We start from the raw sequence: 107,844 nt of genomic DNA, 5'->3' as shown, positions 1-107,844 counted from the left end.
ACCCACATGTACATATACACACATCTAATCCACATAGTTAAAAATTTATCAAAATAAACATTTTTTTTTATATTGTAAAGAAATGCTGTACATTCTTTGTTTCATGCCATAGAAACTGCAGGGGGAAATTCATTGAGATGTGTGGTAGTGTGGCAGATACAGTAAAAGAGATGGTACAAAGATATTTTTCTGCCAGGCAGTGGCGGCACATGCCTTTGATCCCAGCACTCGGGAGGCAGAGCCAGGTGGATCTCTGTGAGTTGGAGGCCAGAGAGACAAACTCCCCCCTCCAAAAGATATTTCTCTCTTCTCTCTCTCCTCTGTCTCTGTCTCTGTCTCTGTCTGTCTGTCTCTCTCTCTTCTTCTTCAGGTACACGTCAGTGCCAGTGCCTACAAAAGCCAGATGCAGCATATTCTCTGGGGCTGGAGTTATCGACAGTTGTCAGCTTCCCATGAAGCTGGGATGTTGCTGGAAGCCTAGGAAGTTCTCTTAACCAAGTTATATATAAAAAGAAGTAGTTAGTTATTTAGTTAGTTAGTTAGTTAGCTAGCTAGCTAACTAGTTAGTTAGTTAGTTAGTTTTTAGTTTTTTTGAGACAAGGTTTCTCTGTAGCTTTGGCTGTCCTGGAACTTCGCCTATCAGGCTGGTCTTGAACTCACAGAGAACTACCTACCTCAGCCTCCCAAATGCTGGGATAAAAGGCATGCACCACTGCTGCCCAGCTATAGGTATTTTTATTTATTTATTAATTTACTATTTATTTATTTATTTATTTTGGTTTTTCGAAGCAGGGTTTCTCTGTGTAGCTTTGCACCTTTCCCGCAACTCACTCTGGAGACCAGGCTGGCCTCGAACTCACAGAGATCCGCCTGCCTCTGCCTCCCGAGTGCTGGGATTAAAGGCATGCGCCACCACTGCCCGGCGGTATTTATTTTTATTTCATGTGTATGAGTGTTTTGCCTACCTGTATGTATGTGGACCATACCAGTGCCTGGTGCCTAAGGAGGCCAGAAGTGAGTATTTTATCTTGTCTTAGTTTACGTTTCCATTGCTGTATTAAACACAGACCAAAAGCTACTTGGGGAGAAGAGGGTTCATGTAATCTTACACTTTCGTATAAAGGCGGGAACTCAAGGCAGAAACCTGGAGGCAGAAACTGAAGCAGAGACCATGGAGGAGTGTCGAAGCGTTTAACCAATTATTCTTTATCAATAAAAAATCGGGAGTGAGATATTGGGGTAAGAACCTGAGTGACCCGAGAAGCTGCAGAGAAGCCATCAGTCACCTCCTACCTCTGGTTCCTTCCTCCAAAAGGGCTGAGATCCTCCCTCAGCCCTGCCTTACCACTTTCTGTCTCCTATCTGCCCACAGTCCTCCAAACTTCCATGGCTAGCTCCGCCCTCTGACTCAAAGCAAGTTTTATTTTCAGAATGAACTCAAACTATCACACAACGGGGTGCTGCTTCCTGGCTTGTTCTCCAGGGCTTGCCCAGCCTGCCTTCTTCTACAATCCAGGACCACATGCCCAAGGGTAGCACTGCCCACAGTGAGCTGGGCCCTCCCGCATCAATCGCTAATCAAGACAGGAGTCCACAGATGTATGTGCAGGCCAATCCTAGGGAGGTGTTTACTCAGCTAAGATTTGAAGATGACTCTAGCATGCTTCATGTGACATAAAAAAAAAAAAAAAAAAAAAAAAACCTGTACAACGTCCCCTGGAGTTGGAGTGTGGTGGACCCAGCCACCACTTTTATAACCCAGGGTACTCTTGAGTAGGGAAAAGTGAGAAATATTAGAAAGAGATACCTAGATGACCAGAGGAAAGACAGAAACATAGGATTGCCTCGAGAGGGCCTGGATCTGAACCCACCATCCCTGAACTTTATTTATCACAATGCCAAGGGGTGGAGCAAAAGACCTCCCCCTTACTAGGTACAGCCAAGTGTAGACCCTTCCAAACACCTGATACTCAGGCCCGTGGTCCAATCTTTATGCAGACCTGCTGGGCAAAGCCACCAGGAAACCCAGGCATGCTCCAACACTGGAGTGACCATGTGAATGCTGAGGACCAAGCCTGGGTCCTCTAAAAGAATACTTTGTGCTCTTAACCACTTAGCCATCTCTCCAGCACTTTTCAAAGTTTTCAGTTACATGTGTTCATTATTTTGTGTATGTGCATGTGCACAGCACACATGTGAAAGCCAGAGTATAACCTTCAGGGTTCAATGTCTCCTCCCATCACCTGAATCCCGAGGATGGAACTCAGGTCGTCAGGCTTGGTGACAAGCACGTTACTCACACAACAGATTCACTGGTTCCCAGCCTTCCTTACTGTTAATCTATCAGCATTCCTAGGACCTGTATCTCGGACTGTCTTCAGGACATTCCTCAGATGCCTGTTTTGACATCATTCTTCATGTGATTATTAGCACCTTCTGCTTTTTCATCTTACTAATGCAATAGATTAATTACTACTGCCTTGAGTTTGAATGTTGAGATCTGGAGTTTGGAGAACAAATAACTAGAACTGTGTCTCAGAGGATTTTACTTTTTCAAATTTTGAGAAGTAATAAAAATCACTCTAAGGAAAAACATAGGTCTAAGATCCAGCAGTCCCTGATTAATCTGACTATTTGATGTGTTAAAGCATTCTCAACTTCAAGTGCTTTACAATTTAAGACACTTTGAAATAATTTACATGTTTTAATTTCCTACTTTATTATAATGTGTTTCATGCAGAGAGGATGACCTTTGTTTACCGAGCACTCCATTCCCATATTTACATCCTGTCTTTATTTATCACATGATTTATCCCCATGAAACATATCATCAGGCCAAGGATATTACAGTCTTTAGCTGTAAGTGAGCATATGGAAGAAGATGCTCTAAGGAGAGAGTGGAAATGAAACATAAATTGTTCAGTATAAAATTAGAGAGAGGAGGGTGCAGAATTAAATAGAAAAACTGTTCTTTTTGTTTCTACATTAGAAATCAAGCAGCTTCTAGAAAGGACATACCCTTAGTTGAATAATGTTTAGAAAGAGAAACAGCATTATAAAAACCCTGCCATGTGTGGTAGAACATGCTTTTAAACACAGCACTCAGGAAGCAGAGGCAAGCAGATGTCTATGAGTTTAAGACCAACCTGGTCTCCACAGTGAGTTCCAGGCCAACCCGAGTTTCATAGCGAGACCCTGTCTCAACAACCAAACCGAACCAGACCTTGTTGCCTAAGTATATATATTGTTTCCCGTTACTCATTATCACATTAAAAAGTCATATGAGAACCTGTGAAAAGGCTCAAGGTTACATACAGTACTTGCTGCCAAGCCTGGCAACTTGAGTTTGTAGCTACAAATGCTAAGTTTTATCTTTTATATAATTCACCACAAGGAGAGGGAGAGAACAAGCTTGTGCACAATGTTCCACTTAACCAGGTTAGACATCTTGTATAATACTATTTCGTGCATTGTAAATTTTCTCACAAAGCAGTTCCTAAATAGTACTAATAATAGTAGGGTTTCAGGTACTGAAGAGTTGGCACAAAGGTGAAGAACATTCATTGCTCTAGCAAAGGACTCAAGTTCGAGTCCCAGCATCTACATGGCAGCTCACAACCCTCTGTAACTCCTGTCCCAGGGGATCTAACACCCTGTTCTGACCTCCTCGGGACACACACATACATGGTACACAGACATTCCTGCAGACAAAACATGCATACACTAAAAGTAGTATAATAAATCTTAAAAAAAAAAAAAAAAAAAAAGATAGGACTTCAAATTTCATTAATCCTGAGTAATCGTTGACCGAGTCAGCAGGTGGATAACCACAGAGCAGCTCTCCCATTTAGGTCCATGCCTTACTTTTCTTTGTCATTGCCAAACTCGTCACCTTCCTAGACCAAGGTCCTAGGAATGCTAGCATCTTCTTGTCCTCCAGTCCTGTTCCTAATGACCTGTGTGAGCTCAGGGAACAGTCAATCCACTGTAACACAGATGCCAAAAACAGAGTGGATAATAAGACAGAAACCTAACAATCTAAAAGCAGATAAGCTATTGGGCTGAGGGAAACCCCATCCTCGGTGGAATTCAAGAGTTCACTTCCTCCCTTCTCTTTGCTCTTCCAACCATTCCATCACTGTTGGCAAGCATCTCCTAAGAAGGGGGAGATGTAAATGAGAGCAATTTCTTTTTTAGCAAGTGACACAGATGCCGTCCATCATTTCTTCTCCCATTCCGTAGACAAGACTTTAGTCAAGACCAGTCACCATTTGGTGTGCTTGATTTTCTATAATACCAACATCATCAAAGGCTATGAACTCTGAGTCTGCACAATATTCTTCTAAAACTTCCTTTTTAAAATTCATTTTTATTGTATTTGCATTGGTGTTTTGCCTGCATGTATGTCTGGATGAGAGCATAGGATGCCCTGGAACTAGGGTTACAGACAGTTGTGAGCTGCCATGTCGGTGCTGGGAATTGAACCTGGGTCCTCTGGCAGAGCAGTCAGTGCTCTTAACCACTGAGCCATCCCTCCAGCCCCTCTTCTAAAGCTTCTTATAGTCTTATTCTAGCTACTGTGAAATCAGTGACTTCAAAACTTAGTGCAAAAGGACCATTTCCCCTGCTTACAGGTTGTGTGACCAGGAACTCTGGCAAAGCCAAGGATGGATGGCTTGGGCTGGGGTTATAGCTTGGTAGTAGAGTGTTTGCCCAGTATGCATGAAGACCTGGGCTCAGTTCCCAGGAAATGGGGTGGAGGGTAAAAAGGGTGATTTCTCTGTGCTCTACACAGAGGGGTCTGAACTGGAACACTCGGGGATTCGGGATGACTTGGGGGGCTGAGGGCTAGGACCATGTGGAAATACCTTCAACTATATGTATGTTGGTTGATGGGTACAGAAGTAGTTTTTGCCAGGACCATCAGCCCCCAAATAATGACACAGAGACTTATTATTAATTATGAAAGTTTGGCCTTTAGCTTAGGCTTGTCCCCAACTAGCTCTTATAACTTAAATTAACCTGTTTCTACTAATCTATATTCTGCCACAATGCTCGGTTACCTCTGCTCTGTACCATATGCCTGACTTCTTCAGAGTCTCACTGGCGTCCCCCCCACTTCTTCCCAGAGTTCTCTCTCCCCCCAGAAATCCCACCTATTCTCTCCTTCCTACCAATTGGCCATTCAGCTTTTTACTAACCCAATCACAGTGAAACTTCTTCACAGTGTTCAAAAGGAATATCCCTCAACAGATGGGATTTCAGTTAAATTGTCATAATGCGACATTTAACTGTTGCCTTTACATACAACCTTTTTGCCTGGGCTTCTCCTCACAGCATAGTTGCTGGATTTCAAGAGTAGGCTGTGGAAAGAGTGTCTTAGTCAGTGTTCTGTTGCTGTGAAGAGACACATGACCAAGGCAACCCTTATAAAAGAAAGGATTTCACTGGAGGCTTGCTTAAAGTTTCAGAGGTTCAGTCCATTATCGTCACGATGGGGAACATGGCGGCGTGCAGGCAGATGTGGTGCTGGGGCTGAGAGTGTTACATCTTGCAGGCAACAGGAAATCGACTGACTGTCACACTGAGGGAAGCTTGAGTAAAAGAGACCTCAAAGCCCGCCCCCACAGTGATGCACTTCCTCCAACAAGGCCACACCTCCTAATAGTGCCACTCCCTTTGGGGCCATTTTCTTTCAAACTACCACACACACTTTCTTCAACAAGGCCTCATTCTTTTTTTTTTTTCTCTTGTGGATTGATTTTTTTTAAAAATTATTTATACAGTGTTCAGCCTACATGCATGCCTGCAGGCCAGAAGAGGGCACCAGATCTCATTACAGATGGTTGTGAGCCACCATGGTTGCTGGGAATTGAACTCAGGACCTTTGGAAGAACAGCCAGTGCTCTTAACCGCTAAGCCATCTCTCTAGCCCAAGGCCTCGTTCTAAATCCTTCTAATCCTTTCAAATGGTGCTACTCCCTGGTGACTCCAACATTATGGTAAACTGAAGTGGTGATAACTGGTATTTTTGTCCTCTTCTGGATTTTAAAATAAATAATAGGTAAAATTCCCATAGTTATTATATTTAAGAGTTTTAATATAAAAATTATTTGTGCTGGGTATGGAGGAATATGTCTTTAATCCTAGCACCTAAGAAGCAGAGACAGGCAGATCTATGTGAGTTCGAGGCCAGCCTGGTCTGCATAGTGAGTTCCAGGACAGCCAGGGCTATATAGTGAGTCTCTCTCTCTCTCTCTCTCTCTCTCTCTCTCTCTCTCTCTCTCTCTCTCACACACTCACACACACACACACACACACACACACATCTAATTAATAAATAAACAAGTTGCATTTCTACAAGCCAGCAACAGAAAAGCTGAGATGATTAAAAAGACCAAATATGCTCCTCTTTCCACCTCTTCTTTCTTGGCTCTCTAGGCCTGGCCTCTGCCAAGAGTGAGGGACTCAGGCTTACAGCCTTTGGTGGCAGTTGACTGACTTCAGTTATACCAGCTGGGTGCCCAGCTCAGTGAGCTGCTGCAGCCAGGCAGGTCCTGAGGTGGACTAGATACACAAGAGCCTTCAGGAAGTTGCCCAATTTCTCACAGCCCAGGAACTATCCAGCCCCTCCGCCCCACATCACCACTGTGCATCGTCAACCCTCCCCTTCTTGTTCTGGAGTCCAAGCCAGCTCTTCCCTCCCCTCTAAGGATCTACCACACACGACCTACCTGTAAGATGTTCTCATTTCCACAGGTGAATCTGTACCTATGTGTCCGAGACTTCTCAAACACAGCCTCCTTAACCAAGCGTTTCTCTGTCCTAGTCTGTCTGTGGGCTCTCGCCTGCTCTGGCTTAGACCACACCAGGAGTGTGATCCTGTGGGGGTTATAAGTGTGCCGCACCCAATTCTCTATTTTGAGGGCAGACTGGTGTCTTTTGTATATTCCTGGAATTCTGAGCACCAATGTTCCTGCATGACTAAAAGCCAAGTATCACCCACCAGATGCCATGGTCCAGATGTTTCATAACAGGGAAAGGCTGGTGGGGAGAAAAAACGTCTTGAAACGCAGAACTACGTTCTGTAGGGTCCACGAAATGATGTACAGCAGCTGTACTTCGGTTTTGAGTGCATGAGATTCCTAAGTGTATAACCAGCCAAAGTAAAGGAGCAAATGACAAACAGCAGATGGACTCAGTAGGTACACAGCAAAGCATCATCAAGTCAGGAGTTAAAACACCCACCAAAGGGACTGGAGTTTCACAACCGGAAGTAATATCACCAGATCCGGGCTTACAAACATCCGGCCGAAATTCTGAAGTTGAGGTGGTCAGCGGGAGATTCCAATTGAGCTCTCTCCTGCCTTCCCACATTTTTATGCCACAGGCTAAACAGTAGGAACCTTTGTTGGAAATAATTAAATGTTTTTAATACCCTTAGCTGCTTGCTGTTTTCCCCTCTCCCAGGGGAGAGAGCCAGGGGCCGGCTGATCTAGGGCAGGGGTTTTCAGAGGACAACTAACATAAACAAGCTTGAGTCCCAGACAAGGGAGTGTTTACCGAATGGAGGATAATACACACATAAGGCTGCAGGAAACCTATCTCCCATCCTGATGGGAAGGCTAGGGAGCGGTGGTAACTGAGGCAGATGGGGAACACAGGGTTTTTTAAGGGTAATTTTTGATTGAATCTTTGGGCATTTCACATCATGTACTCCAACCCTACTTATTTCTCAGTCCTTCCCTATCTGCCCTCCACCCTTGTCGCCTTCCCCACAAAAGTTAATTAAGCACAACAAACAATCTCGCCGACCCCTCTGGACAACCTGCTCCTCTATCTGCGCATGACCATCCCACTTCTCCGTCTTCCCGAATCTCGGGCTATGGTGATAGGAATTCCAACCACACCCCCATGGTCGTGTATGCCCGGTGGGACACTTAGTCATCCCCGCCTAGTCATTTCTGGGTCATGTCCTACTTAACCCATGCCCCATGGTTACGCGTTTACGTAATTGCTCCGACGTGACCACACGATCTATGCGCATGCATGGAATAGCCACGAGGGCCTGTGTGTGTGTCCTGGCCTTTATACGGCGGGCCCCATGTTCCCTGGCCTCTTTCCCACATGTGTCCTTCCACAGGTCTGATTACATCTATCCCTTCCTCTTTGTCTTGATAAAACTCCTGTTAGTGGATTCTGTCGTGTTTTGTGACTTTTCCTTGGGGGCGAGAGCACCGCTAAAAAACCATCAAGTGGAAGTTGCTGTGTGTCACATAGTATATACCCTTTTGCCCAGTCAGGCCAAACAGCTTTTCTTGGAAATGTTCATTGCAATGTGTCATTAGGCTAGCTCAAGGCCTCTGTCTTTGGCTGCACCGTCAATACTGGACCCTCATGGAGACTCTTCGGCATCCTGCTGTTGGCCTGAGTTCTGGGGAATCCAGCCCCTTCACACTCTCCAGCAGTTCCTAGATGGGGAAGATACTGGGGTAAGCCAATTCCGATCCCTGGATCTGGGACTGGAGGGTATTGAGTTGGTCAGCCTGCCAGCTCTCCCACATGCACACCACCAGAGCAGCTCCCCCTCCGGCTAGGAAGAGGCCAGCTCTCCTGCACCTGAGCCCCAAGGGCCAGCTCTCCAGTGAACAGACCTTCTTAAAAGGTTCTAACTCAACCACTTCCACTATGTGGGAATTCAGGCTCAACACACTTTGATGAGAAGTCTTTCCTTGGAAAGCTGAAGAGTGAGTTTTATTGTTATTGTTTTTAATCACGTAATTCTTAACCACTGCCTGTTGGTGAAAATAATTTTAATGTATTTTTATTTTATGCATGCAACTGTTGTTACAGATGTTGTAGATGGTTGTGAGCTGACATGTGGGTGCCGGGAATTGAACTCAGGACCTCTGAAAGAGCAGCAAGTGCTCTTAAACACTAAGCCATCTCTCCAGCCTCAAGTTTTAAAACTTTTTAATATAGATTACTTTTTTTAGACAAGGGTCATTCTATGAAGTTCTCAGACTTGCTGTGTAGCACAGGTTAGCTTTGGAAATCCTCTTGTGTCAGCCACCCAAATATTGGGATCCACGCTGGTTTGGTTCCCTTTGTTTATGAACATTTCTTTACAAACTCCCACACATGGCTTCCAAGCCAGAATCTCCCTTGAGGAATTCAGACTCTTAAATCCTTTGTATACCTCTCTTAATGACCACCCCCAACAAGTCCCTCAGTCAACATCTGCCCTCCCACCCCACCCCTGTCCTTCCCTGCTTATCTTGAGTAGTCATCTGATACTGTAGCTCCTTAGTTCTTGCCAGATGCTCTTATGTTCTGAGCTTAAGTGTCTGAGTGCTGAGAACAAAGGGGTATGTGAACCCGGCTAAGCAGGTTGTAGGCTTCCAGATCACACAAGGTCAACTCACCGCAATAAGGACAGGGGTTGACCCCAAACCAGTCTGAGCTGGGACACCCTGGCTTGTACAGCATGAACTTGGGTATGGTATGCAGGTAAGCAAGTTTCCCCAGGCAGAGGGCACTCTGAAATGCTCAAAGCCCTTCCTGCAAGACAGAAATTTCTTCAGCACTGCTGTGAAGGAAGGTGGGGTTCCACGGACAATGAAGGTCCTAAGCTGGGTGTGATGGCACAGCTCAGGTGGCAGTGTAGTGAATTAGGACTTGATGATTCCCTACTTATCAAAGTCCTAGACTGTGGTGGAAGTTCCCTCTAGCAGAGTTTGGAGGGGCTCAAGGCTTATCCTGACCTGTTTGACCTCACTTAGATCCTGGTCCTTCAGCTGACTGATGCCCACAGAGGAGCCAACTTTTTTGGGATGCATAGCCTCTAGGTACTTCTAAATACTGGGCAGAGCTGAACTGCACCCTTGTTGGGATGACTTAATATTTTTTGTGGACACTTCAGAAATCCTCAGCTTCTTACAGCACAGGGGAGTAAACCACTTTTCTACTTGACTTAACTAGAGGGAGGTGAGCAATTGATCATAAATGTCTTCCATGAGGCACAGGTCTATGATGTGGTGTAGTTAGAGTTTTCTTGCCTGGCCCAGTTAGGACAAATCTCTCTTACCCGCCAGTTGCTCAGACCCAACCAAGAAAGCACACAGAAACTTACATTGTTTAGAAACTGTATGGCCGTGGCAGGCTTCTTGTTATCTGTTTCTTCTATCTTAAATTAACCCATTTCTGTTAGTCTATACTTTGCCACATGGCTTGTGGCTTACCAGTGTCTTTACATGTTGCTTTTCATGGAGGTGGCTGGCGGTGTCTCTCCCCAGCCTTCTACTTCCCAGAATTCTCTTCTCTCTTGTCCCACCTATACTTCCTGCCTGGCCACTGGCCAATCAGAACTTTATTTACACATAGCGATATCCACAGCACTTCCCCTTTTCTTTTTTTTTTTAAGGAAGGTTTTAACTTTTACATAGTACAATTACATATAACAAAACAATTATCAAGCAAGAATTACAGTTACAATATTAAAGAAGATATCCTATCTATCTTATATTTGTGAGTCTAATGTTTTATATCTAACTTATCTTTTATCATAACTGAGGAAATTATAACTATCTAGTCTTCAACCACATCAAGACCTCAGAAGAATATAATATTACCTGAGAACCAGGAGAAGGATGTAAGTATTATTCAGAAGTCTTGCAAGAGTAGACAGAGACAGCTGGCAGCCTGGACAGTCACCTAATGTTTCTTTGTAAAGTTGGGGTATTTGTCTTCAGCCCACAGGGCTAGAGTCTCTTGGTCACTTTTTTTAGTGTCCTGTAGAATGTCTGGCAGTTTCCTCTGCGAAGCAGGAACCTGAAGGACCATTTTGTCAAGCAAAGATTAGTGGTCACCCTTCTATGGGTCCTGCATGTTCAGTTGATCGAGCAGTCCAGGCAAGAACAGTTTCTTGTCCAAATGGCTATTTTTGCCAAGGTGAAGATAAACTCATATGAAGTGTCTTCAATGCCCATCCTCCTCTCTGAAGTAAAACGGTGCTGCCAGGAGCAGACATGTCTCACTGTCCAGAAAGTCTAAATTTTAAAAATATTTTAAATGCCATATTCTGTAGACCTTTGAAGTGTTTGAAGATTACCTGTCTATCTGAAATATCTCTGTGTATACCTAGAAGACTTAACTAACATGGCTATGAGTATGATTATCATAGATGACCAGTTATTAATCTATTTTAATTATCCATTACAATTTTAAATGAGCTATATAAACATAATACCTTAAACAAGAGTAGAAATATACACACAATATAACAAAATTAACTAAGTTTGTATCAATAGACTAAAATCTAAACCAATGTAAAAAATTTTAAACAAGTTGTTGCTCTTTAGAAGTAAGTTCCCTAATCTACCCTTTCATCCTATTATATCTATATCATATTCCCCTTTCTTCTTTAGAAAGAGATCTCATTTATAATCAACCTGCTTTAAAGAAAAATATTGTTTTTTTTTTTCTGTCCCACACCAACGAGGTCTACCTCATCCAGAGCCCATGGGCTGTTTGCTCTCATCCTGAAACCATGCACTTTTTGTGTCTCCCTGGGCAGCCTCTGATCCCATCACCAAGGACAGAACTGTCCTTGTCCTGCTGGGCCTTTTTGACTAAATCCAGCAGTTGGCACTACCTTGTGGGACAGACTTCCAGGGCAAGCAGTGTGTCAAGCCTGGAATGTACAGTTTGAAAAGTCTTCTGGTGGGTCCTCCATTCCTTCACTGCAGCTGCAGCAGGAGGGAGATGACGACCTGCACTGCAGGATCCTGTAGGATCTAGTTGCATCCTCAGCACGGGGAAACAGATGAATGATGGCCTCATTGTTAGGATTCTGCCACTCCTCCAGCTGCATGACTACACATGCGCAGTTCAGTAGCTAAGTAAGGGGTCTTACATCTTATGTCATCTATGCACTGTGTGATTACATAATGCACAGTGTGAAGGCCTGGTCACTCTCTTCTGTCTCCCCCACTCCTCCTAATAAAGCTCTGATACTGGGTTTTGTCATGCCTCCTGACCTTTCTCGCACATAACAGCACCATTGTTTAATATTTAAAATCAACACATCCTTCAGTGGGCTTTGCCCAGCCAGCTCCGGGAGTCTCCATGGGTCCATCAAGCTCATTCTGGTGAATCTGCTCCAAAAGGAGTCCTGAAGGTGGGCGTCTCTTCTGCACACTACCCTGCTTACTTCAATAGCCTGCTGGTCTGCAAACCACTAGAGGTCCACTGTTGCCCAGGCTAGCACACAAGAGGCATAGGTTAACATTTTTAAAAAATTGCCTCTCTCCTAGTTTATTTATAGATTAAATGCTATTCCAGTTAAAATAACAATATATTTTGGGTGGAAATGTAGCTCAGTTTCCTGGCATCCATCAAGCCCAGGATTTAATCTCTAGCATCACATAAGATAGGCATGATGACATACAACTACAATTCTAGCTCTCAAGAGATAGAAGAAGGAGGCTCAGAAGTTTAAGGGCATCCTTAGCTACACAGTGAGTCTAAGGCCAGCCTGGGCTATGTGACACCTTGTCTCAAACAACCAATAGAAATTTTGGGTGAATGCCTGAAAGAGAAAAAGTGATTCACAGTGTGCACAAAACAAGATAATCTTTATGTATAAAAGGTGCAAATATACAAATAGCCCAAATCCACGAAAAAGATCAGTGTTTGAGGGTTGTTGCCATAGCACATACAAAGATTTATTCTGAAAATATGTCATCAATATAGTGTGGTATTTAGAGAAGCCTGAATTAATAGAGCTATGGCACAGAATACAGATTAGAAAGAGACCCACACATTTGTGGTCACTTAATTCAGGACAGAGGGGACACTACAAAAAGCTGAATAATATATGATCATTATTTAAAATGCTTGGGCCAGACTGTGAGATGGCTCAGTGGGTGAGAGGGCTTGCCAAGCAAGCCCAACAACCCAAGTCTGATCAGAACCTCAGAAACCAGTGGAGAGAGAGAACTAACCCCCATGGGTTACCCTCTGACCTACACACACACATACACACACACACACACACACACACACACACACACACAACACACCAAAGTGTTAACTGACTCTAAGTAAAAAATAAGGAATTTTACCCCATTCAGAGAAATTCAATGTTGTTAGTTATCTTTTTTATTCTTTGGCTCTTTGGGGGGCCCACCACCCAGCTCCCAAATAAATACTTGGGGGCTTATTCTTACTTATGAATGCCCGACCTTAGCTTGACTTGTTTCTAGCCAGCTTTACTTAACTTAAATTTCCCATCTACCTTTTGTCTCTGGGAAAGCAATAAATTCATGAGAGTCTGTGTAAGAAGTATTAGGGAGCCAGACAGTGGTGGTGGCGCACGCCTTTAATCCCAGCACTCAGGAGGCAGAGCCAGGTGGATCTTTGTGAGTTCCAGGCCAGCCTGTTCTACAGAGAGAGATCCTAGAAAGGCACAAAGCTACACAGAGAACCCCTGTCTCCAAAAAAAGAGGATTAGGGAAATTTAGGAAGTATACTCATGATTACAGAACAGAGTAGACAGCTAAAGTCATCCTCTGATCTGACCAGGAGCAAAGCTACCTTGCAGACAGGAGCAGGGAGAAGGGGCATGTGACCCTTCTCCTTCTCCTTTTAAGAGGTCACTTACAGTGGCAGGAAGCAACACCTCCTTTGGGCCCTACAGCCCAAGGTCATGGGCAGAGCAACCACTACATTTCCCCCTCTTGTCTAAATAAGAAGGTTCTAAACTATATACTATAAAAATGATTATCAAGAAAAACAAAGGGTAATAACATAAACAAAAATGGAACTACAACCAACAAGAATAACATCAAACAAGAAAGACATGCCAGCCAGGCGGTGGTGGCGCACACCTTTAATCCCAGCACTCGGGAGGCAGAGGCAGAGGCAGGTGGATCTCTGTAAGTTCGAGGCCAGCCTGGTCTACAGAGTGAGATCCAGAAAAGGTGCAAAGCTACATAGAGAAACCCTGTCTCGAACGCCCCCAACACCAAGAAGAAAGATAGAACGAAAGGAAGGAAGGAAGGAAGGAAGGAAGGAAGGAAGGAAGGAAGGAAGGAAAGAAGGCATGCTAATTGTCTAGAAATGTCCAGAACATAGGTAAATGGCAAATTTAATTGGGATTACTCCAATAGCTGTCCTATCTTGCAGATTCTAACTCTAGTACTTGATATGTTCCAGCTAAGATACAAGAAGATTGTAACTGTAACTATCTATTCTCCAACTCCATAAAAGACCTGAGAAGGAACATAATAATACCTGAGAAAATGGAAAATGCAAGCGAGCAATTTCCAAAATTCTTGTGAGAACAGACAGAGACAGCTGGCAGCCTGGACAGTCACCTGAAGTTTCTCAGCATCGTTGGGGCGTCCAACTTGGCTACAGGCCTAGAGTATCTGACAGACCATCTTCAGAAGCAGGAATTCTGAGAGACCATCCTACCCTGTCTTGGCAAGGTTCTATAGTCACTTTCCCTGTGTCCTGCTCCTCCAGAAGGACAGAATTCATACTCTCAGCAGTTCTTTGCCCAGCAGGCCATTTGTGCCACAAAGAAGACAAACTTCCAAATGGAAATGTCTAGAAGCCCAACATTCTCTTGGGATCAGATGGGTGCCGCCAGGAGCAATCTGTCTCACATCAACAGGATTCTAAGTTATCAAAACATTTAAATGCCATATTCTTTAGGTCTATGAAGTGTTTGAAGATTACCTATCCATCTGACATACGTGTCTGTAAATCTGGAGAACCTAACTAACATAACTATAGAGATGACAAGCATAGGTGACTATAATTCTGTAAGTCTTATCTACCTAAATAACCTAAGGACTAAGGCTTCACATTAGCAAGATAAACAGTCTATAAGCAGATGTACCATATAAGGACAATGAAATCAATGGCCAAAAAATGATTACAGATTCACAGTAAGACATATACAGGCCGGGTGGTGGTAAGTTTGAGGCCAGCCTGGTCTACAGAGGTAGTCCAGGACAGGCCCCAAAGCTACAGAGAAACCCTGTCTTGTAAAAAACAAAAAAACAAAAACAAAACAAAACCCACAAAAACAAACAAACAAACAAACAACAACAACAACAAAACCAAAAAAAAAACCCCAAAGCATTAAAAAAAAAAAGACATATTCAGATGAAATAAACCTCTAAACAATTTACAATATATGTAAAAATGTACATAGGCTTGAAAGAGAGGAAAAAAGGAATATAGACAGTTATATAAAGAAATAGTTTTAAAAATTAAAGTCTTTAAAGAGACAATAACAATAATATAAAAGTTAAGCCACACAGAGATGAAAATTACACAAAGAATCTGGATGCTGAAGATCATTATATTGTCTTTGTCTTTGGGATTTTTTAACCGGAGAGAGACATTTGATTGTAAAGGCTACTAGGTGAAACTAATATGTGTATTTTAAAGGTGTCTTGACTTCAAAATTTATGTCTAAGGATAAGTTAGGGAGTGAAAGGGGAAAAAGAGGCAGATCTCTGTGAGTTCGAGGCCAGCCTGGTCTACAGGGCAAGATCCAGGACAGGCACCAAAGCTACACAGAGAAACCCTGTCTCAACAAATTGGAAAAAAAATGTTTACCCTTTTGTATGTAGGTGTTTTGCCCACATGTCTGTCTGTGCACTACGTGTGCAGTGCCCTTAGGTACCAGAGAGGGTATCAGAACCTTGGGTACTGCAGTTGCAGACAGCTGTGAGCCTTCATGTGGGTTCTGGAGATTGAAGTCCGGCCTTCTGGAAGAGCAGCAGGGATTCTCAAAGTCTGAACCACAATCCCACCCCATCTGGACATTTTAAAAAATGTACCATTCAGTGGCATTGACTATGCTCACAACTACCACTGCTGTGTAATTCGCCAGACAGAAACTTTATGTCTTAGCAATTGTTCTTTTGTTGTGATGAGACATCACGACCAAGGCAGCTTATACAAGAAAGCATTTCATTGGGGGCTTGCTTACAGTCCGTGATCATTATGGCGGGAGGCATGATGGCAGGCAAGCATGTCCCTGGAGCAGTAGCTGAGAGCTTTACATCCTGATTCAAAGGCAGCAGGCAGAGAGATGGATACTGGGCATGATGTAGGCTTTTGAAACCTTAAAGCCCAGCCCCAGTGACACACCTCCTCCAACAAGGCTACACCTCCTAATCCTTCCTAAATAGTCTACCAACTGGGAACCAAATATCCAAACATATGAGCCTATGGGGCCATTCTCATTCAAACTTCACAGCTGATAACTATTTAGTAATAATTCTTCATTCCTCTCTCTCCCCAAACCCTGTAAGCTCTTACCTACTTCCTGTTTTTGTCTTTTTTTTTTTTTTTTTTTTGGTTTTTCAAGACAGGGTTTCTCTGTGTAGTTCTGGCTGTTCTGGAACTTGCTCTGTAGACCAGGCTGGCCTTGAACTCAGAGAGATCTGCCTGCCTCTGCCTTCCAAGTGCTCTGATTAAAGGCATGCACCACCACTGCCTGGCTCTATAAAGTTTATCTTGAAAAGTTCATGTAAGTGGAATCAACTAATATTTGCCCTTTTTAATCTAGCATATTTGGCATGTAGCCCTGGCTGTCCTGGAACTCACTCTGTAGACCAGGCTGGACTCCAACTTGAAGATCTGCCTGCCTCTGTCTCCTAAATGTTGGGATTAAAGGTGTGCGCCACCATGCCTGGAGTTATTTTATGTCTTAATGTCGTTCTTTCTTATGTTTGTGTAAAATATTCCATTTTAAGTATATGCCATATTGTGTTTATCCACCCATCCGTTGATGGACACTTGGGCTATTTCTACTCCTTAGTTATTGTGATAATACTGTGATTAAAAATGCCATGCAAGCATCCAAGTGAGTCCATTTGGCATATGGCAAAGGAATGGGATTACTAGACCATGCTAATTCTATGTTGAACTTCTCTGGAACGGGAGTTATTTCCTAAACTAGCTACAAAAGGAAACGTTACTAGTCAGTTGAGTTTCATTAAGATTCAGAGAGGTTGTTGCATTCCTTAATCCCAGCACTAAGGAGGCAGATACAGGCAGATCTGTGAGCTCCAGGCCAGGCAAGGCTTTATACATATATAATAAGACCCTGCCTGAAAAACAAAGCATAGATTAAGGGGGCAAGGTATATATTTCAGTGGTGAAGGTATGTGCTGAGCCCATACAAGGCTCTGGGTTCGATCACTCACAAACAGTAGCAAAACTGTTCCCGGGATAGTTGCCCTCCAAATTCTGGGTAACTAAAGCTATCATGCTGTGGCCTGTCATTCAGTTGTTCTGCACAACGAAGCCAACTCAAACCCCAGCAATATGAAGTCATGCTTCCTATGGTTTGACAGTGTTTCACTGAGACCCTCAAGATTCCAGAAAGACAAATATTGCCCATCTTCTCTTACTTGTGTCTTCTAGGTCTTATATAATACAACACATAAAATCACACATGGCAGGAAAGTAGAGAGATGGGGGCGGGGTGATATTCCAGTGAGACAGATTGGGAGGGAAGAGGGTATCGACTGCTCTATAATATTTCTTTTCCTGTTAAGTTGAAGATGGCGTGTTCCCCAACGTACAATTCCATTTTAGGTCTGGTTTGCTTCTGCCCTCTGCTGGGTGCTTGTAATGGCTAATCTTGGCTGTCAACTTGATTACATCTGGAATCAACGAAAACCCCAGCAAGTGAGCACACCTGTGAGGGATTTCCTCGACCATCTCATTTAAGGGGGAAAAGCGATCTAAATTCGAATCATTTGGGGTGAGAAGACCCACCCTAGATCTGGGCCACACCTTCTAGTGGCTGCCCTTCATGAAATGACATGAAAGAAGAAAGCTTTTGCTTTTTGCCTGCTGGCCCTCTCTTCAATGCAGGTTCATCTATGCTGGAGCGTACGCACTCCTCTGCTGATATCCGATATTAGTATCCACTTCTTCAGGATTCCAGTGTACACTGAAGACCAGCAGCTCTCTAGGACTTCTCTGGGTCTCCAGTACCAGATTGGGACTGCTGAGACATCCAGTCTCATGGACTAAATAACTACTAAATAAATTCTCGGCTTGAGACCCCCATGGTTAGATTACATGAACCACTGTCTATAGACGGCTTAAATAAATCTGTGTGTGTGTGTGTGTGTGTGTGTGTGTGTGTGTGTATGCACATCCAATCGGTTCTGTTCCTTTAGATAACCCTGATTAATACAGAGCTACATAAACTTAGAGCCTGTAAGATAGGAGCTTGGGAAGTGGAAAGGGAGGGCAAATTTAGCAGCTGTGGTAAGTGACACTGCCGCTCTCTGGAAGTAATAAACTCATTGACTCGGGCAGGTGGACTTGTCCCGGTCCTTCTTTTGTGTGTTGGCACCATCCCAATCAAGCAGCCAGAGTTTCTTTGATGTCTTCTTGGAAAACTCACACAATGAAACCAGTATGTACTTACCACTTTTATAAAAGAAAGTCAGCTAGTACTGTTAAAAAAAAAAAAAAAGATTGGATTTGTTACACACAAGTTAATGAGCACGCGTGTAAACTGGTGTGATAGGTTTGGAGAGTGGTTTGACACTAAGTGGGACACCTAAGTGTCAGGTCCAAGGCCTTCTTTGGCCCAGAAGAGCAGTGCTGGTGACCCTGTCCTAAACAGACGAGCTTTGACTGGGTAAACCAGATGGATTGCTATCCTGTAAACAAAGCCTACTAGAAATGCAGATCTCTTTGTTAAGATTCTGCGACTCCAGCTATATGGCTACACATGCACAGTTCAGTGGCTAAGCAAGAGTCTGTCTTACATCTTACGTCAACAGGGTGCTGTGTGATTATGCAATGCACAGCGTGGTCACACAATCTGTGCATGCGTGGCATAGCTCCATAAACCCACATGTGCATGTGCAGGGAAATCCTTAAAAAGCTGGCCACAGACTCCTCCCCTCTCCTTCTGCTTTCTCCTCCTCCCACCTCTGCATGTGTCTCTTCCCAGGTCTGGTCACTCTCTTCTGTCCATCCCCCCCCTCCTAATAAAGCTCTGATACTGGGTTTTGTCGTTCCTTGTGACCTTTCTCGAACGGTAAAGGCACTGCATTTAAAACCAACACTCTTAAAATGCCTTCTGTTCACCAGGAACTTCCCTTAATGCTCTAGGAACCTCCCTTAACCTTTCCCCAAAGGTCAACTACCTGGGGTAAGAGGACCTAGTTCCCAAATTCAATCTGGACAGCCTGCATCAACTCAGAGCCCCACCCAGCTGATTGTCATACACAATCTGCTTGTTTTTCCACCATTTTGCTGGCCTTAAGCTGTTTCTTTCTTTCTGCCCATAGAGAGGTCTAGTTTGGTAGTTTTGTAAGGGCTAAAGTTATGTTTTAAGTTTTAATTAGTGTGCTTAAGAGATCTATAAAACAAAAGTGCCTCCTGGAGAAATCTTACAAAGGACCACCAACCACATGTGCAATCAGCAAGAGTGTTTATTATCTCAAGAGTAAAAGAGTGCCAGCATTCTGGAGCCACACATCCAACACAAAGGCAAAATGGCGACCCTGAGCAAAGCTTGCAGGCTCTTTTAAGCACAGCTAAAGGAATTCTAAAGGCAGTGAGGTCATTCTATCTATGATTGGGCTTATGTGAGTGGCAATCATATTAGTACATTCTAATTGGCTAGGGCTAGCAGGGGCTGGTGAAGGCTACAGTTTTTCCATGCTGGGGCAAGTCTGGACAAGCCCCCAGGCTCTGTCCTTATTTAGTTATTGCCTTGAGATGCTGTGAGGGATGGCCCAGTGGCCCAGGTTAGGTACACACTATTTCCCTTGTCCCTGCTGTCAGGGGCATTGAAGATTGATTGCCTATTGTTTGTGGCTTCCTCAGAAGCTGTCTGTCCAATTTCAAGAGGCAGGAAATCAGGCCTAGTTCTTAACTGAGTTACTAGGAGCCTGCAATGGTATTTACCGGGCTTCTCACTAACAGGTAAGCCCCACTTGCCCAAGGAGAGATAACTTCCTGGAAGGCTGGAGGCAGTTGTTCCTGTAAGATAACAAGCCATGTTTTCACTTCTGTAAACGAGGTCGGTTGCTCCAACTGCACAGGATCACATGTAGGTGGGAGGTACATGGGCAGGAAGTACATCAGGATGTATGCTTGATGTATGATTGGATGAAGGCAGGAAGTACATAGCCTTGGAGGTTTTGCCTTCATAAAGGACTAATGTAATTCCGGCCGTTCTCTGGGAATCCGGGGTATGGACCTTACCAGTGTTCCTAGCCCTGGTCAGTATTTAATAAAGCTTGCTTCAAATTTGGCACCAAAACTGTGGTAGTAGTCTTATTCTTGCCTGCGGGGATTAACATTTTCTCTGCACCATCCCCTATACTACGGATTTGCAGAGTCTCAACAACTGCTTTGAGTACATCTTGGGGAAGCTGCAAATGGGGCAGATTTCTACTACCCCAACATTTCAAACATCACCCCATGCATTTCACCAATAAAGCAACTAGACAATTACCACACACTGTAATAATCTTAACAGATGCAGTAAAAGTATGTGACAAATTCAACATCTTTTTATATTATAAATTCTATAAATTACAAAGTAATTAAGATCTGAATTCCAAAGTGTGCCACACATCTGTTAACTACATGTAATGCTGGCTTTCTGATCTAAATATCTGTACTAGCTGGTATACGAAATCTTAGTAGCTCAGGGCCATTCTGTCGAGTGTTGTCCTGGGTTTATTACATCCTATTATTAGCTTCTCTAAAGTGCTTTTGTCATAAAGGGTCTCAAAGATCTGTCATTTTAAAATAAAATATAAATGCTGATACTAGTTTGGACTATATTAGTACCGGCCTTTTATTTATTTATTTATTTATTTATTTATTTATTTTTATTTATTTTTGTTGTAGCTGAGGACCAAACCCAGGGCTTTGCGCTTGCTAGGCACTGAGCTAAATCCCCAACCCTCCCTTTTTTTTTTTTTTTTTGAGGGATCTTTTACAACTGAAGATAACTTTAAATTCCTGGTCCTCCTGCATCTGCTCCCCAAGTCCTAGGATTACCAGCATGTATTATCACACCTGCTTTATGATACTGCTGATCTAATACAGCAGTCACTTGGGCGCTAGGCAAGCACTCTAACAACTCTGGTACATCCCTAGGATTTGGTTTTTGGTTGTTGTTTATTCCAGTACCAGATTTTTATAGTTCATATTTTTATATTAGTCCCAGAGTTCCTTGTCTGAATTTTCTAATGGTGGCAGGAAAATATTTTCTTGTTTGGTAAGTTTTGATCACACATATGAGTTGTTAATATATAGTAAAACCTGGGTGTAATTAAGACTTCGTAATAAAAACATCTTGAGTTCAGATCCTCGGTTCCTTTTCTTTGTTCTGTTCTTTTACTTTGCTGTGTGTGCATGTTTTGCTTGTATATGTGCAACACACACCACATGGCTGCCTGTGGAAGTCAGAAGGAGGCACTGAATCTCCAGGAACAGTTATAGATGAGTGGACTGGGAACCTAACCTGGGTTTCTGCTACAAGTGCTTTTAATTGCTGAGCATCTTTCAGCCCCAGGGAGAGTTTTTAAAGAGCCTGGAGCCATTTTAAAACACCAGAACAATGGAAAAGGTGCCTTGAGGGTAAGGGGTATCCATCAAAGACTTCAGGCTGTGAAAATGTAAATTTATTTGAAAATCATGTTTGAAAGGAATGTGCTTAAAAAGAGGGCTTCTGGGGTGCTATGCTCAAACAAGGACACCTAAGGGAGTGTTTCACATGGTTCACCTGCAGAAGTACGCAGAGGTCACTAACAGCATGGTCCATGGTGGCCCAGCTTCATCTCTAGCTGACATCCGTACTTTAGCATAATCCACACAATGCTAATGTTTGCAGCCATGCCAAATGGAAGTGCTATGGGTCACAGAGGCTTGCACCAAGGTCACAAAAAAGAAAAAACAACAACAAAAAACCTGGGAGACCAAGCAATGTGACTGACAGGGCTAGCTTCCCCCAGGGAGTTCCTCAAGTATCAATTTATAAAGCTGTGGAACTGAATCCAAAGCTTCAGGAGAGAGTCCAGGATGCTGGAGATGCCGGGGACATGGTATGTCTGCTAAGGAATGCTGCAGGCACTGAATGGAGCCATCCTAAGAGAGAGACTCTACGTGCTTCAGTTGGCAAAGCTACAGAGGTGGGATTCCTCAAGCCTACTGAAATTTACACCATGCTAACACGTGACCCAGATACAGACACGAAACTATCGGATTTAATGCTGCCCCTGCTGGGTTTTGGCCATGTGTCGGCCCAGTGTGATCGTTCTTTGCTGTCTCCTTCTGCTCCCTCTGGGGGAACGCAGTAGGAGTACAAACACATTACTGTTAAATGTGGTGACTGTCAATAAATCTAGTTTAATTAGTTAATACGTGATGGCTAACATGTTTTAAGTTTAAATTACTGTACTTAAGAGAGCTGTAAAACAAAAATACCTCTAACCCGTAAGGCCCACTTGCCTAAGGAAAGATAACTTTTTGGAATACTGGGGCTGCTGTTATGTACAAGCTTGGTTGCCCCAGCTGCACAGGATGTGTGCTTGATCACACATAAGCAGAATGTACATCAGGATTGGACAAAGGCAGGAAGTATGTAACTTTGTGGGTTTTTCTTTTATAAGTTCCTGACTAATATAATTAAGTACCATACTCTGAGCAAGAGTGGACCTGGCCAGTATCCATGGTTCTGGCCAGTATTTAATAAAACCTCTAATTTATTAAAATTTATTCATGGTCAGACTGGTGAATCTCTGAATGACCCCAGACCCATAACAAGTACATATATTCATTAATCTAAAATATTTTAGTAATTAAATCTGTTATTATTTAATCACTAGTATTTTTATTGCTGCATTTAAACAAATAGTTGTACATACATGCAGGTCACATATTTATTTATTTATTTGTTTGTTTGTTTATTTATTTTTGTTTTTTTGAGACAGGTTTTCTCTGTGTAGCTTTGTGCCTTTCCTGGATCTCACTTGGTAGACCAGGCTGGCCTCGAACTCACAGAGATCCACCTGCCTCTGCCTCTGCCTCTCGAGTGCTGGGATTAAAGGCGTGCGCCGCTGCCACCACCCGGCCTGCAGGTCACATATTTAAAGGCAATATGATTCTCAAATTTCTCTGCAGTTACTCAGTAATCCCTTAGGGGATCTTGAAGAATAAACCACTGATGTTGCTGACTAGCAAACGAACAGGGGAAAGCTAAAGCTCTCTCTACATAAATAGTGACACTGTTTGGTTGTGAAATGTCCTGCACAGGCCCGTGTGTGGAACACTTGGGCCTCTGCTGGTGGCATGATATTTGGAAACTTTAGGAGGTAAGTGCTGTGGATATTTGTATGCTGTGAATGTGCTGCTCTGATTAGTTAATAAATAAAATGCTGATCAGCCAGTAGCCAGGCAGGAAGTATAGGCGGGACAAGCAGAGAGAATTCTGGGAACAGGAGGGCTGAGTTAGGAAACACTGCCAGCTGCTGCCATGAGCTCAAGATGTTAAGGCAGAACTGGGAAAAGGTACCAAGCCACGTGGCAAAACAGATAAGAATTATGGGTTAACTTAAGTGTAAGAGCTAATCAGTAATAAGCTCAAGCTAATGGCCACACAGTTCATAAATAATATAAGCCTCTGTGTGTTTACTTGGGTCCAAGCAGCTGCAGGACCGGCGGGTGAGAGAGATTTGTCCTGACCATGGGCCAGGCAGGACCTCCAGCTACAGGTAAGCCTCAGCTGGAAGAAGTCATTTGCTGGCAGCATGTCTTTGAAGGTTTCACCTGGTCCCCAGTCCCTTTCTCCCTCTTTTATTGCCCACCAGGAGAGAAAGTAGGGCCCCAGTTTCTAAAGCCAGGCAACCACGCCCTGCACCCTGGGAAACCAGGGACCTAAAGCAACCTCCCCCTTTTAATTGGTCCTCTCAGGCATTTGGCCCCAGCTATGCCAAAGTAACTAGCCCGGATCATTTAAAGTTATCTTCAAATGCTGAACAGCATTTGACCTAATTACTACTTCCTCATCGTCTTCCTCCTTTCTCTCTCTCATTTTGAGATGGGGTCTTGCTATGTCACTTAGAGTGGCTCAAACTCCTGGATTCCAGTGATACTCCACTGCCTCAGCCCGAGTGCTGGGACTGAAGTCTCACATGTCTATGGCCAGCTTTAGTTCTTCATTTATAAAATGACAGTTGAAACTGCACTTCACACAATCATCGTAGACGCTGGGTGATACTTAAGTGACAGCACCATGCTTTGAAGTACATATTCAATGTGTAGCATGCTTAGAGAATATATAGAGAATGTATGGTAGCTGATGAATGTCAATTCCTTTCCCTTTGTTCTTGGCATTCTGAAAATTGCCACAATTAAATAGAAGTGGAACCAATACAATCTATTTATACATCAAATACATCAAATTTAATGGTATAGAAGGGTAATAGGGTGTGTCCTAGCTCTAAAGTATGAATCAGACTTACTCTATGAACCATTGTTTTCATTTAGTAGACTCATCATTGGTCTGAACCAGCCTTTCTTGACATGTGCCCATGTCACAAAAAGTAATATTTATTTATTTATTTTTGGTTTTTCGAGACAGGGTTTCTCTGTGTAGCTTTGTGCCTTTCCTGGAACTCACTTGGTAGACCAGGCTGGCCTCGAACTCACAGAGATCCACCTGCCTCTGCCTCCTGAGTGCTGGGACTAAAGGCGTGCGCCACCACCGCCCGGCACAGAAAGTAATATTTAAACTGGGGTGTATGGGGACACTTTCCATAAATTATGGGCATCACAGAGTGAAGACACTGCAGAAAAAGCTTAGCTTCTGAAGCTGGACTGGATCGTGGCCTGTTCACCCTCGCTGCAGATGTAGGCTGGAGAGGCCGGAGCGGATGTGGGCCTTGGGCCACTCAGCCAAGTGAGCACCAGGCCAAGTTGCTCTCTGCTCCTTCTGCTAGCTCGCAGCCACTTGCCCGTCTCAAACCACATGTCCACCAGCGTCACTGATGCATTCTAACAGTTCACTTCTTATGAAAATCAGCTGCAGGGCACAGAAATAAGGTACACTTGGGAAAACTAAAAACAGCACATAGCTAAAAGTTGTGACTAAATGAAACCCGTCATCTTTTCATTATCTCTTCAACCTTCAGGGTTTTTTAAAGAAATTAGCAAAGCTCGAGCTTCCGTGGTTACTACCACACAGTTAACAGGAAAAAAGATATTGGATGTGAGCCCAGCCTTTAACGGCTGAGCCATCTCTCCAGCCCAAAAGATATTGGAAATGTAAATTCTAGAATCATTAAAATTTAAATGACCTCACTGTTTCCATGGAAATAAAGACTTCATGAATAAAGGATTACTACCGTGACCCACGGAGACATCTATTACCCTGAAAGCCACGTGTTGTTTTATGCCACTAGGAAATGGATTTCAATTGTTTTTCCTATTATCGTTTGATTATTTCTAGTTTGCGGTGTTAGGAGTTGAACCCAGGATTTTTGCACATGCTAAGACAAGTGTTCCATCACTTGGCAGTGTCTTGCAACTCCTGTTTAAATCCTTCTTGGAGATTTTAACACACACAACACACAGACGCACTTGGACACACACCTTTTTTTTTTTTTTTTTTTTTTTTTTTTGTCTTTCAAGACAACGTTTTTGCCAAGTGGTGGGCTACAGAGTGAGATCCAGGAAAGGCAAAAAGCTACACAGAGAAATCCTGTCTAAAGCAACAACAACAAAAAGACAGGGTTTCTCTATGTAGCCCTGGCTGTCCTGGAACTCACTCTGTAGACCAGGCTGGCCTCGAACTCAGAGATCCGCCTGGCTCTGCCTCCCGAGGGCTGAGTTTAAAGGCGTGCAACACGACTCCTGGTGTTTTACTTTTCTTTTTCTTTTTCTTTTCTTAAAAAGATTTTTGTTGTTTTTTGTTTTTACTTTTGTTTTTGCAATAGGGTCTCATTGTATAGTCTTGGCTAGCCTGGAACTTGCTATGTAGATCAGGCTGGCATTGAACTCACAGAGATCCACCTGCCTGTACCGAGTGCTGGTATTTAAAGGCATGTGCCATCACTCCTAGCTTGAGAATATTTTAAATTAAAACTATTTCATTTTATGGGTATGAGTGCTCTTCCTGCATAGGCCTATGCATCACTTGAGTGTCTGATGTCTACGGAGACCAGAAGAGGGCATTAGATCCCATGGAACGGAAATTACAGTTGTGAGCCACCACTATCATGCTGGAGATTGAACCTGGGTCCTCTGGAAGAGCAGCCAGTGCTCTTAACCACCAAACCATCTCTCCAGCCTCCTATGCTGAAAAGATTTTATTGTTGAATTTAAAGCCTTAAAAAATGTTTACTTAAAAATATTTTCGATTATTATATATGCTTTGCCTGCATGTATGCCTGTGTTAGATGTGACCTCAGATGTTGGAGGTCCGAAATTGGAGGTCCGAAGGCATCAGATAACCTGGAATTGAAGTTGTGGATAGTTGTGAGCTGCCATGTGGGTGTTGGGACCTGAACTCACATCTACAAGAGCAGAACACACTCTTGACCTCTTAACCACTGAGCCCTCTCTCCAGCCCTTGGTTTTGTTTTTGAAAACTTGTTTACAAAGTAATAAGGATAGGAATTTCCTATATATTCAATTTGGTTGATCACCCTCTCCTCTTCCTACTCACCTCCCCACCAGTACCTTTGGTCCTCAGTATCCCCACTTCAACTGTGTTCTAGTATGTTCCCTACACCTCCTAGAAGTTTCTTTTTTCCAGTCTTAGGGACCTTTCCTAGTTTTTTGGGACTTTATCCATATTTACTTCCACCTCATATGGACATAGACAGACTATATATATATATATATATATATATATATATATATATATATATATGTTTTTTTCAAGACAGGGTTTCTCTTGTAGCCCTGGCTGTCCTGCAACTCACTCTGTAGACCAGGCTGGCCTAGAACTCAGAGATCCTCCTGCCATCTCCCAAGTGCTGGGATTAAAGGTGTGTGCTGCCACTGCTTGGCAAATTTTAAAAAGGTATTTATAAACGGGGGGCCAGGGAGATGGCTCAGTGGTTGAGAGCATAGGCTGCTCTCACAGAGACCAGGTGTTTTGTCCTCAGCCCATACGTGGGGCTCACAGACACCTGTAACTGCAGTTCCAGGGTACCGGACAGTCTCTTCTGACCTCTGCCAAGGGTGCATGTGGCGGGCATATATATACTCAAGCACACGTGCATATACACATAAAATAAATATTTAAAAATCTATTTATGGAGATTTTTAAATGACCTGTGTCCAAAGCATGTCCATTTGAGGAGTAACTTTCTGACCATCCAAGCTCATCCCCACCCCATCTATGCACGAGGTAGAAATAAAAAGAGCAGGAGGGCAGCAGTATCTTCCATAAAGCAGACTCTAGGGAAAGGGTTCAAGGCCCATCAGTCAACAACTGGTTAAGAGTTTTCATTGTCGTACATACACAACATGTTTGAGACTCTTCTCTCCTTCCCACCCTCTTCCCTTCACTTTTTTCTTTTAGTTTTTTTTTTTTTTTTAAGTTTTCTGAGGCAGTTTCTCTCCATTAATTTTTGTTTAAAAAAAAAAAAATTAGCTGGGCGTTGGTGACGCACGCCTTGAATCCCAGCACTCGGGAGGCAGAGGCAGATGGATCTCTGTGAGTTCGAGGCCAGCCTGGTCTACAGAGCGAGTTCCAGGACAGCCTCCAAAGCTACAGAGAAACCCTGTCTCAAAAAACCAAAAAATAAAAATTAAAAAAAAAAAAATTGTGTGTGTATACATGCTGCAGCAAAGCACACATACTGAGGTCAGAGGGCACTCTCTGGGGATCAGCTCTCTCCCCAGCGTGTGGGTTCTCGGGATGGAGCTCGGGTCCTCAGGCTGGGAAGTAAGCGCCTGTACTGGCTGAGCCACTGAGCAGCTCTGCTCTTCTTTCTGGGGTGTGAGTACCCAGGCTGACTCTCTTAGCAAGTCAACAGTACACACTATTACTGCGGGTAAAGCTCACGGTGTTCATCTCACCCCTGAACTTACCGTCCTGTACAACCGCAATTTCATACTCTTTGGCCAACATTTCTCCTTTCCTCCGGCTCCAACCACTCCTATTCACTGGTCTACTCAGTTTCTCTGTAAGGAAGGGGAACACTCCAAAATGAAACTTAACATCTGAGGTTTTCAATTAGAAATAAGAAATCAGAGGTCAGCCCAAATGAGTTTGTCTTATCACCTTACCCACTGAGCCAACTCTGTATCATCAGGATCTGGTTTAAGACCAGTCTCGCCAGGCCTTGGGGCTCATGCCTTTAATCCCAGGAGGCAGAGGCAGGCAGATCTGTGTGAGTTCGAGGCCAGCCTGGTCCACAGACCAAGGACAGCTAGGGCTACACAGAGAAACCAACCCTGTTTTGAAAAACAAACAAACAAACAGTCTCACTGGGAGAGCTTGAGGAAGAACAGGCAATTTTTTGGCATAACAGTTAAGGAATGGACAGAGAAAAATGAACTTGGGAGTTGGTCTTTCTTAGCTGCCTGCTCTTTTAGACTGACCTGCTATTCCCTCCCTAATTGTCTATGTTTCAGACCACTTTTTCAATTTTGTTTGTCCTTTGTTAGATCAACAGTACTACACTGCAGTAGGTGATTGTGTAACTAGCTGCCTACTACACTGTGCCTCTCTATGAGTTACATTACTAATCTTTCTATATCCAACAAGTAAAAGTATCTAGCTCTTAGTAAATCCTCATCACTGTTAACTATGATTGCAGAAAAACATACTGACTAGTACAAAGTTTATGAACATGAGTAAACCCCAGGCCCTTAACCCAGCACAACCAGTGATGGTAATGTATTAAGATCTATTCACGCAACTACCCACATAGACGCAGTTCAAGGACTTTCTTTCCAAAACCATCTGCACTTTTTATGCATGCTCTGGATTAGATTTTCTTCCTTTTGTTGTTTTTACTAATTCATTTATTATTATATGTATGTGTGTGTGTGTGTGTTTATGTGTGTTATGGGGAGCTGAATTCCAATCCTCACACTTATGGCAAGTACTTCATCAATTGAGACATTTCCCAAGCCCATAATTTTCTGTTGTTCTAAAATAAGGCAGAGCAGGAAAACAAAAAAGAGGGGAAGGGTTAATGATCTTTCTTTCTCTTTTAATCACATAATTCTGCTATAACTTAAATATAGGAAGCAGCGCTTAAAAATAGTATTGTACCTAGCTCGGCCGTGGTGGCGCACACCTTTAATCCCAGCACTCAGGAGGCAGAGGCAGGCGGATCATTATGAGTTCGAGGCCAGCCTGGTCTACAAAGCGAGTTCTAGAACAGCCAGGGCTACACAGAGAAACCCTGTATCAAAAAACCAAAAGAAAAAAAAAAGAATATATTATTATGTCAAATGTAGAGCCAAAAAATTACTTGTATTTTTTCATACATGCTATTCTATTACAATTTTGGTAACATTTATGTATTATTTGTGTGTGGGGGTATGTTAAGTGGAGGTACTATTTTTCCTTGTGGGTCCAGGGAACCTAAATCAGTGTGATCAGGTTTAATGGCAAGTGGCTTTACCTGCTGAGCCATATTGATAGCCCTTAAAGATTTGTTTTGTAAATTATTATTGTGTAGGCATACATGTATGGAGGTCACAGGACAACTCTGTGGAGTTGGCTCACTTCTTCCACCTTTACATCTGTTTTGGGGGATTGAACTCAGGGTATCACACTCGAACCTTTACCCACCAAGCCATTTCACTGATATACATACTAGCACACACAACACACACACACACACACACACACACACACACACACACACACACACATATATGCACACACATGTAGCATATATGTATATCTTAGTGGTAGTTAATCCATCAGGCTTCAAACTGCCATAAATCTCTAGTTAAAATTCTCAGGTACTAAAGCATCCACCATCTTAAGATGAACAAAACTTCTATTATCTCTAGGAGAAGCATATTTTCAAAAACTAACACATAAGAAAAAAAAAACAGAATTCTTTAATGAAAAAATTACATTATAACAAGAACACTGTACATTAAGTTCTGATATCTACATACATTTTAACATCTCTTTACAAACCTGGTATAAAGTAAACATGGTCTCACACCACATGGTTAAGTGTGCAGTCTGATAGGACATGAAGAAGTTGAGGCACATGCTGGTGGGCCTCAGAATTAAAACCTTCAATGCAAGCGCAGACCCCAAAGCTTATGTCTCCTCTCCCTCCTGTGTGGTTAGGAAACATTCACTTTGCATAAGATGTTAAAGCTTTGGAAGTACACGAGCTGCTTCTGTAGGTGACTACTGAGGGAAGTCTGTTGTGGCTGTTTAGCTATAATTTACTGCTGTATACAATGTTTACTTGCAGGTTTGGAACATGGAAACTACAAAGAAATGAGCCAACCTACGATTATGAATTTCTAACCACTTATCTTAAATGTCCAGCCTACTACTGCGGATACTCCATCCTGTAGTACATGAACTAAAGAATATTTGTCAAATTTTGCTGTGGAGTTGTTAAGAGAAAGCCAAACACAGATATTGAATTTTTATACACTTGTTTTTAAGATCTAGGACATTTAGAAAGAATTAAACATTTAAATATGTAAACATAGTTTTCAAAAACTGATGCTAAGCACCTTTAGCCAGCACTGACTTGTGTGACAACATATGCATTTAGAAGACAAATGGATTTTTAAATTCATTTTAGACACCATTTTTTAATAATTACTAATTTAAATACACAAAAATATTAATAGTTTCAGTTTCTACCTAAAAACAAGAACATACAATTAGGTAATTTAAGTGTTCAGTTTTCTGTTTTGTTTTTGTTTGTGGGAAGAATATATGTAACTTACTGTCCTCATGATAAAAATATTAACAGAGACCCAGTCACACAGAAGGAAGTGACAGAACTATTGTTTTGTTGCTTTGTTTTGGTTTTTCGAGACAGGGTTTCTCTGTGTAGTTTTGCTGCCTGTCCTGGATCTCGCTCTGTAGCCCAGGCTGGCCTTAAACTCACAGAGATCTGCCTGCCTCTGCCTCCCGAGTGCTGGGATTAAAGGCGTGCCCCACCACCGCCTGGCTGACAGAACTATTTATTTTCTTTCTTCTTTTTTTCCCCCAAGACAGGGTCTTACTTTGTAGCTCCAGCTGTCCTGGAACTTGCTATGTAGACCAGGCTGGCCTCAAACTCAGGAGATCCACTGGGATTAGAGGTGTGCACCATTAATAGAATGAAGTGACAGAAGTGTGTGTATGTGTGTGTGTGTGTGTGTGTGTGTGTGTGTGTGTGTATTTGTTATTGTTGTTTTCAAGACAAGGCTTTTCTGTGTAGCCCTGGCTGTCACTGGAACTCACTCTGTAGACCAGGCTGGCCTTGAACTCACAGAGATTCACTTGCCTCTGTCTCCAAATGCTGGGATTAAAGACTTGAGCACCACTGCCTGGCTCAGAAATATATTTTAACTGTTTGTTCTTGATGAAACATTAAGCACTGAATCCTCGGTTACTACTCATCCTCACAGGAAACTGGCTAGTTTCTTTCTTAATAAGCATTTCTCCTTAGCAATTCAACATCAAAAAGGAATGTCTCCCAAAGAATACAGCTCAATGAATGAAATATTTAATAATAAACCTTAATCATTATTGAAAGATGAAAACTTATTAGTTCCTTGAAAAATAGTTTCTATAACAAGGATCACAAAAGAGCATCACCTATATTACAGTTCTAAATACATACTAACTTGATCTCGTTCCTCTTTAATACACACAGATTAAGGGAACTCAGGTTTTGACGTGACTATGAGTTGTGGTGAACTGAGTGTGACATTCAGACTTAGCAGCCTGCCTCTATAAAAACTGGCACTAGCTATCTTGTTCTTAAGAAAAGAAAAGGCAGTTCTTACTAACCATTTACATATACACATATATATATATATATATATATATAATTAGATATGAAATTTGCATTAAATAAGTTAAAGAATAAACTTTACGTTGACTAGGCTTTAGATGTAAAGATAATGAATTGTAGAGTTTCACCTACTTCTAAAATAACAGTGTCTTATACTTAGATACAGGTCATGTAGCTAAAACAAAGTGAGTAAGAATGGGCGATTGGACTTAGAAAAGTCAAAAGTGATGGATATCTATGTAAAGTATTGAGGTCAAATTTTATATTATAGTGTTCATGCTTTGAATATTAAACTTTAATATCCAATTGAAATTCTTATTTTTTAAAAAAATTAAAATTCAAATGCACTCTTAAATGAGTCTCCAGAAAAACAACTTTTCTAGGTGATTCCCTCTGTCTTTCTTAGTAAGGACCTGCTGTGTAGTCCAGGCTAGACTGGAATTTACAATCCTATTACCTCCACCTCCTGAGTGCTGGGATTACAGGTGTGCACCACTACATTTAGCTCAGTTAATTTCATAACAATTACATTTGAAATTTCTAGCTACTCAATATTTCATTTAAAAAATCTTATAATAAACATATTGTTTACTGGCTATTTAATACTAGGTATAAATATACTTATTTAATGAGCTAAATATCAGATCAGACATTTTCAAGTTTCAAATATGAGCTAACTATATAAATTGTAATACTATCAATTCAGTAAGAACTCTAGTATAGAAAAATGTAAATAGTATTTAAATTATTTTCTAGCCAAAAATTGAATCTTTAAAAAAAAAAAAAAAAAAGCCAAAAATTTTGCAAGCAGTAGGGATTATAACATTTCCCCCCATTCTCTAAACTATACATCTTTCTATTCCTAAGTAGGGATTTACCTCTAATCCCATATAAAATACATTTATTTGTGTTATTTATCTGATTAATTCAATTTAAACTTTTCAGTACTTACCGAGTCAGTGAAATTTCTGACAGACGACCATTAGTACTATTCATTTATAGTTAAAGGTATAAAGCCTGGGGGATAAATTGCAAATGCAGTGTCTAGGGATGTGATTGGTGGCTCTGTGATACTATGCAAATCTATAGGGATGTGATTGGTGGCTCTGTGATACTATGCAAATCTATAGGGATGTGATTGGTGGCTCTGTGATACTATGCAAATCTATAGGGATGTGATTGGTGGCTCTGTGCTGCTATGCAAATCTATAGGGATGTGATTGGTGGCTCTGTGCTGCTATGCAAATCTATAGGGATGTGATTGGTGGCTCTGTGCTGCTATGCAAATCTATAGGGATGTGATCGGCAGCTCAGTGTTACCATTTAAATCTACTGCTCTATCTTTCCAAATAAGACAGATGACAAATGTTCTCTCACCTGTGGGCTAATTCAAACTCTCCTCACAACTCTAAGTTTTCTGACACACCTCCACATGCACTCACACTGCTTTTATTGTTGGACTTGGTTGTCTTGTAAGAAGCAATACTCAGTATTTCTGAGGATGAGATAACCATTTGTGTTTACATTAAATTACCGTGATCTTTTCAAATACATATCTTACTGGATAATAAAAAAATAAAGGAATACAAAATGAAGTAAAATATTTCTTAAGGGGAATACAAATATGGAATTGACAAAAAATATTCAAGTTTTAAGTCAAAGCTGCATCATTCAGTTCTGGTCCCGTGACTGACATGCTATGTCCTGGCAATCTTCCCCTTCTAAGACATCAGAAGGTGCCAGAGCTATCAATTCTGAAAAGCTTTAAACATCTTATGTAGCAGGTAATTTTTTACAGTCCTGAAAAGTTTTTGTTCCCATAGGCAGTGTTGGCTCTTTGGGTTCTTGTTTAACTTGGTTCACAGACAGAGAATCTTCTAGACTTCCTTAAACCAAACAGACAAACCCAAAAGGGTTAGTATATTTTACAACACTGTGGTCTATAAAGTTATATAAACTTAAAGCCAGGCATGATGGTGTGTACCTATAATCCCCACACCAGATCATGGAAAGCAGAGGATCAGGAGTTCAAGGTCATCCTTAGTAATGCAGTCAATTTAAAGCCAGCCTGGTTTACATGAGACTTTATCTTTAAAAAAATAGTAATAATCTGAATTTAGAATAAACTCAAATATACCACGGTTTAGAAAAAGGTCATGGTGAAATTGAGAAAAATATCTGGAATATTTGAAAACACAGTAGCACATTTTAAAACAATGGTTCTGTCTCAGCTGTGTGAACTATGTGTTTGCTGATCTAGAACACTTCAGAACACCTAGGCACACTCCACTGTGCTTATGACCACGTGAGTGGGAAGCCAGCACACCAGCAGTGACACTGTCAACTGGCCAATGCAATGCCTAGCATCTTCATCTTTTTGTTTGCATTGTTTCTGAGACAGGTTCTCATCTGCCGGCCTTGAACCTAGAGATCAAGTGCTGGGATGAGAGGCTTGTCCCATCACACCTGGCCTCAAATCTTCACCACACTTTATCAGCAATCTCTGCTATTCAGCCGTTCTTAGAAAGCAGAGGTTAGAGGGACTGCGGCTTGCTTAGCGGTACGCTGAACATATCAATATTGTTGCAGGTATACTGGACTTTACACTGAAGCTCAGCCAGCGACATGGGGAGCCACAGAAGATGGATTTGAATGACCCAAGTGCTCACATCCTGTGGGAATACATTGCTGGATGGTGAGAGGTTGAAGTCTGCCATGGCTTGGCAGCTTATCTCAATAGCTCAGCCACATGGAGCTCTTTCCCTCCAGCAAAGCTTTCTGCTCTCCACCTGCCCTTATCTGGAGAATGTCCCTGGGCCCGGAGGACTGACCTTATCTGAAAGCTGTCTCTAAGTCAGATGCCTGATTCATCTTTAGCTTGACCCTTGGCACAGATCCCTGATGAGAAGACACGTGATAGGAGCGTGCTACAGGACACTACTGCACACACTAAGCCTTGTGATGGGAGCTCTCTGCTACAGGACACTACTGCACACACTAAGCCTTGTGATGGGAGCTCTCTGCTACAGGACACTACTGCACACACTAAGCCTTGTGATAGGAGTGTGCTACAGGACACTACTGCACACACTAAGCCTTGTGATAGGAGCGTGCTACTTAATGCAAATTAGGGTTTGTCCCCAGGCTTCCCAACGCTGTACATTCCTCAGACTCTGGAATAAAGTTGAGCTGACTCAGGAGTCTGTCTCCCGGAGGCCTCCCTCCATCTGTGCTCATGGGTCATCTACGGAGCTTTCTGTCACCCCTCCTCCTCTTCCCCCTCTCGACCCGGGAACAGGCCAACAGGCCGAGAGTGAAAGTGGACCCTGAAAAATCCTGGTGAAGTAAGCCCTCAGATTATGACCTCACCAGACAAATCATACACATTTGGATTCTCTGAAAGCAATTTGGATTTATGCTCCTGGAAATACTATGTGATAACACAGAGGGAGAAAGGAAGCTTTAGAAGGTAAGACATACAATACCCGGGCTTAGTTCCCTCCTCTATCACTAAATGTGAGCACTAGGCAATTACTTAATCCCTGAGCCTTGGTTTCTCTATCTGTAGAATGGGAATATAGCTAATTTTCTCATGGCATTATGACAATATTATATACATATTCATTTTTCTCCTTATCTATAATGTTACTCTGTAGCTACAAAAGTTCCCTATAAATCTCCTACACGTGTGTTTCCCCATAAATTTAAAAGGCTGTAATTCTGTCTAGAAGAAGCTATTCACAGTTTTATTTACCAAAATAATGATGATTAAGATAGAGGTTAATACATGTTCTAAGAATAATTTCTGTGAAGTTTTTATACTTCAAAGCAAAACGCATACTTACTTCTTCCCACAGAAGTGTGCCACCAGACAAGCTGTGTGGAAGGAATGTGGTGAGGTCAGCTGGGAGCTAACCCACTTCATCACTATGACGACTGGGGTCAGCAGCGAAAGACAGACATCAGGTCTTCAAACAGACTCAGTGCCCAGATCTTACTGCAGCGCTGCGCAGAACTCAATACTTAAGTGTATAACCCAACCTCTGACATTCGATCTACTCTTTTTTTCTTCCCGGTGTCCCCTCAAAAGATATTTAATGTATGTTTGGCCCCAACTCTTGTTTTTTTCAGGTGAGTGTTTTTTTTTTTTTTTTTTTTTTTTTTTTTGAGCTGAGGACCGAACCCAGGGCCTTGTGCTTGCTAGGCAAGCGCTCTACCACTGAGCTAAATCCCTGGCCCTCGATCTACTCTTTATCTACTACTCACTTCCATCCTTTCTGTGTGCATTTATCAACTTTTTAAAAATCTTTGCACTAAAGTAGTTTTCCTTACATGACTTGCTTCTAGCACATTTCATGCATTCTAAAATAACTTTCCTGGTTTTACATCACCATAGATTTTCCATGGAAAAGCAGGTAATTAAGAAATGAGTTATGGGGCTAACTAAGGAGATGGCCCAGAGGTTAAGAGCACTTGTTCTTGCAGAGGACCTGGGTTCAGTTCCCAGCACCCACACAGTGGTTTACAACCATCTGTATCTCCAGTTCCGGGAGATCCAATGCCCTCTTCTGTCTCCCTGGAAACCAGGAAAACACACACACACACACACACACACACACACACACACACACACACAGGCAAAAAAATCAAAAAATTACTAGAAATGAATAATTTCTCCAATGCCCTTCCCTTCTTTTCCTGTCTGCACTGCGGACTAAACCCAGGTCTTGGGCCTGCTAGGCAGCAAAGTACTCTACCATCCCAGCCCTTTTTATTTTGAGACATGACCTTGCTAAATTGCTCAGGCTGGTGTAGGACTTGTTTTGTAGCCCAGACTGTCCTTGAACTTGCAATCTTTCTGCCTAAGCCTTCTAAGTGATGAGATAGACAATGAATAATTTCACTGTGATTAAATAATAATAATTAAACATAATAAGAAAAAATACTAGGTTAGTGAAATCTCTTTTCCTCTCATAATTTTGTTTGAAGTTTACAATATTATAAACCCACTGGGTAGAAATGACAGCTTTTTCTGTTGTTTGATGTAGTAATGATACCAGGCTACAAAGGGTTAAAAATCGTAAATTGACAGTCACTTACTAAGAGCTGGATGGCTGTCTACAATTCCTATTGGAACAGTTTGCACATCCCCCAACAGAATCCTATTTACACTTCCTTCCAGATCGCCTGCATCCTCAACATCTTCAACTTCCACCAGCTGATCCATTCCGAGATTCTGAACTGATTCCGGGAGATTCCCCATGGTAGGGACAGCGCTGTTGTTTTGCATTAGGCATGGATCTGTTCGAAGGCTCTGATTTTGACCAAGCAGCAGAGAATGATTATTCACTACAGCATTTCCTGCTGTATCTACAAGTCCTGAAGGACTGGAGGAGGGATGGCTAGTTCCTGACACCAGAGCTTGTGATCCATCAGGAGAGGAAAGTCTTGGTTGTAACTTCAAACCCTTCCAAAGAGAAGAGAGTTATATCACAATGTTTGGATTTACTATGTATGACATTCTCGCTGGATATTCTTTTGACAAAAAAAAAAATTGGAACACAAAGTAATAGGAATGTAGTCACTAACAAATATTCCATAAAGATGGGAACAAGGACCAAGGAAAGCAGGACCACAGACCTTACTGTGGTCCTGTCTCCTCAAACTCTTCAAAACATCAAACCTGAACTATCACCTTACATCAAGACACGAAGGATTAGAGGATTAAGCATAAAGAAATATGTGGCCATTATTGTAACTTCACAGCAAATCTCTGAAATCCTTACAAGAGGAATCATGGAAGAAGCAGCTCCCAGACTTAGCTGTGGAGTGGGTGCCTACCTGTGAGTGTGAGAAGATCTTGGGCTGCAATGAAGAGAGTGGGGAGAGCAGGTGACATGGCTCTGAAGACAAAGAAGTCTGTGTCCCACGCGCCCCCACGCTGCTGGCAACTGGCTCTCCCAGTGAATGTCCTAATAGAACAGGAGACAGACACAATCATTTCTCTTGAACTTTATAGCAATCAGTACTCTCAGAATCAGAATAGAAGACAAGACAAAGTCCCAGGTTTGCAAAGGACTCAGAGAGTCATCAGGAAGCAAGGCGAGGTGGCAAATGCATACAGCCCTCACCTCTGGTGTGGACACAGGCAGTAGCACAAGGATATTCTTGGCCACAGAAGTGAGTTAGAGGACAGCCTGGGCTACTTGGTGCCCTGTCTGAAAACAAACAAAATCATCACAAGTCAACACATAGCTAGGCATGGCAACACACAGGAGGCAGAGGCCTGTGGATCTCTGTATGAGGCCAGCCTGGTCTACACAGTGAGTTCCAGGACAGCCAGGCCTACACAGTGGGACCCTACCTCAAAATTAATTAATTAATAACCCCAAACCAGCCTGTCATGGTGCCTCATGCTTGTAATTCCTAGCACTTTTGAGGCTATCAAAGGGGGACTACCATGAGTTTGAGGCCAGCCTAAAATATTCTAAACCAGCCTGGGAGCAGAGAGAGAGACCTTGTTTCAAAACAACACCAAAGAAGCAAAAACCAAAATGCACACAGAAACACAGACACACACAGCCACAAACCAAGCCCAGGGTATCTAGTTTGCTGTTTCTAGAACCTGTCAGATCATCAAAACTTCCAATGGGAACTCCAAAAATACGGATTTCTAGAGTCAACCTTCATTTATCTCCTCCTTCCTTCCTCCATTCCTTTCTATCCTGGTTGGTTTGTTGTTGTTGTTTTTTGGTTTTTGGGTTTTTTTGTCAATTTGACATGAACTAGAGTTATTTGGGGAGAGGGAACCTCAATTGAGAAAAATGCCTCCATGAGACTGGCCTGTGGGAACATCTGTGAAACACTCATTAATGATTGATGTGAGAAGGCCCAGCCCACTGTGGGCAGGACCATCACTGGGCAGGCGGTCCTGTACGAAAAACCAAGGTGAATGAACAAGCCCTAGAGAGCAAATCAGTAATCAGAGCTTCTTCATGGTCTGTGCATCTGTTCCTGCCCTGATTTCCCTCAGTGACCGATCATGACCTAAGAGTTGGGAGCAGTAAGATAAAATAAACTCTTCCCTCTGAGCTGCTTTTACTCATGGTGTTTACCACAGCAACAGAAGGCAAAAGAGGATACCCTTTCTCCTCCACCCCCTCCCTCCCTTCCTTCCACTTTCCAGGTCCTGTGCATGTTAGACTAACACTCACACTGTGTTACAATCCAGTCCTAAATCTATATCAACCTTCTTCAGTTTCTGGTTTTTTTTTTTTTTTTAAGTTTCTTTCTTTTTTTCTTTACTGTTTTTATTCTTTAATATGAATTGGTACTTTGCCTGCTTGCATGTCTGTATGAGGGTGTAGGATCCCTGGACTAGAGTTGCAGACAGTTGTGAGCTGCTGTGTGGGTGCTGGGATTTGAACCTGAGTTGTCTGGAAGAGTGGCCAGTGGTCTGAACTGCTAAACCATCTCTCCAGCCAGCCTACCCACCCCCCTCTTTTTAAAGTTTCTTAAACATGACTTTTTTTTTTTTTTTTTGCGCTTTGGTGTTGACACATGCCATTCCATTGATTAGAAAATTCTAATTCAGCAGGGATGGTGGTAGCACATATCTTTAATCCCGGCACTTGGGAGGCAGAGGCAAGCAGATCTCTGTGAGTTCGAGGCCAGCCTGGTCTACAAAGAGAGTTCCAAGACAGCCAAGACTGTTATACTGAGAAATCTTGTCTAAAAAAAAGGAAAGAAAGAAAGAAAGAAAGAAAGAAAGAAAGAAAGAAAATTATAATTCATTCTTTCTTTGTTTTGTTTTTCGAGACAGGGTTTCTCTGTGTAGCTTTGCGCCTTTCCTGGAACTCACTTGGTAGCCCAGGCTGGTCTCAAACTCACAGAGATCCGCCTGCCTCTGCCTCCCGAGTGCTGGGACTAAAGGAGTATGCCACTACACCCAGCTCTAAAAATGACTTTTTCCAGAGTGACACCCCCCCACCCCCTAGTGTATGTCTCTAGCACAGTTCTCACATGGCGCTTTTCACAATGCTACTGAATTAGAAAACATTTGTTTACTGTTTTTTTTCTTTGCTAACCTTTAGTCCATGAAGGAGGAACCTGATCGCACTTACCACAGCAACTTAATAAAGTAAAACATATGTGTGATGCCAACGAGCATCAGTGTACAGTACCAATGTAAGAACTAGCACAGCTGTGAGGTGACCTGTGGAGGTTAACAATGGGCAGAAAATACTCTGCATACAGTTATCCATTAATTGATCCTAGAGTGATTATGGTGTTAGCAGTTTAGCAGACATTATTCCCTAGAAACTTGGTTTGATTAACTATACCCTTGCCTCTGAAGAGCCTGAATGACACCTAAGGCTACAAATGTGTAGAGAGCAGCCTACCACAGTAGGTGCCAAGGTCAATGCAACATAATGAGGAGCTCCCTTAATGTAGGAGACAAGGTTAGAAAAGAAGAGAACTTTCTACACAGAACAGACAGAAGACATTTCCAGGAGACAGAACACACGTAAAAGAGTAAACAAAAACAAACAAACAAAAGAAGCTTCAACTATTTCGGGAACATAGAGTTAAGAACATATGAGACAGGTGGGCAGTGGTGGCGCACGCCTTTAATCCCAGCACTCGGGAGGCAGAGGCAGGCGGATCTCTGTGAGTTCGAGGCCAGCCTCATCCACAGAGCAGATTCCGGACAGCTGGAGCTACACAGAGAAACCCTGCCTGAGAAAAGCAAACAATTCCAAGTAGACAACAGTTTGCAGATCAAGGTGCATTGGCCATTCTTCTGGTTGACTATGCTAATACAGCCTCAAACTTCAGTTGCAGTCAGATATGGTGGCACATGTTTAGAATCCTAGCATTTAAGGGGATGAGGCAGGAGGAGGCAGGAGGATCACAAGTTCTAGGCCATCTAGATACTATAACTCAGCAACAAACCATTTTTTGGGGTCATGAGAAGCATAAAGGTTCAATACTTTGATACATTCCAACATAGCTACTCTTTCCCTCTTTAGAGTCAGGTCTCATCTATAAAATTTGATTACATGGTAAGTCAGGGACAGGGCACAGTGAGTAAAGTACTTGATGTGCAATACGACGTGTGTTCAGATCCCCAGCACCCACGTAAATGCCAGACGTAGTCATGAGTGTCTGTAAACCCAGCTCTAGGGGAGCAGAGAAGGGACAGCCCAGTGGCTTGCTGAGCAGCTTAGTGAGCTCCAGGTTTAGTGATAAAGCCAGGCCCCAAATAAATAAATAAAAGATATGGGGAGTAATGGTGGACTTCTGACATTGACCTCTTCACACACGCATATACACCTGTACACATGAACACACATACAAAAAATTCCTTAAAACTGATTCTATGAGATAGCTAAAGTTCTTTTCAGATATAATACTAATTGATTTTTATGTTATAAAAATATCCAAAAATAACCTACCTTCTGCAAATGTAACTGTTACAGTCTCTCTGAGAATATTCCCACTATCTGTGGTCCACTGAAGCTGAAATCAGAACATTTGTTTCAGTAAAAACAAAGTAGTTACATTGAAAATAATCTTAAAACATTAATACAACTATCATATCTTCTTTCACAAATTTACACTTATATACTTATTTTGTGTCTCATGCACACACATGCCTTGGCACATATATGGAAACCAGAGGACAACACTGAGTCTATTTCCATTGAGATGGCATCTTTCATGGGCCTGGAGCTCACCAATTTGGCTAGAGTGACCAGTCAGCCAGCTCTACTCCTGTCTACACCTCCCTAGCACTGGGACTGTAAGTTCACATCCACCTTACTGAGCCTTTTTATGTGAGTTCTAGGGGATCACACTTAGATGATCATGCTTATGAGGCAAACACTTTACAGAGGGAGCTCCCCCGGCTTCCTATTTTATTTCATTACACTTGTGTTTTGTTCTGTGATCACCCTCTGCTTGTTTACAATCCTAAAGCTCAGGTATGTCTGTGAGTTCAGATGTCAACAATTTGGAGAGGATGTGCAAATCTATTCATTTGTTTCTTGAATTCTGTACCATAATAATTAAGTCCTGATATAACACAAACAAACAGAAACCACCCCAGTAGGTCTAGCATTTGAAATATCCAAGTACTAGGGCTGGAGAGATGGCTCAGCAGTTAAGCACCAGCTCATTTTCCAGAAGACCCAGGTTTGATTCCCAGCACCCATAATGGTGGCTCACAACAACCTATGACACCAGATTCAGGGAATCTGACACCCTCTTCTGGCCTCCATGGACCCCAGGCATGCAAACAAAACATCCATATACATAAAAAATTAAGTACAATTCAAAAAATGTTCAGATACTAAAACTTGGAAAGTGAAAAGTCAGGAAGGCAAAGGTTAGTGCTCCTCAGATTTTAACTCAGAAGTGACTACCTCTATTGTAACCACTAATTTCTGGATAACTATGGTCAAATTATCTCGGAAATGACTCACATGACAGAGAAACTGTAACAGACGATATAAGGCAAACACTGATATTCACGTATGGCATACAGAGCTCACATCAGCATTCGTGCATCTGCACCTCAACTACTTAACCTTGACCATCTATTTTTAAAAATGGAGCAAGGAATATACTCGGTATGTGCTCAATAAATGTCTGTAAACTAAATAACAAATAGTCCTCATAAAAAAAAGTACTGATTCTTCTGTTTTACTCAGATTTGGAAATCTACTGTTTTCTTTCCTAGAGTAATAGATATTCAGTCAAGTCATTATCTGAGAGCTTGTAGTATTCATATTTTACAAACTTACCTAGTGTATTTCCTTAAATCATGGTCATTGAGATGGCGTAACAATAGCCCTTTCTACTAGGCCAAGTATTACCGGGAGCTAGAGACCTGCTAATGTATTAACAGGAGCTGAGAAAGATCATACCATTGCTGGAATCACCTCTGAGTGATACACCACCTCTCCAGTCCTCAAAGATTTCTGTACCTCATGGATATGATTTTTTATATCATTTACAGTTGGAAAAAATGATAAATTATGTCTTTCAGGTATCTCATCAGGTTTGAACAGTTCTCTTTCCACAAATTTCCTGTGGAGGATATAAATACAAATATAACTGTAATGAAACACTCGCAGATCGAAAGAAAGGTTCTCTTTCAATATAAGCTTTTATAAAGTATGACTCATAGTTCTGTAAATAATAAAATATTAGCCACTTTGGATTTCTTTCTATTCACTAAAACAGAATTAATGCAGGATAAAGAAAGGTGCTATTTTAATTGTTGCAAAGCTCATATACTACAGAGCTTAGACATTTTGTTTGTTTTTTGAGACAGAATTTCTCTGTGTAACAGCCCTGGCTGTCCTGGATCTCGCTCTGTAGACCAGGCTGGCCTCGAACTCACAGAGATCCGCCTGCCTCTGCCTCCCAAGTGCTGGGATTAAAAGACACGTGCTACCATCGCCCGGCAAGCTTTGACATTTTTATGAATTAAACTTGAACCACAATCCTCAGTTTGAACATTATAATGTTTTTAAATGCTTATCATGTCAGATACACTTTTGAACACACTACAGGTATTTCCTTTAACTATTACTGTGATCATGTGACCAGATATCATTATCAATCTCACTTTACAGATGAGGGAGCTGAAGACTGCCCAATTTGAAGCTGCCCTGTGTTACATACCTACCTAATAAGTAAGAAAACACAGGCCTGTTTCCAATTCGTATATATAAACATCATGTTACACTGCTTCCCAAAGGCATCAATTAATATTACATGAAATTTGATGGTTCGAATACTGTGAGACAGTAAGATTTCGGAAGGCAAGATACTGTAAGAAAGGCAGCATTACTACACAATGACATGAGAATAAATTCATGCATTATGTTTACAGGATCAAACTGCAGTTGTGCTGCTTTTCTGTCTTCATTGGGCCTCTTTTTAAATAATTTTAAATAAGTAGCTGGCCACATTTTAGTCAACAGTGGATGGCTTTACTAAACGTGGCTTTGTTTTTAAGCCCCTCAATGGAAAAAAATGGTAAAGCTTCTAGACAGAAAGGTGACTAGAAGTAATGCTTGTCTGCTGGCTGCAGCTGTGTGCACTTCTGATCCCAGCACTCGGGACATGGAGGCAAGTGGCTCTCCATGAGTTCAAGGCCAGCCTGGTCTACATGGTGAGCTGCAATCTAGCCAGGGCTAAACAGTGAGATCTAGTCTCAAACAAACAAACAGAAAGTAATTCCTGTAGCACTCACTCATTTTGTGACTCAGATTTCACTACACAATAGTGAAAGGAGCGGGGAGTACAGCATTACACTCGCGCTGCACAACTAGACACAGCTTCCAACTCTGACTCTTCCAAGTCAATTATTTGGCAATTCTTAATTTCCATTTTCTCATGTGCAAAATAAGGATAAATGCATCATCGTTACTAAGCTGTTGAAAAATTACGTATTTAAAGGTTTGGCAGAACACCTGATATACATAGTAATTGCCTTATTACACTAATTATTATTGTAGCTAATCTGGATAGTTCCTCATCTAATGAAACACTTTTTTTTTTTCTTTTTGTCAAGACAGAGTTTCTCTGTGTAGCCTTGGCTGTCCTGGAACTTGCTCTATAGCCCAGATTGGCCTGGAACTCACAGAGATCCACCTGCTTCTGCCTCCCAGGTGCTGGGATTAAAGGTGTGCCACTACCTCCAGCCTAATTAACTTTTAATTATAGCATTTTGAAGTAATTTTAATGGTACTCAAGATAATTTGTTTAATTAATATTGTAGTGATACATAACATATACATAATATAACATTACACATTGTTATAGTAAATAGTTTAGCTTATTATCTTTTTAAAAATAAAATATTTTAATTTTTTGAGAACTTCATACATGTACATATTCTATTTTGATCATATTCATTTCCCATATTACCTTATAATAAAATTTTATTCCATGTCAAATATTTTAAAATAATTATTTTAGCCTAGGTTTTTAATTTTCTGATTCTACAAGTTTTTTTTCTCTCTAAAATATGTATCATGTCGGGCTGGAGAGATGGCTCAGAGGTTAAGAGCACTGACCGTTCTTCCAGAGGTCCTGAGTTCAATTCCCAGCACCCACATGGTGGCTCACAACCATCTGTAATGAGATCTGGCGCCCTCTTCTGGCCTGCATACATAATAAATAAATAAATCTTTAAAAAAATATATGTATCATGTCATTCAATTCATTACAGGGATAGTAGCTCACACCTATAATCCCAGCACTTGGTTACCTGAGACAGGAAAACTGCTGAAATTTGGAAGCCAACCTGGGCTACGTAAGTGAATTAAAGGCCAGTAAGACCTTGGCTAGTAAAATAAAATAAAATAAATTCATTATGTGGAAGTAGTCCAATCTGCCAAAGGCGTAGTGTGTGTCTCAAAGAGTATTTGGAAGGCTAGGAAGCACGCTGTAGGAAGCACGCTGTAGGAAGCACGCTGTAGGAAGCACGCTGTAGGAAGCACGCTGTAGGAAGCACGCTGTAGGAAGCACGCAGTCAAGGGACGGGCTCCACCGTCTAAGAGCGCACGCACGTCCCGGAAAGCTGCCGTCCAGCGCCCACAGCTTAGGTCAGGTGTGAGGGACACTGCTCCTCCTGTACCTGAGCTGCTTCCTCACTGCGTACACGTGTCCCACGCCCTGCGACACTAGCTCCTGAATCTTATGCGCTACTTGCGGGTGGAGGCGCGAGGGCAACGCACTGTTCTCATCTCTGACTACAGTTTCCTCTTCCTCAGGGGCAGACGCAGGAAAAGGAGCCGGTGAGAGAGGGGGGGCCCCGAGTCTCTAGTTCATGGTACTGATGAGCTTGCTGGGTAGGCAACTGCACGTACCATCTGATAAGAGAAAACATTCAAACTGTCAACATTTAAATATTAAAATTGGGTAATTTTAGACAAGGGTGGGAATCCTAATTACTTAGGTTAATACTCATTAAGAAAAGGAACAATCTTTTAAGGGAAAATCATATGATTATGCGATGTGGAAAAAAATTTAAAATGTCTTATGTTCAACTCTTCTAAGACTGACTTCATACTCAATTAAAAAGGTAACTTCATAGACTTTCACTATGACCCTAAAGTTAAGGCAATGCAGGTTTACACTTACATGGGGGTAGAGAGATGGCTCAGAAGTTAAGTGCGCTTGTTGGTCTTGCAGAGATCTGGGTTTTGAGTCCCAGCATCCACACGGTAGCTCACAACCATCTGTAACTCCAGCCCAGGGATCCAAAGCTCTCTTCTAACTTAGGTAGGTACCAGGCATGTACATGATTTACACACACACACACACACACACACACACACACACACACACGCACATGCAGGCAAAACATCAATATACATAAAATAAATAAGTAAATAAACAAAGCATTCTCAATTCTTGTTGCTCCAATGAGTAAGAGAATTAACTAAATTGTGAACATGTCTCATATCCAATAGTGCAAGAGACTGACACTAGAAAAAAAAATCAATCAATCTGGTACAGTACCGTTTTAATGGATTTTTCTTTTGCTGTTGTTTTTGTTTTGGAGACAGGGTCTCACTGTGTAGCTCGGACTGGCCTAGAACTTGGTATGCAGACTAGGCTGGCTTTGAACTTAGAGATCCACCAGCCTCTGCCCCCTGAGACCATACCCAAACTTAAGAGATATTTTTGTACAAGTGTGTGTGTGTGTGTGTGTGGTGTGCTTGGGATTTAACTTTGGGCTAAGCACTTGGCTAGGAAAGTGCTCTATCGATGAGCTCACACCAAGCCCCTGTCTTTTCACATTTATTATTTGTGTATGTGTATGTGTGTGGGTGCACATGTGTCAGCATGCACATGTGGAGGTCAGAGAACAACTTAAAGGAGTCAGTTCTTTCCTTTTATCATATGGGTCCTGGGGACTGATCTCACTGGCCCCCTGGATTCCTGCTTGATATAGACCAATATAAACAAAACAGAGCCTAGTTAAACTTTGTATGGTATGGAGCTGGAGAGATAACGCAGTTGTTAAGAGCACTTGGTGCTCTTGCAGAGGCCCTGTGTTTGATTCCCAGCACCCACACAGTGATTCTCAACCATCTATAACTCAAGTTTCAGGGGATCCAATGCCCTTTTCTGACCTCCATGGCATCAAACATGCACACCGTGCATATACACATACACGAAAACCTCTTCAACACAAAATAAAATTTAAAAATCTAAGAATTAAAAAAAAATTTAGAGTTACATGTTTTAAAAATTGAAGAATCTGATTACTGACTTCACTTTTTTGTTTGTTTGTTTTGTTTTGTTTTTCGAAACAGGGTTTCCTTGTATAGCTTTGGAGCCTGTCCTGGAACTCACTTTGTAGGCCCAGGCTGGCCTCTCTCGAACTCACAGAGATCCACCTGCCTCTGCCTCCCGAGTGCTGGGATTAAAAGGGTGCACCACCACCACCTGGCTTTGACTTCACTTTTCAATCTTTATAAAAGATCATACAAAAGTTTTCCTTATATTTGACCTCATTATACAATAAATTCTTCACATGAATTGACAAGTAGAAGACAGTGAGCCAGAAGTATTATAGTTCCTTCTATTTAAAACATGAAGCATAAAATGGAATTTTACTTAGGGCTTAAACTTCACAGATGGCTGTCACAGCAATCAACAATATATGGTTAGAATTATTGACAGTTTTTAGGTAGTAAAGAAAAAACACATACATAGCAAACAAGCTTAATACTGGCAAGGCATCTAATTTATATTATACCACCAGTCCTTAATGAGATAACTGAAAACCTAAGTATAGGAGTCCTTGTTAATGACGCTAATTAGAAAATGAGAGAGCTGTAGGAATGCCATACCGAAGAACACCACCAGCATCTACCAAGTTCTTCTTCAGCATGGTGAAGGCTTTCTCCTGCTCCATTCTGATGATCTTCCTGTCTATCTGGGGGTCTGTAGGCACTCTATATTCAGGGAACTTCTGTACCTTTTTAATGTAAATCCTTTATACAAGACAAGGAAGAAACTGTTTCTTATAATCTCAAGAAATACCTAACACCAACAAACAGTTCAAACAGAAAAGTTAGAGAATACTTAATTAGTATTCAGAAGCTTATGAAAGATGTCATATTAAGTGCATGATACTTACAAAATTAACAGTTATCACAAATTGAGTATAAGTATCGATAGTTTTTTGTTTTTGTTTTTGTTTTGTTTTGTTTTGTTTTGTTTTGTTTTTTGTTTTTCAAGACAGGGTTCCTCTGTATAGTTTTGGTGCCTGTCCTGGACCTTGCTCTGTAGACCAGGCTGGCATCAAACTCACAGAGATTTGCTTGGCTCTGTGACCTGAGTGCTGGGATTAAAGGTGTGCGCTACAACAGCCTGGCAATAATTAATTTTTATGAAATTTTTTCTTCTTCACTGTCCTGGAAGCCATAATTCACATTTAGTTTAAGGAACTTCTTCCAAGTTGATCGCCTTTAAACTTCCATTATCTAAATTCATTGAGTACAACAATGACACTTAACTTGTTCTTTTTTTTTTTTTTCGAGACAGGGTTTCTCTGTGTAGCTCTGGCTGTCCTGGAACTCACTCTGTAGACCAAGCTGGTTTTAAACTCACAGAGATCCACCTGCCTTTGCCTCCCCAGTGCTGGGATTAAAGGCGTGCACCACTGCCTGGCCAACAACACATAATTTACTGTTGGTGACTGATGCCTTTAATCCCAGGCAGGAAGATCTTTATGAGTTCAAGCCAAGCCAGCATGAGCTACATAGTTCCAGAACAGCAAGAGAGACTCTTTCAAAAAAAAAAAAAAAAAAAAAGGACACAATAGTTCTTCACATTTGTATTCCCATGTTGAAGAATCTCTGTATTTTCAATCAAGCACAAATTTCTTCACAACATTCTAGCTATCTCACGAGACCCTAAATTTAAAAAAACTTTGTTGTTTTATGCTTATGGGTGTTTTGCCTGCATGCACGTCTGTGCACCACGTGACTACAGCAGTCAGAAGAGGGCTTTGGAGGCCCTGGAACTAGCCTTGGATGGTTGTGAACCACCGTGTGTGTGGGTGCTGGAAACTGAACCCAAGTTCTCAGGGAGATGAGGCAGTGCTCCTAAGTGCTGGGTCGTCTCTCGGGTCCCTTAAACTTTACTCCATTTTACTGACTTATTTATTTGCGTTACTCATGCGGCTTCTTTCTCTGCCTTCCAGAGCTGGGATTGCAGGTGTGCGCCATCACACCAGTCTTTTAAAAATATTTACTTTGTGTGTGTGTGTGTGTGTGTGTGTGTGTGTGTGTGTACCACAAGAGAGCAGCAGCTCACTGAGGTCAGAAGAGGCATCAGATTCCCTGGAACTGGAGTCACAGATGTTTGTGAGCCACCATGTGGGTGCTGGGAACCAAAACCAGTCCTCTGCATAAGCAGGTCACCACTGGAGCATCTCTCCAGCCTCCAGTCTTTTAGAACATGAGAATGCTTACGTTTGTGATACATGTGATGATAAAACATAATGCTTCAGTTACCCACTAAGTCCAACCATAACACACTATCTATGTCTTGTTTGACGAAGGGTTCTTGCTGCTCAGGCTGAACTAAAATGTCTAGGCGCAAATGATTCTTTTCCCCTTAACCTTCCAAGCCTGGGACCACAGGCATGAGGTGGCACATTCAGCGCATACTGCTGATTTGGGCCAGGGCTTCTTCGTGCATGCTGTACCCCTGAGCTATCTGTATCCCTTAGCACAATATGCCTTTAACAGTTTTCATTTGACGAATAATTTTGAACATTTTCAATGTCTAAAGGAGTATTAGTATAGAACATTAAGAAAAAAATCTTTCACTGGTTCACATTTTTTTATTCTCACCCAGAGTAATGACAACCTAGTTCTCTATCTGAAAATTACTATTGCTCTCCTACATTGCTGGTGTGAATGTAAATTGGTAAAACCTCTCTGAGAAGCAAGTTTCCTTTGTCAACATTTTAAAAGTACATAACCTTTCCCTAACAATTACCATTCTTTTTTTTTCTTTCTTTCTTTTTTTTTGTTGGAGCTGAGGACCGAACCCAGGGCCTTGCACTTGCTAGGCAAGCGCTCTACCACTGAGCTAAATCCCCAACCCACAATTACCATTCTAGGGATTTATTCTACTAATAAACGTAAGGTTATTGATTGTGGTTTTGAATCTAATAAAAGAATTTGTCACTAGACATGTTGGTATATATCTGTAAATCGAAGCATTAAACAGACAGAGGCAGAGGCAGGAGGATAAGGAGTTCAAGGCCACCCTTGTCTACACAGTGTGTGTGAAACTAGCCTGAGTGACAGGAGATCCTATCTCAAAACAAACCACAATTTTCCATAGCTTACATATCTATCCACAGAGGATTAACTAAACGGTATGCTTACAAATAGAGTATTACACAGCCGTTTAGAAGAAAAAATGCTCATATGCCTATATGGAGCCTTTAAAGATCTACTAGAGATGAAAACAGCGGAGTGTTTAGTAACTAGTCCATGTCATACGCACACTAGTCAGCAATTTGATATCTGTGCATTAGACACTGTGATAGTTTGAATGTAACTAGCCACCATAAGCTCCTAGGGAGGGGCACTTCTAGGAGGTGTTGCGTTGTTGGAGGAAGTGTGTATCTGTGGAGGCGGGCTTGGAGGTCTCATATATGCTCAAGCCACAGCCAGTGTCTCAGTTCACTTCTTGTTGTTGGTGCAGGATGCAGGACTCTCCGCTACTTCTCCAGCACCATGTCTGACTGCATGCTGCCACGTCCCACCATGATGATATGGACTGAACCTATGAAACTGTAAGCCAGCCCCAATTAAATATCTTCCTTATAAGAATTGCCATGGTCACAGTGTCTCTTGACAGCAACAGAAACCCTAACTAAGACAGACGCTCACGACAGGCTTTCAGACAGCAGAGAAGAGGGAACACGATTACCTCACTTTAAGGAAAGAAAACATTAGTGGGCTTTACTAACCTTTTAGGGTAGAATTAGATATGTGTATATTCATACTCATACACATTCATATATAGAAAAATTTTTGCAAAATGACACAAAAAACTGTTAAGAGTTGAGGCTTTAATGAGGAATATACAAAACAGTGAGAGGAAAACCTAGACTTCACTGTACACAATTTAACTATTTAAACCTAATAAAAATGCTTCTATTTGCTATTCAAAAATAAGACTGTAATTTAAAAAATAAAGTAAGATAAAATGAGCTTACCTGGCTGGACAAGTAGCTTTGTAGAGATGACAAGACCTACTTTCTTGCTCACTGATTCTTTTTAACTGGAAACCTTTCCTTCTTGGTCCGTACTGACACTCCATAACTACAGCTCGACTACCTGTGGACCCAAACCAACCAATGCAGTAATTTATCTGCTTACAGTCTAGACAGATGGTTAAAAACTTGGTTGTGGCAATTTCAAAATCTATATTTTTAATTACATAAGATTATGGAACAAAAACAGTATTACTAAAAATGCAGACAAATTTAAGTAAAATTTATCAAGTATGCCATAATCATGCTAAGTAATTAATAAATATCTCATTTACTGATACATAGAGACTTATGACTTTATTTTATTTGGTATTTCAAGACAGGGTTTTTCTGTGTAGAGGTGGCTATCTTGGAACTCACTCTGTAGACCAGGCTGGCCTTGAACTCACAGAGATCCGCCTGGCTCTGCCTCCTGAGTCCTGGGATTAAAGGTGTGTGCCAAGTGAGACATATGTTTTGTTTTGTTTTGGTTTTGGTTTTTTAAGATAGGGCCTCTCTGTGTAGTTTTGGTGCCTGTCCTGGAACTCACTATGTAGACCAGGCTGGCCTGGAACTCACAGAGATCCGCCTGGCTCTGCCTCCCGAGTGCTGGGATTAAAGACGTGCGCCACTACCACCAGGCAAGACACATGATTTTTAGTAATACTAAATGTACTACTTTATAAGTTGAAATTAGCAAGTGTTATATTTGGCTAATAGTTAATACTATTTAAAATCTTAATTCCCTTTAACGTGTACATGTTCATGCCTGTTGCCCACAGAGGTAAGAAGAGGCATCTGATCCCCCGAGCTGGAGTTAATGATTGTGAGCCACCCTATGGGCGCTGGGAACAGAACCAGGTCCTCTGCAAGAGCAATAAGTACTTTTAACCACTGAGCCATTGATCCAGCCCCTAATTTCCTTTAAAAAAAAAAATTTTTTTTTAAAACAAAAAATTTTAAAAGAAAAAGATTTGTGTGTTTGTGTGTATTCCTGCAAGAGTTTATGTGCACCAAGTGTGTGCTGGTGCCTATGGGGGCCAGAGGGTGCTGGATCCCATGAATTTTGAGTTACAGGTGGTTTGAGATACCTGGTGTGGAAGCTGGGAACTGAACCCAGGTCCTCTGTTAGAGGCACAAGTGCTCTTGGCTGCTGACCCATTTCTTTAGCCCCTTTACTTCCTGCTTCAAAAATGATTGATTTTCTTATTTCTATGTGGCCTATTAGATTCAGGTGGTGACTGCCTGTGAGATGGCTGGGCATCCTGGTCTCCTACTATCCACTTCCTGGTGCAGCTCCCCTTTGGCAAGGGCGGTACCCACCAACTCCCTCCCCCGACATGAGGCAGTAGTGACAGTAGTGACAGTAGTGACGGTGTGCTGTGGTTGCTATCAGGTTTAAGGGAACTATCGTTTCCATCTTGGGGACTCTTTCACTCTCCCGTGGACTGCTGTCTCTAGGTGACATTAGCTGCCACACAGTGAGGGACTCTGCAAAGGCCCACAACAAGGCAACCACACCAGGGAGACTGGAATTGCCTCCTCTCTTAGTAAGCGCATACGACTGCAATACCAGTCAATACTTCAGCCTCAGACGGTGTAAGAGCCTGAGGCAGAGTCACCTTGCTAAGCTACACCCGGAATTCTGACCCTCAGAAACTGAGACAATAAATGTTTGTAGTTCTCAGCGTTCAAGTTTGGGGTAATTTATCACATTACAGTAGATTACAAATACACAGATGTGAAAACCATGCCTACTACAGGATACAACCAACTTTTAAGACATAAAAAATTGGCTGGAGAGATGGCTCAGTGGCTAAGAGCACTGGTTGTTCTTCCAGAGGACCTGGGTTCAATTCCCAGCACCTACATAGTGGTTCACAGGCCTCTCTGAGTTCCAGAGGATCTGATGCCCTCTTCTGACATCTATCTGTGGGCACTGCATATATGTAGTACTCCAGCAACATATCCATAAAAAAAAAATCCTCAAAAAAATACATATAAAATTGTTAATCATAAATAAAAAAATTAATAAGGCTGACACTAAAATATAAGACCTCTGTTTAAAGGGATTGTTGGTGACTTAGTATATTAGTATAAACATTAGTATAAACTACTATTAACTGTTTTATTTATTTTTTATTTTTGTTGTTTAGTGTGGTAGTTTGAATGTAACTGTCCACCGTAAGCTCACAGGAAGTGGCGCTATGGCAGGTGTGGCCTTGTTGGAAGAAGTGTGTCACTGAGGAGGTGGGCTCTGAAGTCTCCTTTGCACAAGCTTCACTGAGTGTCACTCTCTCTTCCTGCTGCCTTCTGATCCAAATGTAGAACGCTCGGCTACCGCTCCAGCACCGTGTCTGCATGCCACCATGCTCCCCACCTTGATAATAATGGACTGAACCTCTGAAATGTAAACCATCACCCCAGTTAAATTTTTTCCTTTATAACTGTTGCTGTGGACATGGTGTCTCTTCACAGCAATAGAAACCCAAACTAAGACATTTAGAGGCAGGATCTCACTAAGTAGCCTTGATTGGCCTGTAACTCACCATGTAGACTAGGCTGGCCTTGAACTCACAGAGCTCTACCTGCTTCTATCTCCTGAGTGCTACGTTTAAAGGCCTGTGCCATCAAGTCTCACTCTATTAATTATTTTAAAGTTTGATGTTTGGGAAGGACAAAGATGAGACAAGAGTAACCTGGGCTAGGATTTTGTCAGGAATGAAGGTGGAAATAAACAATATTTTTTTTAAAAAAAGTCAACAGAACAAATGCATACATAAATAATCATATCACAAATATCTGGTTTAAAAATAGCTGACAACTGTTAAAGCAACATGATAGATTCCAGAACATTTTTTATATTCTTACTTCTGTTTTTGTTACATATGAAAATTCCCATAACATGTGGTGTTATTGTGTTTCCTAAAATATTGTGACTTCAACCTGACCTGTGATTGGCTCTGACTTCAAGGATTCGTCAAGTTAGAGGTGAGTGAGCTTTTCTTTGGTGGTATTGTGTTCCCCAAAATATTGTGTGACCCTAATAAACTTATCTGTGGTCAGAGAACAGAACAGCCACTAGATATAGAGGCCAGAAAATGGTGGCACACATGCCTTTAATCCTAGCATTCCAGAGGCAGAGATCCATCTGAACCTCTGTGAGTTCAAAGCCACATTGGAAACAGCCAGGCATGATGACTCAAGCCTTTAATCCCAGGAAGTGATGGCAGGAAGCAGAAAGGTATTTAAGGCGTGAGGACCAGGAACTGGCTGGTTAAGCTTTTAGGCTTTTAAGCAACAGTTCAGCTGAAATTCATTCTGGATGAGGACACAGAGGCTTCCAGTCTGAGGAAACAAGATCGGCTGAGGAACTAGCAAGGTGAAGTAGCTGTGGCTTGTTCTGTTTCTCTGATCTTCCAGCATTCACCCCAATACCTGGCTCCAGGTTTGATTTTATTAATAAGACCTTTTAAGATTCGTGCTACAATAACATAATCTTTTATTTTTATTTTTATTTTTTTTGATACAGGGTCCACCCTGTAGCCCTGGCTGGCCTTGAACTCCTGGAGAGCCTCCTGCCTCTGTTTCCAGAGCGCTGGGTTATAAAGTCATGCCCCAGGGCATCTGGCTGTTCTGTTTTGTTTTTGAGACAGGGTTTCTCTGTGTGGCCTTAGCTGTCCTGGAACTCACTATGTAAACTAGACTGGTCTCAAACTCAGAGACACTCTTGCCTCTGCCTCTTGAATGCTGGGATTAAAGGTGTGTGCTACCATGCCTGGTCTACCTGGGTTCCCCCCCCCCCCCCCCCCCCCCCAGACAGGGTTTCTCTGTGTAGCTTTGCGCCTTTCCTGGAACTCGCTTTGGAGACCAGGCTGGCCTCGAACTCACAGAGATCCACCGAGCTCTGCCTCCCGAGTGCTGGGATTAAAGGCATGCACCACCACTGCCCGGCATTTTTTAAAAATCTGGATATACTAAGCCAAGTATAGCCAAGATTGAATGTAGAGACATTTATAATATTGCCAATAGGAGTGAAAATCAGCACATTAATGCTTATTTTTCCCCTTCAGATTATTTATTCATTTATTCATTTATTTATATGCGAGCTACCATGTGGTTGCTGGGAATTGAACTCAGGACCTCTGAAGGAGCAGCCAGTGCTCTTAACCTCTGAGTCATCTCTGCAGCCCACCCCTCAAGCAAATTAATTCTTTTTTATTGTTGTTGTTGTTTTTGTTTTTTTGAGACAAGGTTTCTCTGTGTAGTTTTGGTGCCTTCCTGGAACTTGCTCTGTAGACTAACTAGGCTGGCCTTGAACTCACAGAGATCCACCAGGCTCTGCCTCCCGAGTGCTGGGATTAAAGGCATGTGCCACCACTGCCCAGCACAAATTAATTCTTTATGAGTAAATCTGAAACCTAAAAAAATTTGGAACTTACTTGGCTGCAGAATCTGATCTAAACAATGAAATTTTATGTGTCTATGTATCTATCGTCTATCTATCTGAGAGATGATTTATTTCTGTTAGTGTGACTATAAAGGGTTATTTTTTGATTATGTGATATTGTCTACTTGCAATTTAAAGTTCTATTTATTAGCATACTATACAAATGAAGTATTATTTACTCAGTGTCATAGATTAAAACATAATTTTATGACAAAGTAATTGGATATATTTGCTATGTTTTCTCTTTAGTTCAATATTCATTTCAGCAATTAAAATTTAATTCTCACCCACTAAAATGAAATGTATCCTCTCAGAAAAACCATATTTTCACAACACAGCACAGCTGCTGGGCCTTTAAGTAGCCAACGGAAGTACCTGCATTGACAAACGGGATGCCATCGTAGGGCACATACTGGGACTTCCACATCAAGCGCGTGGCAGGTTTGGCTGGGCTTGGAGACTGGCGAGTGCCCCAGACACTCCGAGTTTGCTGCTTGTGGAAAGTGAGGATGCTTTCCAGTTCAGTCTCACTGACACAGTAGCCACGGTAGGAGTCTCCAATTTTCTGTACAAGGAGAAATCACATGAGAAAATCATTGGCAAACACGTTTCCGTGAGCAGTAAACTAATGAGACAATTCTCTAAGGTGAAATAGCAACAAGTCACTTCCTCACCGCTGGCCTGTAATGGTCTGAACTCAAAACAGTACCATCCAACAGATGGAAGGTACATAATAACACATTCACTGCCATACAAGAAGAAAGTTTTAGAAGAAAAACCTTGAAGAATATGTAATATATCCATCCTCTTGTTTGTCTAAAATTCTAGCCCTAGCTCAAATCCAGTACTGAGTCTTTGTGATTTTTTTATATGATGCTAAGAATCTACCTAAAACCCAATGAAAACTATGACTTAGTGTTCTAAAAAAATATCTTGCACAAGAACTTCATTATATCTAATACTCTTTTTTATAAAATTTGATTGGGGGAATTTTATTCATTTCTATTTTATGTATATGGGTAGTTTGCCTACATCTATATCTGTGTACCACATGTATACAGGGCCTACAGAGGCCAGATGAGGGTGTTATAACTGGAGTTACAGACTATTATAAGCCACCATATAGGTTCTGGAATTAAACACAGGTCCTCTGCAAGAGCAGTAAGTTCTCTTAACCATTTTCAAAAGAATTGTGACTGAGACATGGTAATCTACATCTACAGTCCCAGCACTTGGGAGGTTGAGGCAGAAGGACTAACACAAGTGTAAAGCTAGGCTTGTCTGCATAGTGAGTATCAGGCCAGCCATGGCTACACTGTGAGACCATCTCAAACAAACACACAGTCACTCAAAACAACAGGAGCAACAAAAACCAGCGAGGTATCTCAGTGAAACCAAGACATCAGTCTAGGACTGTGTCTGAATATATAAGGAAATGGTGTTTACTAATGAAACAGGCAAAGAATTTAGGAAGCAGAGTTAACTGGTATGGTCGCAGTGAATTTAAGGTAAAATCTAAATAAAACTTCAAGAAGATGCTGAAGGTCTGGGGCAACATTACGAAATACATTTTATATCATGATATAGATTTGCAAATTATTTTATAAACACGAGAGCTGAAAGTCAACAAAACGGGTAAAGTCCTTCAAAAGATAAAATGAACAGAGGTCAAAAGCAAATCTGAGGAATTTATACTGAGACTATAGAAAGAAAGAAATGCAAGCAGAGAGAGAGGAGGTAGTCCAAAGCAGAGGGCAGAGAGGGGTGCTGCTGGAGTCGGCCACGTGAGAAGAGATGGCAGGAACTCCGAGGAGCCCACATGACTGCTTTTTCTCTTCTCCCGTTGGGTCGTCTCAGGGACAGGGCTTCATGTAACCCAGGCTGGTCTCGAACCCACCATGGAGCCAAGGATGAGTTTAAATTCTCGATCCTCCTGCCGCCACCTCCCGAGTGCTGGGATCACAGGCTGCCCCACCACAATAGGCATAACTTCTAAAACAACAGGCGAGCTTAGATTAAACATAAATGCGTACAGACTACGACAGATACTGACTGTATTATTTGTATTAGAAAACATTCGGGGTTGGGGATTTAGCTCAGTGGTAGAGCGCTCGCCTAGCAAGCACAAGGCCCTGGGTTCGGTCCTCAGCTCTGGCAAAAAAAATAAATAAATAAATTCATCTGGGGATGAAGTGTTGCCATAACCAGTTAAATGAGGTAAGGATTACCTCTTGTTTGTTTGTTTGTTTTGTTTTGTTTTTTCGAGACAGGCTTTCTCTGTTTAGCTTTGGAGCCTGTCCTGGAACTCACTCTGTAGCCCAGGCTGGCCTTGAACTCACAGAGATCCGCCTGGCTCTGCCTCCTGAGTGCTGGGATTAAAGGCGTGCACCACCACTGCCCGGCAAGGATTATCTTAAACTCACCTCACAACTCCTAAGACGGCAGGCCCATATCGGTGTCTTACAAGACAGTGGCTGAAGAGGAGCTGGCAAAATTTCTTCGAGCATTCTGGGAGAGGAGAGGAATAGATGTAAATACGTAGTCTCACACACACACACACACACACACACACACACACACACACACACCATTTAACTGTTTTGTCTTTTTCTTTACTTTGTATGTATAGTATTGTAATATATGGACACACATGTGTGTGCATGTGTGTACATATGTGTATCAAAACCAGAGCCTGACATCAGATGTTTTCTATAATCACACTTCATCGGTTTTTTTTTTTTTTTTTTTTTTGGTTTCTTGAGACAGGGTTCTTCTGTGTACCCTTGGCTGTTCTAGAACTCACTCTGTAAACCAGGATGGACTCGAACTCACAGAGATTCGCCTGCTTCTGCCTCTCAAGTACTGGGCTTAAAGGTATATGCCATCACCACCCGGCTCACCTTATTTTTTGAGACTATGTTTCTCATTGAACCTGGAGCTCATCAATTCTGCAAACTGGCTGGCCAGTGAATTCAAAGGATCCTTTGTGCCCACTTCCCAGAGGTCACAGATAAGAACTACTACACCTGGTTTTGAACACAGGGCCTCATATTTTGTGCTGAATGTTTTACTAAGCCATCTCCCCAGACCACTTCTTTAAAAACATATTTTATGTGTCTTCATAGTTAGCTAGCCTGCACCATATAAGTATGCATACCACATGTGACTGGGGTCAGAGTGGGCACTGGTTCCCCTACAACCAGAATTTCAGCTGGCTGTAAGTCACCATATGGGTGCTAGGAAGCAAACCCAGGTCTCTACAAGAACAATAAGTGCTCTTGACCACGGAACCATCTCTCCAGCCTCCAACTCCTCCCCTTATTTTTGGTTTGTTTTTTGAGACAGGGTTTCTCTGTATAGCTTTGGCACCTGTCCTGGAACTCACTCTGTAGACTAGGCTGGCCTTGAACTCACAGAGATCCGCCTGCCTCTGCCTCCTGAGTTGTGGGATTAAAGGCGTGAGCCACCACCACCTGGCCCTCCCTCCTTTTCTAAAACAAAAAATATTTCTGTACTTTTATTTAATGTTAGATTTATTCCATGCCATTGATTTGTATTTCTTTGGGTTTCTTCTGGGAATCCCTTTTTCTTCTGCGAAACCTTCCATTTTGCTTTAGAAACAATTCTTTCTTTTCACAAAGGGTCATCTCAAGGAGCTCTTAACTGTGGGGCAGTCTCTCCTGCCCATGCTAACTTTTTATTGGTAATCTCCATACAGTTTCTGACATTGGCTAAAGGGATTAAGCAGTAGACTCTTCTTGTATGGCCAGAGGTGACCTATGAGAATGGTCTGCCAATCTCTTCACTCAGAAAACCCTACAGAACCAAGTAAATCAAGAGGCTCAGATCTCAAGTTCACTTTAAAAAATACCCAAGAAACTGCCCAGACCATCAAGGACACACATATCTGAAAACCCATGAAGCATGTGTTAAGGGGTTACTTTAAAGAAGCAATGTGTGACATTCTGGCAGAACAGTGGTCAAGTTGGTGGCCACGCACAGGCCAAACAGTGGGGCTAGACAGAGTCAGCAGTCATGGGAATTCTGCCAACTTCTAAGTATATCTATCCCAATTATACATTCTAAAGTTGGGGAAATAACCACAGGATGAGTTCAGGGACCCACTGGTTCTATTGAGAGATGGACTTGAGCTAAAACTCCACTAGTCAACTCGACCTCCAGAAGCCCCTAATTTCACTGGAGGACCACAATGTTTCTTGGGATCTCCTGGAGTCGATGTCAGTTCAGAACTAGTATACAAAAGGCCCTGGACAGTCTAATTGTTCCTCCAGTGTACATTCACCCTTGTAAAAAGCCACAGGTCTCTCTGGGCTAGCAGTAAAAGCCTTAGGTCCTTTCCTCAGGGGAACCCGAACTTCTCTTCATTCAAGGGGTTCTGGATCCGCAAACTGGCTCAAGTGGAAACCGGTTTACTGGCTGAGATTCCTTCTTGCCACCATCCAATGTAGCCTTTCCTTCATTTAAGAATTTTTTTTGCTTATACTGAGCAAACAAAAACGCAGTAAGCGTCTTACCTAGTTCATTCCTGGAACACTACCATTGTTCAGCTAGTGCCAAAGCTCCACCACAAGAATCACTCTGCCTGTGCTGCCCACTATTTGTCAGGCCGTCATGGACACTGCTTGTCTATGCTGCCCACTATGCGTCAGGCCGTCATGGACACCGCTTGCCTGTGCTGCCCATTGTAATGACTACATTCACCTTGCCAGATTATAGAAGAAAGGGTTGACTCTGCCTTACAGTTCCAGAGTTATCCGAGTCCCTCATTGCAGTCAGCATGGCTACAGGAACAGGCCTGAGAGATCACATCTCAACCCCACACAGGAGGCAGAGAGAGAGCAGAAAACGGGGCAAGGCTGCAAACCCTCCACACCTGCCCCCAGTGACCTGCAAGGTTCTATAATGTCCACAAATAGGGCCACTAATGGGGACATAACAAGCAACATGTAAAGGCACCGGTAAGCCATGAGCCACGTGGTAAAGTATAGATTAATAGAAATGGGTTAATTTAAGACAGAAGAAGTAAATAACAAGAAGCCTGCCACGGCCATACAGTTTGTAAACAATGTAAGTTTCTGTGTGTTTACTTGGTTGGGTCTGAGCGTCTATGGGCCTGGCTATGGGTGAGAGAGATTTGTCTTGACTGTGGGCCAAGCAGGAAAACTCTAACAACAAACATATTGTATTCTTCCTGATTATGATGTGATAAAGCCATAATAATAATTATTGTCATATATAATAATGTTTATTATATATAACAGTTATACTATTATAATATAATTGCCTGCCTCTGCCTCCCAAGTGCTGGGATTAAAGGTATGTGCCACCACTGCCTGGCATAAAGCCAGAAATTACCAGCAATAGAAACTTCAGAAAATATACAAACTCATGGAGAGTAAGCAATACATTGTTGAATGATGAATGGGTCACTGAAGAAATCAAGAAGGAAATCTGAAAATTCCTAACCGTAAATGATAATGAAAATTCAAATCTATGTGATGCAAGAAGGGAGTCCTAAGAGGAATGTGTAACTCCAAGTGCCTACATTAAAAAGTCAGACATAAGGGGTGGGGATTTAGCTCAGTGGTAGAGCGCTTGCCTAGCAAGCCCAAGGCCCTGGGTTCGGTCCTCAGCTCTGGGGGAAAAAAAAAGTCAGACATATAGCAAAGTACAACCTGATACCAAAACTTTAGGCACTGGGAAAACAAGAACAAGCTGTGGTACTGTGTTCCCAAAAATATTGTGCAGGTAATAAGTTTATCTGGGGTCAGAGAACAGACAGCCACTAGATACAGAGCCACAAATGGTGGCTAGAAGATGGGAAGAGCAAGCCACAGCAAAAGTTGGGCGGTGTTGGTGCACACCTTTAATCCCAGCACTTGGGAGGCAGAGCTAGGCAAATCTCTGTGTGTTTAAGGATACAGTCAGCATGGAGACACATGCCTTTAATCCCAGGGAGTGACAGCAGAAAGTAGAAAGATTATATAAGGTGTGAAGACCAGAAACTAGCAGCATTTGGCTGGTTAAGCTTTTAGGCTTTGGAGCAGCACAGTTCAGCTGAGACCCATTCTGGATGAGGACTCAGAAGCTTCCAGTCTGAGGAAACAAGACCAGCTGAGGAACTAGCAAGGTGAAGTAGCTGTGGCTTGTTCTATCTCTCTGATCTTCCAGCATTCACCCCAATAACTGGCCTCGGGTTTGATTTTATTAATAAGAACCTTTAAGATTTTTGCTACAACAAGCCAATCCCAAAGTGGTAGATGGGAATAAATAACAAAGGTCAGGGCAGAAAATAATAAAATACAATTTAAAATGACAAAAAATTCAATTAAACGAAGAGATGATTTTTGAAAAGGTAAGTAAAAATGACATACCCCTAGCCAAACTAATCAAAAGAAAGAGACAGAAGACCCAATTAATAAGACTAGAAGAAAAGGGAGACACTATAACACACACTGAGGACATCCAGTGGATCGTGAAGATACACTTTAAAAATTCATATCCCACTAACTTGGAAAATCTAAAAGAAAAGGATGAATTCAAGACACATATGACCTACCAAAGTTAAACCAAGCAAATGATTTCAATAGAGCCATAACAACCAATGAGATCAAAGCAGTATTCAGAAATGTTCCAATGAAAAAAATCTAAGGTGCAGATGGAGTCAGTAAAGAAAAATATATATTGTCTTGGGCTGAGAATGTACCTAAGTGTTAGTCCCTTGCCTACTATGCAGCAGGCCCTAGATTGATGTCTAGCTCAGAAAACAAACTAACTAATGGCTCACAATATAAATATTGTCTTATTTTAAAATATTTTCATAGAACAATTGAAGGAATATAAACACATAAAATGATACTTCAAGGGAGAGGCTGGAGAGATGGCTCAGCGGTTAGGAGCTCTGACTGTTCTTCTAGAGGACCCAGGTTCAATCCCCAGCACCCACATGGCAGCTCACAACCATCTATAACTCCTGTTCAAAGGGGTCAGACACCCTCATACAGACATACATGCAGGCAAAATACCAATGCACATAAAATAAAAATAAACTATTTGAAAACAATTGTAACTCCAGTCCCAGGGGTCCAATGCCCTCTTCTGGCCTCTGAGGACACTGTATGTATGGTGCGCAGACATACACAGGGAATAAAAATAAATAAACTCGAAAAAAAGTTACAAAAAGATACTTCAAATATTTTTTCTAAAATTGTCATGAAACGTGTTATTTTTTGGAAAAAAAAAAAAAAGATAAAACCTGAAGGAGAAGTTAACACAAACTAGGCTGTGTCAGGGCTGGAGAGATGGATCAGCAGTTGAGAGCACTGACTGCTCCTCCAGAGGTCCTGAGTTTGATTCCCAGCACCCACATGGTGGCTCACAACCATCTGTAGTGGGATCTGATGCGGTCCTCTGGCATAAAATTGTATATATAGATAGAGTACTCATATACATGAAATAAATAAAAAACTTTAAAAACAAACAAACAAATGACAAAATTTAAAACAAAACAAAACAAAACAAAAAAACAGGCTGTGTGGAAAATATTTGCCTAGTATATCTAAGACCCTTTGCTCAATTTCCAGAACCAGCACATACATGCACACAAAATGCTAGCAAAAATATTTAAATACTTTATCATCTAGGAATTATATCTATATAAATGTGGTTAACTATTTAAAAACCTTAGGAATATTTCTCTGAAAGGACAGGAGGCTGTCTTGTCAGGATGTGCTGAAATAAATGAAGATATGATGAACATTTCCTCTTTCTGAACTTTTCCACTGTCTGCCAGGTCTAATCATTTAAACACAGACTTCCACTGTGACCCCAAAAACAAGCTCCTCTTTTCCATGATTCACCTGGTCCCTGACTTTTTGGGAAACACAAGGGATGCTTGAGAACGAAGAATGTAGTCATTGGTGCTGGCTTCTAGAGTGTCTGCTCTTACAGCTGGTAAGCTTCTGTCAGTGGGCTTCTCTTCAGAGGCATCTTAACAACAAAAATAAGAAACATCAGTCAGTATCTTCAATAACACTATGAAGATTACGTAACTAGAATTAAATCATTTTAATAGGAAAAAGAATAGTTCTGAAGTTACAAAAATGAAACTTTAAATGATTTATTGGGACTGTCACTGATAAATTTACTTTTAAATTGTATACTGACTATGAAATTTTGTAGTTAACTTTTTATACGTATATTTAACAGCTATGATTTTAAAATAGTAGAATTGTTATATTAAAGAGTTCATCATGTAATATGAAAACAAAAAATTTACTTCTACATTATACTTATAATGTTTTGAATTTAACTTTTTTTTTTTTTTTTCTGGTTTTTCGAGACAGGGTTTCTCTGTGTAGCTTTGGAGCCTGTCCTGGAACTCACTCTGTAGACCAGGCTGGCCTCGAACTCACAGAGGTCCACCTGGCTCTGCCTCCCAAGTGCTGGGATTAAAGGTGTGTGCCACCACTGCCCGGCTTGGGTTTAACTTTTAATGACTATTAATAAAGACAATAAATCATAAAACAAGGTAAAAATAATGTTAAAAAGAGATTCAACTACATTGCAAAGGGAAGGAAGAAAATTAACAGGAATACTGTCAAACAGGCAACGGGAGGTTGGGAGTCTGATGCTCTTTTCCAATGTGAAATGAAGGGAAGGAGGAGGAGATCTAAACAACAGCTAGAGAAGGGATGGGTCACAGAGCTGGCAAAAACCAGTACAATACAAATATAAAAACTCTGTAGCTAGGTCCTATAGTTGTGCTACTGTTGCTATTTCTACTGTTGTTTCTATAATTAAGAACTTGATTGATGCTCATTGGTCATCTGGGAGGAAGCAGGAGTCAACCAGCCTCATAGAATCCCACAATGAGACAGACAGCTAACCTAGACAGGAGTTGAAAAGCAAACGCTAAAAAAACCTCTCTAATTACTCAATTCATAATCTCACCTAAAGAGATGAAATTTATTATGGACTTCCTAGGAAAATTTCTAGACTATCACCTTAATCTTTAGAGCATTGTCAACCCCCCTGCACCCATCCCATACTGACTCACCTTGAGGACTAGTCACATCCACCGGCGGCTCCTGAGGTATAATCACTTGGGCCATTCCTGTCTGGGAAGATGGAATTACATGAAGCACCTGTCCGTTTTCTGATGGGCTCATGGCGATCATCTTGGAGGCATTAGAGAAATGATATGCTGCTGTAATTTTCCAGGGCTACTAGGTCATTTAAGCTCACACCTCCTTCTAGGATGGCCTTATTACCTCACTCTGCAGACACAGACTGAGACTGTGCCAATTTTCCAGAGGTCCCATAGCTGACAAGCGCTGAAGCTAAGATTCAAAACCATCAGCTTGACCACAGCCTATGTTCTTAAGCACCTATGATCTTTATCGTGATAGCACATGCATGAAGGTTGATAACACAGAGAGTGAACAGACAGTTTGGGCTACATGAAACCTTGTCTCAAAAACAAAACGTAACTTACAAGCAAACTTTAGTATATAAACACTAGCTGTAAATCACATCTGACTTGTCCTGACATGAGCAGTAAGGACTGTTTTAAACTATTGGCAGTCTCTGTGCTCTTAAAAGGAAATCAATCGTATCAAGAAACTAAGGTCATTTTGTATGATTAATACATATTGTTAAATACCATAATAGCCTAACACTTGTTCGTTATGAAATATACTCACCATTTGTGTATTAGAATCCCCCAATGACTGAAGGTCATATTGAATAGGCTGCCCATTTGGGTCCAAAAGACGAAACTGCTCTGCATGAAGGGTCTGTGTCTCAGGCATGTCCTGTGATGTGAGTGACTCATCTGTTTCAGGAGCAGGATTGGGCAAAATAGTAGGAGAATCATTCTGTCCAAAGGAAGAATCCCCAGAGTCCATACAGGTCAGATGCTTTTGAAAGGTCAATAAAAAAGTAAAATGACATCAGTCTTTGTAAAATAAACCATATTTTTACAGAGTTTTTTTCTTTTTTGGGGGGGCAGGGGGGGGTGACAGGCTTTCTCTTTGTAACTACCCTGGCTGTGGAACTCACTATGTAGACCAGGCTGGCCTCGAACTCACAGAGATCCACCTGTCTCTACCTCCCGAGTGCTGGGATTAAAGGTGTGTGCCATCACTGCTCAGCCTACTTTTATAGTTTGTGGGGTTTTTTTTTGTTTGTTTGGTTGGTTGGTTTTTTGAGTTGAGGATTGAACCCAGGGCCTTGTGCTTGCTAGGTAAGCGCTCTACCACTGAGCTAAATCCCCAACCCTAGATTTTTTTTTTAAGACTGTGTATAACAAACATAGAAGGACATTTATATTTCAGTTCATTATTCATTTTACTACAAGATTTTGTTTTGTTTTGTTTTGCTTTTTAGACTGGTTTTCTCTGTGTAGCCTTGGTTGTCCTGGAAGTTACTCTGTAGACCAGGCTGGACTTGAACTCTGAGATCTGCTGGCTTCTGCCTCCAGAGTACTGATATTAAAGATGCCCACCACTATGCCTGGCAAGTGTGGCTATTTTCAGTGATGGATATTGCATCCAGGACCTTCTACGTGCTAGGCAAACAATTTACCACTGAGCTACATCCCAGCCCAAAGTATTTCTTAAGGCAGTGCTTCTCAGCCTTCCTCATCAGCGACCCTTTAATACAGTTCCTCATGTTGTGTGACCCCCAACAGTAACATTATTTTCACTGCTACATCATAAGTGTAATTTTGTTACTGTTATGAGTCATAAATATCTGTGTTTTCAGATGGCCTTAGGCGATCCCTATGAAAGGGTCATTCGATCCAGGTTGAGAACCACTGTCTGAAATGAAAGTGTTGATTTTTATATGTTTTAACTCTTTATTTTCTCAGGAATGCATTTGGAGCTGATGAAATATAATTCAATATATATATATATTTAGTACAAAATGTTACGGCTACATCTAAGCATTATTAAAAATTCTATATTAAAAACTAAATATATGATAGATATGTAATCAAAACCTTTTTGAAACAGAGTCTGGAAAATGCACCCTAGGCCTCCTGACTTTGAACTCTTGACCCTGTGCTGTGCCTCCTGATGCTGGAAATCAAGTGTATACTACCTCTTCTATTAACAACCTCGGATCACTGAATAAAAGATGTATTCTTTAAGCATGAAAAGTTGTTAAATAGCATGCTGTTCTTCTTCAGATTAGAACACTTTCCAACTGAATCCCTACCTCAGGTTCTTGAGTTTCTCTTGGGGATTCTCCACCGTCACTACGGCTGACTCCTAATGAAGGACACTGTTCCATGTTGGCTCCATCTTCTGTTTCATTGTCTCCTATTAGTTAATGGCTGAAAGATTAGACATCTGGTCAACTGTGCAATTAACACTTTTATGGGAATGTTAATCCTAAAGGAAATGTTCATCTTCCATACTATGGTACCTTACACATTTTAGGTAAAACAATTTCCATTCTATAGATAGAAAATTATTGTTTTTATTAGCTTGCCAAGGCACCAGAATACATTTAAGGCAAATTAAACATTAGGGTTACATAGTTCCCTCATTCTGTCCTTAATTACATTCTATATTGTTAGCTCATTAAAACTGAATTTGTGTTATAAAGTTATGTTACATTCACCGCACAATTATTTAATGCAAATAAAATTTAATTTTAGGGGTTGAGCATAACCTATATCGCATTTTTTGAAAAGATGTCTTGGTGAAAATGGGACCACGCACGTATGAGAATATGTGTCCTTTAGGCATGTTAATCTATATAGTCTTATGTAATTTTAGAAAAGATGCCTGGGTACTAATGGGAATATACACACATGGAAATATGTGTCCCTTGGGATATGTTAAACATATAGCATGACATAATTTTAGAAAAGAGGCCTTGATGCTGACAGGATTATGCATGCGTGGGAATATGTGTGGGTCCTACAAGATACATTCCAAATACTCCAGTGGATGTCTAAAACCTCAGAAAGAACCAAATCCTCCCTGTGCATTTATGTGCTAGGCCACTTAGCACCGTAAAAGACAAGTAAACACAATAATAAAATAGAACAATTGCACTATACTACAATGAAAGCTATTCCCAAAGTTTTCTGTTTAATATTTTCAAATCATGGTGCACTATAGGTAACTGAAACCACAAAGAGCGAGCTGGGCAGTGGTGGCACATGCCTTTAATCCCAGCATCTGGGAGGCAGAGGCAGGCAGATCTACGTGAGTTCGAGGCCAGCCTGGTCTACAGAGTGAGTTCCAGGACAGCCAGGGATGCACAGAAAAACCCTGTCTGGAAACAAACAAACAAACAAACAAGGGGGCCTACAGGACAGTTCAGTAGGTAGAAGTCCTCTCTGATCTCCACATGAACGCAGCGGTACATGTACATACACACCCTACAAACAATTTACAGTTAAAAAAAAATTAAGTTAAAATTTCAGATGAGAGGAAAGTACTAGACATATTTATGTAACCAACCAAGGATGACTTTGCAAGGCCCTACTGCTGAAGAAACAACACACTTTTTGTAGGGCCTCGAGAACCCAATCCAGAATTAACCTGAAAACTTCCTCTCTACAGGCTAGTTTCACAGGGCTAGAAGTTGCTATTCCAGCCCCGGGGTGCGACAGGGGGAGACATCAATGGACTTACTCAGTAGTAGCAACTGTATGCTAAAATAGTGACCTGCCAAATGTGCCCACAGGTACATTAGTGGCATGACTGTTATCGAGGTAACCAACAGCTTCCTATTTGGATCCAAGGCCCATTTCATAGGCGGGAATTTATGTCTGGTACTCTAAACCTAGCCCAGACCATGGCTAAGGAGGTCACAGGCACCAGAAGGAAACTTGCCATTGTTTTGCTAAATGTACATGTCAAACTGACTTCTAAATACTTATGTTTCCAGCCAGAGACTTGTGCTGCCCTCAATTCTCGTCAGGAAAGTCTCTTTCTACAGTGGGTATCGGTCACAGTACTCAGAATTAGTGACTGTTGAGTGCTCAGCCCCAGATGGGATATTTATACCATCCTACCTAACCCCCAAGGCTCAAGAAACATCAAGAAAAGGGAGAGGAACCGAAGAATGTAGGAGCCAGGGATGGGGAAGAGTGGTATGAAATATTGTTGCCCTATGAACTTCTAACAGCTACAGTTATCACTACCCCCCCAATCAAGCTAGTCAATATTCTAGCATGGATGGAAGAGGGGCTCACAAGACTCCATCATTAGCTGAGGTTGTGGCCACTGGAAGGCCCGAGTGCATTCATGAGTCACTCACTGGACTCAGTGGATTATGAAGCTGACAAGGACTGGGGCTGTCTGGAGGAAGTGGGATTTATTATCAACGATAAGTGTTTAAATTCCTGAAGTAGACAACGATAGCCTGAACCTTCTGCTCTTCCTGTCTCCATCCGCCAACTGAGCATGGCTGTACATGCTATAATCCCAGTAACCAGGCGGCTAGGGCCGGAGCACTGAGTTCCAGGACGGCCTGGGCTCCATAATGAGACCTAGCTCAAAGTCAAAACTAAGCACTCACACTATCAATATTAGCTTGACAAACTTGGAAATGAAAAATTATGAATACTATGAACTTTGAGGCACTTAGATCTAGTACCATGATTGTCTTTGGCATGAATTTATGAAACAATAAATGAGTCCTATTTTAATATATAGCTATAAGGTACCTTTAAATGATTTCTCATTTAAGATTTTAAAAACTCACATGTATCCTGATCTAATTTATTATAAAAATTCAACAAAACCTATTACCTATAGTTACTTAACCTATTAGGCTATAGAGAAGCAATTTTATTGTCTATTTTTCTGAATCTTGTGTATCATTTAACAATAGAGATTTTCAAAGTTTACAAACAACAAAAAGTTTTTGTTTTTTTTGTTTTTTGTTTTGTTGTTGTTTTGTTTTTTTTTGGCCAGAGCTGAGGACTGAACCCAGGGCCTTGTGCTTGCTAGGCAAGCGCTCTACCACTGAGCTAAATCCCCAACCCCCCAAAAAAGATATTTTAATGGTAACAGAGTGTTAGGTGATTGTGTACTGCAAAAGAACCTTTTGCTACAGAAACAAATAGGAAGTGGATCTAAAACCAAACTTTATTTTGTATCTAGAAGATTAGAAGAAGTAACAATAACCAAACAAAAATAATCCATTTCCATATCCTCCTAAAAATGAGCAAAACCCAAAAATGAACCTCTGAAAGAACATATAGGAATACATTTAAGTATGGGGGTGAAATGTCTATTTCAGTAAACCCATGATACATTATTAAAACCAAAAACCTAAGTAAGTGGGAAGAGTATACTATGGTCATGGAAAATACTGTTGTAATGCCAATATTACTCAAACAATTTATAGATTCAGTACAATCCCTATAGGATTCCATGCATCTGTGACCTGAAAGAATATCCTCAAATTTATATGGAAAATCTCAAGGGAGTCTAAAAACCCAAATGGTATTGAAAAAGAACAAAATGGTCTCACTTCTAAATTTCCAAACTTAGCATAAAATTATAATAAAGACTGGAGCTATATTATTATTGAGCCACAGAAAGAAATGGATACTGGTAAGCTACCACATTGATGAGACTGAAAACCATGCTAAGTTAGAAGCTAGGCACAAAAGGTCACATATATCATTCCATTTAGATAAACTATCTCGTATAGGCAGATCCATAAAAATGTACACTTGTTTTTACAGGTAGGGAGTGTATGAGAACACTGCAAGACCAGAGGTAGCCTTCCATACCCTACAAGTGTTCCAAATGCCACTGAGTTGTTGATTTCACAATGATTAGTTTTACTAGGTTGTGCTGAAATATGCCTATTATCCCAGCACTGGGAAGGATGAGACAGGGGATGATGAATCAGAGACAGGAAATGAGAAACTGTCAACAGGGACTGGATACTGGATGATACTAAAGAACTTTTCTAGGTATGAAGATGATATGGGAATATTAATATTCATGGATGAAACTGCATTATGCCATAGTTAATGACCAGGATTTGTTTAAAAATTGATCAAAGTCTGAGAGAAAGGAGTATGATTAGATAGAGCTAGAGATGAAACAAGGTCAGCCTTGAGACGATAGTGTGAGCGCTCACAAATGGCTCTCACACTGGCTTTGAGCCACTATATTCTTCTGCTGTGTACTTTGAAATTTCCCTTTACTAAGTTATAAAAACTGACAGAATCTGGGGCCAATCTGACAAAGCCACTATCACAATACAAAACTTCATCTTACCTACCTCACATCAAAAAAGAAAAAGGAAAACCAAAACCCTGAGCAAACCTGATTTACTAGATATACTTAGAACTCCATTCCAGCCAGGAATTGTGGTGGACACTTGAGCTCTCTGAGATGGATAAGTCCACAGTCAGCCTCAGGCACACAGTGAATTCAAGGCCACATTCAGTTATATGAGACCTTGTACTGCTGTGGGATAATCCTTCTGTATGCTGCGAATATGTATTACTCTCACGGGTTAATAATAAAGTTGACTGGCCTATAGCAAGGCAGGATAAAGTTAGGCAGGACAATCAAACTGAGGACTGGGATGAAGAAGGGCAGAGTCAAGACAGACGTCAGAGAGACACCCAAGAAGCAAGATGCTAGTTGGCAGGTAAACCAGGAGCCATGTGGCAATACATAGATTAACTGAAATGGGTTCATTTAAGTGTAAGAGCTAATTAGTAGAAAGCCTAAGCTATTGGCTGAGCATTTTGTAATCAATATAAACTCTGTGTATTTATTTGGGACTGGGTGATCGGGACAGGAAAACTCTTGTTTACACTGTACCAAAAACAAAAACAAAAAACAAACAATAAAGACCCATTCTACTCTGAATGGTTAGAGAACCAGGGCCTTGAGTTTTCATGAACATGGAGTATCAGGCCACAGGTGCAACTGAATGAAATTGCAATGTTTAGGTCCTCAGAAAGCAAAAGCAGAATCTCAGTACAGACAAGTTCAAAAGAGCTATCATATCTCACGGTGACTACAGTGTTGGATATCTGAAAGCTGTTGAGGATAGATCTTAAGTATCCCTTTTTTATTTTATGAATATTGATGTTTTGCCTGCATATATGTCTGTGTGAAGGTGTCAGATCCCCTGGAACAGGAGTTACAGACAGTTGTGAGCGGCCATGTGGGTGTTGGGAACTTGAACCCGGGTCCCCTAGAAGAGCAGCCAGTGCTCTTAACCGCTGAGCCATCTCTCCAGCCTCTTAAGTATTCTTAAAACAAAAAGACTGATAGGGGCTAGATTCATGGCTCAGTAGTTAGAGTATTGGCTGTTCTTCCAGAGGACCTGATTTTAATTCCCAGCACCCACATTGGGTGGTGGCTCATGACCACCTATAACACAAACTCTAAGGAATCTGATGCCTCTGGTCTCCAAGGGTACATGCCACAAATGTACAGTTGTTTTTACACACACACACACACACACACACAGAATTAAAAATAAAATTAATTTAATAAAGATAAACTATTCTTTTGTATGTGTGTGTTTTCATTTTTGGTTTTTTGAGACAGGGTTTCTCTGCATAGCCTTGGCTGTCCTGGAACTTGATTCCTAGATCAGGCTGGCCTCGAACTCACAGAGATACACACCTGCCTCTGCCTCCCGAATGCTGGGATTAAAAGCATGCACCACCACCACCCAGTCAAGATATACCATTGGAAAAAAAAAAAAAAAGACTATTTGGGATGGGGCATGGCTCAGTGGTAGAGCAATTGGCTTAGTATGTACAAAGCCCTTGGTACAATCTTTAGAAAATCTCTCTCTCTCTCTCTCTCTCTCACACACACACACACACACACGCAAAGAACATAAAAGTCATGAATACATTTGATTTAACCACACCATGTATACATATCAAATATGTTCCCCTTCATAAATATATTTTTGTCAAACAATAAAAATCTTTCAAAACAGGAAACAGTAAGTATCTAATGAATAACATTAAAAATGGCAAATACGCTGGGCGGTGGTAACATACACCTTTAATCCCAGCACTCGGGAGGCAGAGCCAGGCGGATCTTTCTGAGTTGGAGGCCAGCCTGGGCTACTAAGTGAGTTCCAGGAAAGGCGCAAAGCTACACAGAGAACTCTGTCTTTAAAAAAAAAAAAAAAAAAGGCAAATACAAACACATAGAAGAAATATATACTAAATTCTTACTTAATATTATTAAAATAAACAATAAACACAATAACAAATCAATAAATTATAAGCAGTTCTCTAGGGAAAGAAAAGATTTATCAAGAGTGAGAGAAACCAGGTATGGTGGTGCATGTCTTTAACCCCAGTACTTGAGATGCAGCGGCAGGCAGATTTCTGTAATTTTGAGACCAGCCTGATCCACGAAATGAGTTCCAAGACAGCCAGGGGCTATCCAGAGAAACTCTGTCTCAAAAAAAAAAGAAAGAGAGAGAGAGAGGGAGAGAGAGCGAGAGAGCGAGAGAGCGAGAGAGCGAGAGAGAGAGAGAGAGAGAGAGAGAGAGAGAGAGAGAGAGAGAGAGAGAGAGAGGGAGAGAGAGAGAGAGGGAGAGAGAGAGAGAGAGAGAGAGAGAGAGGGAGAGAGGGGAGAGAGAGAGGGGAGAGGAGAGAGAGGAGAGAGAGGAGAGAGGAGAGAGAGAGAGAGGAGAGAGGGAGAGAGAGGGAGAGGGAGAGGGAGAGGGAGAGAGAGAGGCTGGAACGATGGCTCAGTGGTTAAGAGCTCTTGCTGCTCTTGCAAAGGACGTAGGTTTCGTTCCCAGCACCCACAGGTCAGCTCACAAACTGCCTGTAACTCCACTTCCAGGTGATGCAATGCCCTCCTCCGACCTCCACAGGCACCAAACATGCACATGATACACACTTATACATGTAGCCAAAACACCCATACACACAAAATTAAAAAATAAACATTTTTTGCCAGGTGGTGGTGGTGCACACCTTTAAGCCCAGCATTTGGGAGGCAGAATCAGGCAGATCTCTGTGAGTTTGAGGCCAGCCTGGTCTACAAAGTGGGTTCCAGGACAGCCAGAGCTGTTACACAGAGAGACCCTATCTCGAAAAACCAAATTAATTAATTAATAATTTATTTTTTTAAAGAGAGGAAAAAGGCACAAATTAATATCAGAAATAAGAAGAGACCAACGTAGACATTAAGGTGACGATATTATGGACATGTTCCTAGAAGAAAAGAAAGCTTACCAAACAAACTCCAGAACTATAATGGCTGCATAGTCCTATACGTGTTTAAAAACACTGAAAGTGAAAAATCTTCCCACAAAATAAATATCCAGGCAAGAAAATTTATAAGAAAAATTTTAGAAAACAAATAACTATTATCTTGCTTAAACTCTCTGAAAGTAAAGCGGGATTACTCCTAATTCATTCTATAGGGAAAGAGTATAAGGAAGAAAATTCAAAACTAGTTTTAATTGTTATACTAATCATGGTTTCTAGCTTTTGTTATGACCCTTTGGCATCTTTGGAGTCCCACTGACCAGGGAAGGACTGCTCTGATCCAGACTAATCAATTCCTAGGGGTATAAAAGATGTTCTCACAAACCAGCCTGCCTATGAAAACAAGTCCAAATTCTTGGCTCCTGCAGCCACCTTCGTTATGAGCTCTGACCCTCTGGGGCATTGTTCCCCAGCTCAACCACCCTAAGGCCAGGGATCAGCCAATACAGCCCGAGTCCAGTGAGTTTGTTCAGTTTCTGATGGAAGCCGCTTAGTCAGCACAGGCTTCTTTCCCACTGTCTCCAAACCAGCCCAAGGCTCTTCCGCAGCCTGCTGCCCTGCCTACATGGCACCAACCTTGGCGGTGCAGGGTGTGGCTCCTCGTAATGCACCATGCCTCATTCCATCTGAGACCTGGGAATAACAGGCTACCTTTTCTTCATCTGCTGGCCTCACCATACCTGAACGAAAAACAGAAATCATGGACACACGAATGCCAAACTCCCAAAGAAAATCACAGTGAACAAACTCAGCAATGTCTAATTTAAAAAAGTCCTCTGATAGGACTTCTGAGACGGCTCAGTGGGGCAAGGTGCTTGCTGCTAAGCCTGATGATTCATGTTTGATTTCTGGAACCCAGATGGTGGAAGGAGAGAGCCAAGTCCTGCAAGCCGTTCTCTGGCCTCCACATGTGCATAGTGGTGTGTGCTTGAATGAGCATGTGCATGTGCACACACACATGTGCATGTGAACACACTAAATATCTCAGTAAATAAATGAAAAATTTAATTATTCAAGTCTCTGATATTGGGCTGAAGAAGCGGCTCAGCACTTGCTGCTCTGCTTGACCCAGGATTGGTTCCCAGCTCCCCTGCAGCAGCTCACAACAGTCTGTAACTCCAGCTCCAGAGGCCACAACACTCTTCTCTGGCTTCTCAGGCACTCTACACACATGATGCACAAATATACATGCAGGCAAAACACCCACACAGGAGATAAAAATAATCAGTCTAATAAAGCCCCAGTATCACTAAATTCAATTAATCCAATTACCACTAGGAAAGAAAACCAGTAAGAAACCAAGATACATACTTTCACCGCTTAAAGCTTCTGTTCCATACTTACTGAAAGTCTTTTAAATTTAAATGGATTTTTATTACATAAAACTCACACATTTATAAAAAGAAAACTATATGCAAAATACATCTGCTATACCATCCCTTTGCATTCTGAATCTGATTCTTTGGAATAGTTTTCAACTTAGAGTATCTGGTGTCCATGTTAAGGTCATTGTGGCCACAGGTAGAACAGATATTCTTTTTTTTTTTCCCCCGTTTTTTTTTGCGACAGGGTTTCTGTGTGTAGCACTGTCTGCCCTGGATCTCACTCTGTAGCCCAGGCTGGCCTCAAACTCCCAGAAATCCGCCTGCCTCTGCCTCCTGAGTGCTGGAATTAAAGACATGCGCCACCACTGCCTGATGCACAGATATTCTTATTCCAGCTTCTGGTGTATTGATAAAATATGGCTGATATCTTCCTTCATCCATCTAGAACTCTTCCTTATAGTTACTAGGTTTCAATGAACTCAGAGAGTGTTCTTAAATGGTTTTTTAAGCCATGGACACCCATTTTTCAAAGATTTGAACACCAGACAAACAAATAATCTCAATAAACAAATAATCTTCCTCCTTTTCCTGTATCTCTGCCAGCATTTGTTTGCTTTGATTTTAGCCATAGGGTTTTTTGTTTTTTTTGTTTTTGTTTTTTTCCAGACAGGGTTTCTCTGTAGCTTTGGAGGCTGTCTTGGAACTTGCTTTGTAGACTAGGCTGGCCTTGAACTCACAGAGATCCACCTGCCTCTGCCTCCCGAGTGCTGGGATTTTTTGGTGTTTTTCGAGACAGGGTTTCTCTGTAGCTTTGCACCATTTTCCTGGAACTTACTTGGTAGCCCAGGTTGGCCTCAAACTCACAGAGATCCACCTGGTTCTGCCTCCCGTGTGCTGGGATTAAAGGCGTGCACCACCACCGTCTGGCTTAGCTGTAGTTTTAATTTGAATTTCCCTGATGGCGAAGGATGCTTGTTGAACATTAAAAAAAAAAAAAAAAAAAAAAAAAAAATCCTAGCAATTTGTACTTTTTTCCCTTATGACCTCTATGTTTAGTTCCACTCCAAGATTTTTTAATTGGATTGTTCGGGCTTTTCAATAAATATTTATTTATTTTTGGTGTTTAGTTCCTTGAGTCATCTGTATATTCCAGACACAAGCCCTCTGTCAGACAGACGGACAGTCCGTACATAAACTGAAAGCAGTTATGACTGCATGCATTAAGACCTGCACAAGCTCAAGCCAGACCAAGTCCAGGAACCGGAAGGAATTAAGTCCTGAAGTTCCACCCACAACCGGAACGGTGGGCAACTGACGGCGCCCGTGGGAGGGGAGTTAGTTACCCCCAACCCCGCAGGGATGCACCCTTGAGAGGTTACTACTCACACTCCAGTAGGTGGTGGCCCTGAACTCATGAACCCCCACACCACACATACCTCAGCACTAAGATGACTCAGTGGGTTAAAAAAGGCGGGGGTGAGAAACTGGAATGGAGGGGGTGGGAAAGGGGGTGTGAACTGGAATGGAGGGGATGGGAAAGGGGTGAGAAACTGGAATGGAGGGGATGGGAAAGGGGGTGTGAACTGGAATGGAGGGGATGGGAATGGGGTGAGAAATTGGAATGGAGGGGATGGGAAAGGGGGTGTGAACTGGAATGGAGGGGATGGGAAAGGGGTGAGAAACTGGAATGGAGGGGATGGGAAAGGGGGTGTGAACTGGAATGGAGGGGATGGGAAAGGGGTGAGAAACTGGAATGGAGGGGATGGGAAAGGGGGTGTGAACTGGAATGGAGGGGATGGGAATGGGGGTGTGAACTGGATTGGAGGGGATGGGAATGGGGGTGTGAACTGGATTGGAGGGGATGGGAATGGGGGTGTGAACTGGAATGGAGGGGGTGGGAATGGGGGTGTGAACTGGAATGGAGGGGGTGGGAATGGGGGTGTGAACTGGATTGGAGGGGATGGGAATGGGGGTGTGAACTGGAATGGAGGGGATGGGAATGGGGGTGTGAACTGGATTGGAGGGGATGGGAATGGGGGTGTGAACTGGATTGGAGGGGATGGGAATGGGGGTGTGAACTGGATTGGAGGGGATGGGAATGGGGGTGTGAACTGGATTGGAGGGGATGGGAATGGGGGTGTGAACTGGAATGGGGGTGTGAACTGGAACGGAGGGGATGAGAATGGGGTGAGAAATTGGAATGGAGGGGATGGGAATGGGGGGTGGACTTGGTAATTTACTTTGTTAAAACGTAAAAATTTAAAAAACAAAAAGACAACAGATGAATTTTAAAGAAACAAAAGTGTTGTTTTTTGTTTTTGTTTTGTTTTTGTTTGGTTTTGGTTTTTCGAGACAGGGTTTCTCTGTGTAGTTTTGGTGCCTGTCCTTAAAGAAACAGTGTTTAAAAAAGTTATTACCTGCAGGCAGTGGCTCAGGTTTCAAGTTCAGGTTCCTACATTCTGTTGGCCTCAGAACTGTCCTTTTGTGTTCACTGACTGTCTTCCTTTGGAGCACTAGATTATAATAGTGCCAGCTGTGTTCATGTGAAAGCTGTAACTACATCTTCACGGCCGCATGGTTTCTGTAAGGAAACGGTAGTCAGTGTGTATTTAACTCTTCTACACACAAATAAAACGGCTACATTTCACTGTACACGTTTCATTTATTACCAGGCTAATGTGGTAGGACCTTAGTCTACTCAGTTGAAAAGAACTGAAGTCTGGCCACCACTTGTGTCCTAGAACAGGTGACTTAACCCTTGTCCTGCTTCTTTATCTAACAATTCGATGTTTATTTCAAGCCCAATGGTCTATAATTATTGCTGAAAGAAAGATTTCTGGAGCCACATACGCTTTTCCCTCAATGAAAATAATTGCCAGTAGAGCATCTTTGGGAGCCGCAAGAAGCTTTAAAATAAAAGGTTTCCATATCCACATCCTCCAATCCTACAGCTGACAAATGTACCTTGTAAGCAGGAAGTACCAGGCCTGGGGAACAGAAAGAAAGGAGCAGAGGACCAGAGTTCAGCTCCCAACACCCATGTGAAGTGACTCCCAATACCTGCAACTCAAGCCCCAGGGGATGCCACACCCTCATCTGGCCTCTGTGGGGACTGCACTCATGTAAATAAACCACAACCAAGACACACACATCACATATGCAAATAACTAAAACTCAAAATCTTTTTGAAAAATGAAGGTTTGGAAGAAACTGTAAAGTCATTATTTCTGTGTTTTTCCTTTAGAAAGGCTGTCTGTCTGTTTACACATGGAGGATACATGGCAGGGGCTAGAGATTAGTCAAGACAGATTTTTCTCTAAAAATGGCATTACTTGGGATATGGATGTTTGATTTTGTTCAACAGCAAATTTATGTGTTCAAAGCTTTAAGGGTAACTTCTCAGGTGTTCTTCCTGGGAAATTGTCACCCTCAATTTTGTATTTCCCCCATAACCCTTATGGATTAAAATATATTCTTTAAAACTAATCATCTTAAGCCAGGTGTGGTGGTGCCTGGCTTTAATGTCAGCATTAAAGAGGCAGAGACAGGCAGATCCAACTTCACCTTTTTACATTTTAGTAGAAAAGTTAAGGTTTGTTTATAACAACTCTTACTTAAGGTTTGTCTTCCCTAAAAAACTTCTATAATCTTGATTTCTACAGTTCTTACCCTGCCCACATTTACCCTTTTATTTCTTTACTCTTTGTGACAGCTTAAAAAATACTTAATTTGATTTTACACTGATTCCAAAGTGATATTATCTGTTTAAAGGTAAGTGGAGCACAGTGGTGTCCTACCCTCTTATCCTTGGGGGACACAATCTGAGCCCGTATGAATACCTGAAATCAAGGATTCCTAGAGTGAGTACAAACCAATGGTGGTTAACTTATAATTGAGCAGGGAGAGTAAAAACAAGTTTTAACAATATACTGTAGTAAAACTTCCGTGATGTGGTCTCTGTTGAGTGTCGATGTTACTGAACTATCCTACACTTCTTCTTCCCAAAGGAAGGATTCCACTTTGCTTAGAGCACTTTAAAACTCCTCTCTGGCACGTGAGCTGCTATTGTTACCACTTCTGCACTTACTGTACCACCAAGACTGGTACTGACTTAACCATGAAGGTTACTATTACCAATGGGTGGGCAGCAGAGTGGGTACTCGCCCTGGACATGATATCCCAGACAAGACATGCTGCTACTGAGAAAGACATGCAACCTAAAACTCATGAATTATGGTAATTCTCTTACAATCCCAGCACTTGGGCTATGATGTAGCTCAGCAGTGGTTGCCTGGAACACATAAAACCTTGAGACTAATTCCAGAACTTTAAATTCGGGTTCATAGCAAGCAATGGCCAAATGTGGTAGCAGGCATGTATAATTCCAGTATTCAAGGAGTAGAGTTCAAAGCTAATCTGGGGAAACACAGTGGATTCAAATCCATCCTGGACTACACAGAGCCCCTGTTTCAAAACAAAACAAAAGACTGTAACAAAAAGAAAAATTTTCCATGTTGGGGGTTCTCCAGATAACAGTGAGTCTTCCTAAGAACCACAGTAAATGAATCCCAAAGGTTTGCAGCACATATTAACTAAACTTAAAGAAACCAAGACTCAAAAGCATTAGCTATCCAGGCACTGCCAGGAAGCACCACCAGAGAAAGACACCTAAGTCACTGTTGGAAGAAAAAAAAAAATCATACTGGGTATTCTGATTTTTGCAAAACTTAATTCTCCTTAACTAAACATCTTAGTCAAATAAAAACACCTTTTAATGAATTCAAGATTTCTGCCTTGCAAACTGACATCTTTCCTTGAGTAATTCCAGCTCTGCGTCTTCCTAATCACAGTGTTCCATTCAAATTAAGATAAAAATGTATTGACTTTCAAGTACTGTTAATTTGATAAAGTCCAAATTAAGGAAAGTTTAAAAGGCTATTTAATCAATCATACGCTGTTAGCAAGATTTCAATAGTTACACTTCAACTAACGAATTTCAAGTTTCAGATCTCCCAGCTTATTTAATGTAAATCTTCAGCATTATAACGACTCATCATCTTATCGAGTGATTTCTTTCTGGAACCTGGGCAGAGGTTTTTCTCATTTTATGCCTCCACCTACGTCAGTAAAGTTTCTAGTTAAAACTTGTACTGCTAGCTCTTGCGAGTGCAATAGTTAACAGTTACCGAGTGCTTCTTATGTGACATTTAATTCTCACGGTTGATCAAAGTGTGGCACAGGGGTTAAGTAGCACAGGCAGAATCAAATCCATGCATTCCTGTTACAGGGCATGCAATTCTGTAAGGGGGGGGATACAATGAAAATAGACATGCTTTTACTGTCCCTGCTCACTTAACAAATGGTTTCCGCCTCCAGTTGTTTAGATAACTTCTTTCTACAGATGATCTAAATATTAGGCAACGTATAAAAAAAGGAAAAGCGCTCCTTGTTTTCACCCGCACACACACTGCTAAGCCCACACATTCTGCAATCCGGTTCTGCCCGACTCTCAATTGCTGTCTCTGAGGATACCCCCACCCCACCCCACTTTGGAGGTTCTCGGGCGGGGGGGGGGGACGCCTTAGAATGTGACATCGGGATCTTAAAAGTATCCCCCATCTAGTCTCTACTCAGGAAAATAAGTAGAGTCAGTCGTAATCGGGACCACGGAGACCGAGACAGGCCTTTTGAGTAACTTCAAGATTCAAAATAAAACAGTCTGAAAGCAGGGCAGCGGTGCAGAGGAAGCTTTTCTAAACGTCAGGCTGGGAAAGGAGGGGAGAGAGAGGCCCCTCTCCGGCAGGCGAGCCTGCACCGTGGCTGGCGGTGGCGCGTTCTTGGGCTCAGCACCCTCCGCAGGACACCGAGCCTCCCCCTGCTGCAGCCTGCCGGCCTTCCCCCGGCTGCGGGGCCCCTCCCGGGACCAGGGTGAAGGACCCGGCCAGGGCGCCGGGACAGCACGCCTCCTCCGCGGCGGGCGGCGGCGGCCGGGGGCGGCGGTTGCTGCAGCCCGGGAGGGTCGGGAGGTGGCGGGAGGCAGGAGGGAGAAGGGAGGTCGAGCCGGAGCGTCCCCGTCCGGGGGTGCAGACGGCTCTGCCAGACCTCCGGCTCCCCCAACCCTGCCGCCGCCGCGAGCCCCGCAACGCGAGAAGGGGAGTCCGCCGGAGCAGAAGGGAGAAAATTCAAAGCGAGTCTACTCAACCTCGTCTTGGCTCCGAGGCCCCGCCGTGGAGGACCAGCGCAGTGCGCACGCGCACCCCGCCGGGAGGCCGCGGGACGAGCCCAGAAGGTTGGACCCTTCTCGGCCACCGTCGCCCAGTTCCCTTCCGATTTGTCCCCCTTGTTCCGTGTTTCCGCTCGGCCCCCTGAGGTAAGAGCACATGGTCTCCGCTGAAGCAGGCTGTTGTTGGCAATTGTGCGTTAAAAGATAAACCGGCGGGACCTTTGCCACCCAGAATTAAGGAGCGGGAAGTGGAATATCTGGCTAGCGAAGGGAGTTTAATAGCAAATAGGAGAGCCTGAGTACGCGGTGGCTAAAGAGATAAATGAATAAGGCCTACAACTCCCAGTGTTCAGAGCGCCCGAAACGCGCTCCCTTCTGGGGTTTGTAGTATCTGAGCGCTGAGTCTAAAGTATCCGGACTATGGACACCTTTAAAAATAATAATAATAATAATAATAAGATTTTAATTAGATCTTTCCCCTATCTTCCTAATCGATCGCGGATCTAAATAGACAGTAAGAAACAGACACGTAGTAGGAGACTGGCTGCTTTGAAGACTTTTTGCTAATCGATGTTTCCTAAATCTCGGAATAGGTAGTTGATGTGTGCGGGCTGGGCGCGTCCCTGGAAAGGGAACCTCGTGGTGTGAGCTGAGGACACGGAGGAAGGCAGCGGCAGCCTGCCTGCCCTCCCTGCACTTGTCGGCTCGAGAGCTGCTTGGTTGTCCACCAGATACGTGCCCGTGGAGAAGTCTCGCGCGTGCTTCCCGCCATGGCACAACTCCAGGCGCGTTTCTACACCGAGAATAAGAAGTAAGTCAGCGCCAGCCCTTACCTTCCCGGAGCCCGTCTGGTGTGAAGATCTGCTTCGGTTTGGACCCGTAGGCACTGGCTATCCTAGTCTGGGGACAGACAGACATTCAGTAAGAAACAGGCGAGGCTTTGGTAGATCAGAGCTGAAGGAAGTTGAATAGGAGCGTGGCTGGAATTAAAAGGACTCAGTGCACATAAGATAACCTGAGTGCCGGATAGAAAAAACAGCCAAAGACTCGAGCCGCCCTTCCTTCCCGGTCCCCTCTCTTCTGCCCTGCATCATCCCACGTGGAAGCGACGGGCGCGTCTTAGATGGCTTCCCGAATCTCCACTTTTCTACCCGCCTTCGCGAGCTCTCTATAATTTGAATTGCGTGCGGAGGGACCCGGGCTTTGAGTTTGCGGTCTGAAGGATGTACACGCTGTTTCATGGTTTGAGGGGCGAGCCGTGGCACTTGTGTTTACGGGCGGTCTGTTAATGGAGTCTCGTAGTTTCTGAAAGCAGGACTTGGTTTGCATTTCTCATCCACTGTAGAAACTGCATCTCCGAATATGGGGTTCCTAGAGCTGATTTTTTTTTTTTTTTTTTTATTAGTATGAGGTCAGTTCAGTTACCGGCCTGACTAGGTGTGTGTGTTCTAGTTAGTGTGATAAAACACTATGACCAGAAGCAGCTTGGGGGAGGAAAGGGTTTATTTGGCTGACAGGTTACAGTCATCCTCCGAAGAAGCCAAGGCAGGAACTCAAGACAGGAACCTGGAGGCAGGAACTGAAGCAGAAGCCATGGAGGGATGCTGGGCTGCAGCTTGCTCTCCGCATGTCCAGCTAAGCCTGCCCTTTCTGAAACAGGGTGTCTCTGTAGCCCCTGCTGTCCTGGAACTCACTTTGTAGATCAACTCAGGACCACCTGCCCAGGGGTGGCCCTTTTGGACTCGTTCCTCCTAATCACCCTTTAATCCAGAAAATGCTCCACAGACTTACCTACGGGCCAGTGTAACGAGGTGTTTTCTTAATTCAAGTTCTCTCTTCTCAGATGACCTTAGCTTCTGTCACGTTAACAAAACAACCAGGACTGTGTGCGTATATATATTTATATGTGTGTATTTATGTGTCTATGTATAAATAAGTCACAGAGATGGCAAATTTACTAGTGATACCTATATAGTGTGAGATTCAGGTGCATCATATTAGAATTGTACAACCATTTACATGATCCATTTTAGAAAAAAGTCCATTATACGGCTTGTTGTCTCTTATTGTCCAGTTAAGACATTTAGGTTGTTCCCATCTTTTAGCTATTGTGAATAGTGGCTGTGGAAGCATTAATGTACAGTTTCCATGTGAACATGTGTGGCCCTGGCTGACCTGGAACTCACTGTGTAGCCAAGGCTGGCCTCACACCCACTGATCCACGTGCCTTTGCCTTTCAAATGGTGGGATTAAAGGCCCATGCCACCATGCCCAGTGAACATGTGTTGTCATTGCTCTTTGGTGTGTACTTAAAAGTGTGGTTCTGGGGTCAAATGGTAAGTCCACATTTAACTTTCAGGGCAGCTGGCACACTGTTTTCCAAAGTAGCCCCACTGTTTTGCATTCCTACCATCGATGGATGAGGTTCTTCTTTGCCTGGATCATCACCATCGCTCTATTTGCATCCTGATGGGTGTGGTGTGAAATGATGTTCATTGTGGTCTGGTCCTGTACCTGTTGGTCATTGCTCTTTCTCTTGAAAGCTATCTATTCAAATCCCTTGCCCGTTAAAAAAAAAAAAAGCCTTCTTATTACTGAGATATAAATGTTCTTTATATATTGTGGATACAAGTTCCTTACCAGATAAATGATTTGCAAATATTTTGTTGTCTCTCTTTTGGTCTCCTGTTCTGCCTCCAGTCATAGATTATTCTAATGTAGTCTGTGGCGCAGCTGTAAGGATCTGTCTAACTAGAGTACTGCTGTTATTCTTGAACTTGGACTGCTACAGTGGTTCCTTGTTGCCTACACAAAGAATTAAAAACTATTTCATAGTATACGGGACCCAAAACCCTCTGTGTGTCTTTAGGCTTACCTCTGAACACTACCTAGAGGAAAATCAGGGCCTGAAATAGGAGCAAGCTCCTTTGTCTGCTGTTCCTACTTTCCCACGGTCTCATTGCCAGGCTGTCCCTCCCTTATCTGGCCAACGTCACTTTTTGTAGATGTGCATTCTTTTGGGTCCTGCACTTACATCCCCTTTCTCTGGTTGAAGTGACTTATTTCTGGTAGTCTCATCATTTATGACACTGTGTTCACAGGGCTTCATTGTGCTTGATTCTTTCAAGAATAAAGACATTTGGGGTTGGGGATTTAGCTCAGTGGTAGCAAGTGCAAGGCCCTGGGTTTGGTTCTCAGCTCCAAAAAAAGAAAAAAAAATAATAAAGACACTGGATGAGGGGATGGGGGGAAGGCAGGAGGGTGGGAGGAGGGAGGAGAGGGGGATCTGTGGTTGGTATGTAAAATGAATAAGAAAAAAGGAAAAAAAAGAAAAGAGTTCTTCTGTTAAAAAAAAAAAGAATAAAAGGGTCTGGAGAGGTGGCTCAGAGGTTAAGAGCACTGACTGCTCTTCCAGAGGTCCTGAGTTCAATTCCCAGCAACCATATGGTGGCTCACAGCCATCTGTAATGAGATCTGGTGCCCTCTTTTGTATACATAATGAATAAATAAATCTTAAAAAAAAAAAAAGAATAAAGACATTTCACCTCATTTTGTTTATGCCGCGTAGCGAATGTCTGGAATGATGTGCCCAGTGAATAGTTGTTGAGTGAGTAAATGAAGATTTGCCAAAATGTATAGACATGCTACTACCATATCACTTCCCTCTTACAGATATGCAGTAGATGATGTTCCTTTCTCAATCCCTGCCGCCTCTGAAGTTGCTGACCTTAGCAACATCATCAATAAATTGCTGGAGACCAAAAATGGTAGGTGTATATGCTCCAAGGAGATAGGAGAGGGTACAGTGCCACCAGCTACACATAAATACGTTTGTTGTTTGTTTGTCTGTTTATTTGTTTTTCTTTGAAAGGGTAACTGGCTGTGTAGACCAGGCTGGCCTCAAACTCAGGCATTCACCTGCCTCTGCTCACAACTGTCTGTAACTTCAGGATCTAACACCCTCATAAAGACATACATGCTGGTAAACACCAATGCACACAAAATAAAAATAAATAAGTTATAAGAAAAAAAAATAAGGGCTAGAGAGTTGGCTCAGTGAATAGGTGTTTATGTGGACACACGAAGCCAGCATTCAGATCTCTAGCCCCACATGAAGGGAGGTTGGGGTGGTGAGCTGCCTGTAATCTTAGCACACTGGAAACAGAGGTGGGGGGCTCCAGAGCAGGCTGGCCAGCCAGACTAGCGAAACATCAAGCTGTGGGTTCGGTGAGACCTTGCCTTAATATTTAAGGTGGCAAGTGAGCCAGTAAGACATTCAATGTCAGCCTTGAACTTCTATACTCATGCACGTACGTGTGCTCACACACACATGTGCAAAAAAGAACACACAACTAGTTAATGCATCCATGTTGATGTGGTGGCAGCCTGAAGTCTTACCATGTAAGACTCACTGATTAACAGGGTACAGTAGAGGATAGAGGAACGTATTAAAAGATACTCTGTAGGGCCATGACGTAGCTCAGCTAGCTAAAGGTGCTTGCTTTCCAGTGGTGCAAGCCTGAGTTTAATCCTCATGACCCAAATAAAAGTGGAGACCCAACCCCACAAGTTGTCTTCTGACCTCCACATGGGTACCATGGTACACATGCCCACAAACACTTGCATACATACACAAGATAATAATAAAAATAAAAAATAAAAAGATGCTTTGGAAATGTAATTAACCAAGCCCAGAATGTAGGAAATAAGATGGTTGACCCATTTTCCTCAATGAAGACATGACAAGAAAAAGGAAGGGGCCTTTTAAAGATTGAAGAAACACATTAACCAGTTAGGTGCCAGCTTTAAAATGCTTGCTCTAAAACATGAGCAGCTGTGCATGATGGGACACACCTGCAATTCCAGCGCTTTAGAGACGGAGACGATGAGTCAGAGATAGCCCTTTCTATCTGGAGGCCAGCCTGGGTTATGTAGTGAATTTGAAGCCAGTGTGGGCTACACAGTAGGACCCAGAAGGTAAATTAATTAAAAACAAACATGAGTAATGACTAAGTATTTGATAGTAGCATAGTTAATACTTTAACATTATGTTTTAGTTCCTTAGATTTTAGAGATATGTAAGAAAGCCATTTACACATGAAATGGTGTAGTTTCTGGGGTTGCTTTAGAAGAAGCCAGCAAGAGAATGGATACAGGAACAGAAATGATTCTTCACAAGCTGTTTTGTATTGGAGTAGGGTGTGGGTGTTCACTGTTTATGCTTTTGTGTGCATTGTACATTTTCTGTAGAACAAGAGCTTTTGAAAATCAGGTAGTAGGCTTCAAGTGGTATTCGAGCTGCTGTCCAGCCTGTTGGCCTCTTTTGTGTACTCAATAAACCACTTTCTCAAAACAAAAGACAAGATTCGTGGGGTGTACTTAGCTCAGTGGTAGAACATGTGCTGGGCGTACATATAACCTGGCTCAACCCCTACCCCTCTAAAGTCATTACACCACCATAAAACCAGTAAATAAACAGAACAAAGTATATTGGTTCTTTAGAAATCATGTGCCATGTGGCGCACGCCTCTGATCACAGCACTCAGAAGGCAGAGTCGGGTGGACCTCTGTGAGTTCAAGGCTAGCCTGGTCTGCATAGTGAGTCCCAGGACAAGACCCTGTCTCAAAAAACCAAAAATCATTCAATGTGAGAAGTCACGGAGCAACTGGGGCAGCAATGGGTACTTGAGACGTGATTGCTGCAGGGTTCTCATACGTATGGCACTGATGTTATTGTGACCCTTCCTGTTTTGCAGAGCTCCACAAACATGTCGAGTTCGATTTCCTTATCAAGGGCCAGTTTCTTCGAATGCCCTTGGTCAAACACATGGAACTGGAAAACATTTCATCGGTAAGTCCAAGTACTGCGTATGTTTGATTTAATACATTACTAGAATAACTGCTTATAGAATCAGCCTAAATTGATTTCAACACCCAAGGTCTCCCCCTGCCCCTTTTTTTTCCAAGACAGGGTTTCTCTGTGCAGCCCTGGATGCCCTGAAACTCACTCTGTAGACCAGGCTGGCCTCAAACCCAGAAATCCACCTGCCTCTGTCTCCCAAGTGCTGAAATTAAAGGTGTGCACCACCACTGCCTGACCTTTTGACTTTCTTTGAGAGTCTTAGAAAACATTCTAAAGTTATGTTCACTTGTTTATTTATTTATTTGTTTGTTTGTTTATTTATTTGGTTTTTCGAGATAGGGTTTTTCTGTGTAGCTTTGCGCCTGTCCTGGATCTCATTCTGTAGCCCAGGCTGGCCTCGAACTCACAGAGATCTGCCTGGCTCTGCCTCCCAAGTTCTAGGATTAAAGGCGTGCGCCGCCGCCGCCGCCGCCGCCGCCGCCGCCGCCGCCGCCGCCACCACCACCACCACCACCACCCGGCTCATTTATTTATTATTATACAGTACGTGTAGGTGCATGCACAGCCTGCAGGCCGGAGGACAGTTATGGGAGACTGCGAGTTCTAGGCTAACCATGGTTATATAGTGAGACCCTGCCTGGGGAGAAGGGATTATTTGGAGTCAGCAAGGTGGCTGACTGAGTACAGGTGCTGGCCACGAAGCCTGATGACCTGAGTTCATCCCAAGACCCCCTTGGAGAAGGAGAGAACCAGCTCCCACAAGTTGTTTTTTGACCTCCATGTACACTGTGGAATACATGGATGTACACACACGATAAGTAAATGTAATAAAATTGTCTAGAATGTAATTTGTAATTTCCCCTGTGTTTTGTGACTTTTAAATACTGTGATGAATATATGTAAGAGCAAACTCACCATGTTAGTCATTCTCAAGGGCACAGTTCAGTAATGTGAAGTACAGTACCATGCAACTATCACCACTCCCCATTGCCAGAACTCTTCCATCACCCTGAACAGATGCTCTCTCCTCAGAGAAAAATACGCTTGTTGATCTTTTTGTTTATCGAATTTTTTTTTTACATAAAAGCTTTCTTGTAGGGATTAGAGAGAAGGTTCAGTGGTTGAGAATTCTTGCTGCTCTTCCTGAGGACCTGAGTTCAGTTCCCAGTACCCACCCCAACTGCCAACTGCCTGTGATTCCGGCTCCAGAGGGATTCCATGCCTCTAGCCTCCAGCCACACTCGTGTGCACAAGCCCACACATATACACATAATTTAAAATAAAACTGAATAACTTTTAAAAATCTCTTTTTATTCCCACTTTTAATACAAGTTTATATTCTTAGCTTAATGTGAGGCCAAAAGAAATCTTGACTTTTTAAATGGCTCCCAAATTTTCTACCTTTAATCCCAGCACTCAGGAGGCAGAGGCTGTCGGATCTCTGTGAGTTCGAGGCCAGCCTGGTCTACAGAACAAGTTCCAGGACAGGCTCAAAAGCTACACAGAGAAACCCTGTCTCAAAAAACAAAAAAACAAACAAACAAACAAACCCCAAACTGCCCCCTGGTTTATTTTCTGTTCTCTGTGTGACTAGGAAGAGGTTGTGGAACTAGAATATGTGGAGAAATACACCGCGCCCCAGCCAGAGCAGTGCATGCTCCATGACGACTGGATCAGCTCGATTGAAGGGACAGAAGAGTGGTATGCGCGGCATCTGCTTTAGTTGCCTTTCGTGCCTCTGCAGGGGACTGTCTCTCTCTGATGCCTTTTGCTTTATTGAAGCAACTTTGTGCAGTGATTACTGGTGACCGTGCCAGATAGGCTTTTGCAGTCAGTATATTCAAGAAGAATGTTCATTATTTGGCTTTCTTTGTTTCACAGTGTTGGGATATTTGTATTCTGTATAAGTCAGCAGTCATTGATATTAAGACCAGAGAGGCACTGCTTCATAGAGGAGAAAAACTCATATTTATGGCCACAGAGCTCCCCGCCCACTGCCATGAAGATGCAGACAGGCTGTTGTAGGGCTGACACGGGCAGCCTGGAGTCAAAGAGGAGTAGATGCCTTTCTACAGTGGTTCTCGATCTTCCTAATGCTGCGACCCTTCCATGCAGTTGCTCGTGTTGTGAGAAAATTATGTCATTGCTGCTTCATAACTAATTTTGTTACTGTTTTGGATCATAATGTAAATATCTGCTATGCAGGATGTCTGATATGTGACCCCCAAAGGGGACTCGACCCTTGGGTTGAGAACCACGGTCTTAAAGCACATGCCTACTACTGATCATGCTCCTAACTGGCTGTACTTATAGAAAAACCACCTTAGGAGTTGATCAGGGGTAGCTTACTTCTGTCTTTCCTTTTTGGGGGTCATTTTTATTATTATGGGTTGTGTTTTGGGGGTGTGTGCGCGTCATTGCACATGTGTAAAATGTGTGGCGGTCAGAAGACAACTCCGTGAGGTTGGCCCTCACCTTCTGCCTTCGCACGGTTCCGAGGACTGAACTGGAGTCCCTGGGGTTTGCAGCAGGCGCTTCACTGCTTAGCCATCTTGTCATCCTGAGAAGAACTTGGAATTATTATATATAGTTCGTTTTTGTTGTTTTTTTTTAAGACACTGTGTCTCTATGTGGTCCTGTCCTGGAACTTCCTATGTAGGCCTCAGACTCAGATCCTCCTGCTTCTGTCTCCCACTGCTGGGATTGAAGGTGCGCCACCAGGCCTGGCTTTGTTTATCTTTGTTCTGCGTGATTTTCCTTTTTGCTTTGGTAGTGTGGTGTCTGTCTGTCTGTCTGTCTGTGTGGTGCTGGACATCAGATCAAGAGGCTTCTGCTTGCTGGGCAAGTGCTGATGACTGAGCTACATCTCATCTCTGTTTTTCTCTTGAATAGTTTTCAGTGGTTAATTAAGGAATGTTAGGCTTTACAAGCAGTGTGCGTTGCTTTGGTGAAATTTATAGCATCTTACATTGTTTTAGTGGTTCAGAAAATTAGTGTAACATCTGAGCTGTTGTTATGCTTTGAAATCTTGTTCTTCATATTAAAGAAGAGTTTCTTCCCCAAATTTATTTTGCCATTGCCATAGTAACAACTAATTTTCAGGCCTTCAAAAGTCATCTTTTGGAGGCTGGAGAGATGGCTCAGAGGTCAAGAGCACCGACTGCTCTTCCAGAGGTCCTGAGTTCAATTACCAGCAACCACATGGTGGCTCACAACCATCTGTAAAGAGATCTGGCGCCCTCTTGAGTGTACATAATAAATAAATAAAAAGTCATCTTTTGTATTTCATAGCATTTTTTTCCCATTGTAGGATCCTGTCTGGTTCTTATGATAAGACATCTCGGATCTGGTCTTTGGAAGGAAAGTCAATAATGACAATTGCAGGACATACAGATGTTGTGAAAGATGTGGCTTGGGTGAAAAAAGGTAAGATTCTACTTAAGAGGAATCTTAAGAGTTTAAAACTGAACCAATTTTAGTCTAGCAAAAGAATGATTGGATGAAAAATGCTTCATGGCTCCTGGCCATCCTGGAACTCACTCTGTAAACCGGGTTGGCCTCGAACTCACAGAGATCCACCTGTCTCTGCCTCCCAAGTGCTGGGATTACAGGTGTGCGCCACCACTGCCCAGCAAGAATTAGTATTTTTTCTTTTCTTTTTTTTTCTTTTTGAGCTAGGGTCGAACCCAGGGCCTTGCGCTTGCTAGGCAAGCACTCTACCACTGAGCTAAATCCCCAACCCAAGAATTAGTATTTTTAAAATCCATACATTGCTGTTTGTTTCCCCCGGTCCTGGAGACTGAACCCAGGATTTTGTGCATGCTGGGCAAGCACACTGCCACTGAGCCATATACCTAGCTCCAAGTCATAAATTCAAGGAGGAAGTCTTTACTAAAATTATCTGTACATCTTCAAGTTAGTAAGTACATTGAACACGTTTTTCCTCTTTTTGGTGACAGCATGGGGTGGGTATGGGGGTATGGTCACAGTGCAGCCTAGGCTGGCCTAAACCTATCCCCTTCTGCCTCAGCCTCCTGATGGCTGGGATTACAGGTCACACTGCTGGGCTTGGTTTAAGAATTTTCCCTCTTTACCATGATAGCTCTCTTTTAAAAGTAGTCCATCTTCATTATTATTAAAACACTTACAAAAATACTGAACGATAGAAAAGAAGATGCAGTTCAGATTTCGTACTGTATGTTTCTCATTTTCTCTTTTCTTCAGACAATCTTTCCTGCTTACTCCTGAGTGCCTCAATGGACCAGACTGTCCTCCTATGGGAATGGAACGTGGAGAAGAACAAAGTCAAGGCTCTCCACTGCTGCAGAGGTCATGCTGGGAGTGTGGACTCCATAGCAGTCAACAGCTCAGGAACCAAAGTGAGTGGTCACTGTTAGGACAGTGTGGCCACTGTTGTGTGAGTTAGAATTTCAGCAACTGAATAAACATTTTATATAGATATGTTCCTTTATAGCTTAACTTCCATAATAATCAGAGGCTAAAAATGATTAAGACTTTAGATCCAAAGTAGATTACAATAAGAAAGATAGGTTTATTTGATTTATTTCTTCAGTCTAAGTATCTGTCTTTAGTATGTTGTATGAGTTACATTTTAAAAATTGTATTAAGCCGGGCACTGGTGTCACACACCTTTAGTCCCAGCATTTGGGAGGCAGAGGCAGGCCGATCTCTTAAGAGTCTGAGGCCAGCCTGGTCTACAGGGTGAGTTCTAGGATAGCCAGGGCTACACAGAGAAACCCTGAAACACCACCTCTCCCCCCCCCCACCCCACCCCAAAAAAGAGAGAGAGAGAGAGAGAGAGAGAACAAGTAAAGATAACCTTAAATGATAGTAGTCGACAGTGTTTTCAATTCGTCTGGTTCTCTTAAAGTTCTGTGATCATTCAGTGTCTAAATGACACCCAGGCCTTAGCACTTGACGGCTAATGTTAACAGCGTGTTTCACCATCAGTGCTGACGTACAGCTTGTACTTTCCCTGGGACTAAATCTTCAGTCCCTTATTTTTGTTTTTGATTCAGGTTCTCACTGTAGCCCAGGTTGTCCTGGATTTCTCCCTGTGTAGTCCAGTCTGGCCTTATATCCCTGTTGATCGGCCTGTTTCCGCCTCCTGAGTACTGGGATTACAGGCATGAGCCACCATGCCCAGCCTGGCCTATTCTTTGTTCTAACAAAATGGATACAAACCAGAAAGTGGTAACATTGACGTATGAAGGGTTGCAAACCCTCTTAGTATGTGAAATTTCCCTTCGCTGCATTGGAAGATTCCAGATTTCAAAGTGTTCTGCAACTTGGAGTAACACAGAATGTTTGATGTACTTAGAGATAAAGGTTTATGATCTATCTTGAGTCACAGAAAGTGTATATGTTGTTGAGTACAGATTTAGACCTTTTGTGTCTTTTGGCTGGGGATTTAGACTATATTTTGCTTACACATGAGCAGAAACTCATCTTCAGTTTGTTAAATAAAGCTCAAGAGAAAATTTGATTGTGATAGCCAAGGAAATAATGAATGAGCCAGAACAAGAAGGTGATGATACATTTGGGCCTCAGGAACTCTCTGGAATGGAGGTTAAATGTAACTGACATACCCCAACCTTCTCTGTTCCCAAGTCACTTTGGTTCATTTTGAACTGTATACTGGTTTGGCCTACATGAAGTACTTCCTAGCCTTATCCTGTACTGTTTGTCCTTGGAAGAGGGGGTTGGGGGGGATCTATTTTGTTTCCCCTAGGAAAAGTCTAATTTCATTTCTGAGGTTCATTGTAAAGGTTCTAGAAGCAGAACAGACCTATTAGTGTAGCCTAGCTTACTTGCCCACAGGTGCATATAGGAACGGCTGCTGGTTGCCATGGAGATCATGGCTACAGCTTCCAGAAGACTGGGAAGCCAAATATGTGATTATCCAGTAGTAAATATTAGGCCGGGCAGTGGTGGCGCACGCCTTTAATCCCAGCACTCGGGAGGCAGAGCCAGGTGGATCTCTGTGAGTTCGAGGCCAACCTGGGCTACCAAGTGAGTTCCAGGAAAGGCGCAAAGCTACACAGGGAAACCCTGTCTCAAAAAACCAACAACAAAAGATTACAGAGCCTGCACACAGGGGTGAAGCCGAGAAAACTCTGAAAGTAAGAGCGGGCGGGCAGATGGTGTCAGTCATTACATGTGCTTTCTCCTTCGTGCCTGTCCAGTTCTGCAGCGGCTCCTGGGATAAGATGCTGAAGATCTGGTCTACAGGTATCAGTATCTTTTTGTATTTTGACTTATTAATCATGTTTCTAGAATTTTAGTGAGAGGCCTTTATTTCTCATACTTGCTGTAAAAATATTCTAATGTGTTTTAGTATGTACAAAAAGAAATGTAGCTGGGTGGTAGTGGCGCATGCCTTTAATCCCAGCGCTGGGGGGGCAGAGGCAGGTGAATCTCTGTGAGTTCGAGGCCAGCCTGGGCTATAGAGGGAGTTTCAGGAAAGGCGCAAAGCTACACAGAGAAACCCTGTCTTGAAACAAACAAACAAAAAAAGTGTAGTATGAAGACAAATTAGTATATTTTTGTTTTAAGTTTCTTGGTTCTTTTTTTAACCCTACCACCTCTTTATTTGACAGTCACTGATTTGTTACATGTATAACAAATTGTCTTAGATCTCAGAATGCATTTATTAAAAACCCTAGAAATTGTTTTTGAATAATTTTGGCTCCTTTTAAGTCACTTAAAAATGAGTTTTGAGGGCTGGAGAGATGGCTCGGTGATGAAGCGTACTTGCTACTCTTGCAGAGGACCCAGATTAGTTCAAGCACTCACGCTCACAGCCGTCCTCAACTCCAGTCTCAGGGGACCTGACACCTTCTCCTGGCTCCTGGGCACCAGGCACATGTGGTATGCACACATAAATGCAAGCAAAACATGCATACACATGAAAATGTCTTTTAAAAATTTTTTTCTGAGGCAGGGTCTTGTTATATATCCCTCACTATCCTGGAGCCTGGCACTGGTAATATGTGTAATACAGCATAAAATATACATATTAATAAATGTTATAAAAATGTTTAAACCAAACAATTTTTGAAGTAGTTTAGTTTAAATTGCTTTCCTTTTGTGAAATGTCTTATTTTCTGATAGTATCAGGTAAATGAGATACTCTTTGGTATCAACTATTATTGTTAAGGGATTTATAATCTAGTTGTTAAGAATAGATCAATATTCATGAAAGTTACAAAATATTAAAATTTATAGTTTTCAGTCTTAGTGTGCTACCTAACTAAATGATGTTTATGACAAAGATCTTTTCAAATTAAAAAAAGAAAAAAAAGCATCCAAGGACCTGGAAGTATAACTTGAGTTCTAAACCTGGAAGTGTAACTGTGACCTAACAGCTGCGAACTTGTCTCCCTCCTACACTTTTTTAGTTTTTTCGACAAGGTTTCTCTGTGTAGCTTTGGATAAAGTGTTTGCCTGGCTCTGGCTTTGATCTCTAGCACCACAAAACAACTATGAAGCATTTTTCTTTTTTAAAAAGGGAAATGGTGAGATTAAACATGGCTGCAGTACATCTTCTAACCCGTGTTTACCCTATTTCCTGCATGGTATGAATACAATATGGTTATAGTAACTTAGTCTGGATTGGACAGGAAGCAGCTTTTCATAATTATGATAAAATGATCCTTATTCATAGCAGTGATCTTAATGACAGAGATTCCAAACTTTAATTTTGAGTTTTTAGTATGCTTTAAAAAAAAAAAAAAAAGCCAGGCAGTGGTGGTTCATGCCTTTAGTCCCAGCACTTGGGAGGCAAAGCCAGGTGGATCTCTGTGAGTCTGAGGGCAGCCTGGTCTACAGAGTGATATCCAGGACAGGCATGAAAACTACACAGAGAAACCCTATCTTGAAAAACAAACAAAAGTCCTTGTCTATGTTTGATTGCCGATCCAGGAAATGTTCTTCCTTTTGCTGCTACTAAAGGGTTGAGTCTCAAGTACTTTACACTGAATTACAATACCCTAGTGGTTAGATAGATATGATTTTTATATACAATTTTGTGTTAACCAAAACAGCAAGGAATATACATTCCTTAATAACTGAAAAAAGAAAACTGTGTACCCAGAATATTGGACATTCTTGCAGTTTGCCATTAATAGTTACTAAAATTTTCAATATTAAATTTCTCTATGATGTAGTCCCTACAGATGAAGAAGATGAAATAGAAGAATCCACAAATCGGCCAAGAAAGAAGCAAAAAACAGAGCAATTGGGACTAACAAGGGTAAGGTTTTTTGTTGTTGTTTGTTTTGTTTTGTTTTAATTAAAATATAATTACATCAGGGCTGGAGAGATGACTCAGAGGTTAAGAGCACTCACTGGCTGTTCTTCCAGAGGTCCTGAGTTCAATTCCCAGCACCCACATGGTGTCTCACACCCATCTATATAATGAGGTCTGGTGCCCTCTTCAGGCCTGCAGGCATACACGCAGGCGGAACACTGCACATAACCTATCTATATCTGTTTATCTAAATCACATCATTTTCTCTCCTCCAACTCCTTCCATGTATACATCCCCAAAATTCTGGCCTCTGTTTCTTTGTTTTATATTTATATATGCATAAATATTATAAATATAACCTGCTGAATCCCTTTACTGTTTCTTGTATATATATGATTCCCAAGCTGACCACTTGGTATTGGATACCAATTTGGAGCTCATCTCTGGAAGAGAATAATACTTCTCTTACTCTCAACATTCCTTAGCGGCCTGTAGTTCTTTGTCTGGGGGTGGGGCCCCATGAGATTTCCACCTTCCTCCCTAGCATGGCTATTGCTAGTGTTCTTGTTCAGGTCTTGCTTAGGCAGCCATATTGTTGAGGCCGTCATTGATGGAGCTTTCCTGTTGCTTTTTTTTTTTTTTTTGGTTTTTCGAGACAGGGTTTCCCTGTGTAGCTTTGGAGCCTGCCCTGGAACTCACTTGGTAGTCCAGGCTGGCCTCAAACTCACAGAGGTCCGCCTGCCTCTGCCTCCCGAGTGCTGGGAGGAAAGGTGTGCACCACCACCGCCCGGCTCCCTCTCACTTTTAAGAGAGACAGTCTTACAGCATATTTCCTGGTCCTCGGGCCCTTGACATTCTTTTTACCCCCTCTCCTTTTTGTCCCTGAGCAGGAGTTGTGGGTGCATCCACTGGGGCTGGGCAGCCCATCAGTTACTGTCTTCATTTTACTGGTTGTTGTTTTCTGTAATTGTCTCTGTTTTTAAAGGGTAAATAGTTGTGAGTTAAGAGCCACCCGTTCCTAGACAACAGAAAAATTGTGGAACACTGTACTTTTGTTTATATATAATAGGATACAATTTAAGCCCTAGTTAGCACTTTGGTATTGAATTGTGAAATCCCTGGTTCATATTTTTAGCTTGTTTAGACGGAGAAATCAGTGGTTTTAAAACTTTTTTTTTTTCATTTTCATTTATGGTGTGTGTGTGTGTGTGTGTGTGTGTGTGTGTGTGTGTGTTCAGAAGACAAGCATCTGGGTCCCTGGATTAAACTTGTCATCAGCCTTGACAGCTGACATTTTGTCCACTGCGACCCTTAACATATAAAATAAAGACAGAAACATCTGTGTTGGAGGATTACTATAAAGGCAAAATAATCCACTGAGCAAAAAGTCTAGCATATCTACTTTGGACATTAACATCTATCTACTCTTTTATTTCGGCAGAGTATCATTATGTGTCCCTGGCTGGTCTGGAACCCGGAGACCCGCCTGTCTCTGCCTCCCAAGCACACCAAGCATAAAGGTGTGCTCCACCACCCCCTGATCCTAAAATCTGGTTTCAGACACTCTGTGGTGAGAATGTTTTTCCCTTTTGGGGACCTTTCATTTCTAGACTCCCTTGGTGACCCTCTCTGGCCACACAGAAGCAATTTCCTCAGTACTTTGGTCCGATGCTGAAGAGATCTGCAGTGCGTCCTGGGACCACACGATTAGAGTGTGGGATGTTGAGTCTGGTGGTCTTAAGTCGACTCTGGTAAGACTTGGGTGTCCTTCCTATCAACGTTGGCTTTTCTCAGTAATACATTCTAGAGGTGGTTACGTTTAGCCTTCTGGTTAAATGTTCTTTCCTTTCATTTTCAGACAGGAAATAAAGTGTTTAATTGTATTTCCTACTCTCCCCTTTGTAAACGTTTGGCATCCGGAAGCACAGACAGGCATATTAGACTGTGGGATCCCCGAACTAAAGGTATGCTGTACCCACTGGGGAATGTTAAAAAAAATAAATAAAAAGGATAAGTTTCTACAAATATGCTTTGGGTATGTCCTGCCTCTCGTTCCTAAAGTCCATTGCGTTTTCTTTCTCTTCATTCAGACGGTTCTTTGGTGTCGCTGTCCCTCACGTCGCACACGGGCTGGGTAACGTCAGTGAAGTGGTCTCCTACCCACGAACAGCAGCTCATTTCAGGCTCTTTAGACAACATCGTCAAGCTGTGGGATACAAGAAGGTAAATGTTGGCACTGGAAGCACGGCTCTAAGTTCAAAGCACTTGTGGTTCTTCCAAAAGACCCAGGTGTGGTTCACACTACCTGATACGACAAATACTCAGAAAATCCCGGACTGGGCTGCAGGCATAGCTCAGTCAATAAACTGTTTGCCTAGCACATGTGAGGACCCAAGAACCCAAATCAACAAAGTGAACAGTGCTAGGTGTGCTGGTAATCTTAGCACTGGGGAGACACAGCATGGGAATCCCTGGGGACTGCTAGCTAGCAGAGCCTACTTGGTGAGGCTCAGGCTAGTGAGAGACCTATCTCACAAGAACACAGGTGGACAGCACCTGCAGGACAATACCCACATACATGTTATTCTTTATACACGTGCACACACATGCATGTGCACACAATGTACTACAAAGCCCAGGAACAAAGGAATTTTATTCATGCTTGTTGCTTATTTTTAGCCTCTTTTAAAAATAAAGCCACACAGCTTATAAAATCCATCTTTCTGACCTTTTTATAAAGCAGGAGAAAAGGCTTTAATTATCCAGAACTTCAGTAGAAATTCTGTTAATGAAAGATGTAACAAAAAAATGTCTCTTCAAAGATAATTAGGTGCCAAAGGAATCTTTTTTTATTCATAGGCTAATACTGTGGTACTAGTGTGTACAGAATGTCCAGGTTAAAACACACCCATTAACTTACAGTTTTAAGAGGTAACTTTAACTACGTACCCATTCTTAAATCTGCCCTCAAACATCTTAGGATATCTTAGAGGGCTTAGATGTCTTCATTGACATTTTCTATGATAATTAACATAGTTTCTGGTAATAGCAGTAAGTACAAACAAAGCAGAACAGTAAAGCTGCACTTTGGCAAGACTTTTTTTCTGTAGAAATTTCAGTAGCAAATCGCACATTTTGAAGTTATGTGCATATATTCATGGTAGAGAAAAGCACAGATAAAAGAGGAGAATCATGTACTGGTAAATTGGCAACCAAGCCCATATTGATGAAGTAAATGGGGAGAGTAGCAGAGCATGGGGCAGGTAATCAGTATATCAAGCAGGATTTGGCAAGGCTCTGAGGGTTTGAAAAAGGAACCAAGAATAGAAGCCGAAAAACCATTGTTGTCCAGAGGCAGGTCATGGGAGCACAGAGTGTGGTAGCGTCAGGGCTGAGTGATTTTGTTCTATATATGTATGAATTTAGGTCTTTGGCGAGGTTAATTTCTTATGGATTAAATGTGGAGATGAGAATCAAAGAACATTGCCCACGTTTTCTGCTCAAGTGATTGGGTGTATGGTAATGCTATGTACTATGATAAGAGAGAGTGGGAATGTGTGGAGCTGGAGGAAAGAGCGCTGGCTGTTCTTGAAGAAGACCTGGGTTCAGCTCCCAGCATCCACATGGTGGCCTACAACCATCCAGTTCCAGGAGGGGATCCAGGTCTAGAACTCTAGCCTCCGCTTGAAGGTGGTGCACAGACACACACAGAGAAAACACCCATGCAGAAAATCAAAATTATTAAATAATTGGTTTTATTTTTTGAAAAATAGCCTTATGAGGGAAATTTGAGAGTTTTGATTTGTGTCTATTGCCTATCCAAATTTCACGTATGGAGATACACATACATATCAAACTCAAGGGGAAATGTGGGCTAGAAATACATATTTAGGAGTTACTATACAGATGGCTGGATAGAGTATATAAAGCCATGATTTGGGATAAAATTGAAGTATAAAAGTGTGAAAATGGACCTAATTGTGGATAAGTTTTTGCATCTTGAGTGTTTATTATAATAAATCTGTAGTAAAAGTCTTGAGAAAAGTATTAGTAATTATCCATATGTGTGTTAAAACCCTGAATGCGTGTAACGTGTGTATTTTCATCTTCAGCTGTAAGGCTCCTCTCTATGATCTAGCTGCTCATGAAGATAAAGTTCTAAGTGTGGACTGGACAGACACAGGGGTAAGAATTTACAAGTTACTTGGTGAAGAAAAAAGTTGGATAGGCCTGATGTTTAAAGTTAGCAGGATTTTTTGGTTTGGTTTGTTTTTTCTCTGGCTATCTGGAACTCACTGTATACCCTGCTGGCTTCAGATTCAGAAATCTGCTTTGCCTCCTGAGTGCTACCACTGCCCAGCTTAAAGTTAGCAGTTTTAAGTTTCTGATTTTCATAATTGTTTTTACATCCTAGACCAAAAAGCTAAAAACAGATTTACCCTTATTTATTTAAAGAGTAATAAAAAGTGAATTTATTTATTTATATATTTATTTATTTATTTATTTATTTATTTATTGAGGCAGGGTTTCTCTGTGAAACAGTTCTAGTTTTCCTGGAACTCTGTAGCTCAGGCTGTCCTCGAACTCACAGAGATCCACCTGCCTCCGCATCCTGAGTGCTGGGATTAAAGTTGTGCGTCACCACCAACCAGCTGTAACAGGCTTTCTTTTGGACCAACCAGCTCCCAAATCATGACACAGAGACTTAATAATTATGAATGCTCGGCTTTATCTTATGCTTGTCCCACTAGCTCTTATAACTTAACTTGTTTCTCTTCATCTACATTTTTGCCTCAGGGCTTTTTACCTTTCTTTCCTTCTGTGTGTCCTCCTCCATGTCTGCCTAGCTGGCTGGCCCTGGGCTTCTCTCTCACTCTCCTTTCTTCTCACTTCTCTTACTTACCCTCTGTGCCCACCAGCCCCGTCTATTGCTCTACTGCCTATCTACTGGCCATTCGGCTTTTTATTTAGCCAATCAGGTGCCTTAGGCAGGGAAAGCCACACATCTTTATATCATTAAAATTGGCCCAGAGCTTATGTGTCCTCAGCATGTGCTCTGCCTGTGAGCAACATCTCCAACCTACATGGCAGATCTTTGGATTGGGGCTTAACCTAGTAATAGAGACATTTGTTCTAATTGGTACCCTTAAATACTGTGTTTCACGCTGGGTGGTTTCACATACAATCAAATCATTTATATATGTGCTATCAAAGTAGAAGCCGAACTGCTGGGGAAGAAGCAAAGGTTATAGGTGAAAATAATGTCATAGTACAAGATATACATGCTTGTATGAACAATGTCTTGCCGGGCGATGGTGGTGGCGGTGGTTGTACACGCCTTTAATCCCAGCACTCGGGAGGCAGAGCCAGGCGGATCTCTGTTGAGTTCAAGGCCAGTCTAGGCTAGAGAGAGTTCCAGGACAGGCGCAAAGCTACACAGAAAAACCCTGTCTCAAAAATCCAGAACACAATTAAGTCATATTTAATCATGTCTAGTTACTGTATATTTGTATTTACTTCTCTCTCTTTTTTTACACAGCTACTTCTGAGTGGAGGAGCAGACAATAAACTGTATTCCTACAGATATTCGCCTACCACTTCCCATGTAGGGGCTTGAAAATGAATGATTGACCCAAGACTTTGTGGTTGGGTTTTGTTTTTAGTTAGTGTCTCACTGTTGTGTCATAAACTATGTGAATGATACTGGAGAGGGCTTGCCCAAAATGGACAGAGTCCTGACTACCCTCTCCAGCACTTGAAGAAGGTGGGTGTGGCAGTGCAGTCTGTAATCCTAGGACCTGGGAGGTCAGCAAGAGAATCAGATGTTCAAGGTCATTCCCTGCTGTCTATTGAACGCAAAGGCAGTCACGGTTACTGGAGACTGTCTCAAAAAGAAAGTCAGTGGCTAATCCTCCAGTGCCACTGTCAATACAGAGACAGGAAGTAGCCTTTTAAAATGTGTATAATGGTTCGTCTTTTATAATAGCTGCGTTTTACTACCTTTGTCTTTCATGTTTATAAAATACAATAAGTATGTGACCTGAATACTGGTTTGAAATTAAAATTTTCCTTTAAAGTATTATAAAAGGATATATTACAAATACAATAACTATTTCTCTCTCTCTCTCTCTCTCTCTCTCTCTCTTTTTCTTAGCTTTTTAGTTAACTATTTGAAGAACAGACTAATAATACACTGGGTGGTGGATTAGGCCTTAAATCCCAGCACTAGGGAGGTAGAGGCAGGTGTGGATCTCTGTGAGTTCGAGGCCAGCCTGGTCTACAGAACGAGATCCAGGACAGCCAAGGCTACACAGAGAAACCCTGTCTCAAAAAAAAAAAAAAAAAAAAAAGAAGAAGAAGTGGAGACAGGAGGCTTAGGACTTCAAAGTCATGATTAGCTTCCTAGTGGCTCAAGATCAGGACCGGGATGGACTACATGAGACTCGGGCTCAACAAAGTAAAGAAAATGAAAACTTAGAGGAGAGCCATCGAGATGGCTCAGCAGGTCAAGGTACTGGCTGCCGAGTTCAGTCCTCAGGTCAGAAAACAGTCAACTCCTACAAGTTGTCCTCAACACACAAGGTGTGCCAGGAAACAAATTTATCTAAGTTTTGAAAGTTTGAAGTTGTAGGAAAAACAATCACCTAACACTGAAAAGGAAATGGTAAAAGCAGTCTCTCATAAACACCCTCAAAGTGGTGTTTATAAGAAAATAAGAGTTGTCAGGTATTCGGATTAAAACTATCGATGTTGTTAATATGTGAAGAATTCATTGAGCTGGGCTGGAGAGGTGGCTGGGTTAAGAGCACTGGCTGTTCTTGCAGAGGACCCAGGGCCACTTCCCATCTGAAATTCCAGTTCCAGGGGCTTTGACCCTCTTCTGACAGGCACATATGTGGTATGCAGACAAAATGCCTATACGTATAAAATAAGATAAACACTTTAAAAAAAAGAACTCATTGCGCTGAGGGTTGGAAGTATTTAAAGCAAGTTGTCTTCAGATCCGTTTTTTCAGTACTGGGGATTGAACTCAGGGCTTTGTGCATGAAAGGTAATCCATCTCTAAACTTTATCCCCAGCCAGTAATTATTTTAAATGTGACTTCTGTCTTGTTTTTATGATTTTTAACGCCTCAATCTGTAGTTCAGGTTGGCAGCCTTCTCACCCCAGCCTCTGTTGGGATTATACGGTCTGAGTGTCTCACCCATAAAGACTTATCTGCAATGGATTGGTATTCCTCAAGCAAGGAAGTCAGTGTTTGTTCTTGATACACGAGTATGGGAAACAATGTATGTACTTGGCAGTTGATAACCAGATTAACCATTAGTTAATTCAATTAGTTCAGTTGTCTTGTATAGAGAAGTTCAAAGGTAGTTCAGGGCCACAATGATTGTTTTGTTTCATTTTCCCATGGGGATTCAGGCTCCCTTCATCCCCAGGGTATAGGCTTCATGTAGAAACAGACCAGGAGCTACACACAGTTAAACATCATTTCTTCAAGTGTATTTACTACAAAAATTGAGTTAAGTTTGGCAGAAAAGGTCACACGGGAAGCTTTTTTTATTTCATTCTATGCTAACATAAGTTTCATTAATTCTGTAACCTCTGGACCATTGTTATAAGTGGGTAGAGATGAATTCATAATCCTCTTTTGAGTACTCTTACTGAACCTTAAGGAACAGTTATTTAACTTGTCTTTCCTCTGGTTTTTGGTGAATGCCTTTAATCCCTTTAATCCTAGTACTTCAGAGGCAGAAGCAGGCTAATCCCTGAATTCAAGGCCAGCCTGGTCCACAGAGTGAGTTCCAGGACAGCCATGGCTACACAGAAATCCTGTCTCAAAACACACACACACACACACACACACACACACACACACACACACACACACGCACGCAAAAAAGAATGTCTCCTAACTGTCTTGCCTGACTTAACCATTCTGGGCTTTCAGATGCAATTTGCATGCCCTAAGTCAACACAGTAAAGGTGAGGAGGCCAGAGTGGGAGAGGTAGCTCAGAAGTTAAGCACACTTGCTGCTCCTGCAGAGGACCTGGGTTCCATTTCCTGCATCTATATGGCAGCTCACAACTGTCTGTAACTCCAATTCCAGGAATCAGACACCTGGCCTCCCTGGGCACCAGGCACAAATGGTACATATACATACATTCAGGCATTCACATTTTTTTTTTTTTAAATAAAGACAACCAAAGGTGAAGAGGCCTATGCATCAGCTGAAACAGAAAAAGGAGGTGGCACCTGAAACTGTACCCTCAGTCCTGGTTCCATAGCAAACCTCTTCAGAGTTCCGGCAGTCTCGCTTGGGATGCATGCAAAGCCAGTGGCCAGGGATCATCAACAAGGATTCTGTCTGAGCTATCTCATCTGCCAAACTTATCTCCTTGGGTAATTTAAGAGGTTGGGACTCACTCCTTAAGCAGGAAAATAAGATGTTAACACAAGTCTAAAAGATGGAGCCACCCTTTAACATGCTTCTCAAATACTGTCTGCCTTCCGGTGGTCCCTTCCAGCAGAAGCCTGTCTCGTAAGTTTCTGAGGTTCACCTGGGGTTGCTTGCCCAGCACTGGGATAAGTTGGTCTGTAGGGCGTTATTTATGCTGTCTTAAAGGAATGGGATTTATAAATATGTTAAGACCAGATCTCCTACCTAACAAATGTCTGTTCTTAGTGGTTATAATAAAGTTCCTTTTTTTTTTTTTTCCAGACAGTTTCTCTGTGTTATCTTGACTGTCCTAGAACTCACTCTGTAGCCCAGGCTGGCCTCGAACTCAGAGATCCGCCTGCCTCTGCCTCCTAAGTGCTGGAATCAAAAGCCATGTGCCACCATGTGCCACCACATGCCACCACCACCTGGCAACTTTTTTTCTCTGAAAAAACAAAAACAAGAAAATCAGCCTTAAGCCCTGGGGGCATAACTTAGTGGTAGATATCATTGCTTAACATGTTAAATATGTGTGTTCATATGCACATACACACAAATTTAGGCTGACTACCTAATGTAGTCAACTAAAGGGGAGGAAACTGAATTACTCTAGGGTGTTCTTAAGGGTAGGAAAGAGAAAAGACATAGTGTATAAAGATGATACTACTCCAAGAAGATAACAAACAGATACCTGTTAAGAATTTAGCCATGCCTTTAATCCCAGCACTCAGGAGGCAGAGCAGGCAGGTCTCTGAGTTCGAGACCAGCCTGGTCTACAGATTTAGATCCAGGACAGGCACCAAAGCTGCACAGAGAAACCCTGTCTCGAAAAAAACAAAACAAAGCAAAAGTAGTCATAGGAGCTGGAGAGATGGCTCAGTGGTTAAGAGGGCTGGCTGCTCTTCCAGAGGACCCGGGTTCAATTCCCAGCAACCTGTTATTGCTCACCACCATGGTTGTGAGCCATCTGTAATGGGATCTAATGCCTTCTGGCATACAGATACACGTGTAAAATATATATATAATTTATCCACACTAGTGTCCCAGCATTCAGGCAGAGGAGAGGCAGGCAATATCTGAGTTTGAGGCCTGTCTGATGTACAGAAAGAGATCCAGGACAAACAAGGCTACACAGAGAAACCCTGTTTCAAAAAGAAAAAAATATATAATACCTGTCGTGTCAGCCATTAGGCATCTTTGTTTCAGTTCATTCATTGGTAGAATTAACATGGGTTAGGGACCTAATGTACTAGGCAAAGTGTTAGGAGACAAGGCTGCAGACATGTAAGGACGGACCCGTGGAGCGTCTCATGGAAACCAGACTGGTAGATAAACATGGCGGACGGAAGCATCTGTTCACTGTGGACAGGCGCCGACAGCGGACGAAGAGGACCCCACTCGCTGAGCGAAGCAAGGAGTGTATCCGGCTTACTTCCTGGGAGCACCGGTGAGGGTAGTCTATGAGTGACACAATGACAGCTGAATCGCCAAAAAGTCACTCCAGCACGAGAGACATCTCCCAGAAGCTGCATCCCCGCGCTCCCTGCGCGTCTGCAGGCAACGCACTGCGCAGTTTTCTCCACCGCAATTGTTGACTGCTCATAACCTTACATCTGTCACAAGCCTATGTCTGGTGAGACTCTTTTCCAGAAACGGGTGTCTGAATTCTGAGCAAAGAGCTACACGAGGCGTTAAGAGGCCAGATAGGCTGGTTAGGAGGTATCCCAAACACTAGTGAGACAGTCTGCTCTTCTATGCACTCTTGCCTGGCTCTCCGCAAGAATGGAGTGGGTGTATATATACCAAAGGGAAACCGTAATTGCCTTGCAAGGACAATTCAAACCCGAAAGCAGGAATGGAGACTGAGAGGCTGGCACTGCTCTGTGCCCGCGGCAGGCTGCAGGTGACAGCTGGACACTCTAAAGCTTTGGGGTGTCAGCCTTGCATTTAAGTCTGCAGACAGCAGTTAATGAAGCTAAGGCGGGTGTCAAGAGGCTAGGGTCAAAAGTTGCTGCCTGGTGTCTGAGGTTGGAGACAGTTTGCAGGAATGAATTTCCATCTACAGCCAAAGCATGGACTCTGGAGGCTGAGACAGGAAAGAGTCGTTTCCGGTCTGTCCGCTCCACCCCCCCATCCCCCACACCCCACGCGCCTGGTCCTGTCCCCTCTTGGCAGCTGCAGGTCAAGTCGTAGAGGCTGGAGCATGGCGAACCTCCCAAGGGTCTATTCTTTGTCCAAGAGTATCTAGGAGCTGGCTGAGCCGGCCAGAATTAGTTCTCTTCCTCTGAAGAGCCATCTGCCAAGACTGAAGCCCTTCTGCTATAGAGCCAGACGGGCCCCTGATGAGCTGAATCTGTGTGCGTATAAATAATGCATAAGAGCCCGGCTTAGTAACCCACGCCTTTAACTCTAACACTCGGAAGACCGAAGCAGGCGGAGCTCTGTGAGTTCGAGGCCAACCTGGTCTACATAGTGAGTTCCAGGACAGCCAGGGATACATAATGAGACCTTGTCTTGGGGGGGAAAAGTTTTTTTATGTGTAAGATGTGATCAATTAGGGAAGAGCTGTTCAACCTGGAGCCGGAGGGGAGGAACACTGAGCCTCTTAAAAGCATTCTCAACCAGATCGGTGGGTTGCTTTCCTACCCTATTGGGTAGGGACGCCGAGTCTGAGCTGTTTAAAGGGCGCCCAGAAGTTTCTGTCGGTACCTAGCTGTTGAGGGTTGGGGGTAGGGGTATTCCAGATTTCCTACAGGTGCTACGGCAGAGGCTTTCCAGCTTCAGGAGCTTTCCAGCTTCAGTCACAGAGGCCTCCAATAGTCAATCCTGCGGGCTGCAGCTTGCTCCTGTCTTGGTTGTCCTAGGCGGCGGCCCCCATCAATTTTCGCCCAGCTTGAGTCTTTTTCATTTCGCTCACCTGGTGCTTTGCTAACAGCTGGATTGGTTCCATAGATTGCAGTGACTGCCATTAACTCCTTGCCCTGGGCTCCTGGCAGTTTAGAAATCTCTGGAGCCTTAGAAAAAGCTGGGGCCCCACCTACCCATCTCTATATGACCTAGGAAAGATCCGGAGATATACGGTAAATTAACCACGTCCACCGCCTGCTAATTTGTAATCCTTCAGGGGTTTGGATTTTAACAGCAAGAGAAGCTATTGACACTTTCCGGGGTGGTGGTGGCAAAAAACTGTATATAATTTCTAGAATTTGCCCATTATTTGAAATCCAAATAGCTGGGTAAGAATCTAAATTCATCTGAAAAGTTTTAGTCCAAATCAGCCCTGTAGAGAAAAGGTCTCTCTTTTTCCGGCCTAAAACTTAAAAACTTTACAGCGACTGCTTCGTAATTAACATTTTATCTGGACCCTTTCTTTCCTCATGGAGTTCTCTGTGATCCCTCAGAGTAGTTATCCCAAGTGCAAGCTTTGGGTTTTCCTTGCGAGCCTATGTATCATATGAACTCGGATACTGTAAACCTTTAGGGAAGTTGCACTTGGGCGTCAACTTGAAAAGGAACGCGCTTTGAGTTTATTATTCCCTACCCATTGCAATTTTCCTCTTGAGGCTTTTAGGGTCCGCCTTTGCTTTTTAAAGACTGGTTTGTCACACACACACACACACACACACACACACACACACA

The 107,844-nt window shown here is 42.3% G+C and overlaps 2 protein-coding genes across 3 annotated transcripts; one reads left to right on the top strand and one right to left on the bottom strand.

The window, feature by feature from the left end:
• Positions 1-32,833: 32,833 nt before the first annotated feature.
• Carf (calcium responsive transcription factor) lies at positions 32,834-81,691 on the bottom strand. Its single transcript, XM_036173113.1, is given in 17 exon segments — positions 32,834-33,922; positions 37,137-37,503; positions 37,878-38,008; positions 41,495-41,558; positions 42,968-43,130; positions 45,694-45,866; positions 45,868-45,928; positions 47,921-48,064; positions 51,316-51,436; positions 56,177-56,366; positions 58,225-58,309; positions 63,682-63,811; positions 64,881-65,001; positions 65,527-65,742; positions 67,046-67,163; positions 77,824-77,987; positions 81,609-81,691. Coding segments are annotated over 15 exon segments (2,154 nt in total). The 5' UTR covers positions 67,121-67,163; positions 77,824-77,987; positions 81,609-81,691; the 3' UTR covers positions 32,834-33,809.
• On the top strand, positions 81,429-101,809 carry Wdr12 (WD repeat domain 12). Of its 2 annotated transcripts, XM_036173115.1 has the most exons (14): positions 81,429-81,776; positions 82,223-82,440; positions 85,302-85,396; positions 87,386-87,480; positions 89,087-89,193; positions 90,803-90,918; positions 91,717-91,871; positions 93,699-93,744; positions 95,682-95,767; positions 97,375-97,515; positions 97,623-97,728; positions 97,855-97,987; positions 99,877-99,949; positions 101,304-101,809. In XM_036173115.1, the coding sequence occupies exons 2-14, from the start codon at positions 82,400-82,402 to the stop codon at positions 101,379-101,381; spliced, it is 1,272 nt and encodes a 423-aa protein (XP_036029008.1). In that variant the 5' UTR covers positions 81,429-81,776; positions 82,223-82,399; the 3' UTR covers positions 101,382-101,809. The 2 variants fall into 2 exon arrangements, with proteins under 2 accessions (XP_036029008.1, XP_036029009.1); XM_036173116.1 differs by lacking the exons at positions 81,429-81,776; positions 89,087-89,193 and having other exon boundaries at positions 82,380-82,440.
• The last annotated feature ends 6,035 nt before the right edge of the window (positions 101,810-107,844 follow it).

Source organism: Onychomys torridus, chromosome 23 (assembly GCF_903995425.1).
Source record: "Onychomys torridus chromosome 23, mOncTor1.1, whole genome shotgun sequence".
Lineage (NCBI taxonomy): Eukaryota > Metazoa > Chordata > Mammalia > Rodentia > Cricetidae > Onychomys > Onychomys torridus.
This window is presented reverse-complemented; position numbering and strand designations above follow the sequence as displayed.

Excerpts from the sequence above, each read along its gene's own strand:
- Wdr12 (XM_036173115.1), top strand. The coding sequence starts at position 82,400 with ATGGCACAACTCCAGGCGCGTTTCTACACCGAGAATAAGAA. Across the intron at positions 87,481-89,086 it reads AACTGGAAAACATTTCATCG|GAAGAGGTTGTGGAACTAGA; the intron begins GTAAGTCCAAGT and ends CTGTGTGACTAG. Across the intron at positions 90,919-91,716 it reads TGTGGCTTGGGTGAAAAAAG|ACAATCTTTCCTGCTTACTC; the intron begins GTAAGATTCTAC and ends TCTTTTCTTCAG.